This window comes from Numida meleagris, chromosome Z (assembly GCF_002078875.1).
Source record: "Numida meleagris isolate 19003 breed g44 Domestic line chromosome Z, NumMel1.0, whole genome shotgun sequence".
In the NCBI taxonomy this organism is placed as follows: Eukaryota; Metazoa; Chordata; class Aves; order Galliformes; family Numididae; genus Numida; species Numida meleagris.
In genome coordinates this window covers 19,111,844-19,233,739 of record NC_034438.1, presented here as the reverse complement: position 1 = coordinate 19,233,739, position 121,896 = coordinate 19,111,844, and the positions used below count along the sequence as shown (strand labels likewise).

Sequence of the window (121,896 nt, the reverse complement as noted above, 5' to 3'; positions counted from 1 at the left end):
GATCTCCATCCTAATCAGCTGCTCAGTGATCTGAGTTTCTACGGGATCTGTTATGAGCTGTGTTTCTCCCTCCCTGTCTCCTCACATGCCTTCCATCTCCCTCAGCATCTCTGCCCTCACAACACACAACCTCCCGTGCTGCCTTCTGCTGCCTCTGTCTCTGGGTTTCAGCTCCTTGGTGATGCCAGGCCAGAGGCCTCTCTGCACTTACACATTGCCTAGTTCACACCACCAGCCCACAGACCCTTCATTTTACACTCTTCTGCATATTGTAAAATGAGTTTGCACATTTTCTTCAGTTTTGCCCTCATACTCTCTCCCTGCTCCTTGGTTTCAGACTCCGGCTATAGCCTCCTTGCTAATAATCTCAGAAGCGTCGTTTGCAGCTTTCTGTGGGCTGAAGGGACATACAGACCAAAGGAGGATCCACTTACACCCTGGGAATCTCCCATCACCCTCATTTTCCCCTTTACATCTGCAGATGGGGGTCACTGGGAGCTTCATCTTCATTCAAAACGACTTCTGGGAGAGATCTGTGGGTACTACAACCCTGAAGGGATGAAAGCGTGACCTAAAGTACTGAGCTAAAGCCGAGCAGTTTAGCTTCGTTTTATTTTATTCTATTTTTCATTATGCAAAGAACAACTCCATCTACCAAGTTTTGCCCTCCGCGACCCTCGTCTCGCCGCTCCCTGAACACAAAGGACTCACGCAGCCACCCTGACTCGCCAACAGCCGCTCTCCGGGGAAGGCTCGCACACATCAGCGACGCTCCGGCGGACACCGCCGTTTATCCTACCCCGCCCCGGGGCGGCGGGAGCTGACTCAGGGCCGCGCCACGGCAGGGAGCGCGGGGCGTGCCCGGTGGGCGTGCCCGGGAGGGGGCGTGGCCATCCGCGCGCCCTGTCGGGGCGGCCGCGCGCGCCCCGCAGTTATTGCCCGGCGCAGTGGGGACAGGTGTGGATGCGCCGCTGCCGCGTGAGTGCCACCAGGGCGCGGGGAGGGCGGGAGGTGCGTGCGCGACCCCCAGGCTCCGCGCCGGGGATGGGACGGGTCCCCGGGTGACTCCCGCGCCCCTGCCCCGAGCTCGTGGCTGTGCCGCTTCCCCGCCTTTCTCCTGCCCCCGTCGCTGCTCCCCGGCTGCTCCCGAGCCCCGCTTCCTCTCAGCACGCGGCTGCTGCCGCGGTGCTCATTCCCTGGCCGCGCTCCGCTCCCCGCGGTGCACCTCCGAGCCCCGTCCGGGCCCCGCGCCGAGGAACCGTCCCTCCAGCTAGGAGGTGCGGGATGTCGGGGCGCTGCGGCCGTTCTCATCAGAAGCGGCTTTTCCCACTCCCGGGAGCGAAGAGTGGTCGCGGGCACCGGGAGTGGAGGGCTGCAGGGGCTGGCGGCAGCGGGGAGAGGCGTGGCACGCGTGGTGGTGATCTTCGAAGGCAGCGCTGCAGGGTGCTGTCTCGCCCGGGGCCGTCGGGCGGGTTGGGCGCTCCGCGGGTGTTGCTGCCTCCCTCCCCTCCTTGCCCGGCCCCAGCTGTGTGCGGGACGGCGCTGGGCTAGCGGCGGGGTCCGACCCCGGCTGGTGCCGGGGAATGCTCTGCGAGCAGCGAGCTGCACATCGGCTCCGACCGATCGCTTTGCATGTGTGGCAGATGGAGAGAAGTTGTCTTACACTGTTGAGACAGATCGGAAACCTTTTCCCTTCCCCGTCGCTCTCCCAGACGTAGCGCGGCTCTGCCTGGGGGGCCGCCCCGTGCGGGCGGGTTTGCAGCGCGAGGCTGCGGGCACAGCCCGGCCCTGGGGGGCCGCGCGGGAACGGGAGCGCTCGTGGCTGCGCGCCTCTCGGGGATAGCACAGGGTCGGGGAAGCCTGGCCGAGTTCGGGCCGAGAGTCTTCCTTGGCAGCAGCTCTGTCGCTGGTGTGGGAAGTAGCGCAGCTTTCATTGCGGCGCGTCAGTCAACTTTCTGCTAAGTAGTATCCAGGAGCGGCAGGGGGCAGGTTGTGCTGCAGGAAGCGATATTCATGGAATGTGCTGGGAGAGACGCCGCGGCGTTAGTCAAGGAAAATGCGTGCCGTGTAGGATTTGACTAGTTACAGAGCTCTCTAAGTATCTTGAAATATCTACCAGCTAATTGCACGCTGCCGAAAGAACTGATCAGTTACGTTTCTGTATCCTGACGTGACTCGGCTGCCGTTGCTGACTGTGCCGTGCCCTTCCTGGCATTGTTTCTCCCTGCCACGATAAACCGGAAAACTGCGAAACTTTTTTTTTTTCCTTCTCCCTACCTTGTACTTTTGCTCTTACTCCTGGTTTAAAGCTTCTCTTATCTCTGCTGTCTGCCTGGCTGCTGAGCCTGAGCTGCGGGCACAGCAGTGCCTGCGCGGGGCTCCCACGGCTGCCGCAGGCTGGGAGGGATGTCGGAAGCATTAAGCTGCTTCCTAGACCACGTACAGCCACAAAGAACTCCGTCCCACTCAGCTGCTCGTGTCCTGGTTTTCTTTCCAGGAGTCACAGTGGGTGATGCACACAGGTGCACTTCTGTCTCTGTCCCCACTGCCCAACTCCATGCTAACTTTGGGATCTCCCAGATCTGCTTGCCTGTTCCTCCCCTGCCATTTGTTGATGCTTCCAAAGGCAGCTCTGAGTGCTAGGGAGGGAGCTGACCTGTGCTCAGGAGCCCAGCACTGGGAGACGCCATTTAAAAATAAATTAATAAATAAATATATTTTTTTAAAAGCATGTCAAAAAGAAAAGCATTATAGTTTGTTCTCAGATTTAGTTTTAGGGTTTTCCGCTCTGTTAAAATTACCTTAAATACAGTTATGTGGGACCGGTGGCTTCCCTCAATACCGTGGGCCAAGTGCTGCAGCTGCAGGAAGCAAATGCAGCCAAAAGGGAGAAAAGTAAACCTTTTCCTACTTGAAAATATTGGAATATTTGAACAAAAACACTGACAATGCACTCTGTATACCTGGTTTTACTTTTAATGCAGCTCCTTTTAAGGGGAAGAAAATGAAAGCTAAAGGGATGTGCAGTGCAGTCTGTTTTTCTAGAGCCTGTTTCCACGTGTTTGATTTGCCAGAAGTTTGTGCAGTTGCAGGTGGTGCGGCAGATAAGAATTTTTCTGTCCTTCTGATGCTGAAGTGAAATCCCAGAAGTAATAGTAATTGTTTCAGCTGATATTCAGTGTGAGTTCAGCCTGCTGATAGAAACTAGAGCAGCTTGGGTATTTCTTTTTTTTTTTAATGCCTTTGGTTTCTGTGTCTAATGCTGAATATTGAACAGGAAATGTTGAATAGTGTTTTTCTTTTCCTCCCATAATATAGCAAAATGCTGTCTGTGTGCTTGTTATGTTTTAATTTTTTTTCCTTGGTGTATCTCACTACTTATGTTCTGTTTGCTTATGATGGCTACACAAAATATTTCTTTACTTAAGATGTTGAATAAAGGCGGCCCATATGCAGATAATGAATGGAACAGTGGGAGAAGAACACTAAATTCAGAGCAGCAGAGGTGTGCACAGAGGCTGGGTTGTTACCTTGGTGCTGTATGAGGGTGGCAGGATCCAAGTCCTCACTCTGACATCAGCTGGCACACAGCTGACCTCTGTGACTGCCCCTCGCACAGCCTGTCAGCCCTGAGCGCGCTGGGTGCCGTCGCAGAGTAGCACGGATGTCACAAGGAGGCTGAATTCAGGTGGCAGCAAATAAGTGCAGTGAGTCACTGTATTTGCCCGGGGCAGTGGTATTTGGATTGCCCCCTCCTCTGTGCTGGGGCTGTGTCACTGCTGTCAGAGCAGTGGCTGCTGACTCCCCTCACCTGACCCCACCTCTGCCTGGTGTTGCAGTTTCACAGCATTTCTCCCATCCTCGGTCAGTGCTGCTCCTCTTGTCCTGGTTGGGTGCTGGCTGTGGGATAGGGCCCTCCTGGCTGAAGATGCTCTTTTTTTCTTCTTCCTGTGGGTTCTCTGCTCCCTGCCCTTGTGTTTCTCAATCTGTTTCTATGAAGCCAGAGAAGGTTGCATGAGTAAGGGGCCATGCTAGAGTAGGCATGAGTAATGGGGGTGATGTTGATTAAGATGACATTGGTCCCATTAGAAGAGCTCTTCTAATTGCGAACTTACTCTGTAAACAACTTGCTGGTCTTCTTGTCATGTCTTTGTGAGTTCCTGTGTGTTCCCTGTGTGCGTTTAATTGTATTGTGAAGTCTTTGCAATTTGCATTACGTTTTGTATCGATACTGTGCCTTGCCCATTGGGCCCCATGTCTGGAGCCTCTACTCAAACTACTTTTTAAAGCATTACATCACCAAATGTGTATGAATATTAAGTTTGTATTGTGCACTTCAAAAATGCACGCAAACAAACACTTATCAATAAGTGCAAAAAGTTAGTAACTTCCTATAGGTATCGCCTGAAAGGGAGTTCAAGAGGGCCCTGCTATTCCAGGGACTGTATTTTGGATTTAGAGATTTGTCTGAGTTAAAAACAGAGTTTGCTAAGAATAACTCCACTCCTATTATTTGTCTCCTAACAAAAGAAGGGGACAACTCCTGCTGGAGTCTGAAACACAAAGATCAGTTTGTTGATTTGGAAGTAATTTGCATTCTATCATCAATCCTGAAATGATTTAAAACAAAGTCACAGTGACCTGATTCAGTGCCTCCCTGTATGCTTGTAGAGTATGGGAACATTTCACATTCCTGGTTTAACTTTTTTTTTTTTGATTGTGTTTTGCCTGAGCAGTTGAAAAGTGAAGTGAAAAGTGTTTGCGGTTGAAGCTTATGTTTTGTGATGCATGCTGAGCAGAGTGTAAGGTGAGTGGAAAGGAGAAACTTCTTAGTCTAGAGCTGTTGTTGCTGATGGAGAAGGAAATACCTTTTACAGGGGAAAATACTTCTTTTCAGTGAAATACAGTATGTTTTAATGTATCAGGCTTCTTTTTCTGGTAAGGGTTTAATAGACAATATTTTCATATTGTTTTCTTATGGTTTCTTTTTTTGGTTTTCTTCTTAATTAAAGGTATTGGCTGAAGCTTTGAGTGTATCAGGGTTTATAGGTCAGGTGTGCCTGTTCCTTCTGTTAAACAAATACTGTGGTATTTGCCATATGGTGTTATGAACAGATAGGGAAGGACTGCACAGAAAAGTCTATACTCTGTTCAGAGTGGTGGCTGGAAATGTTGCCTTTTCCCGTAAAGGTGAAAATCACTCAATTTCAGATATATATTTCAGTTGAATAGTGTGTTTTACAATGTTTACAGTTGTATCATCGCTCTACAATCCCTTTTCCATTCGCTTAGATATACAGTTGGAAATATCTGAATTGAATTATATTCTTTAATCACTTTTATAGTCAGAGTTCTGTGGCTTGTCTTTGTACTGAAATAGAAGGTTCATTTTTGAGACTTTTAACTGTACAGAATGGGTCTGACTAGCTTAATTAAATTACTGTAATGCACTTAGGAAGTGCCCTGTCCACCTTCATCTGTTGTGACCAAGATGTATGGAAGAAGCTGTGTACCAAAGCCAGAAGGCTAATGCAGTAAGGGAGGTGTTCAATGTCAACTTTGAAATTAAAGCTTTTGAAAAACTACTTTTGAGCTACGTTCCATGGGACTTTATTGCAGACGCTAATTCGCTCTATCATTTGTATTACTACTGCCACACTGGCATCATCGTTTCATTAGCACTTCTGTACTTAGATTACAGGAGTCTACTCAAGTAAACTTTTTTTTTTCCATGAAGAAGTAATAAAACTATGAAGTAAGGCTGTAAATCACTTCATGGATAGCTCTGGTGTTCAAGAAATCTCATTTCAGTTCTAACCACGACCCTTGCATTTTGGAGAGGGAGAAAGATGGGGAATGCGGAAGTTGTAAGCTGTTGGAGCTCTCGTTGCCTCCCTTCAGCAGGTCCTTCAAATGTTTGAAACGTTACAGAGTAGGAAATCCGCCAGCTGAGTTTCACATTATCTTGAAACAGCTTCCCAAAAAACTAAGCAGTCAGTTGCTCTGAGAGGGGCTTATCTGGAAGTTGCAGAAGAAAGTTTCCTGAACATCAGCTGGAAAATGCTGAGTTCTGGTTTGATCTGGACAGATCTGTTGAAATGAGGCTACTACTGTATTTTAGAACTGAACAGCTCAGATGCCCCATTTGATGTGCATTTCAAGTAATCAAATAGGAAACTACCTCTGAATCTGTGGAAATTGTGTAATTTGGTGTGCTTGCTTTTATCCTTGTAGAGTGTACTTGCATGTCATCAGTTGCCTTCACCCAAGGTGCCAGAGCACTGGACAGAAATTAATTGAATCTGGACAGCTTCTGTGATAGGAAAGGGAGCTGCTCTTACAGATGGTGGAATTATGTGACCTTGACCATCTGTTGAGACAAGAGCAGAGAGAAGAGGTCCAGTCAGTGGGCAAGCATCTCACTGTACAGATGTTGTCTTCTGGGTGAACCTGCAGCTGGATTGTGTGTACTGAAGATGGTGAGTGTGGGTGAATGCAGATTCCTCAGTTTGAATGTGAACAGTTAAATCCTGTGGAGGGGAGGTAGAAGAGTGGAAGAAAAGTGACTGTGCTTAGAAAGCTGCTGGGAGGATGAGGGGTTGTGGTGTTGCTCTAGGTTCAGATAGCAGTATGTGGCCTGGTAGTTTTGGATAATAACTGGAATATGGAGCTTGCACCAACACTTTAGTTTTGTTCATGGCTTTGCTGTGCCAACAAGTGGGAAAAGAGCTGCTTTTTCTCTAGTGACTGAGCGCTCCATGCAGAGAACAAACCAAACATACTGACCTGTTCTGTAGAGCACTGAAACCTTCATGCAAAGGCCATCTCAGACTTTTTTTTGGTAACTGAAGTGCACAGTTAGATATAAGCTTAATATTTCTTTGATCTGGAGATGTTCCAGTTTTCTTCTCCTTTCCTGATGTTGCATGCTGAGTGCTTCCCGTGTACTGTTATATGGGAACATCAGCATTAGGCTGAGTGCTCTGCTTCTTGCCAACCTTCTACACTGAAACTATTATCGTCTCCTGCGTTATTCTAATGTGGCACATTCACTGCCTAATGTACTTTGTTGACGGGACTATTTATTTATTTATTTAGCTATTTGTATTTGGCAATCTTTCAGGAACAGAAATGGGAAAAATAAGTACAGTTGATATGAACTGGCTGATCCCTCTGTGCTGTCTAGCTCAGCTTATCTATTTTAAATGGCAACCATGTCTTGTGGTCCTGGGTGGTCTCTAGGTGGCTGGGAACTGCTGCGGTTCTGGAAAATACTGATAGAAGATGGAACATATTCAGTAGTTCTCCCAGGTGGAATTGTACTTCACAACACACCTGTGATAAGCCTGTCCGCTCATGTGGTGCATTTCATCCTGTTCTTCTGTGAAGGTATTATTCAGTGTTAAGCTAATTTAAAGAAGCTCCAACCTGCATGGTACAGCTTTATATACTCTTCTGAGCTTCCTGAAAGTGCAAAATTCTGACGATGTCTTAACATTCTGGTTAGCACAGGAATTGAGATCTAAGTAATGAGATCTGGGGTAGATGTCAACCTTAACAACTGTGTCATGTCATTAATATGTTTTGCCCATAACACTGGCTTCCACTTGGCACTTGATGTTATGCAAACTGCTGCGTGTTTTTTGTCTGGAAGTGGAACAAAGTGCTGATAGCCTTTTAAACGTCAATTTTTATTAAAAAAAATTAAAAATGGTTTAAGATTTTTTTGCTAATCAAACCAGGTAATGTTTGTAGTTGGTAGGCAGTTATATTTCCATGTAAGTTTTTGAGAGTAGGTTGTCATCTGGCTGCTGTCCTACACAACATAGCTTTGCCCTTGGAGCAACCTTTTTCTTTTGTTTCCATAGGCCTTTCACTGCTCTGAATCACCTGGACCAGATGTTTCCTCTCTGTAATGCTTGTAGGCAGCTGTGAGTGTCCCTGCTCCATCTGTTTATCGAGTCTTGACCAACCAGGCTCTCATGAGCATCCAAAGGGTTCCTAACACCTCTGTAGCCCCCTTAGAGGTATCTGCAGAGCAAGTGGAAAAGAGTGTTTCTGGAATTCCTGTTAATGCCAAATTAAAGCAGAGGTGCATCGTTCCTTGTGCTCATGATGTCTCCAACCTCTGGAAGACTGGATCATCCTGCAAGGGGTGCAGTCATCTCAGAAGGCAAGGGCGCCATGGAAAGCCATTTACCAGGCTGTACTATAAGCAACATCCAAGGCTTCTTGGCTGGAACCCAAAAATTTAACCAAATTTCAAACATTGTCAAGTAGGGATTTGTTATGTACCAATTTTCTTTCCATGCTTGGAATCAAAGTGTAAGTGCAGTGCTGTTTTAACAGTGTCTTTCTTGACTGTGGGATGGGTCTGCAGCATCACTTTCTCCACCTGTCCTTGTTGTATGGGCATCTCCTTGCCTTCTATTCTCCATCCTTCTGTGGTTCCTACCTTGAGGACAGAGCACCACTGGCACTGACTGGGAAACATTTAGCTTTTTCTTAAGGCATTTCTGTCTCACATCAATTTCTGAAACCATTTCACTCCTGCAGTAATTCTGGTCAAGTGCAAACCAACTTTTTCTTTATTCCAAGTGAGGATATTCTTTGGGATGCAGGAGAAAAGCCAGGCTGTTAGGAGAAACTAGAAGTCTGCTGTTGTTTTCATGGCTCTTATTTATTGTTCTGGCCAAGAGGTTGAATCTCCAAATGGTGGTATAGTGTACGTTCATGGGTTGGCTGACATTAATACTCCTGAGTGCGTTTTGTGCAGATTAATGTGACCTTTTGCCATGCTGAAGAATGTTGATTTTTAAAATATGAACAAAGTGGAACACCTTTAATTGCATGTCCCTCAATGATTTGGGACCTCCAACTGCCTCTCTATAGCTTTTCATCTCTGGTCTGGAAAGGTTTAGGATGTGGCTGTGCAGTTGCTTCGTGGAGCACTTTAGGGAACACATCACATCAGCTGATATGCTAAGATTGAACCTGTGAGACCCAGCTTTTTTTAATTACAATGGACTTCCTCATTCTGATATTTTAGTTTCAAAATGTGCTGAGCATGAGCTTCCTTTAAAGCTGCTGCCCTTGCCATCTCCCCTCAAAGTTCAGCAGCCTGTGTTCCTCTCCCCAGAGCTGACCTCTGCACAGCATGCATCATGGCAGAAGGTTGTGGACACAGCTGGCCCCAGTTTTCTTTTGGAAGAGCCTCCTAGGAAGGATGCAGTTGCAAATGTTTAGAGTGTGCAACAGCATGTCTGTTATGCTGGACGGTGGGTGGATGGGGAGGGTGTCAGTTCTGGGTCAGCTGCCTTTAAAATTTATGCCTGCCTGATGCAATGCAAGCAGTGTTGGAGTAGAAGGAATGCATTATTTTGCTGCTGAAGATATCAGCTCAGGACCCGAGGCTGGGGAGGCTGAACAAGTGCAAGGCAGTAGGAAACAATGGTGAAGGAAATTAGCCCATGTCAGCATGAGCAAGTGGTGTGGGAGCTGCTCAGCTCTTGTAAATTGCTGCATTAAACAGTGAACAAAATAAGATGTCACAACTTCACAGTGGTGTTATCAGTGTTCCTGCTTACTCACATTCTGAACCCAGCAGTATTGCAGCTGTTGTAATAAAAGTTCCATAAAATGACAGTGATCTTGCATCATGGTTTCTGGGATGACAGTACCTGAGCTGTCAGTTGCTGTAATCTTGCTGTAGGCAAGAAATGATTGCAGGAAAATACTTCTTCCTTCAGTATTGATGAATATTCCACACTTTATTTGCTCACCTTTTTTAGGGTTAATTTTTTTAAGGTGAATATTGTGTTCTTAAGGTAACTGTGTTTACAGATATATATTCACACTTTTTTTTCCCCTTCCCATTAAATTCTGTTCTGCTGAGTTTTCATGTTACAAAAGACAGTACAGTCTTCCTCTCTTTTTCCTACCTCCTTTCCTCAGGAGGAAAACTGAGGTCTGATTTCTCTCTTTATATTTACCCCTTGTTGAATAGCTACAGGTACATTGTAATTTTTTTTTTGGTTTAAAAATGTCATTGAAACTTGTCTGCTTATTTTCCATAGTCGTTAGCTAGATTAGCAGGATGCTCCGTGTGTAACAAGTCTTGTTCCTACTTGTTTTAAGGGGTCTTTTCTGGAAACTGTAGTCTAGCTCAATGTCTCTTTGTTTCTTTTAGTTAAGTTCCGTGGATTGCCCCCACAGTAACTACTTAATGACAATTTATTGATGTCACTTTTCTGCCAAATGATGAGTGGACACAAACAAAGTTCTCTACTAGCTCCTGGTAGCAAACTGTTTATATTTTAATTAATTAGGCATATGAGATCCTCATATACAGTTCCCCTTTTGACTGTTAATGAAGAGATGTTGTGCTGGAGCTACAGCTTACAGTTGAAGGAAGGGGATGGTCTTACTCTTATATCACTCCATAATTACACAAATAACTTCAATCAGACAGGTATGAGGGCTGCTCCGGAAGTAATGCCTCCTATTTCATTATGTTGGTCCGTGATGTCAGAGGCAGATGTTGGTGGTATGGCAGTAGAGGGTGAGCCTTCCCACCCATACTCCATTACATTCTGTTGCTCTGTGACAGGCGGCAGTGGAGCAGCGATCTGACAAAATGGTGTCTGACATGGAAGTGTGTATGAAGCAAAGGTGTGTCACTGAATTCCTCCATGCAGAGAAATGGCACCCACTGACAGTCGATGACATTTGCTGAACACTTATGGAGATCAAACAGTGGATGTGAGCACTGTGAGGGGTGGCTGATGTGTTTCAGCAGTGGTGGCCGTGTGTCTCCTCAGCTGGTGCAGATTGTTGCAAACATGGCATGCAGGCTTCTGTTCATCTCTGTTGAAAATGCACAGGTGATGGTGTTGACTGTATTGATGAAGAGTGTTTTGTAGCTGAGAATTTGCTCTATCAAACAGTGTAATTCTACTCTTTGTTGTAGTTTCCATGGAAATTAATAGGAGGCATTACTTCTGGAGTGAGCTATGTAGGTAAGAGCAGTGGAAGTCATACGGGAGTCACTTCTAGGCCATCCTACCTGCAGGTTTAAGAATGAGGCAGACTCTGTGTACTGTTATCACAGAGGAGGAGTAGGGAGAATCTTAGATGGAACACAAATCTGATGTTAGCTGACTCTGTTCTGCTTGTGTCCTGCCTGTTCTCAGAACTGTTATGGGCACGCTCTACCTCTTGCATTCTGTGTGCTTTGCCCTAAGAGGCCTGCCTGGTAGAAAGATGAAAAGTGTCTTACCAAAGCATTCAAAAAAACCCTCTAGTTTATACTCAAAATGAACTACTTTCATCGTCAGCATGGGAGGAGATTAAATGCCTTTAATCCTGTATTGTGGATGCATCCATAGATTCCATTCATCCTTAGTCTTCTAAAATGTGAGCTTTTGATGTCATCACATGTCTTTGGTCCCTTCCATTCATTTTATTTAGTTAGAACTTCCTCTTCTCCCTACCTTTAGAGCTCATTTCAAACTATTTGTTAAAAGTAAATTACTTCCTGTACAGGCAAAAAAAAAAAAAACTTAAAAACACTTTGCAGCTTAAATATCACTCTTTACCCCTCTAGATCATGTAGAGTTTACTGTAGAAGGAAAAAGTCCAGATGGGTAAAAGCTCTATGTGTTGTGATGGTCACTTGTAGAGGTACGAATGGGTGGGACAGGGTGCATGTGACTGTGCTGCTGAACGTACTAGATTGCATCACCACTGCCTAGCCCGTGACTCTTGTTCAGTGAAAGCCTGCTTAAAGTGACTTAAGCCAACTGATCTGGTCTTGAAATGAAAATGAAAACACTGCAGAAGGTTTTCTGGTTACATAATTAAGAAGGAGGGAAAAGGAGGTGCTGTAAAGTCCTTTGGATAAAGAGGAGATTAACAGGAATCAGATCTGTCCCAAATACTAAATGAGTACTTTGTCAGAGGTTTTTGATAGGGGTAATGGTGTATCACTAGCTAATGGAAATGAGGTTGCATTACTGCCAATATTACATCATAAGCGAATCTTATTTTGACTTCCAGGTGAAAGTTGTCACACGATGTGTCACGAGGCTCGCTGTGCTGGCAGCAGTGGGTGGCTTTGGGTGCTGGTATCACCCAGCTGGAATGAAACCCGTGGGAGCCGAGTGCAAGCCATGTGCTGGGGATGAGGGAGAGGAGCTGCTGTAGGCTGGGTGCAGAGTGGCCCACAGCAGCAGGCAAGGAGACAAGTGAGACTAGCTGACGGCAGGGTCGCTGACATTCAAGTGCTAAAGTAAAGGTAGGGGAGACTGATAACAACTTACATCTCTAAGAGCTTTTCTCCCTTGTGTTTCGGAGAAAGGCAGGAACATTAAGAATGTAATGAAGAGAGGCAGGGGGGAAGGAAAGAGACACTGCTGTTTGTGGTGGTTGCTTCCAGAGTGAACCTGGAAATCCTCTTGGGGACCAGCCCAGTGTCTCTCAAAAGGATGAGGTAAACTGCTAATTGAATTCAGACTTGCAAAAAACCTTCCTTCCAGGCTATGTTTGCAGAGACTATTTGGATTTGATGGGCATTTCTATGAGATTAGTCCCTAGGATTGCTTACAATTGCATTGCTGTTATCCCTAGTCTTTTGCTACCACATCATAGGACAATTCAATTTGTGTGGCTTTAGTTCTTGCATTGTGAAGCATCCCTTGTACACTTGATGGACGGAGTGTGGACTTGCTGGAGTGCAGTGTTCTCTTGACTGAATATATAACACATGATTGTCTGTGGTTATGCAGGACCATGCATGATGATCTTGTGCCCTCCCTACGAGATTTCACCATCAGCTTAAACATCTATGACAAGGCTGCTAATCCCACTTTTCCACCTTCCTGTGTCATCCTAATTCATGAGTCTTGCTGTATCCCTTGCATGAGCTTCCTCTGGTGCCGCCACTGCTTTTCCCAAAAGATGAAGATTCCAGTTGGGTTGCTGAGCTGCAGTGGTTTATCCTGCAGCTGCCTGAGGACCAGACCCATCAGCAGGGATGCCATGGGACTACTTGATGGAGGTTCCCTATTCAGCAGTTGCTGGTGGTGCTGGAGTATGTGGAGCAGAATTATGTCTGTTTGATACCAGCTCGAAGCTGGGCACAAAATAGAGCTTTGTGTGTCCATTACCAGTCTTCAGCCTTGAGCAAAGTCTGCAGTATCAGTTAACAAGTTACAAGTGGGAGTGGAAGGGAATACAAACTGTCTTTATTGAATCAGGATGAGAAATCCACTTGGGTGGCAGAAAACCAATATGAAACATGACTGAAATGAAGTGTTTTCACTAGTTCTGCCGTTTTACAGGCTACTTTGCTCATGTAGGTAAATGACAGATTTGATGGCAGTTTAAAAAGCAAAACTTTAAGTACAGAGATACCATATAAATAATTCAATAAAGGTGACAGTAGAGGTTAAGTATTAGATCTCTGACTACTGCCAGTGTTGGATTTTACAAGCAGATGTTCTAAAACAGTTTCTGAACCTCTTTCTTTGCTTTTCAAGATGTCCCCATTCTTTGTAAAGGGATTTACACTTATTCTGAAATTTGGTATTCCATCCCTGATGCCTACTGCTAAATGTATGCAGAGAGGTGGCTGATGTACTCCATAGAGTTTAGATTTTTTTTTTAAATGGAATGGCTTCAGAGACAGAGCTTGAAATTTAATCGAGGTAACAACTAATACATCTCTCAAAACCTGAAAACTTATCCAAATCACTGTGTTTTGAAGTGTTGTAACTCACTTGGGCACTAACATCTAAACAGAAACAGTGCTTAAAAGCAATATTAACAATAAAAAAAAAAAGAGAAATCCACCCAATGCTAAGCAGGATATAGCCAGCTTACCTGTGAGATGAACCTGTCAAAAAGTGGGCAGTGTAGCTGAGAGAAAGCATAAAGGATTGGGAAGGTCATGGAAACTCCTCTAAGGGAAATCTGTAATGCCAGGAGATATCCCAACTTCATTGCAGAACATAGGTGAGTAATCAGTCTAACGTAATAGCTATTCTGTATTTGTTTGCAGTGTGGCATAAGGCAGTAATGTAGTTAAAATAACTGTGTTTACGTAACCCTGCACCCTTGGGAAATAGGAAGGGCAGAGCTGATGTTCTGCAGGTAATGCAAAAGATATGATCTGTGAAATGTTCTGATTTAATTACCATGTGAACTTCAAGAGCAGAATTAACAATTGTATATTAAATGATTCTGAAACATTGAAGTTTCATAATTGTGCCTGAATATGTCAGCTAGTATTACTGTCATTTCTTAAGATGTTGTTGTGAAATCAGACCTGTGTGGATCAGTGCTCTCCCCATCTTCCTGCAGGGTCTGTGGGGTAGGGGGCGCTCCTGACATCATTACCTGCTGGACATGTCAGAGGGGGAACATTCCAGAAAATGTGCTTATAGCGTCTGCCTTGGGTGGAAGTTACTCCACTGAAGCTTGCACTTCGCTGTCATATTTCCTATCTTACTGAGAGGTACCTGTAAAAGTAGGGCCCTCTCTGACAGAGTCTGTAAAGATATGACAAAGTTGAATGGTTTTAAAATAAAAGAGAGGAGATTTAGGTTAGATGGTAGAATACAATTTTTTACTCAGGGTGGTGTTATCAAGATTTGTTTTTAAATAGTAATCATATATTTTAATATTAAAAACCATGTAGGGGGAATAAATAAGTGCAAAGAATGGCAGATATCTCTCATGTGGGTTAAGCCAAAGAATGCTAGATGCTTGTTGTTCTCATTTAAAATTAAAGAATGTTTGAGGCGTACCAGTAATTCCCATTAGGGGAAACACTATTAGTTTTTGTGGACTAACAGAAATTGAGCACTTGCAACAACTTAATGCCTACCACTTGTCGTCATGAGGCGTTCTAAAATGCTTTGCTGTGGCATTTTTGGCTGTGAAAAATGCATGTGCTTGGCTAGCATAAATTACCTTATCATGTACCCCTCTCCAGTAAAGTTAATGGTCAGATTTGAAATCAGTTCTGCAAAACTGCATGCCATAATTCAGCTGCAGCTATTTCAGCTGTCTGCTGGGCCATGGGGAACTGGAGGCCAGCAAATGGCATTGCTCTTTTGATGCAGCCTGTTCCATCATTTGGTTCACTTATGCCCCATCTTTATAATGATGAGGCATATTTATTTAAAGGTCTCTTTAAAAATGATATTAGTGGAGCTGCCTTGAACCACAGTGCACAGGATGAATTCCATTGCTATTTTAATATATATATATAAAGAAACCACTCATTTATTTCTAAGAACCAAGTACCTTCAAAAAGTTTTTCACAGATGATTCTATTTGTTTCATAGAAGTGACTGCAGTGCTTGTTTTCCTGAGCTTCAGAGGACTGCATATATGTTCTTAGAACTTTTCAGTCACCACACTGAACTTGAGTTGCTGAATTTTTTTAAAAATTGCATAGATCACTTCTGATATGTCATTTAAAATAACTAAATTCTGAAAATTAGACTGTTAGTATCACTAATTTTGAGCAAGTTTACTCCAGTCAAGACTATTTTAAAAAGAAAATCCACTGCTGCTAGCACGTTGTCGTTGCTTTCTATAATGTTGTTATAAGCAGGAGATGGAGCATTGGAAATAAATTTGCTAATGTGCTGATTCTGCAGGTATGTTAACAGGTATGTGATCTAAATGTGTGTCAAAATGACTGAACTGTGACTAAACAAATGCTTAATTTGCGGATGGGTTCATAGTGTGAAGAGCTAAAGCTGTGTATTTAAGAAATGGTTTTCTTTGCCTCCAGGTCTTTGTCCCTTCAGGCCAAATAGTTCCAATTTCATGTTTAGAGGATAAGTTCTGTAGGCTTCAAAAGTGGCAAACACTGTGGAATTATACCTGTGCCAGAGCTTCATTGTGTTTCTTTGCATTGACATGATTGTGTTGTGAAAAATCAGCCTTTCAAAATTGTTTTTTTTTTTTTATTGAAGCACAGTATAATTGTTTCTCTTTTGTGTGGTTATGTGGTTTTTTTTTTTTGGGAGGGGGGGGCGTTTCTAAATTAAAAAGAAACAAGCAAGAAAAATAACAATAAAAAGCCTTGTTATGGTATCTCCAGTACAAATGAGTTTGTGTGTGAAGTAAGTGCAAGGTGACAAGGCAAAATACCTCCCGTGCTGCTACTGACCCCACTTACAAGTAGTTGCAAACAAAAAATACAGACATCCTAATGTAAATGTAATTAATTGCTCATAGAAGTGGGCTTACAAAGGAAAAGTAGTGGCTAGTTGAGAAAACAAATAGAATTGTAACATGCTTTGAAAATGAAGTAGTAGTGTTGCGTGCAAAAGTTGATTTTAAATCTTCTAGCTGTAGAAAAGTTATGAGCAGCATTGTCTTCCTCGCAGACATTATTCCTGCTCTCAGAATAGCTAGTTGTGTCTTTTTGCTCTTTGCTTACTTTCAGACACAGAGTAATTTCTTAGTATCTGTGAGGCAAAGCTGACTGAGGCTGATTGTCCTGGCTGGTGCACCCTTCTCATACGTATGGCGTCTAAGCTGCAAAAATTCTAGAAAAAGTTCAGCAGCTGCTGTGGAGTTGTCTTGCTTGGTTCTGAGAAGAAACGGAACTTCGAAGGCTTGAGGGCCTTGGTTGTATCAGTTCTTGTTAAATGTTTTGAAGAAAGAAGAGCTGTGAGTGCTGGGGTCAGGAAAGGTAGGGCAAGTGCTTACGCAGCAGTATGGAAAGAGAGCATTTTTATGTGCTGCTTTATGCCACAAGTAGAAGCAGGGGATTAGAAGTAGTCTGGTTCCAGATAAAAAGCTTGTGTTTGGTCTCAGTGGCCAGCTGGCATCAGAGTTACTGTTTAAACACTGACAGCACATTTATCTGATTCTTAACACAAAACTGAAGTGGTGTTGACACGTCAAATAGATAAATGTGAAGAGTTGTGCATTGGTGAGGTTGCTGTTGTCAGGCTGAGAGGTTTCAACCATGAGGAGGAGGAAGGGTCTATCAACACCCCAAAGTGTAATAAGTGGCAATCTGTTCTGAGCCAGCATCCACGCAGTTTCTAGACTTCTGAGAGTGTGTTTGGAGGTAGTAGATTCCTCATTTAGTGTAGGTGTTGGTCAGCATGTAGAACTAGCCAGTCTGAACTTCATTTAGAAGTTCATTTTATCACCAGGTTGAGAGGAGGAAGACTGAATGGCTGTGAATTCAGTAAGCTATTGTTCTTCGTTAAAGTGCTGATTAAATATTATGTGGTTATCTGTATTCAGTAAATATATATTTTTCACTGAAATACTGAGCTGTTCTGTGAACAAGGTGTTTTGTAGGTTTTGGTAGAATATGTTGAATGAGGCATCTTGTTTGATATGCCTTGATATATATTGGTTGGTATACTCTTGACTGGATATTCTCAGGTGGCTGAAATAGGAAGAATTCTGTATTTTAAGGGTAACTTACTGTAATCAATCTGTTTAGTAATTGTTAATGAAGTACAGATTTTCAACACTTCCCTCCAACATAAGTTAACCTTGAGCCAAGCTGCTTGGTTGTCAGTGTTGTACAATCTGAAATACCTTGTGCTCAAGATTGGGTTGTGTTTACATAGTTTTGATATCATCTATACTTTGGTTTGTGGAGCAGGGCGTTATACAGAGCATTATAAATAACAGGGTTATTTATAATTGTAATTATAAATAACAGGGTTATTTATAAATATTATATAATTACAATTATAAATAACAGGGTTATTTATAATTTGCCAAAAAGAAGGGGATCATTGAAATTTACAATAGAAAAGGAAGGGGATGTTTCCTGCTTTTGCTAATTTTGCCAGCACCTTTATAAATGCAGTTTTATAACACCGTGGTGCCCTTTGTAGCAAACATTACAATACTTGTGTAAGAATGGACATGGACTTCTTTCGTATTAGGCTTTGTTAGAAGTGTGTATGGGCCAATGTGTGCTCACTGAACTCCAGTGTGACTGTACATGTGTGGGGGAGCAAAAATAATTGCTGCGGGTTTATGGGCACAGCTATTGCTGAGGAATGTGTGGATAGTGGTTTATTGGTTATGCAAAGTGCCCTTGATCACAGTTAACGTGAAATTGCTAGAGCAAGACACCACTGGATTTAAAAGTAAGATTAATTAAAAAGAAAAGAAATAAAAAACTTGTCTCTAGAAATCTAGCTCCTGATGTGTTCATCTAAGCAATATAGATAGTTCAATGCTTGCTTGCTTAAATACAAAAGGGGGCAAAAAAGGGAAACTCATGCTTAATTTGAAAATAGAAAAGGAATATTTGATCCACTGGGAATTGACGGTTATAGTTCGGACTTCAGTGCCCATGTGTGTGAACCACACTTCCGATGTTAAAATAGCCCTGTCAGTATTGATTGCCCTGGGCAATCAAATTAATCTGTGTAGGTAGAAATTGGCTGTTGTGTGCTTGCATAATAAAAGCCATCAGGCTATTTCTGATTTTAGTAAATCTTTGAAGTCCAAGGAATGTTCAGAGCTGTCTCAGCAGCACTCTGTACTGTTGGGCATGTGGTGAAAAGACTTAATGTAAAGAGTTCAGTACAGCATAACAGCGAAATAAAAGTGAGCATTGCAATTGTATGGGGGATTATGGGATTGTTCTCTACTTTTTAGTAGCTGTGTATATATCTTTTTTTTATTGTGCATTAGGGAGTAATTTTGCATTTATGTAAAATGTTGTGTGATGATTGCCTAGAAATAAGAAACATATCTTCATTTTAACTTGTTTGATGAAAGATGATAGGCTTGCTGGATCAGTGTTGACTTTTCTGATACCCACCAAAATAGTTTTGCAGCATCTGTAAAGTGGAAGAAGTAATTATCATGTTATATTGTAATCACAATAGCTATGCAGAAGTAAGGAGTTCACCCCCTTAGTGATACTGTAGATGCTTTGTTTAGCAGTTTGAATTTCTATGGTACTGTCTAAATCAAGGTAGTATAGGGCATGTGAAACTGGTCAGCATGAAGGTAGTGATTTTCTGCTGGCAAATGATGATGCTGGAAGATGGTGTTTCTGGTAGATGTGAGCAGAGGGAACAATTTCAGAATAAGAAATGGTGGTTCCAGGTGTGTAGACAAAGGGCAGAAGTGCAAGCAGGAAAACATGGGTAGCAAAAATGAGAGTTGGTAAGAGCTAGATCAGATGAACCCCAGTGAAGGCAGGCTCATCAGTGTTGCATGTTGTGATGAAGGGTGGGCGTAGTGTGCTTTGGAGTGATTCAATATTATGAAATTCCAGCGAACAGGAAATACTTCTAGAACTAGAGATAAGGAGGAAATTATTTTATAGGCTTGCTATGGTGAGGACAAATGAGAATACAATAGGGAGATCGGAGGAGTAAGCAGGGAGATGTTACACCATCGTGGGGTAGAACTGGCTCTCAAAAGCTGCAGCTGGCTTAGACTGGAGGAGGCTGAGCTTGGAGGCCAGAACAAAGGAGCTGGTTATCAAGGTGTGTTGCAGCCTGGACTAAGAGGTGAATGTTGCGTGAAGATTATGCTGAGGTACTGAGAACAACACTGAGTGGGTAAGAGTGGCACCATTCAAACATGCTGGGATTAAAAAAAAAAAATACATTTTCTGGAGGAAATGAGGTAAGGTCAGGGCTGATGAGTACTTGATTTTTGGAGTGAAAATCTGTATTCATACAAACATTATTCTTTGTTTTATATACGTGTATGGTGCTGCATGCAGGCTGGATGTGCTGGAAATTTCTCTGAGTTAATGGTATTACCAGTGATACTATGATGCTTCATAGTGCTGTTGTAGAAAGAGTTGATTCATAAGAGTGTGATTTGCATTCTAATTATAACGTAGCTAATTACTGTATTTAAAACCAGTGCACAGACACTGGCATCTCTTCTCCCTCCCACCTGTCTCAGAAACCCTCCTTAGTTAGAAACTAGAACTTTTCAATAGTAAATGTTACAAAGAGGAACTTCATCACATTACCAGTGAGTTGGACTTCTAAAGGGGATGGCAATAAAAGCAAACTAAGCAGCTGCTTTTTATTTATATTATCCCTTTTACTGTAATGGTTAACCACAGCATGTTTTCTTGAGATAACGCTTTATGGCATGGAAGCACCTTGTTCAGTGTGTAGAGATCATGAAATCACATCATTGTGCATAACAGCTCAGCTATAAGTTGGCATCAAGTGTAGTGTGATGTGGCCAGCTAATAATGCTCCCTAATCCGTATTTCACATGTGGTGCTTGGTTAACCATTTTTTTCTTTCCATTCTGTTTGCTGAAAATAGTTTCCAAAACGGTTTATTGAGCTTTGTTTTATTAATTACAGAAATCTATATTTATGTTTTGCTTCGTTTTTCCTGCAGGCAACATCATAAAATCTTAATCAAGTGAAAATGGCCCTTAGCAATTTGACCTCAAAGGCTGTGCTGCTGTATGATGAATGGATCAAAGATGCCGGTGAGTCATTTAAATCTAAAACTTACTAACGTTCAATAATTTTGAAGTTCAGTGTGTAGATATTCTAGGCGTGCTGATACCAGCTTAAAGTAGCTTTGTCTTCCTGTAAGTGTTTCATAGACTTGTCAGGATACTTACTGACAACTACACTACTTTAAACTAGTTTCTGAATTAAAAAAAAAAAAAGGGAAGAAGCAAAATTCAGTTAACTTATCTATAACCTCAGGCTAATAAAAGTGCCAGCAGTGATTACTCTGTAGGAGTTTCTGGCTTGCTTAAATGTAAAGTTTATTTTTTTCCTATTCTACTGAGAGTAAAGCTCTTTTTTCATTACCAAACAACAGTAGATTATTGATAGAGCTAGATGTGTGGTGTTACTGTATTTTGTCTTTGCAAAATACGAGCCTTGATAGAGTACTGTATATTGAAATTAGCCCTCAGAGTAATTCACTCTCACAACCCTGTTTGAAAGAAGATTAGTCTCTTGGTGCGCCCAACATGCTTTGCTTTAACATGTTAGTGTTCCTCATGTGGTAGCCATGTAATGAATGGCATTAGCTGATTCTCAGGGAGACTTGAGAAGCAGTGAAGGTTTGATACTTATATTTTCCAGTATAGCTGAGAATCATGTTTCTTTGGTAACACCACAGCTTGCCTATTAACAGGGAGTTTTATCACTATGACGCATGTGAGAGAAGTGGATTGAGATAGGTGATGGAGCATTTCTGCTGCACTGTCCTTGACTTCACACTTTCAGTTCCTCACCTCTCTGCCTACTAGTGGTTGTATTTGGCATCTCATAGTGTACTATGCTTGCTTCAGAACCAAACTGGGAATATTTTGGCAGTACCAGTGCGAGGAGTGGATGCAGAAAAGCAGTCAGTTGTGAAGAGCAAGTGATTCTCTTGCAATGCTACACATACAGATGTAATTTTTTCTAATGTACCATGCAGTGGTTTGCAATCCCTGTTGGCTGGTGGTGGGCAGCAGCACTGGGCACATAGGCTGTGAGCAGCATTATAATTTGTTTTATTCAATTTTTTTGTACTTGACATGTCAAGTCCTGAATTTTCTAATAGGTGTCACTCATGCGACTGTAAACATCAGAGTGCCTCATGGATAACACGTCACTTGAGTGCTGTAGGTTGAATATAAATTAAACATTTAACAAGAATTGCAGTGGTATAACTTCACTACCAACACACAGCAGCAGACCATGAAACCAGCAATTTATGGAGTCAGTAGATATCTCAGGGTCCTTCTGTAATGAAACTTCCTGATTGTGGAGAAATGTAAGTCTCTTTTAGCTGGGACTTGGTGATGAATCACAAATAAGTGCAGCAGGATGAAGTTTAAAAGGGATGGCAGCGTGTGTGGGAGGGGACTGCAGTAACTGAATCTATATGGGGTAGCTCGGGAGGAACTTGGAATATTTTTACTGTTTGGAGGCTTGTAATATGAAATGCTGTGTTTAGTGGTTCTGTGAAAGTGGTGACGTGTCAGGACTTGTTAGGCACAAGCTATGAATACCAACTGATGGGACGGAATGTTTTCTAACTTTGAAATCCCCGTGCTTATTGCCTCTAACAACATACTGTTTGTAAGAGTTGAAGATCTTGAAAAGTGGAGCTACTCCCTGTCTGTACCTTGAACTTGTGAGACAAGGTTCATGCTTTTCCAGAGGAATGCAGTCTCATTTGCAAATGCAGCCTCAGTAATCTGCTTGTGCATTGCCTTCCTCTGCTGCCTTCTGAGCCACATTTATGTATGCAAATGCTGACTTTTCGTGGAGGAGAGCTGTAGACTGAAGATAATAACATCGACTGTGATTCCATGTGTCTTCATCTTTGTGTGGTGTGAAGAACTGATGACTTACAAGGAGCTGCTGAGAGAACTGGGAAATTTAGTCAGGAGAGGAGGAAGCTAAGGGGAGACTTTATTGTACTCTACTACTGCCTGAAAGGAGCTTGCAGTGAGGAGGGTGTTGGTTTCTTTCCTCAGGAAGCAAGTGACAGGACAGGGGAGTGGCATCAAGTTACCTCAGGGGAGGTTTAGACTGGATATCAGGAAGAATTTCACTGTGGAGAGGGTGGTCAAGCACTGGAATGACCTGCACGGGGCAGTGGTGGAGTCCCCATCAGTGGAGGCATTTAAGAGATGTGTGGGCTTTAGCACTATGGGACATAATTTAGCAGTGGGATTCCGTAGGTCAGGCTGCTGGTTGGACTTGGTGATTTTAAAGGTGTTTTCCAACTTATGTGATTCTATAATTCTGTGATGCAGGAAGAAGCACAGAATCTGGCAGGTGCTAACTCTTGTTATCCAGTTGGAATAGATTTGAGGCGAATGGTCTCTGAATCTTGATCAGTGAAAGCAAAACCATTAAGTACTTTTCAGTAGCCTTTTTAGGATTTAATGAATACAGGAAAGATCTGATTTAGCGGTGGGTTGTTAGAGCAATGTGGTTACGTTGCGGTTGGATTTGATCTTGAAGGTCCTTTTCAACCTGAGCAATTCTATGATTCTATTTCTTTTTTTCTTCTTCTAGATCCAAGATTGGAAGGCTGGCCACTCATGTCTTCACCTTTTCCAACAACCTTTATCATTGGAATCTACATCTATTTTGTTACTTCACTGGGACCTAAACTCATGGAAAATAAAAAACCATTTGAACTCAGGCAGATAATGGCATTTTATAATTTTAGTGTGGTAATACTTTCTTTGTATATGACTTATGAAGTAAGTATTACTTTGATTTTAACCATATTTATACATTTCATGTCTCTAAAATCTAATAAATTTTAATAAACTTATCAATAACTTATTAATACAATTCTTAGACTTAAATTCTCAAAACTATTATTCTGATTGTTTTAATTATATTTCTCCAAGCGGTATGCTAAATGAGTTGAGCTGATATTTGATAAAAGAGAGTAACTCATACCTAGAAAGAAAGATAGTAAAATGTTTTATATGCCACTTTATATAATTTACAGATTTAAAAATCCTTGCAACTTAGTTGATTTTCATGGGCTGTTGCAGTAGGTAGAGTGGAGTCTGTTTTTCTTAGTCTGTTCTAATTGTTTCTATTCTATGCCACAGGCAGCAACGATGTTTCATTGCTATATAGAGTATGTTTACTGAAGAATAATCTTCAGTTAGATCTGCCTTTTGAATTGCAAATGCTAACAATATCTAATCTTGGGTTCCTCATCCTCTAAAATAATTTTTTTTAAAGTATCTTTGAACAAGATGGACAATTTTTCAAAGAAGGAACACTGAGATTTTGCTGTAGTTCATAGCTCAGGCAAGTATTAGACTTTTAAGATGGCAAAGCCTGGTGTTGTATAGAGCTAAGTGTTGACTGACCTAAAGGTCCTTAAGAATGAATGGCATAGACTGTGTAGAAACTCTAATTTAGAAATGTGGCTCTGGGCAGCCTGGTCTAATGGCTGGCAACCACGCACTCAGTGGGGAGTTGAAACTAGATGCTCTTTGAGGTCCTTTTCAACCCAGGCCATTCTATGATCTGCTTAAGGTCTTTTTTTTTTTATTAAAGAAAAGCTTGTTGAAACATCATTATGCTAGTAACTAATACTGATGCTTTTTGTATAAAATCTGGTTATGTGCTTCTGTTTGTCAAATTAATAATGAAAAGGTTCCAGATAATCCTGCCAAACTGGCAATGATTCTGTTAGATCAATTGCAAAAACTTCATCATGAGTTACAGTGAACTGCTTGACATTTCTTTTACAAGCACTTTAACAACAGTGCAGCAGAAGTTACTTGGTGTAATGGCTGCTGTTTTGAATGCTCTAAGTGTTGGGGCAAGAGGCTTATGTTTGCTTTTTACTCTTTGTTTTGAAAAATCATCAAATGTCTGTTCGTGATCTGGTGATTATCTTGTTTTTTTTTTTTTTAATATAAGCTCTCAAATAAAATTAAGTTAGTAGCCGACACTAACAATTTTAACACAGCATTCAATTAATCTGCTGTCAAGATTTGTATTTTAAAATTTCATGAAAGGATGCATAGATGCAGTATGACAGATTGAATCTCTGCTATTGTCTGACTCTCAGCAAAAATCTGATTCTTTCCCTCTTTGGATCCAAGCCATTTTGTGGGTGTTAAAGTATTACGCTGTGTTGGTGCTCTAAATCTTGTTCTACTTAAACAACTGATTCTTTAGGAAGTTAACGCATCTATTGCAGTTGTAGACTAAATCATCTGTTAGAGAGCTGGACCTTGTATCATGCATAAGAGAATTATGATAAGTATTTTTTTTAAACTGATATAAGATACAGTAGTCTCAATGGCTGGCAGGAGAGCAAGCCAAGTGCAATATTAATAATGTGGCTCTTGTCTTGAGTTCTAATGCAGTCCAAGAGAAATGATCAAATGACTGAGAGAAATTATTAATGATGATACATACAGGCCTACCCTGTACACCTGCTCTCGACTGTTAAAACGGTAGCTTCTTACCCATTAAATCAATGAAAGGTAATTTAATCACACAGCTAAGCAAGATTTTAGGAACTAGGGTACTAAAACGGTAGTGCATAATTTGTTCCTTCTCTTTACAGGTTGTAAGCTGTACTTTTCTGTTGTACTAATTTTCTTGAGTAGTAAGATTTTTGGCTCTGATAACAACTTCCAAAAATTTTGAAAATGTCGACTTGTTTTTGTGGCCTGATTTACAGAATCAGTTGCTTAGCTTGCATGTGTTTTGAGATGTTGTTTCTCCTGTTAGCAATGCTGTGAGATAATGGGTGTAGAAAGAAGCTTCTTGTCTGTAGGTGTGGTCCTGGAATTATAAATTTGTTAATCTGCAGCAGCAAATGGTAGCTAGCCCACACAGAGGTTGGTTTCTGACAAGGTTGCTGATCCAGCAAGTTTATAATGTTGTTTTGCCCTCCTGCTTAGTTATTGCAAAAGTAATCTGAAATTATCTTTTCATAAGACACAAAATGAACCAATGCCCTTCTCGTTTTATTTGCTCCAGTTTCTTATGTCAGGTTGGGCAACTGGCTACTCATTCCGGTGTGATATTGTTGACTACTCGAGGTCACCTACTGCCCTAAGAGTAAGTTGCCAAATGTAAGGCCAAATTGTTATGCTACTCTGACTTTATTTTTGGAAATGCTTTTGAACAACCAAACACACTGCTTTAGAGTGGAATGCTCTAAGGGAAAATGTATTCCTGCGTAATGTAGAACATGTGAGTTAACTGTAGAGGTTTCTTGTTTGGGAAATGGGCAATATATTTGTTGGCTTGTTCCTTTTGGTTTTAAAATTCTCTAAGGATTAAATTTTTAAAGAAAAAAAGATTGAAACAAAGCCACAAAATAAACTATATGTTACAAAGAACCACTTCCTTCTGTTCTTCTTCTGTTTTCCTTTTATACACTTACTGCAATTTCTTGTTTTTATGACTATTAGAAGTTAACAGTGTTTTTAACTCTTGCAGATGGTACGAACTTGTTGGCTATACTACTTTTCCAAGTTCATTGAATTATTAGACACTGTAAGTATTTGTAGCCTAATAAATGATGTATTGATGCTTCCTTTTCCCAGTAAAAGAACTGCTGCTGTTGAGGCTGAAGGCATAAATTGCTTTTTCATTAACTCTGCAACCTTCATTACTGGAATAACGTGATAGTGTTTACCTGTACTGTCTTTCATACTCTCCCATTACACTGTCATTCCTTGTCTATCATGGAAAATGCTAGTTAGAAAACATACTTCTCAAAAAAGAGGAAGCCCTGATAACTTGGCTGTGTATCAGCTCATTACACTAACCCATTGTGGTGCAGCAATGACTGTCTGAACACAGTGGATAAAACACAGTGTTGATTATGTTGAAATTTTTTGCGTGTTATCTTCAGATTTTATCTTCTACTCCTGGAATACTTACATCAACTGCACTGAATACAGTGTAATTTGTCATACTTACCTGCTCTAAATTTGTGTGTGCTTGTGTGGCCATGACCAGAGAGGTGTGTGGCATAGGCCTGTACTCCAAACTGTTTCATGAAAGTCTAGGCTGCAGTGTGTTAAAGCAGAATGCAGACCTTGTTCACCACCACCGTCTGCCTTCTCTTCTTTCTGAAGGGCTGGTGAAGCTGTTCTCAAGTCAGTTTCTGGGTGCTGGAGTCATCTGTGATTTGTCTTACGGTGTCGTGCATGACAGTAATGATTCAGGGGCTGATTCACAAGCACCTTGGATGTTTGATACCTTGCAAGCTAAATTAGCCATCTGACTTTCATCTACCAACAGTCATTGTACAACAAGATCTTGAAGATCTTACTGACTGGCACAAATGGAATGGTAATGGAAGCAACAGGAATGCTAAAACTGGAAAAGCCTGAATGGCTTAGTTCTCTATTTAATAATCTTGTTAAGATTGATACTTTTTAATTAGCCCTGGGTTTGGGGAAAAATAAAAGTTAAACTATTTGTTTTATTTGAATCCACCCAATCAGGTACCTGTTTTGCAGCAGCGTTGTTGTTGTTGCTGCAAAAGTGATTTCGTAGCTGTATATAAGTCAGCTTTTTCCAAATATTTTTTCTGGCAAGCCAGACTTATTTTTTGTGTTCCTTTTCTTGCCATCTGATACTACCTTCTCATGACCTGACTTCTTACAGTTTTCTTGCTGTTGTCCCTTAACCCTTACCTCAATGTTTGTCTTTTTAAATGTGGCCCATCAATATGAATTAAGAATACCTGCATGTATTCTTTCCAATGTTGCCCCTTTTCAGTGGTAGCAAGTTGGTGCTCAAAATCAAGTGCTCTTTCTCTAACCTTGTATTTTCTCTTGCCTCTATCTATTGCTAGTCCTTCGGTTCATTTTCTCAAATGTCTTTTCTTTTGTACTTGTAGTTCAGGGCACTTAAAACATCTGATGCTTCTAGATAACTTCTCAATCCAAGCAAGTCCATCTCGCACTATCCACTGCACTTAGAAGATTGCTCAGCCTTGGACACTTGCTTTCAAAGCTTGCTCTGGCTACTGAGACTCCATAGGTGGATTTTACTACTGGTTTAATTTTTTTTTTAAATTAGACATGCCTAGAGCATCAGTTTCCCACTTTCTCCTGCAACTGCAACAGTGAAGAATTTTTAAATATATAGTAGAGAGCAACCAGCACTGACACACTTACAGTTTTCTGTAAGTATGTTGGGCTTGAATATCTTCCATAACGTTCTGCTTGTTAAAATCTGTTTCAGATATTTTTTGTGCTGCGTAAGAAAAACAACCAAGTTACATTCCTGCATGTCTTTCATCATTCCATCATGCCATGGACCTGGTGGTTTGGAGTCAAATTTGCTGCAGGTAGCAGAGAGACAGTTTAACTTTTACATATTTTCTGGTAGCAAAATTTAAACAAACTAGACAAGTATTTGAAGAACAGATTAAAAAATTTTTGCAAGCATCTGTCTTTTAAAATTTATATGTCCTCAGGATTTTTGATCTGAGACCACTATATATGACAACTATGTAAATGGGACAGTACTCATTTCTCTTATTTGACATCATTTTGTTCAATGTTGAGGGGGAAAGGTGTGGAGGAGAGAGAGCTAAGCAAAGAGCACTATTATGTGGAAAAAGAGGTGTGACTGTGACATTAGAAGTGGGGAAGAAGTGTAAGGCAGAGAACTCTGAAACTACTTTTAAGACATTAGTCTCTTGGCATATAAGAACTGAATTGGAGGAGAGTATTGTGTTCTTGTTATTCTTAGCATTATTTTTACTGTTGTTAGGTAGCATAATTGGGGCTTATCTGCACTGAGTACTTAAGCTTTTACAAAAGTATGGACCTTAATTATTACAAAAACTTAGGCGATACCTGTATTTGAATTGAACTGATTTTTTTGTCGTCTTCAGATTACCTTTTCTCCTTCCCTGCTCTGTGTTTCTGTGAATGCTACAGAATTAGCGTGCAACACTAATAAATAGAGCATGCCATGAGAATAGCCTGGTAGTTGCAGAATGGAGAAATGCATACTCTTTTAGCAGTACATTTGTAGGAGGGCATGGGGTTGTTTTTTCTTTTAGGCATTTTTACCGATAAATATTTGGTTTCTTGTACATGTTTCTTTATTCATGTTTTCTGATGCGCTTTTTTTCCTCCCAGAAAAACAGTGGCAAACTGATGAATAGAACTATGCCGATAACATCTGATCTGTTAGTTCTTGTTTTATGAATGTGAAAATAAGCCCCAAAAGCAGTCCAGAAGATTTATATAGGGGTCTTTTGAGCAAGCCCAGTGTGCGGAGTTTCCTCGTGTATGGAAAGATATAATTCTACTGCTTTTGTTGAATTTCTGTTATTAGGAAGTTTGATCACAATTTTCTCAAATGTTGATGGAACAATTGGAATTTACATTAATGAGGAAATTGTGGATAATTTTTCAGCGTACAGCTTAGTATGTTTGCAGAGCTGCAAAGAATCCCAGCAACTAACAGCCTCTCCTCTTCAACTTTGAAAAGTTCCCATTTATAAGTGACTAACTTTCTGCCTTTTATCTGGACATTGGTTCATTATATCAGATAACAGGCTTCTGATTTTGCATCAGATTCAAGTTTCCCATGTGATAATACTTTCAGCAAAGTCTGTTTTCTTCTCTGCTCAGTCTTGAAGAGTTGTGTTTATTTCTACTCTATTGCTAATCTTTATATTAATCTTTTTAAATATTGTTCTGTTTGATAATTTATTTTTTCCAAGAATTTCAGTCCTGTTGATGATTATCTTGTATTCAGTTTCGTCACTGTTTGTCCTTGCTTATAAGTAATGTGCCTGTGGTCTCTACTGACCAAGTCTTGGAACCCAAGTTTAAAATTCAACACATTAGTGCAGGGAGATGCTGATTTTTTTTCTCTGATCTGATATAAACAGGAGACATTTAAAGTATTGCATATATATATATTGTGCTGTTTTGTGGACCATATTTTTGTACTGCTGTTTTTTTCCCTCTGCTTTAACTATTTATTTTTTCTCTTGCACATTCACTGTGCAGGCCAAAAAAAGTATGTACTTTTGGACTGTGAGAACACTCAAATTATTTTTGAAAAATACAAATAGATTAGTTTCAAAGACAGTTTGCAATCACAGCTGGAGCAGCTATGATCTACCAAGCTGGAGGTAGTGTGAGCTACTAAAATCACAAAATAAGTTTTATTTTTAACTTAAGTGATTTTAATGGCAAATTGGCTTTTGGATACAAACATTTCTCACCAAGTGTCTGTTCTTCATGACATTTTGCTTTCTTCCTGATGCTCAACATTTTCATTTTCATGATTCTTTTAAATACCTTGTCACTTCTTGGATAATTTGTATTACAGAATTTATTTAATTATTTAAAATAAAATTACCTTCAGCCAGATCATCTAACTCTTTTGTTGATCCAATGGAAAAAGAAACATTTCCTCACATGCTTCATGAAATATTTCTATCTTACCAGTTTCAGCCATGAAGTCATGAGTTTGCCCCACAGAGCATTGTTACTTGGCCTTAAATTTCATTTTCACTGTGCACATGCTTTTGAGATGGAACACGGATTTGTGAGGCCTTTCTTTATGTCATGATTCCAGGAATGTTCTGTCTGAAACTGTGATTCCTTCCCTGGAAATTTCTGTTGGGGGTTTATTACTTATCCTCCAAAGCTTTGTAAAGTTCATCACGATAAATATTGGTGTAAAGCAGGTTGAACACTCCTGACACCAAATGCTCTTCACATATATGTTTTACTTCAAGACATTAGTGATTTTAATTTTATTTAAGGTAATTAGATCAGCACAGTTTTATTGCTGTTTTGGAACAGCTTAGATAAACCTTTGTGATGAGATCCTTCCAAATTGGTGTCAACCCTATTCTGGTCAAATACTTGAAGGGTTAATCAAAGTCTACAGGCTTCTATAGGCTTTATGTTGCTTTTTTTTTTCTTTTGACTCAAACTACTGAGACCTGAGGTGTCCTCCTTAGTACACAATGCAATAATACTACCTTATTTTGTTTTTCTGCAGGTGGCTTAGGAACATTTCATGCTTTGTTGAACTGCATTGTACATGTCATCATGTACACTTACTATGGAATCTGTTCTTTGGGACCGGCTTATCATAAATACTTGTGGTGGAAGAAGTACATGACGACTATACAACTTGTGAGTAGTTTTCCATTTGACTTGAACATCTCTCAGAAAGCTGATTGTGGCTAGTGCAGATAATGCAATATATTTATGACTTTTGTATTCATGTAAATAGCATACGGTTGGTCCAGTGGCTGAATTTTCAAAATTCTGAGTTAATTCAAAATTAATCTAGTTTCTGGCTCAGCAATTAATTTGGTCTGCTGATGGAGAAGAGCAGCGTGTTACACCTTGCAAACACATCTCTGTGTAACTAGGAATGATTTAGCTTGAATATGTATAAGTTAGAGGCCTTTTGTCTTGGCAGTATTACCTATTGATTATTAACTTGGAGGTCATGTGGAGATTTTCTTTTAGTCCTCCATTAAATTCTTTTTTGGGATCTGCAGCCCTTTGTGTCACATGACAGTATGCAGTCAGAGATGGAGGAAAACTAATGTTCACAAATCCTAACGTGTTTTTCATTCTGCTGGCTAGTTTTTCCAGAGGAGCGTACCATTTGTCACTGGTCAATGTCAAATTACGTGTTTCTTCTGAGTTGGCCAGTGCGGACTCCTTTTTCTGTAGTACGGGTTTCTCAATGCTGTGTATAGTTCATGTTGTCCTGGGACTTCTGTCTTTACTCTCAATGCAGTAACAATTGGGGAACATGTAATGTTACATTTCAGTATCTGAAAAGGCCCCCAACTTTTTATGGATGCAAGTTACGCTAAATCTTTTTCAATGTCAGTAGAAAGTTTGTCTTCTAAATTATTGATTTTCCTTATCTTTTTCCCCCCCAGGTTCAATTTATTATGATTACAGTCCATATAGGACAAATCTATATCATGGATGATTGTCCATACCAGTATCCAATTTTCATGTTTATTATTTGGCTATACGGCTCCATGTTTTTAGTCTTGTTTCTCCACTTCTGGTACCATGCCTACACGAAGGGACAGAGACTACCAAAGATGACAAGAAATGGCATCAGCAAAGATCAGTGAAAAAAAAACTCTCGCCTACAAAAAAAAAGAAAAAAAATTGTATGTCAAAGTTAAAACTTGCACTACTTGACAATCAAGATAATTGGGTGCACACACTACACTGTGGATATTTTGTATGTTTTCTTCCAAAGCAGAACTTGTATTTTTGCCATAAGTTATTTGGGTTTCAGAATTTGGGAGGTAAAAGAGGACAGTGTGGATCTGATTTAACAAAGCAGGGGGGAGAAAGGCTTTTTTTTTTTTTCCAACAACTTGCTCATGTCTTCCTTGCAAGAAATGAATAGATAGATTATATCTGTCTAGAAGATGCAGGAAAATAAATGTATTCGATGAGAAAATTAAAATGTGTATGACAAGTACAAAGTACTTTGAACATTAATGAAAAAATTACTTCACCTTAGTGGTTACAAGTTGTTGAGACAGCTGCATTTTATTAAAAGAAATCAGTAAATATCATCCTTGAACCTGAAGTGTATTATGAATATAGCTAATACATAAAAACGTGCTTACAAACTATATTACTTTAAGGAATGTATGTTAATCTGTTAAAATATGGCACTTAATTTGAATAGAGATTTTTGGATATACATTCTTTTACTGAGAATTCATTTCATGTAGGAAACTTAAACTCATTTAAACATTATTCAAGATGTAGGAAAACTACTAATACAGGGATTACCTAAACGGTCTTGCAGTGTAATGATCAAAAGAAACTACTGATTTATTCACCATAGTATTATCATATTCTTATTAGCCATTGTGTCTAGGAATATATTTTGATCTAGGTAGGCTACACTGTGTAGGGAGGAGGAAATGTTGTAATCCAGTAGTAAAAATCTTAGTCCTCAAATAAGTTTTAAAGAAACAATTTTTGATTGAAACCTGAATGTCAGTTACCACGATTGTAATGTGCTGTGTTTTCTTCCATTCTCATTACCTATAGAAATACCTCCCTTGGAAGGCTTTCTGGAGTTTTATTACTATATTTTGTTACTACTGTTTGTGCTTAACATCTCAAGGTTAAAGTTTCTGTATTAATAGCACCAGTTACCTTGTCTCTGTTCCCTCAGACCAGGAAAACAGATAGGAGCCATTTTCTGAATTCTTGAGGGTGAGGCAGGCAGAGATGGTAGGACATGCCTCCAGTCCATATATAGGATTGACTGGTATGGTGTTTTCCACGGCTAGGCAGGTTGTTAGGGCCACACATACACAGAAATTAAAAGACATAGCTATTTGTATTCAAGTTGCATTTGTAGTGTATGAGTTCATTAAGGAAATGGCTCATGCAACAGAGTTGTAAATGAGGAGACAGAGGTGTTTAAATTAATATTACCTTTAAATGTACTGTTTTTTATTATGATCACTGCTAACAAAAAATAAGCTTGTGATCTTTTGTTTTTTGCTTTGTGCTTTATCTGATCTGTAGAATTTTCAAATACACAAAACATTGGTGCAGGTTTTAATTGTCTCCCTGTTGTACAATTCGAAGAAAATAAGTTTTGTAACCTAGATACTTTTATGGGGATAGCAACACTGATGTACTGTTAAAGTTTAAACTCTTTTCGCATTATCTTGGACATAAGTTGCAAATAATTTCTTATAAAATTGCATATGAGTCTTTATAAAACAAATAAAAATAATTTATATTTTACCTTTCCATGACTTACTCTGTGCAGCTATCAACTCTCATGGCAGATTCTAATTAGATTAGGATTTGGTTGGTGTGTGATGTATATCATGACCTTCTTCACTTAGGTGCTTAATCCTGGAATCCTTAGTGCTGAGTTTCATCTCCCTGACAGAGCATGGGGAGAGCTTTTGCACAGAACTCATAACAGCCAGGGTGCTGAGTGGGGAAATGCCATCAGTGACAGTAAGTCTCAAACCCTTCCAGCCTGTATGTGTGCCCTTGGCTTCCGAAGTAGGGGGTTATCTCTTCAGGATTGGGATCTAGTGTTGTATAGTAATGTATTAAATAAGTACTGATGAAGAAAGAGTTCTTTGTAGTCTTGTAGGTAACTTCAGTGCTGAAGGAAGTCCTAGTTTTGGCTGCCCATCTTGCTATTATTGCTCCTACCCCGGTCATACGAATGCATAAACATGCAGGGATCAGAACAAGTGGAAAGTTTTATCAGAAGTAAGAGCTGGTGCACACAGTTGCAGTTTCAAGTGGAATGTGGCCTACAGCTGGCATGAGGGGCTGCATGCTATTTTGTTGGTCTGCAACCTAGACCAATATCTGATTCTTTCAACACACTGAAGCTTAAGGAGGGGCTGTGACTATGCATGGTTGAAACTGAGCTCAAACCTGAGCAGCTCTAGACTCCTTTAAGGAGCCAGAAAAATCTCCCAAATACAGCAGTGGCGGAGCAGCCATGTGCCTCTGCAGCCAGTTGCTGGGGATTAAGATTTAATTAAGCAGGAGATGCTGATCAGTCCATAGGCTGTCTGCAAGGGCCACTTTGGAGTCCTGTGACATAATTCCTTGCAGACTTTCTTTGTTCCTGTGTGTTATGAAGCATTTGGAGAAAGAAAGTGAGTTGTTGCAATGTGTTGTATGGGTATACTATCAGAGGCTGCATATAGAACAATTATCCTAATTGCCTCATTCCGAAATGTCATTAATCCCATCCTGAGTTGTTGCCTGTGAGAATCATACAGTCTGCACATGGAGAGTTACACAGTTTTTAGGTAGGAAAAAATGTATGAATTGTACAGTAGACTTCAGTAATACTGGAACCATTTCATGAAGAGTGAACACGTGACACTAATGAGGGGAAGAGGGTTGAAACTGTGTCCCTTAGGCTTATGGCAGGAGTGACACAAAGACTGCTACCTACTCCTGAGGAATTGAGTCTATATTATTACTCCTTTTCTGTGAATTTGTGCAATCACCATGGTGATTCACCGTTCTTCGCACAGGCAGCTGTCAGCCCACCTTCTTTGCTGGCATTTGTTTTCCAGCCCCAAAACTCGGCCCCTCTCCGGAACCATTTACTGCTCTGCCCCAGGAGGAAGCACAGACAATGAGTACTTAGCGCTCGTTTTAAAAATTTGGCAATCCATCTTTTGGGAAGCCCAAGTGTACCACTGTTGTGCGCAATGGGAAGCAGGTGTTGGGCCGCATTGCCCAATAACTGCCGTTTCTCGCTCCCCCTCGGCCAGCTCAGCCGTTAGGGCCGAGGAAGTGCGCTGCCCAGGCACCGCTTTCCGCTCTCGCTAATCGGGAAAAGGGGGGGGGGGGCTAGCAGCGGGGCGTGACAGAATTGAGCCGAGCCCAACCCCACTCAACACTACCACAACTCCCTCTGCCCGGAGTGCTGGAAAGGGAGAGCGGCGGCGCTCCCCGTTCCAAGAACGCAGGGCGGGGGCGGGACAGGTGTTTCCTCCACCAATCAAGGACGGCGGTGCGCCCGTCACGTGCTACGGCTGGCGCCCAATGAGCGAAGGCGACGCCTCGCGGGCTCTGATTCAAACGGTCGGCGGGCGCGGCGCGTGCGGCAGCTGGTTTCCGTGGAGACGGGGAGGCCTGGCCGCGTCCATGGAGCCGGGGCTCGTCGGGCCCGGGCCCTACCGCGCCACTCGGCTGGTGAGTGAGTGATCGCTGCGCTGGGCCGGGCCGGATTGGAGTGCTCCTCTCCCTCTTGGCGCTTACCTAGTCCTGGGGGTAGCTTCTCCACTACGGCGGTTCTGTAGAGCTGGGTTTTTGAGGGCCGTGCGCTGCGGCCCTGGGCCTGGGCCTGTCCGGGCAGCCGTTCCCTGGGGGCCGGGACCTGAGGCGCGCTCACACACGTGTCCTCCAGGTGCTGGCGTTATCTGAGGTAGGTCCGTGTGGGGCGATCCGCGCTCGGAAAGGAGCCGTGATCCGGTCCTCCGCCTCCTTAACAGCCGAGGGATGGCCGAACTTCCCCCTGGAGCCGCTGAGCCGTCAAGAGCAGAGGGCTATCCTGGGTGTCCTGGCTGCCGTGCTCGTCTGTCCGTTCTTACATCTCACGTATAAATGACGGTCTCGAGTTTCAGTGCGTTGCACAGGTGAACAAAATCTAACCAAATCAGTGTTCTGACCTATTTGAACTCTGAATTGATTCTGTGTAATTTTAGCCTTTCCCATGGAAGAACTCCTGTAATGGTTTGCTTTGTGTCTCCTTCCTAGTGGAACGAGATAATCGAACTCTTCCGTGCTGGGATGCCTCTACGGAAGCATCGATGCCGCTTCAAAAGCTATGAGCGTTGCTTTAAAGCCTCGGAGGCAGTGGACTGTTTGCACGAACTGCTTGGCACTAACCAAAACTTTGGCCCAGAGGTGACTCGCAATCAAACAGTTAAGCTGCTTAAAAAATTCCTGAAAAATCATGTTATAGAAGATATTAAAGGAAGATGGGGCAAAGAGGACTTTCAAGATGATGGCCATTTGTACAGGTAAAGCTATGTACCGCAACTCTGGAAAACTCATGATTTATGAAAACATGAATAGCTTCTATGGTCGTACAGATATTTCTGTAAGCTTTCTGCTGTTGCAGAGGTATTAGTGTGTCTTTTTTCTTTCCTGTAAAAGACACTTATTCTTCTAGTGGTGTCAAGTGGCAGGATTTAATGCTTGGTTTTTATTTTTTTTTAAATATATTTTTAGAGGAACTTTTAACTTAATTTCATGCTACAAATATTAACAAAATCTTCTGTAGATTTTACATGGTAGCAGGGTCTTTATGCTGTTGATAGACAGCATTGTGTATTGAGGTGTATTGTCAGCTGAAGGTGTATGGAAAAGTGCTGATGAAAGTGAGTATGATGCTGAGAATCCAGCTCCAGTTCTCCTTCCCTAACCCCACCCCAACTGCCTTCTGAAACCTTCTGTTTCCATTCCTTCTGAGAGAAGAGAGGCCATCTGAATTTAAGGATAATCTGTCACAATACTTTTCTTTACGCCTTGGATCAGTGATATATCCTCTAGATAAGAAATTGTCCTGGAAGAGAGAAATTTTTTTTTACTTGTTATCAAGGATAATTGTTTGTTTATCCTTATTTAACCTCTTAACTTGTACTTGCTTAACAGAGGAAAACAATTCTATTTGCGTCAAAAGCTTAGCATCATTGGAGGGGGTTCTTTCACCTCTTGTGGCATCAGTTAAGGCTTGGGTATCAAGAAGTTGCTTTCTTATACCATCCTGTTTAGTAATGTAAAAGCAAATATTATCTTGAGCGTGGATTTATAACTTACATTGTGATGAATATTCTTTTGAAGAAATGGAAGCAGTAATGTTACATTTCTGCTTGTGAGTCTTTCTCATAAAGCATTTTTTTTGTATTTTTACTTTTGTTTTTCCATGGACCATATTAAGAAATAATTACATGTAATGTAATGTTGAATTTCCACTTGATGTAAAGTTAGTTTTTTCATTTTGCTGTATAATCTTAAATAGTCTGTAAACTGATACCTAAGCCTTTTTTTTTTTTTTGCTATCTGATCTGTACACCTATGCTTTAAGTGCTGCTTTTCATTACTCCTCATTTTATTTATTAACTTGGAATACTTTAACAGAAAAAGTTATATATGATGTAATTCTTTCTCTGATGTCATAAACAGAATATGGCTGAGATATTTTCTCATAAATAACCACATTTTTTGTTAACAAACTTGTGCAGATCATTTAGAATCAGTTGGATTTGTAATCAATTCAATTAACAAATTAATATTGACTCAAATTTCTTTGATACTGCATGACATTTTTTCAGTTAGTAGCTGCAAGTTCTTGGCTTAATATTCTGAAGAAAAAAAAAAACCAAAAAGAGACATACCTGGCTGTTATGACTTCTTAGACAAATAAGTTAAATATTTGAACCAATTTTAATCAACTTTGTAGAAGAAACTTTAAATAAATTTGGGGGAATAAAAAATGAATGTGTTCTCCAAATTTAGCCTCATAGGGGGAATTTCATGTCATCATTAAACAAGGAAGGGTTAAATTTGGAAACTTGAGACCCAAACTCTAAGGACACGGGGTCTCATAAAGGGAAGATATTTTGACGACTTCACCCAAGAAAGTCTCTTCCTAAGTATCTGCGTACAAAATGCAGCTCATGCAGTCTATAAACGACTGAAGTCTGGGAAAGAATTCTAAGAAGTTTAATGTGTTGTCCTGTTCTTAAAACTCTTTTCTGGCTGTCTGCTTATGGCTGCTGTGTGGGGTCAGAGGGAGCAGATATTGAGATAGCCTGCCAAATCATTGGATAGCTTCTGGTGGAAGATGAGGGGTTCTTGTATCTTGACTTTAAACTGGAGTCAAAGATTAACTATAAAGGAATGATGTGGCATGAGCTGGTTTATACAGCTGTAAATCACCTTCTGCTGGGAAAAATATGTGAGGGTGCTGGCGTAAAAATATGCTGAGAATGACAGAAGACAGAATAATTAATAGTCATACCAATGTACTACTAGTTCGATGTTTCCAGGATTTATGTTAATTACTGGAATAGAAGGGCTGTGTACTTGGTTTCAAGGATAGTTTCACGTATGTATTTCAACAGCAATGCAGAAGAATGAGAGGGATTTCGAAGAAACAAGAGAAGATGAGAGTTAGGGGAGGGTGCAACGTGCTGGTTTTACAACATACTTTTGAAGAACTGTGGAATGCTCACATTAAAGCAACTTCTGGTGTAGGAATGTTAGCACAGAACTGTAATATTTGTTATGCCCTCTCGTTTTGTGTTGGTACTGGACAGTGGCCTGGTACTGTGGTGGTGATGCAATTCAAATCGTATCTTAGAAGTAAAAAATCAAGCTTTAGGTTTTGTCAGAGTATTGTCAGAGGGCTTTCACAGGTGTTGCTGGACATGCCTATCTTCTGTTACCTCTTGATAACACAAAAATAATTGTGTATTTATTTTAATTATATTGCTATTTTGGCACTCCTGAAGTTTGGTCTTTTTGGATGTGTTGTGGAAAATACAATTTTTGGTAGCCATTATTGTATGCTATATATAATATTTGTGTTGGTGTTGCATCATGGCATATTCAAGTGATTTTGCTCACTTTTTCTTTGAATTTTTAGCCACAACTTTCATGAGCTGCGTGCAGTGGGAAGCTGTGGAAGCTGGCTAGGTGAAACACCTCTGTGCTTTCCATTGTCTGTATGCTCTGCCTAAAATTCTGCTATTGGACAAGAAAGCTCTCTGGTGATAGCTACCTTAACTGAACAGTTAATTTTTTTTTTTTTTTAAATAAAGTTAAATACCTTCCATTCATCTTGAATAGGAGCCAGCTTTTTTTTTTTCCTCCTGCCCCTGGTGCATAAATAAATGATGTAAACTGCTTGTATTTTTGGTCTTTGAGTGTTTAAGTATTATTATAACCTGTTGTGTTTTTTCTTTTTTTTTTCCTGCCCCTATTTATAAACATTAGTTTTCTGGCCTGCCTTTGCTCACATATTTAATGTCCTGGCAGCTCCCTCTGGTGGACTTCACTAATGTTGGTTTTTAGGTACATGTCTTACGATGCTAATATAAATTGAAACGCAAGTAACTTTTATTTCCATTGATAATACTTACTCTGGAAATCTTGACTTGCTTCATGTCTTGTCTATAAATTTCTATGTTAATTGACTGTAACTGCAACTATATACTATGATGCAGAGTTGTCACTGGAAACCAAGATAGATGTTTCCTTAATTTCTTGTGTAACTGTAGTTGTCCTATTAATTCCGTAGAGCATATAAAACACATGTTGTCAAATTTTGTTTACCCGAGAGTGTTAGGAAAATTATTAAATATGAATGTGAAAAATAGCATGCTTTCTGCGAAAGAATGAAGACTGTGTCTGTGAGTCTTGACCTAATGGCTCAGTGTAGTCTAAAACAATAAATGACATGTTTCAGTTTTGGAAGCTTTCAGGCTTTACACTTCTTGGAATCTGAGCAATTGTATTAAACGGGCACGTGCACTACTAGTATGGAATCACAGAATATTGAATTTGAAGAGACCCTTAAAGGGTCATCTAGTACAACTGCCTTGCAATGGACAGGGACACCTACGGCTAGATCAGGTTGATCAGAGCCTGGACCAACCAGACCTTGATCCTCTCCAGGGATGAGGCTTCCACCATCTCTCTGGGCAACCTGTTCCACTGCCTTACCACTCTTATTTAAAAAAACAAACAAAACAATAACAAAAAACCCTTATTCCTTATATTCAGTCTAAACATCCCTTTTTCAGTGTGAAACAGTTTCACCTTGTCTTATCTCAACAGACTGCTGAAAAGTCTGTCTCCTTTCTTCTTAAAGCCTCACTCTAGATACTGAAAGGCCACTATCAGGTCGCCTCAAAGCCTTCTCTTCTCCAGGCTGAACAGCTCCAGCTCGCTCAGCCTGTCCTCTTAAGAGAGGTGTTCCATCTTTTGGATTATTTTTGTGGCCCTCCTTTGGATGTGCCCCAGCAGGTCTTTGTCTCTCCTGTACTGAGATCTCCACATCTGGATGCTGTACTCCAGGTGAGATCTCCCCAGCACAGAGCAGAGGGGCAGGATCACCTCCCTTGACCTGCTGGCCATGCTTCTTTTGATTCAGCCCAAGATACAGTTGGCTTCCTGGGCTGTGAGTGCACACTGCTGGCTCATGTCCATCTTAACATCCACCAGTACCTCCAAGACCTTTTTGGCAGGGCTTGCTGCACTTTTTTGTCCCTCAATTTGTACTGACAGTGGGAGTTGCCATGATCCAGGAGCAAGACCTTGCACTTGGCTTTGTAGAATCTTGTGAAGTTCACCTGGACCCACTGCTTTAGTTTATCTGGGTGTCTCTGAATAGCTCAGGCATGTCAGCTGCATCACATAGCCTGGTGTCGTCCCCAAACTTGCTGAGGGTGTACTCAATGCTACTTTTGATGTTATTGATGAAGATGTTAAAGAGCTCTGGTCCCAGTACAGGTGCCTAAGGGTCACTGCTTATCACTGATTTCCACCTGGGCATTGAGCCATTGACTACTAATTACTCTCTGGGTATGGTCTTGCAACCAGTTCCTCATCTGACGAACAGTCCACCCATCAAATCCATATTTTTCCACTTTGAAGAGAAGGATATTATGGGGTACTGTATTAAAGGCTTTACTGAAGTCCAGATATATGACATCAGTGGTTCTTCCCTTGTCTGTTGACAAAGTTATGCCATCTTAAAAAGTGTCTAGCTTGGTAAGACAGGACCTGCGCTTGGTGAAGACATGCTGGTTATCCTGTATAACTTTCCTCTCTTCCATATGTCTTAGCATAGCTTCCAGGAGGATCTGCACCATGACCTTCCCCAGCACTGAGGTGAGCCAAACAGGTCGGTAGCTCCCTGGGTCATCCTTTCTACTCTTCTTAAAAATGGGTGTGACATTGCCTTTTCTCCAGTCACCAGGGACTCCACCTGACTACCATGACTTTTCAAATATCATTGAGAGTGGCTTGGTAACTCTGTCAGCCAGTTCCCCCAGGACTCTGGAATGCAAATCACTGGAATCTATAGACTTACGGATGTTCAGATTCCTCAGGTGATTGCAAACCTGATCGCTGCTTACAGCAGAATGAGCATTGCTCCGCCAGTTTCTACCTTCTGAACCATCTGCTTGATGGCTGTGTGTAGAGCAGTTGTTAGTGAAGGCTGAGGCAAAAATATTGAATACCTCAGTCTTCCTTTTCTGTTTTTACTAGCCTGCCTTTATTGCTCACTGCACTTTTCTGGTTGATGCACCTACAGAATCCTATCTTATTCTTTTTTTCACCCTTTGCCAAGTCTAGTTTTTGTTGGGCTTTGGCCTTCCTGATCCCATCCCTACTCAGCCTGGCAGTATCCCTATACTCCTCCCAGGTTACCCGTCCCTGCTTCCACTGCCTGAGCATTTTCTTCTTACTCTTCAGTTTGATGAACAGGTTCCCCTGTTCAGCCATGCCTGTCTCATGCCTTCCTTTTCCCTAACTTCCTCCACCTGGGGATGAAGAGCTCTTGCGCACTAAGGAAAGCTACCATAAGTATCTGTCAGCTCTGCTCCACTCTCATGTACTTAAGGGCTGTTTCCATTGCGGTTTTGTTATCTAACTCCCTGAAGAGCTGGAATTTGGCTTTCCTAATATTAAGCTTCCTGATTTTACTCTCTGCCTGTCCAGTATCCCTCAAGAGTGTGAATTCCACCACTGCATTATCACTGCAGCCCAGGCTGTCTCCAATCCTGTCACCAGTCATTTGACTCGTGTTGGTGAGCAGCTGGTCCTATACAGCATACCCCTGGTGGGGCTGTCTATTACTTTGCTCAGGAAGTTACCCTCAATGTATTCCAGGAGCCTCCTGGACTGCCTGCAGCTCACTGTGCTACTTTTCCAGCAGATGTCAGAGTAGTTGAAGTCTCAGCAGGATGAGAGCCTGTGATTGGGATGTCTCCTGTAGCTGGAGAAAGAAGGCTTCATCAGCGGGCTTGGTCAGGTGTCCTGCAGTAGACACCAACCACAAGGCACCTTTTGTTGTCTCTGTCTCTCACTCATAGGCTTTTAACTTGCTCATGGCCATTCTTCAGGGACAGCTCTTTACACTCTATTCCTTCCTTGATGTACAGGGGAATGCTTCCTCCCCTCCTTCCTCACCTGTCCTACCAGGTTTCAGTGATGGCAACTACATAGTGATTTTCCAGTAGCATGATGGCTTTCAACTCCTCTTTGTTTCCCAAGTTGCATGTGTGGCGTAGAGGCACTTACTTCAGCTGGACAGCTGGTGTTGCAGTCTTCTTGGAGGATAACTCTTTAATTCCTTTAAAGAGTTTGCCTTCAGTCTCCCTGTTGCCTTCAAATCTCTGTAATGTCTGGGAATTCATCTGTGACATTTGTTACACCATTGATTCAAGGTTAATTGACATAAAAAGGTATCTTTACTACCTGCTTGTCTAAACTGCTAAAACTAGTGCTGTTGGTAGAAAACCATGTAAATCTTGACATATCAGCTTTGGAATGCTCCCCAGTTTCTATCTAACTCTTGAGTTATTTTTGTATGTAAACCAGAGGCTTTCCATTGTCTATCCAAAAGCTTGACTCTGTCTGAATCTTGCTGTAATGCTATGTCACGGAGTTATCTCTAGATCTGCCTCATATACCGATAACAAAAAATCATAAAATCGTGACATGCTATTTGAAAAAGGGGAATGCACCTACTTTTTCTGGTTTCAAGAACTCCTTTACTGGTTGCTTTGAGAACCAGGAAATTAAGTGACAAATACAGATATTAGGATGAACTGGAAGGGAAATGGGAAACTACTGACAATACTGCAAAGCAAAAGAAAAATAAGATGTTTAACCCGTGCAGTATACTGAACCTGGACTAATAAAACTAGAAAATAAAATTAATGTGAAAACTAATTAGATCTTGGAATTGAAAAGATGGGCAAAAATTTTAAAGAACTTGAGAAATTCGTGAGCATGAGAAGCTTTCTGGTAGGATATGAATGTATGATACCTAGCGGTGTGCAACTTCTTGTTGCTTAGGCATAGCTGTAACTGTCCTTCACATGCTGATTAAGGGGGATGAGGGAGGCAGAAGCAATTTCTTGAAGCATCAGGAATGTTAGCATCTAAAACTTAGGAGTACGGGTAAATGAGATTTGATCAGAGCCAGACTGATGGAAGATTATCATCAGATTTCTTTCTAATGTGTTGTCATTAATTTCTTCATATATGCTCTCAGCTAGGTGATGATTGTTTGTTTTCCAACACCTATAAGGTCTAGCTTAGGATTTATTTCTGCCAATTTCTTCAAGGCACTTGGAATGCCTTAAAAGGTGAAAGAGTTTCCTTCACAACAAGCTGGAAAAAAGACTCCAAAACTGCAGGATATGATCTTCGCATAGAAAGCATGTAGACACAGAAGAATACGGTAATGTGGACAGAACTTTATGCAGTCACTGACTTGTGTGCATGCTAATTAAATGCAAGTGTTAGTCACGTGACTTAGTTACGTATCTTTGCTTTAGGAGATGCATGCTAGCAGTTGCACACATGAGGGAAAATGTACCTACTTTCTTTTTCTGCTTTTTCAGCAGAAACACCTTCTAAAGATACCTTCTAAAGAAGATAGACAGGTGGTGCGATTTGAGATACACCAGAGTATCAAGGACATCCACTCAAGGTTTTCAGTTATATCATAGGATATACAAAGGACTTAAGCTGTTCTGGAACAGCAGATGAAGGCCAAATGGCACATCTTAGGTGTTAAGTAAAAGGTCAAACGTCCTATCTTCAGGCAACTAACGTGCTCTGTGAATGTCCAAGGCTTTTGCTGTACTTAAGCATATGAAGGCTTACTTGCATAGCTTTCCTTTGGTAAATATGGAATAGTGTGAAGTTCAGAAGCTTTAAAAGTGTTCTCCAATTACAGATTTCCTCCCTCCTCACCACTGAAGCCATACCCAAAGAAACCTTCATTTGGAAAGGAAGTCATTAAATTTCCAGATTGGAATGATCCAAAGGCTGGCACTTCTCAAGAACACATCCCTGTGAAATCAGTCATGATGGTAAGATATCCATTTAATTTCTCCAGACCCATACACATTTGGAAAGCAAAATTTAATTATGAATTCTTAATTGTGCCGCAAGTTACTTGATTTAAGAGAATTAAATGTAAAATACTTCTAAGTGTGTACAGCAGTGCTGTTCTTAATGATTTGCTGAGGATTTTGGCATTGAGTATTCTTTCTGTTACAGATTATAGTGTACTTAGCATCCTAAGTTCAGCATGGATGTTTTCGCCAATATATTTGCATCTCACTGTGCTTTAATTCCAGTGACACATTTCTTATACTAGAAGACAAAGTAGTTCCTTTACTGTTGCTTACAACATAACTTCTACTCAGGCTCTTCATATGGCAGAACATGGACAATATACTCCCTTTCTAGATACTGTGAAGTTGTTGGTGATTCCATTTCCTTTTCTACAAGGAGTACATTGTGGTGAAGAAGTTGTCCTCCTTTTGTTGCTACCGTTGGTGACCTTAGAGAATCATCCTGCTCTATGCTTACTTGTATTGATCCAGATTTTGCAAAGTTGGAAAAAATATTACTTTTATTAATAAAACAAAATTTTATCACTTATCTTCAATTTGATATTGTAAAAGTCTAGGCCTTTTGAGTTTCCTTTGTTCTAAACCTTTCCTTCAGTATGAAAAGGTTAAGAACACAATTTATAAACTGTTGGGACTTCTTTTAGAATTTTAGCCTTTTTATTAATTCTGTTCAGTGCAGGACTTTCACCTTGGATTTCTTGGTGAATGATAGTCTGTTTGGAAAAGCAGTTCCTACTGTTCTGCTGAACATCAAGAGGTTCTGAATAAATAGGTATTCCACATTTGTAATGCAATTATTTAAATGCAAATCATACGTTCTTTTCATGTGCAGCAGGTTCTGGGGTGAGGCATTTTCCTTAGAACTGCAAGAGTAGGTGGGAGATTTATAAGGAGGAAAGAAAAGGTAATACAAAAGGCATGTAAAAAAATAAAGTATTTTAGTTACTGAGTACGTACTTGCTGCAGTTTTATCGCGTTACAACTTCCAGCTGTCTGCTCTAGATTTCCATCCAATCATCCTGCCCTGCAAAATGTTATCAAAGGTACAACTGTCTCAGATGTGACAATATGCAGTCTGGCATAGCTGAAAAATGCTTTCATTAACAGCTTTGGTTAATAACTTGAAACAGATGAGGCAAAGGAAGAAAGATTTGTTGTTTTTTTTTTTTTTTAAGGTTAGCTGCCTTAAAAAAGTTGTAGCTTCTACTGGAAGGGTGAAGTAGACAGGTAACTTAAAGTGGTTTAACCAAATCTTAAATTGCTGCAGCATCAAGTAGAGCAGTTATTTGCGATGTGTGGACTGATAGACATGGATCTGGCCAGATATTGATTGCAGAGGATGTTTTTCATTTCAAACTATCTCTAGTCTAGTGTCGTGAAGTGACAGACAATTAGCGGTTGGAGTGATTAGGCACATTCCGGGAGTGCATGTTATGGGTTAGTTGTGACCACAAGGAATACTGTTAATGTGATCTAGGACTGCAGTGGTGCAAATCAATGCACAGTAACTGGAAATGATCCAGAACTTTGCTTTAGAGTACGCTATGGACACAACCTGCTTTGTATGTGCACGCATAGGCACACTGATGACAATTTTCAAGTACCAAACTGGGATCTGAAGACTGAGTAAAGGATAATAGTCACATAAACTTGTATTCTCTCTTTACTTCTCTTTTCTAATGGTGGATTAGATATGGTGGATGTCTTTAGCTGTAACAGTGTGCTTTTATTTTATTGCTGTTTTGACCTTGCTAATGAGTTCACTATTTAATTATGATCAACATATGGTGAACAAGAACAAAAAAAAGTTTTTATCTCATCTAAAAATTTTCCAATAATTTTTCCATAAACAACTGTTTAGCCTTAGTATGGTGGTTGATTTGAACTTGTTTTGGTCATGAAAAGGATCTGAACTGAGTACCAGATCACTGACTTGTGAATTTTAATGGCTACTCACATCGTTTTTCAGCTTTGAAGATGTTAAATAACAGAGAAAAGATGTTGTGCATTTGAGAGCTAAAAATGCTTGCATCTTGGGGATTTTGCTAGAACTTAAGACATCTTAAAATTATCACACGTACCACAAGTGTGTTAAAGTGTTCAATATTTGAAAAATCACTGGCTAATGAGCAGTGTTTTTTTCTGATTTTAGAACTCTGAAATGTGGTACAAGCGTCACAGTATAGCTATAGGAGAAGTACCAGCATGCAGGCTTGTTTTCCGTAGAGAGTTGACACAAGAAAATATAGAAGAGATATGGAAATCAATGACTTTGTCACGGTGAGTATACATGTCAGTAATCTGCTGATAGAGTAAAACTGTATAGTAGTCAACAGTTTTGTCTGTTTTCCCTGGCAGTGCTCCTAGCTTCATCTACTCACCTTTCATTGCCGCCATACTGGTGATACTAACTATCCTGCAAAATCAGCAGATCAAGTTCATGAGGAAACTTTTGTACTTTTTGACTTTTCTTTTTTTTCTCTTGTACTATATAAGTCCTGTTATTGTGTGGACTTTGTTTTGTTTAATCACATTTTTCCCTCAATCTTTCTCTTTGCCTGTTATGAAATTGAAGAACTCATGTAGAAGTATGATACCATTCAGCCTTTTAATGAAAAGTACAGAACTTAATATAAGGAAAGAAATAGCTACATCCAGAAAGCTTTGAGATGTTCCTTACATTTTTCATAAGGAACATCCTATGCAAAGCTAAATACTTTATTTTAGAGCATTTTTTCCTCCCGCAAAAAATGCTTTAGGTAATTTTACATCATGATTTCTTTTCATCCTAAGCCTGGCATACTCTCTCTTTGTAATAAACTTGATCTAGTACAGTGTAGCATAGGAATTTGTATGAATAGTGTCAGTCTGCTGTAATCCTCCTTTACACGCTTGTGACTAAAACAATAAATGTGAAGGGTCTCTTTCAGAACTGTATCTGTCCTAATGCTCTATATTTACTTCTTGCAGATTATATGATGTATTTATTGTGTGCTTATGTATTTTTTCAGACTACAAAAAGTCTTGGGTTTGGATTCCCTGGATGAAGTGATAGATACAAAGCTTGTGAATTCAAAGCATATAGTCCAAAATGCATACAATGTCAATAAGCAAGGCATTGTCACTTTAGAAGACAAATCAAGTGAGTATTTTAGAAGTCTTGTTTAACTTTTTATATTGTAGTTTATTGTTTTTAAAAAAGAAAAACATTAACTCTGGTCTGTGCAAACACATAGCAACTTCATGCTTGTATAACCACATTACACTAGAGTTTTTATGGATTACATTACTGTTGTGCACCCCAATAGCAAGAATGAGTGTTTTTTTTTTCCATACTTACACTTCAGTATACCTACTTTAGCACATGTATTAGGTTTACATGGCAAAACTTTGGCAGCAAGGGGGATGCTGGGGTGTCCTCTGTAAGAAGAGCCCAGCAGCTGCCCCATGTCAGATCAGAGCCAGTGCCAGCTAGCTCCAAAGAAGACCCAGTGATAGCCAAAGCCGATCCAGTGAATGATGCTGTGAGAGCGTATTTAAGAAAGGGGAAAAATGCTGCACAACAGAAAGTGGGAGAGAGGAGCGAGAAATGGGAGAAACAATCCTACAGACACCAAGCTCAGTGTAGGAGGGTGGAGGCCAGGAGGCACTCCAGACACAGAGCGTATCTCCACTTGGATTCTGTGGAGGAGTCCACGAAAGCTGCAGTTCGTAGAGAGCCTCTGCTGGAGCAGGCCCTGTGCTGGAGCTGCCTCCTGTAGGGGACCCATATGTGATCATTTAACTCCTGAAGGGTGGATCCTGTGGTATTGACTCATGTTGGAGCAGTTCTTGGAGAAATTTAACCTGCGGGAAGCCCACACAAAACCACATCTAGGTATTCCATTCTAGTTGGTTGGAGGGGGAGGGGGTTTGCAGTTTGCTTTTAGTTTCACTGCTCTAGTTTGTTATTACCAATAGGCAACACATGATATTAATTTTTCTTATGGTGAGTCTGTTTTGCCTGTGACAGTGATTGGTGAGTGCTCTGTCCCATCTCATTTTTTTTTCATCATATTTTCTCCCCCTGGGAGGCTGAGAGGGAATGAGAACTGTGTGGTGAATCTTAGCCTTCTTACTAGTGTGAAACCATCACAGCAGTATTGAACAAAGGTTAAAGAACAGAAAATTTTCAGTTAAAATTGTAGGGATATCTTTCTTTTGAAGCTGCCTTTGTCAGCCTATCTGTGCCTGAACTGGAGTGTCTACATGAGGGCAACATGTAGTAAAAAACAAGAAAGGATCAGAATATACAGAGAGAGGCTTAGAACTTTTCATTTTTGCATTTTCAGTCAATATATTTTGAAACAACCACCATGTAAAACTGCTTTTCTCACTAGGGAAACTTTAAATAAGATATGAGAGGATGCTTAATATTGTAACCATGTTTTCCACAAGATCTGTAGAGAAGTGAAACATTGGGTAGGACCCTGATTTGGTTTGTCAAAGTAACCACCTCTAGAGCACATAGGTGTTTGTTCTCCAGACAGCTGGAACACTTCAGGATATTATCTTCTTTTCAGAAATGACAGAACTGAATGTATGAATGCTTTTCATCATCTTCAGTACAGAATAACCACTTTACACCCTCTCTTGACCTTTATAATAATTTGAATAAGTTTGGTTAAATTTTACAAGGCAGATTAAGGATTTACTATATGATCCAATTTTCCTCATTAAGCTGTAAGAGTTGTAGGTGTAACTGGTTGATACTGAAGCACTGAAGACACTAGAGTATAGATGTAATCTGACAGAAGTTATTTGTGTGTATATTAAGGAATAATCTGTTTTTTTCAATCAGTCTACATTATAAGAGGAACTTCTTTAAGAATTTTTAGTTCACTATAATCTTAGAATTTGTTTTTTAAAAAAAACAAACACCTGAGTTATTCTTTTCCTGTATCTTTTTTTTCTTTTTCCCTTGTGCAGAGGACTTACCTCACTGGATATTGTCAGCAATGAAATGCCTAGCAAATTGTAAGTAAACTTGGAATAACACCTAAAACCTCACTTAGTTTATTTTATTTTTTTTAACTATGCCTTTAAAACTTCATCAAAATTTCACCAAATATCAATTATATTCTCAGACATATTTTTTTCTGATTATGGCCTTGAAAACAATGTTGAAAAAGATCAGTCAGTCAGCATATGTTTTTTTGCCAGTGCAGTTTACTTCAGTGAAATATCTTAAGGTTAAATTATTTATATTTTTCCCTCAATTATATTTGTTTTCACTAGATCTGTTAGAAATATAAATAAAATATTTTTAATAGTGTATCTAAGCTTCTTTACTGCATGAATTTGCACTTATATTGGCTGGAATGGCAAACAGTGATCAAGCTGATAGCTGCAAATCAACTTTCTGTTTTCTTTTTTCTTTTTTTAATAGGGCCCATCTGCACAGATTTGAAGCAGCCTACATATTCAGGATTTGAAAGAGATGTCTTCAAAACGATAGTGGACTACTTTGGCCAGATGAAAGAACCACTTCTTACATTTAATTTTTTTGATGTTTTTGTTAGTGTGCTAGGTAGGTAGTCTGGGATGTAACAAAAAATGTACTCCTAGAGCTTTAAAGAAAGAACAGTTTAATTTTTAGCTATAGCTTTTTAGGTGTCAACAAAAACAAATTAACTTACCATGTGGATATAGACGGTTCATAGAGAGATGGCAAATATGAAAACTTAGGGAAAGAAAAAATTCTGAGTTTAAAAATAAACATGCTTTGTGGCATGCTGTTTTTTGACCCTCTTTGCTAAGAGGCATAACATTGCATTTTATAAACTTTAGAACTGAAAAAAGAATTCAGAATAATTGCATTGAACAGTTGCTAAGATTATATAACAGTTCTTCAGCTAGTAAAGGGACCTATCAGTTATCGACATTGGGAATTTAGTATTTTTGTACTTTGTTAGTATCTAGTTCACAATCTTACTTCAAATTGAATATAGTTCCGTTTTTTAATTTTTCTTCTAAGGCAACAAACGTTCTTGACAATGTCTTTAAAAGTTTTCCTGTTCTTTCATGCTTTTTTGTTTTTCTATTGTACTTAGTATCTTTCAAGACTGAGTTTTATTTCATATTATTTCAGATGTAAAAATGAGAATGAGGAATTCATGCCAACACTTACATGCAAGCTAAAAGAAATTGTTCACTGTGTCAAATAAGTGTTTAAAAAAAGTCATTTGGTTCACAAAAAATGATGTATTCCCTATTAAATTTTTCCTTAAAAACAGAAATAGACATATACAAAAAGTCACGAGAGTATAGGCTTTTAAGAACTACCTTGTTTTCAATCTTTGTACTTAGCTAATTTACTTAAAAGTACCAGCAGTATATGCTTGAAAATGTCAGGTCTTTCTAGCTTTGCCTAGACAGCCTACTCTGGTCACCTATTTACAGGCATTTAAAGGTCTAAAAAGTTGCACTTGGCTGTAATGGGGTGTCTTGAGATACTTGATTTGAGTACCTTCAATTACTGAAGTAAGAATGAGGGTGGTTGAACTAGAACATTCCCAGGTTTTTTTTCCACCCTATTTCATTTTTATGATTCAATTATTAGATTCCCTAGCTAGCTAGTAAAAGGAAGTTCAAGAAGACAACTTGTCTTCCTGTTGTGATGCCTAATTCTCCTTTCTGTACACAAAAATTAGATTTTATGAGTAGTAAGAAAGCAAATAAGGGGCCTAAGTCTATGCAAAAGCAAATAACATGGGGAATAAATGAGGAATTAATCGTGTATGCTTGTAGGCCTGTGATCTTATTGGTATCACAGGCATGATGGGATGGACACAGGTTCTTTAAGAAGGATGTGTAGGTGAGGTGAGGTCACTCTCTAGTCAGCGACCAGCTGGCGTGCATGGCGCTCTGCCTGGGAGTGGATTAGGAACAGATGGAGTTTATGGATTAAAGGAGAGCAAGGACAGGTGACATTGTGATGGTGATCTGCTATAGGCTGCCTGAATAGGAAGAACATGTGGAAGAGGCCTTCTACTCCCAAAGGAGAAGCTTCACTTTCCCGAGGCCTGGTCTTAGGGGGATATCAACACCATGATATCTATTGGAGGGACAACACAGCAGGACGTAAATGATATTGAAGATTCCTGAAACTAGTGTATGATGACTTCCTTCTCCAAAAGATAGAGGAGCCAATGAGGAGATATGCTATGTATGTCACCAAGAAGAAGGGGCTTGTGTGGAATGTGAAGGTTCTAGGCAGTCTTGGCTCCAGTGAACCTTGAAATGGTGGAGTTCAAGATCCTTAGGGGAATCAGAAAGGTTCTCAACAAGCTTTCAACCCCAGACTTCAGGAGAACAGACTTTTAGCATCTACAGGAAACTTCTTGGCAGAGTGGGATAAAGTCGTGGAGGGAAGAGGAGCTCAAGAGTGCTCATTCAAAGATCACCTCCAAGCTCAGGAGCAATGTATCCCAGCACAGAGAAAGTGACAGAAATGTCAGGAGGCCTGTATGAATGAACAAGTAAATCTTAGCCAAACTCAAACACAAAAAGAAAACCTACAGAGAGTGGAAGTCAGGACAGATAACCTGGTAGGAATACAGTTCCTTCCCAGAAAAGGAATCTGGGGAGATGAATTGTTAAAACGTTTAGAAAATATTTCTGAAAATATATAATTGAGAAACATTTCTATGTTTCTTGATTATTATTATTTTTTTAATAAACCAGGTCTGCTGCAAAAACACAGCGAAGCTGTGGAAGCTCTTCAAATATCTTGCCTTCTGCTGCCACCAGAAAATCGGAGAAAACTACAGCTGTTGGTGAGAATGATGGCAAGAATTAGCTTTAACAAGGATTTGCCTCCTCTTTCTGAATCAGTGAGGACCAGAGTCTTGGTACGTATAGTAATAAGGTAGAAGATCTCACAAGGCTTTTGAAATAGCACAGATAAGATTTTTACTGGAGAGCATATGCAAAATAAGGCTTGCTTATTTGATGGGATTTTTGATTTGATTTTTCTATTCTAACTATGCAAAAATAACTCTGAATTTGAACAAGATGCTTTTGAAGTTGTGAGCAAATGCAGAACTTGCTCAAGACTTGAAGGTTTCCCCCATCTTAGAGTTAAATTACCAATTTTCCATACAGACTTAAATAGACTGACTATTGAGTGGGAGAAAAAAACCACCAAAGTAATAGAAGATGAGGTCTCTGTTCTTTGTCATTGCAAAAAGTATGAGAGAAACAGACTGCCTGTTTCAATTACAGTTAAAAATATATATCTGAATATTTTGGTTTACCTGTTTTTAGCCATGAGAAAAACAAATCTTGCCAGATTATTTCAGTACTCATTTTTGTTCATCACTTATCTACAGAAACATTCTTCTCTATATGTCATTATTATTCAGATTTTGACAAACCCCTAGTTTGTGCCAAGGTCCTCTTTGTAGGGCTATTTATATATTTATTGCTGTTCTCAACAACATATTATCACAATCATATTTGTATTGGTTTTGTTAGGCAAAATTTACAGCGATTCCAACTGACAGAGTATTTCTTTTTGTTAACATTCAAGTTCTCTGCAAGGACTAGAGCAATGGAAAACTCAGCTGTAGAGCCATTCCATAAAGATTCTAGGATGTGTACGTCTAAATTTGTTCCATAGCAATTAAGATTTTAATTAGCTATGAATTATATTTGATTAAAATAATTATTGACTGCTACTTTAATTAACTATAAATGATATTTTATTGCAATATTTTATTACAATAATGACATAAAATAATTATAAGCTAATTGTTACTTTTTGGAAGTGAGTCCTATACAATCCAAGTTCTTTGTATTATGTTTTATTTCAGTGGTGTAATCTACAATGCAAAGGAGAAAATCTCGTTTGCTCCCTGTGCTAAGAATGTTAATAGTGACTGGTACACAGGTAGAAGACTCTTGTAGTCTTGTATTCAAGTGTTCAGTTACATGTAGTAAGCTGGACCTGAAATTTTATTTGAAGGATTAGAAAGTAATGGCATTAAGTTTTTCTTCTGGTGCTTAACTTCTATTCAATTGCTGTGTTGTTTTTAAAATCTTTGAAATATTTATGCCCTGTTTGACTGGAGAAGTCAAGTGAAATGTATGTTTGAGGAAATCCTGAGAGTAAAATGGAATTCAGCCATTCTATGCCTTAGGTCAAAATTAGATTGTTTGAGGCAAGGGCCATCTTCAGTCCACTCAGTGACACAGTACACAATGCTCTTCCTTTATTTTTTTAATAATGCATTGCAAGTGTGGTGAGTATTTTGTTGTTAAGAGATCTTTTAGGAAAGATTTCAAAATAGACTATTTTTTCTCTATAAATAGAAAAATAAACTTTTTTTTTTCTTCTCAGATGGTTCAGGCATTTTCCCGTTGTATTCTCTGCTCTAAGGATGAAATGGACTTGGATGAACTGCTTGCTGCTAAACTAGTATCTTTTCTCATGGACAATTATCAGGAGATATTAAGTGTTCCTTCCTCCTTAAAATCTTCTATAGAGGAACATGTTGTACATGTCCAAAGAGTTCAAGTAGGTGTCTAGTGGGGAAAATTATCTTGCATCACTCTGCTTCAATAGCAAACTCATGCTTTCTGCTCCTGAGTTTCACATATCTTAGACTTTGGTCTGTCTCTGCTAGCATATGAAGAGCTAATTTATTTTGGCTACTGATACTCCATTATAACTATATAGTTAAATGAAACTAAACAGATCTAGAATGGCTTAGAGACAAACATGTTCCCATCTTGGTCAACTCCATCTTCTCCAGGAATGGGATCACAGTGCTTTAGAGGCATCCATATGTGCTCAACCTTTTCATAACTTTATTTCCTTTTTCCAATACCATACTTTTTATTTTTAGTTCGACATTTCTTAATTTCTGCTGAAGTACTTTGTCATTTCTTTTTCCAAGGCTTCCTTTGTTTCATGCTTCTTGACTTACTAGAACTCACTCTATTCATGCAAGAGGTAGGAGTTAGAATTTGGGTTCTTCTCTCTTTTTCTGATGAATGACTTTGAGTAACATTTAATGACTTTAATGACAGGGTAGTCAACTTAGTGAATTTCTTTCTTTTTCTTTCTTTCTTTTTTTTTTTTTTTTTTGCAAGTTTGTTGCAGAGAACAACTCTTCTTTTTATTCTTTCTCCAGATAAAATATGCTGGAGCTGACACTGATGCAACTTTTCCTGCTCCATCGTTTTGTCACCAAATCAGCACAGATGAATTTGAATACCAAAGGGTAATTGGCTCTCAGGAGCCACTGGCAGCTTTATTGGAAGAAATTGCAATGAATAAAGAAATATCTGTGAAAGACAAGAAGAAGAAGCTCAAACAAGTGAGTAAAAAATTTCTCCAGTCTTTATTTAATTTCTAAAAGGTTTATTAGTTTTCAAACGTATGGTCCTCTAAGAAAATACTGAGACTTAAAGCAGTAGATAATCTTGGGCATTTATAACTTTTAATCATTTAGAATAGAGGTGCTATGATGAATAAACCTTATTGGAAAACATCACTTAATTTTCTATACAGAGGTATAGAGAGTGTTTTGGAGGAATTTTCTCGCTCCATTCATGGGTGTGACAATTTAAATGCCAAATGTGAGTGAATTCTTCATTCAAATTGATGTATTTTTCTAGTTTCAGAAATCTTACCCTGAAGTGTATAGAGTACGATTTCCTACCCCTGAAACTGAAGCAGTGCTATTTCCAGAAAAATCGAAACAGAAGCCACCACTTCTGATGTGGGCTTTAAAAAAGCCTTTTCAACCATTTCACAGAACCAGAAGCTTTCGGATGTAAAGAGTTTATATGTAATACATCAGCAAACTGAGTCAAAGCAGATTATCAATGGATCTTACACAAAAGGAGTCTGAGCAGCATGTAATTTGCTCAGAAGGAAATACTGGAGATACTGTTGAGACGGTAGAGAACGTCAAAAGAGAAGTGTTGAGGAGGTAGAAATGTGAACCAATATCAGTATTTTTGTAAATCATGATTTTTTTAATGTCTGTTTTGTAGTTTTTAAAAACAAGATGATTAACTTGCGTTGGGGATAAGGCACACTTGCTGTAGTTTGACCATCATTTCAAGGTCAAAACTTGTGTGCAATGAATTGGTGTTAGTTAATCAAGAAGATTTTTTTCCTTTTGTATAAACTAGATCATTTGTTCATGCGTAGCTTGAGAAATTCTTAATCTGTAAGTACATGAATAAGTATGTAACACTGGATTTTGTTTTGCTGTTGTGTGCCCTGTTGTTCGTACATCAAATTTATTTCATGAAACTGTAAAAACACGTTCTTAATTTTCATTCTTATGATGTATTACATCTAGAGTCAACTGTTGTTGAAGAGCCATTTCTTTCTTCAGTACAGACTTGGTTCGCAAGCAGTCTAGACTTAAAAGCCTTTTCTAAAAGCTGTTATGAAATAGCACTGTACAAAATTGGATGCCTCTCCTCTAGAACTCATTTTATCAGAAAAACTTGAAGCCTAGCATATTTCATCTGGAAATGAAATGCAAATATTGGCTTGATATTGAAGTATTGAATATCTTTAATGATTTTGTTTTGCATTATGAAAACTATTGTACATGTAACTTGACTGGGAGCATAACTTGATTCTGGCAAGTTTTTGAGTTATTAAAACACTGTTTGCAGACATTTACTGGTATGGTACTGGTGGTAGTTTTAGGTTATCCATCAGAGTTTTAAAGAACGGTTTTTCATATCTCACTGAATGTCAAAGGCTATGCAGGAGGGAAGGCAGCAGATATCTCAACCAGCTTGTCTGAAATTCTAATAAGCAACATGTTGACTAATCTGCACCATTCACTTTGCTAACCCTCTAATCTGTCAATAAGCTTGAAGACCTATGTTGTGAGGCTATTGGTTTGACAGACTAGAATATTTCTCAGGTATTGTGCTTTTGATAAACAGTACGTGTTTTCATGGTCTGTCTTCACCCTTGGACTTCTTATCAGTAATCATTATTTAAGCAAGTGTGCTAAAGGTACACTTTTCAAATATTAAGAACATATTAAAATTAATATTAAAGGTAGTCTGAGGCCTCTTAACTTTATTACGAGGTCTCTGGTGGTGACGTATCCTCTCATGTTTGTCATAGTATTCTGCGTATTCTTATGTACATTCAGACTGACTACTCATTATATAAACATTTGGTTACAGCAGTAATCCGTAAAGTGTGAGAGCTAATAAGGCTAGTGTTTTTTACAGAAATGAGGAAACTCACCCCAATTCATCTCTGACATCAGTTCTTAACTGCAGAGGAGAGGTAGAATCCAATCTATTAGGCATTGGAAATAATATCACTAATTATGTATGAGCCTTCTAGTGTTACACTATGTCACACTGAATTGTTTCCCCGGTGATCCATTTCTACTGTCCATATAGCCTATTTTTAACAGCAGTTTATGTTTACTTGTTAGTTTCTTGTAGTAGCAGTTGAAGACACAACGTTTCTGTGGGTCAATTACAGTTGTGTTTCAAATAATTCTTTGGCTGCGATAAAAACAAACCAAGCAAATCCATTTGCTGACAATTCCCAAGCCTCCCAAAAAATGCTGTCACAAAAAATTCTCTAAAACCTCAGGGGGACTGTAAGAAGAGAATTGCAGCTGAAATCAAAATTTTGCAAAACTGAATTTTAACTGTTGTCCAATCTTGAAGACAGACGAGATCTCATCTTGGTAATAGAGGATATTTGGCTATAGCTGCTATTACAGCCCTTCCTTGTCTCATAACTGAACTAACTGCACATATAGAAAGCAAATATGGTATCCTTTCAGAGTGGAGGCTGGAAAAAGAAGACTGCTAGAAAAATAGTACAAAGAAGACTGTGGTCTTGGTAAAGAATAAAAATATTTCTCTATTCCTAATAAGTAATCAGTTGAAACCTCAGTTTTCTGATTAACTTTCTCAGGAATTTAACTCCTCTATGAAAGCCTTGTAGTGTCTTGATATTGCCAGGACTGAACAACCTTGGATCAGTTGAGTTTTATTTCCCTCGAACTGTGAGACCACACGTTGTTCTGCTTATGCAAGTGGTTGTTACTGAAGAGGTTTGCTAAATTAAGACTTAGCTGACATTCTTTTTAAACACAGCAGGTGGAAAACTCAATAAAGGTAGATGACCGGTATCTTAGATATCTACCTTCAAGCTCATATGTAAGTAGGAGCTATTTCTCAACATCACTGTCTAAATTTAACTCCTTAGTACTGAAGTTTCTATTGCAGTGCCATTATCTGTAACGTTGCTCTTAGGCTTTTTGGAAAAGAATTGGAAACTTTGAGTAGAAGTTTCTGTGATTTTTTTTTTGTGTGTGTGTGTTAATACTGAATTGGTAATGACATGAGTCTGATAGCAAACCCTTGCAGAAGAGTGGAAAACCTAATGCAGAATTTTAGTGGGAAAAATGTGACGCAGAATAATATAGCTAACTGTTATTCAATATATTGTTTTTAATTTTTCACTGTAAATACACTTGTTGCATGGTGAATGTGGTTTTGTTAGTGATGGAGATTACAAGTCTATTTCAAAGTGTGTTTTAGTTTTTAATCCTGAAAATTTTGCTGCGGGGGTGGGGCTGTATGGAATGCTTAGGTAAACTGATAGTATACTTAGCTTATATTTGTTTTATTATGGATTCCTTGGTAGTACTGATGGAGTCATAGATATGGCTGAAAATTGTGGCTGTATTAGGCTTTTTGTGGCATTATGTTTAGTGGCTTCTTACAGAACACTGACATTAGACAGCAATGGTTATGTGATTAAGAACTGCATAAATGTAAGCACAAGGGCATTGTAACTGATGGAGATGCACTTCATGTTTTTTTCCAGAAAATCCATACTGCATTTTCCTGTCAGCGTTTTCACTGGTATTGTTAGGTTGTCTTATCAGTGCTTTCAGAATGCTCAGTAATAATCAAGACATCAAAAAGGAACTGTGCAGGTTAAAAATGAATTCAGACATGGTCATATCAAAATTTACTTCACTTAGCATGGACTGTAGGTCATTTGAAAAAGAGAAGAGAGGAGGAAATATTGCGCTCTGGAAAACTACAGTTTCAAGAGTTTACTCGTACAGTGAACAAGGCTTCCCAATATTATGCTGAGACAGAGGGCTAATGTGATTCTTGAAGGTCTAAATTGGAGGTGGTTACATAAAATCAGCTGACTCATCTCTCGTGTGACCTCTCTGCTCAGTACTGAGTGACTGATACTGAAACATTGCAGGATTTGCAGATTTTTATAAAACTATAGATGACGGAAGATGAGAATTCAAAATCACTTTCGGTAAACTCAGAATTTGCATTATTTCAGTCTTTTCCATTTATGAGAAACAAGAACAGGAAGTCACTTGATTAGCTCGTGGAAGTACATTTACATAAAGAAGTACATATTTTGGTAAGCAATAACATGAGTTGAGATGGGAGTATTACTCTGTAGTTGCAAGATGGAGCTGGATATCTTTAAGTATAGAGGGTTTTTTTTTTTTGTCATTGAGGGTACTGAATGTTGGGAGTGTAGTGAATTTTATCTTTTGATGTCTGCGGAGGTGTTTTTTTTCTGGTGGATATTTGGATATTTGCTGAAACCAAGGTCATTGAGCTCAGAGCAGAGTGAGCAGAGAAGAAGCATGATGACCTAACATACAGGAGACTGAACAAAATCTCCTCGGTCTGTACACTCTGGATTTTAGCATAAGTTGCCCATCTGTTCATATTTATTGGCTTCACTCAGTGATTTGATATTCAGTAGGTGATACGAAGGAGTTATTTGTCATTCCTCTGTGGATTTATTTATTTTATTTAAAGCAACTAAAGAAAACAGTATCTTTAACTTTTTTTTTCCCAGACAAAACCCATGAATATAGGCAAAGTGGGATCACCTCCTGTGTTGCAATGGCACAGCTGCATCTGGAGATAATGAAAATCAGCTATGTTCTACCCAACGCTCTGATCAGGGAGGGTGAGCTATATCTCTGTGTACTGCAGATGTTCTGCCTGGGAATTACAGAGAGGATAGGATATATAGAAATATGATCTGATGGCTGGTATGAATTCTAGTGATATAGTAGTTGCTTTATTGTCTAAGTAAGCATTCTATAATGTATGTCTTAATCTTGTATTTTTCAGCCTGGGATTATGTGGTGCTAAACTGATCAAATTCATATCTCGGACAAACAGCTCCTAATATCCAAAAGAACTGAACGTGTCTCTTGTCTTAGCACTAAAATGCAGCTGTCTATAGCTAGTTCTTGTGAATGTTTCACTCTTTCTCTGCAATCACTGCGAGGCTCTCTGAAACTTTAACAATGACTGTGAGAGTAGCAGTGTTTCCTGAGTTTGCCTGCTGAAGAGATGACCTTGGCACTTCTAGAGAGACTCTGAAGATGAATAAAAGGCATAATGTAATATATTTACATGTTTGCAAATTTTTCATTTGTAACTTAAGTGCCTTAAGTGCTTATGTGCATGAGGATCTGGCCTTGTGCATAACCAAGATATGCTATGTGATTTTAAATCTGATGTGCAGCACTAGTTTATAAATTTGATCTCACTAAAAGCAGTCACTGTATTCCGAAGCTAATTTTGCATTCAAACAGTGGTGGGATAATGAGTAGTGGGTATATCAGTTTCTCATCTATTACAATGACATGCAGAATATTAGCTTTATTGTTCCAAGAAACTGTGTGAAGTAAATGGCCTTTTAATGCTGGAATCTATGCAAAATATTCTGAGATCCTGTGAAAAATTCTTTCCTTTTCTCATGCTCCGTAACTATTTAGAGTTACTACCCTTTAGATGCTTGGTAATTTATGACCCAGCAGAGGTCAGCCTTGTGACATTTTACAAGGCACATAATCAAAGAAAAGGAGTAAAGTTCTTCTTTTTGAAGCCCTTGAAATTTTATTTTATAAAATATAGTTCTACTAATTAGAATTGGATAATATCATGTTGTAGTTAGGTGTGACTTCCTAAATACCTCAGTGTAACTTCTCTCTATATACTAGTATTGTTTGTTGTACTGTAAAATTTTTGCCTTGTTTGAATACAATTTTCTGTGTAACATGAACCAGCACCCTAGTAGTTTTATCCACTTAGACAGTAGATGTGAATATGCAATAATAACACTGTCAAAGCTTCTGCTGAGTCTTCTGCAGTGGAGCTTGCATTAGTGACTAAATCATGACATTGGAAACTGAGAAAAAGATACTGCCTTTTTCATTCAGCCAGTTTGTTTTCTAAACTTCACAAAGTCATTTCACTCCCTTACTGCTACTTTATTTTTTCATCTGAAATAGGAGACTACAAATACTCTGAAGATGTTTTTTAAACATTAAAAACACTGAGATGAGAGCAATATCCTGAGGTTTTGGAATAGTCAGTAGAAATATATTTTGTGTCTCTTTTCAGCAGCAAAGCTTCAAGGCAAAAATCCTCATCAGAAACAGAGACTGCTTTTTAATGCTTTCTTTTTTTTCCCCCTAATGCTATTTATTTGTTTATTTATTTATATTTGCCTTCAAGGAGGCAAGATCAGCTTGGAGCAACAACAGCTATTAAGTTTACCTTTTGCAAAAGATGATTACAAACCATCCAAAAAACTGGCAGCCAGAGAACAGTCTTATAAAAATATTATCCAGTTAGATAAGAATTCTGTTAAAATTGAAGTTTTCCTGAAATCAAAACATTTTATTAGTATGCTGTTGCAAGAATGTAACAGCGTGCCCTTTTTGAACATATTACTGAGGACAACTTAATGTTTATTATTTGCTCAAGAATAAGAAAGCCAAGATCTTAACGTGAAGAACCCTATTTATTGTTAGTGTGCAACAATGTATGTTGTTGTTCTTGTTCGTGTCCACTCATTCCATGGAAATGAAAACAGTATTGGATGCCTTGGGTAGTATGTGCTTATGTAATTAGGCTCTAACCTAATGGAAATATATTGTTAATGTGCATGAGTAACTACCCTTACATGGTGCTTTCCAACTCCTGAGTGCTTCTTGACTCTACTGTCTTAAAAATCTTTCATTTGAAAGCCTGTTTTGACCTCAGCGCATCAGTCTTTGCCAGGCACTTTGTTATGTAGAAAATCCAGATTTCTGAAACAACTATTCAGTTTAGTAAGTCTTCCTGAAGCACTGAAAAACAAAAGTAGGTGCAAAAACAGGTGCTCTGGATTGAATCAACTTGGGTCGAGGTGCGCTGAAATTAATAAATCCAACAGAATGTAGACTGTCTTAAATGGAAAATCACTGGGATGTTTGCACAGTGTTGTGCACCACTCCTGCATTTGAGAGGACAGCACAGAAAGGCCTGATCTGGTTTTGACAGAGAATCTTGCTTTTCAAGATCTCACATAGGTATGTGAGCCTCAGCTACCCACTTCAAACATTAGACATCTGCATCTGTCAGGGATGCATAAGCTTACCTCATGCATAAACTTATTTCAGACTAGTAATTTAGTCAAATGGAAGTATACAGCACTTCTCAGGTTCTTCTGGGTTGTTGTATACAAAGCTTCTCGTATATCTTCAATTGATCTAGATGTTTTTATCCAGTATGTACTGCCCCTGAAATTCTAAACATCAGGATTAATCTGGAATGAACAGTCCGTTTCTGTCCTTTGAAACTGAGGATCGTAGAATCATAGAATGGCCTGGGCTGAAAAAGACCTCAAAGATCATCGAGTTTCAACCCCCTGCTGTGTACAGGGTTGCCAGCCACTAGAACAGGCTGCCCAGAGCCGCATCCAGCCTGGCCTTGATTGCCTCCAGGGTGGTGGATTATGGAGCAGATAGAAAAAAATGGATATTAAAAAGAAAACAAAATACAACACAACAAATTCTGTAAAGATTTACTTTTTGTTTTTCCCAGCAAGGGGTGAAGAGAGGCTTACATAACTTGAGAAAATGCAGAAGTGTATAAATCTGTATGGAAAAAGCTATACTATGTGCATTTAAGTGAGAGACAGTAAATATTCGGGCTGCTCTGACTGGGAGAATACTCTGTGATATATAACTGCTGTGAATTTGAAATTTTATAAAAGCTCTGAATTTTTATTTTTTATTTACAAAAAAAAAGTCAAGTAACTAGGTATGTAGAATGGACTAGACAAATCAGGGTTAAATTCCTTTAAAATGTTTGAATAGGCTCATCTGGGAAGCAGCCACGTGAGTTTCTTTAATTAAAGCTCACAGAACAGACTACTAAGAAGATTTTTTCCTGCTTAAGAGTAAAAAAAAAAAAAAAGGCTCAAATTTTCATAGCTCAACTTCCTCTCATGACATTATTTTCACTCACAATGGCTGTTCTTCTGTTTATATGTAGCCAGCTTCATATGCTCTTCTTATCTGTGTGTGGAATAATAATATTTGTACTTACCATGATAGTGCCTGTTTTCTTAACATTAGGAAAGAAAAAGAAAGAAGTCAAGGTTTGAGCTGGGCACCCTATTTTGCTGCCTGATTTCCTGAGCTGTTCTGAATATATCACTGGTCTTGTATCTGAACACAAAATATTTGCAAATATCAAGTGATATAAAATAACTAGTTGTTTAATCTGAAGAAAATATTTGTTCATTCCACAAGACATCTAAAACCATAAATATTTTTTTTCTGCTAGGTTTTGGTTGTTGTGTCAGGAAATAGAGTGAAGACAATGGGTAAGTTTTGTAGTCTTTAGTGCCAAATTTGCAAGTAAAGACAAGAATAAACTTGGTTATAACTTGTGAAGAGATTTTCTTTTCCTATCTAGAAAGCTTTATTGTGTTCAACTTTTAAAAATGTTGTTTTGAAAAACACTGCAGGATTGAAACACTCTTATTATCTGGCTTCCATTAGGAAAACACTTCTGTTTGGACATCATTTAAATCCTGGTTGGAACAAAATATTTTTAGGTGTAACATCAATTCTGTAATACTGGCACCAAATGTCGCCTCCTAACTGCCGAGACGACAAGCATTCAAGGCTTCCCTCCCGTCCGCACCTCCGCATGCAGGGACACAGGGGACACATACACAGTATGTAGCACCAAATGCCAATTTAATGCTGTGCAACAAAAGCATATATACCCGTACATGCGACCGCCCCAAGATGCCCTGTTTCCTCCCAGTTACCACCCCTAGGTGCATGCAAGCACCACCCTCCCAGGAAATCTCTGTCTCGTGGACCCGCCTGTGTACGTGCACTGGCGCTCATAGGCGCCAGCTACTCGGGAGTTCCCGTTTGAGAAACTTCTGTGACTCTGCACCAAATATTACATTTTTTTTTCTATCTCAAGATTTGGCTGGAAGTCAAACTTTTCAGTATCAGACCAAATTCAATACCAAATATTGCCATCTTTTTTTTGTGTTATTCACCAGATTTTGTCAATAATTTCTCAGATTCCTGTTGATGAAAGCAATTGTTGCCTCAAAGCCTGAAAGTGAAATTCAAATTCAAAGATGGAGTCATTAAGAAATCTTTGCAGGTTTATTATTCTGTAAGAAGGAAGTTGTTATATACAACATCAGCTAAATAAAGGATAAATCCCAGCTTGATTGCCTTTATTACTCTTTTCAGGGAACTAGTTATCTCTAGCCATTTGAACTGAGATAAGTTATTTTCAGCAGGTACCTGCCTTGCTCCACTGTTGTAACGAAAGTGTAGGTGATCTTCATAATCCAAAAATATCAACCAGGTATTTTTTTTTCTGAAGCTTGTGAAGTCAAACATAGGTAAGGCTACAACGTTCACTGACAAGCTAAATTTAATTTGATGTGATAACATGAACGATAACAGTGAAGAAGGAGCTTTTGGTGTATCTTAAAAGCCTGCCAGGAGCCACCATGTACTTTGATTTCTGACCTACTCAGAAGTCTTTGCTCTCGTGCTCTACCTTAGAATGGTGATTAGTGCCAGCTTAGCTCTAAGCTGCGACTGTTCTCATCCTAGATGTTTGGAATATACACTCTGAAAGAAATGCCTCCTGTTTATTTCCATGGAAATTACAACAGATACAAAGAAGACAATAACACTATTTGATAGGACAAATCCTCTGCTACAAAACACTACTTTTTCAACATAGATACCACTATTTGCTATGCATTTTCACTAGCGATGAACAATAGACTGCATGCTGTACTTGTAAAAAATCTAAGTGCCTGGCTGGAATGTGGTTTGTCTTTCATGTTGCTGTTGCCCGTGCTGAAACGCACCATCCACTGCCTCACTGCGCTCACATCCACTGTTTGGTCTCCATCGGTGTTCAGCAAGCGTCAATGAATGTCGGTGCATTTTTTTCCACGTGGAGGAATTCACCTTTGCTTCATTCACACTTCCATGTCAGATGTCATTTTGTCAGACTGCCCTTATGCTGCCATTTATCACACAGCATCAAAATGTAATGAAATATTGGTGGAAAGATTCAACCACCACCTCTGTTATTGTGGGCCAACACAGAATAGGAAGCATTACTTTGGAACAGACCTCTCTCTTATACTGGGGGAAAAATGAGGTTTTAGGGAACACCTGATCAGAAGTTTTTGTGGAACACATGAACCTGAATACAGTTTTACAGAGTATTGAGAAGTACATAATTTTGATGCATTTACTGGAATACTAAAATAATATCAATGTTAGTCAAACAGCTGTAAATGTATGTTTAAAGAACAGAAGATTAAAAAATGAAGAATTCCAACTTCTATCTAATAGTATTGTGCTGAGTGATAACCTTAAAAATGTACGTAGGGAAAATGAAAAGCTTGAAAAGAAATTATGTAAGCTAGTTTTTCTTTTCTGATTATCAATATTTATGAAAAAGGGGTTATGACAAACATGTATTTTCTTCAGGATAAGTATGGGGAAAACAACCTGACTCAATAATAAGAGAGGTACACAGCCAAAAAATAACAATCAAGGGAGGATTTAAAAAATAATTTGAATAAAAAGAGGATAAATATATTCTCTATCTGTTAAAATAGGAGGTATTAAATAGTCAAAAAGACAGAAGAGACATTGGTCTGAAAAGTTTTTGAATGGTGAATCAAACTGCAGGTCAAAGACAGAGAGAAATTACCCTGAGAGCATAGGGATAAATTACTCCAAGAAGACAGTGACGCCGTAAGAACTTGGATTTTCTTGCCCTTTATAGACATTGAATTGATAAGAAAATGTCATGTGTATCTCGTTAGCATTTGCTCTGGTGTATTATTGAGGAATTTCTGTCATACTTCATTTTTATTTAGAAAGTAAAGTCCACTGCCATCCAGCCTGGATAAACGAATAGCCTAATGCTTGTGGGGTGTGTTATTTTGATGATACTGCAGCATGTCATGGGCTTATCAGGAGAGAATGGCCACCACTGTCAGTACGGTAAAGTTGTCTTGGTGGCTAGGTAGAAGTGTGCTGAAGTTACCCCATTGACACCATTCTGAAAGCTTAGCACAAAGTGGAGTCTGTCTTGAGGTAAGCATTGAGGAAACTTGAGAATGAATGCCATCCACATGCTTCAGATGGAGAAGAAATTATAAACTGTGAATAATCCCACTTTATGAAATGTGGTTTTATTCATATACTTGTCTTCCAACTTGTTTGCTTTCTGTGGCAAAGGCATTTCAATGTATATAACTACATTTGTTCAGTGAACAACAGCCACTATTAATACAAGATTCTGCCAGTTAATTTTCTGTGGCAATCAAAACATTAAGCAAGATAATGTCACAGCCTTCAGATTGTTGTATCTTTTGTCTTTGTCCTAGCATGCACAGAGGATTGTCTTTTTGAGCATTTTTTTCTGATACTGATCTATCAAATACCATTTAGATGAGCTCCATTACTAAAATAAGGACCAGATTTTCCATGTGAACCCTATGAGTCTAGCTCTTGTGAAGCCTGTTCTCCAGTAACAGTCATGACTGTACTTGCAATTACATACAAGAGTAGCATGACTTTATTACTGTTAGCCTGAAACACTACACAAGAACAGTATGCAAGTCCGGCAATATAAGAAAAGCTGAACAAATACAGGATGTGGCAAAAAGAAGGTGAATGAAGAAAGATGAGCCATGATATTAGACATTGTTTGGACAAAATCCATGCAGTGATGTTACTGGAATGAGGTGGAACCTTCTCTGGCTATCAAGATGCACATTGTATCCATGAATGCATGCATTAATATGGTGCCATTCAGCTTTATATATGAAAAAATGAACAACAGAAATTAAAGTAATGCAGAAAAGGATAACCAAAAGGATTCAGTAATGAGACTAGGCTTAGTATGGTACTCTCTTTGAAAAATTAAACTAAGAGAAGACTTTGAAACTAGAAATGGTTGCCTTTTGGTAGACAGGGATTTGCCAGGGAAAAGGAAAACTCCTTCTTAGTACTTCTTTCCAAAGACCAGTTTGAAGACTTGCAGTTGTCTGAATTGTTTTCCATTGAGAACAAGTTTCTGTCTTAATTAAAATGAAATATAAACCCATGGGAGGAAAAAGATGTTTGAGAGTTCTCTGAGAAGAAATGTTGAAAGCTAGTGTGTGCTCAGGAGTCAGGAGAGGATCTTTCAGACAGCTTTTTAAAGTATGGTTAAATTGCAATAAGCAGTAACAAAACCATGGTGTCCTTGTATTCAGAAAACCCCTTTCAAGTTCACTGGAAGAGAGAAATAGAAATACTGCTAACCAGCTGTAAAGACAAAACTGTGAATGGTTTTGTAATGCCTTTTAGAATGAGAGGTGGCACAGTAATCAAGAATGTTTGTAACCTTGTTTTTCCTCCACTGTGTGTTCCAGACAATGTTTTTTCCATATAGGTGCTTGCTTTACAGTAATGTGTTGTAGTTTAGATTGTGGTTAACTGCTACGGGTTTCAAGAAAGAGACTGATGGGTGAAATTCTGCATGTGTAATACCTCTGTGGGCAAAGATGCTCTTTTATCTCGGTCCCTGATAAACAAAGGACTCTCTAGTAGAACTGATCTCTCCTTAGATTGCCTCAAAAACTTAACAGCTATTAACGTGATCTTAGGGTTAATTATTTAGTGAATCTTAAAGTTTAGTAAATTTATTTTTTGATTTTATCCTTGATTGATACCAACTAGTAGGTTAAATTAGAATCTCCTTCACTATTTACATATCTGCTCATGTTTGCCTATTGGTATCTATGGGGAGCATGCTGACAGGCTTATTTCGTTGTCATTGCATTAAGCTTCAAAAATATGGGGACCAGATACTCCAGCAATGTAAATAACACAAAGCACTTTCCTGATATCTAATCAAGTGCATTATAGTTCAAAAAGCTTTAAGGTGTTGAGACCTCTAATTGTAACTGATAATTGGAAATAATATATATATATATATAAATAAATTCCATCTTTAACTGACATTCCTTTGCAGAGAACATGAGAATGATGCTATATTACAGATAGGAGTTCAAACTACATTGTAACAGGATTATTATTTTTTTATTTTTACAGAAAAAATATCACTAGAACAATCTGCAAATGTATAATAAATTGCATGTTTTCTGTACATATGCTTTAGCACTTCTGTCATTTTTTTAAGGTATGGAACATTACTATTAAAGTTAGTGTAATCTCTTAGCTTTGTACTTTCTTTTTTTTCTTAAACACACACTTCTGCACCTTCTCTTTCCCTGTCAGACCATGATATTGCTTCTATCAGTGAGTCAATTTCACCATCTATGCTGTGAGGGAGAATCATAGAAGCTTGTGATGTCTTGTGCAGTTCCAGTTGCTTTGATGCAACTGGAACAGGTTATGTTTGGAATTCCCTTTTGCAATGTCTTCTTCCCTTACGGTAGCTTTGAAGATATTATGCTGCTTCTAGAGGGCTTCTGCATCTCTGAGGCCTGGAGATAGGGCTAGGAAAACTGTTATTTTGCTGCGCTGCAGGCTGTTGTTATGCTGCAGGAAGTTCTTCAGAGGTATTGCCCCAGATAGTAAATGACAATTTTTTTATCCTATGCATATTACTAGTAAGGCTTGAAACACTTTGTTAATCATCCATTGGATTTCCACTGAGAAATTAGTTTTCCTTTGCTTGGAGCAGTTGCCATGAATCTTACAAAATTGGCACAGTGCTACATGCTGCAGTCACCTTTGCAGGGCTGCCAGCACTCCAGTACATGACAAGATTGCCAATTAGCCACACCTCTTGAAAAGCACAAGAACATATTTCCAGTTTCTATTTTCCACTACATCTCTTTGAGTTAGTAGGTGAGCTTTGCACCTGATCCTTAAACTCAGTAAGGTCTAAACCTATTCTAGCCTGATATTCAGGCATTGTAACTTATATCAGCTGCAGCTATTCAGCATCAACTTTTGTGTGCCACATGATTTCCTCACAAGCCTACCATTTATTTGTCAGCCCATGAATACTTTGCCTCCCCCATCTTAAAAGCAAACAACATCTTTACTCTTCTGACTGCAACTTCTGAATTATTTCATCCTTCCTGTTTTCCTGTGAAGACAGCAACTGTATTTTACGATAGCTGCTTCCTCTCTCTTACCTTGTTTAACTCTTTTCTTGGCAAGCAGTCTTACAAATCCCAAGAAATTATAGAAAAGGTCTCTCATATTTACGGAGTTTCAGATTCTTTGATTTCAACCTAAGTTCCTTGTCCAAAATCTCTAAGAGTTCTTTGAATTGAAAAATCAAAAATAGCTTTTTTTTTTAAATTATGTAAGCATTAGGATTTTTCATTTCCTATACCTATAATTGTCATGGCTTCCTATTGAAAGCATCTTTTGATTTACTGCTACAGTTAAAACTGGTTTCCCTAACAAAAGATCTGCATAATATTAAGAGGGATTTAAGAGCTTGCTCTGTCAGTATGAAGAGAGACAAATCTGGAATAGAAATTAGGAGCCACTTATTTGTTATACTAGTAGAATATTAAAATGATTTACAAGGGTCTTGCATTTTCAGTCAGAATCTTAAAATCAGCGTAGAATAGTATTTGAGAAGTCTGTAAACTTGCAGTCTTCAACCCCAAAACTCGTCGCACTCAGGAGATGGTTGACAATTCTCTTTATTTAAAACAAGAACTGTTTTATTTTACCCTAAGTAACTACTTCGATACAGGACTATATTGCAGCCTTTTGCATGGATCATTAGTATTCAAAGATCCAGTATGAGCGATATTTCATATTAGACTCATTAGACTCTGCAGTAATCAATACACAGATAAGTATACTTGATATAAGCATTTAAATGTTTGTTTACAAAGTTTATGGGTAATCATTTTCAGAGAATGTTTTTTCTTACAAATGGAGTAAGTAAGTAGCTTTTCATTTAGACCACCTACAATATCAATCACTTTGTTAGTAATTTCCCAGAGTCTCTATCCAATGCATACTTTCACACTGGCTTTGTAGGGCAAGGCAAGTTTGAGCTATTAAATCCATTTGAGGGAAAAAACATAGCAGGATCAGAAAGGTGGTACTGGTTCATTGTTCACCTGGGAGAATGAAGGACTCCTTTGTGCTGATGTTTGCTGGCATTAAGGTGAGACGCAGGAAACTCCGTAACTGGAAGGGTATGGTTCAGCTATTGACAAAAGCTACTTTGTAAGGGTTTCTTTTTTTAAAATTTTCTTTATTGTTTTTTCTCCTTAAGGGCTCTTTGAAGTCCATCATTTGTATTGTGAAAACAGGAATTATGCAAGAACGTGACTAGTGCCATATCTATACTTACTAAAAACTGCTTGATAGTCAAACAAATACATTTTAAAGGTCAACTGCTTGAAATACACACTGTCCGGATTTTTTTTTTTTTTTTTTTGGTCAAGTAACTTGAACAACTTTTTTTTTTTAAGAGGAAAAGAATTACTGCTGTTCCATTACAACACCTTAAAAGGTTACAGTATTCATTTCATGTAAATACCCAGAAGCAGATTAAATACTGCTGCTCTTGTGTACGGTTTTTGTTCTTTCTTTTAAGAGAATAGCTAATATCAATGAAATATCCAATACTTTGTACCAAAAATGAAAAGTATTTTCAAGTAGACTACCAGTCTGTTTCATTATATTGAGGCGTATATATTAAAAGGAATTTTTTCCTCACCTAGATAATCAATTGAACTGAAGGGCCATTTTATTCAATATGAGACATGGGATGTACTGTAAATTTTTCCACTGGATGGAAAATATTTTCATTGACATTTATATGACTGTAAGTAGTTGCATATATTCAAATATCTAATAATAAATATGAAAAACTTCTACCATTTTATTGCTGCTTAGTTTCAGTGCATGCCCACTGAGCCTAGGTTTGTGTGTTTTTTTTTTTTTTTTTTTAAGACGGAAGGTATGCCTTTTGTTTTCTAAGGAGAGCTGCTGTGATTTCTTTATATCTCTTTTCATGTACACGCTCTTCAATACTTCTGAACACTTTAATAGTTCTTTCCCACTTCCTATCTATCTATGTTGTATCCTCTTGGATATGAAGTGAACAGAATTGAAGAGATGAGTAAACATAATGGCATCAACATTTCCAGTTCTTACTCTGTTCTTTTCCAAAAGCAACTTAACATTCTTTCTGACACTTGACAGCTTACAGTTTTTGCCAATTACTTCATTAAGTTCTCACAATGTTAGCTTTTTACTATACACAGGTGTGACCGTGAGCTTTTTTTGGTTCATGACAGTTTGAGCCTGTGAATGTATCTAGCATAGTAACATACTGTTCTTCACTGGGACAAGGTGATTTTGCTAACTTTCCCTGCAGAGAAAATAAGCTGGGACATACCTGTGGCTGTTTTGCAAGTCCTCACTTGTGGCTTGTAATATACTGCATGGACAATGTGAGCCTGAGTGAACTGTGAACCATTCTAACTCTAACATTAAATTCATCAGATTACTGAATCTTCTTTTTTTTGGTGATATTTTATTTAAAAACAAACAAGCAAACTTAATCTGGCTTGCAATATTTCAGTAGCGTTTATACCACTTTGGTGCTGTGGAAATACAGCTTTCTTAGAGACACAGAACAATTAACTTATTTTCTTTTATGAGAAACTGTTTCTAAACCACTCTTAATATTTTTTTTGTTTTAAATATATGGCCTTGTTCCTGTTAGCTCGGTGGATGGAAACTGGCTGTTCAAGACTATCTATTTGTCACTTCTTGGCTATTCAAACAAATCTACATGATGTGTGAATCTGCTTAAAATTCTAGATCCTGCAATTTTTCTTTGTTATACTAAACTTCCATAACCCAATTCTTTTATATTTTTCCACTCCAGCCCTCCCCAGTGACCTTCTTCCCAAGAATCTAGAAACTGTTTGCTAGTGGTGTAACTAAAAGACTACAGATTCCTGCTCTATGCAACCTGATGCATCTAGTCAACCCAAATATCCTCCTAATATGTAACTTAAAACTCCCCTGTCTCAGTTTAAAACCATCCCCCCCTTCCTATCACTATCCACCCACGTAAACAGTCATACCCCCTCCTGTTTATACACTCCCTTCAAGTACTGGAAGGCCACAGTGAGGTCTCCCCGGAACCTTCTCTTCCCCAGGCTAAACAAGCCCAGTTCCCTCAACCTTTCCTCATAGGAGAGGTGCTCCAGCCCTCTGATCTTGGTGGCCCTCCTCTGAACTCGTTCCGAGAGCTCTGCATCTTTCTTGTGCTAGGGGCCCCAGGTCTGGACGCAGTACTCCAGATGGGGCCTCACAAGAGCTGAGTAGAGGGGGACAATCACCTTCCCCTCCCTGCTGGCCACTCCTCTTTTAACACAGCCCAGAACACAGTTGGCCTTCCAGGCTGCCAGCACACACTGCTGGCTCATGTTCAACTTCTTGTCCACCAGGACCCCCAAGTCCTTCTCCACAGGGCTACTCTCAGAGGAGTTCTTCCCCTGGTTTGTATAAATACCTGGGATTGCCCTGGCCCAAGTGCAGCACCTTGCACTTGGCCTTGTTGAACCTCATTAGGTTCACATGGGCCCACTTGTCCAGCCTGTCCAGGTCCCTCTGGATGGCTTCCCTTCCCTCTACTGTATCGACTGCACTGCTCAGCTTGGTGTGATCTGCAAACTTGCTGAGGGTGCACTTGATTCCCTCATCTGTGTCATTGATAAAGATGTTGAAGAGCACCGGTCCCAAGACCAACGCCTGAGGGACACCACTTGTGACCGGCGTCCACTCTGACACAGAACCATTAATTACAACCCTTTGGCTGTGACCAGCCAACCAGTTCTTAATCCACCGAACAGTCCATCCTTCAAATCCATACCTCTCCAATTTAGAGAGAACGATGTGGTGAGGGACCCTGTCAAAGACTTTGCAGAAGTCCAGGTAGATGACATCCATTGCCCTTCTCCTGTCCACCGATGCTGTCACTCCATCATAGAAGGCCACCGTATTTGTCATGCAGGATCTGCCACTGGTGAAGCCATGCTGGGTGTCTCGGATCTCCTCTTTGTTTCGCTTGTGCCTTAACATTGTAACCAGGAGGATCTGCTCCATGATCTTCCCGGGCACAGAAGTGAGGCTCACTGGCCTGTAGTTCCCCGGATCATCCTTTCTCCCTTTCTTAAAAATGGGAGTAATGTTTCCCTTTCTTCAGTCACCAGGGACTTCACCAGACAGCCATGATTTTTCAAATATGATGGAGAGCGGCTTGGCAACCACATCAGCCATATCTCTCAGAACCCTAGTATGGATATCATCCAGCCCCATGGACTTATATACATTCAATTGCATGAGGAGGTCTTGGACTTGTTCCATGGTTACAGTGGGACAGAATCCGCTCCCCACACTCTCCCCTAGAGGTTCAGGGTCCTGGCAGATGTGGGAAGCCTGAACACCAGTGAAGACTGAATGCATGATGTATACAGGTTAATGGAAAGAAAGATGAAGAAAAAATTGCCGGATGACAAAAATCCAAAGCATTTCTCAGGAGCAATTTGAACCTGTTTGATTTGTAGATCCAAAAATATGAATGCCTGAAAACAGGAAGAAAATACTCCTTGGGCTTTTGAACTCATGCTCCAAATTTCAGTAACTTTAATCATTGTAGGTACTGGAATAAAAAGTATTATGAATTCTGCACTTAAGTGTTTATTTTGAGTAGTCAGGCTAGGAAGGACTCTTACTTTTTATGTAGTCACAGAGATACTGTAGATATTGTAGCTGAAGTGCTGGAGGTACTGCCTAGGGGTAGTTGGGTGCCATTCTACATACTGTACTCATTTATTTTTAAGGAAACTGTAGTAATGCTCTTCTGTTTTGTTATGATATAAACAAGCCACAGAAAGATGCTTTATCACTTTGGTGATTACTGAAATTGATGTTTTAGTAGTACATGACAACATTAATAAAACAGTATGAATATTTCTGCTCATATTATGATAGAAATTACAGTGACTTCTAATATTTCTATGTCTGTGTGGTTGTAACACAATGGTGTCTCTCTTAGGAGAAAAGAATAGGAACTGCTCTTTTATATACTTGTAATGCTAAGGCTGTTATTCAGCTCACGTGCATAATCTTCATCCTTTGTTGCTTTATATAGTTCACCAGAAACTTTACATCACCTAAAGATCTCTTTAGCTTACTTTGCAGCTTGACACTGGGTCTGATATTAGTTGATCGCTTCTTCACATTCACCGACTAAATAGCTATATTTAAATGACATATGGAGGACTCTGTGGAACTGCTTTTAAATCTTAGATGCTTGATTTGACTCCAAAATATATTTTCTGACTAGAAATCAGGCCATTTTACTTTTCCAGTACAGTATTTATTGGCTCCATCTTCCGCAGTTCTTTAGATATTAATCAGGTTGAGAGGACTGTCCCATTACAAAATGATTTAAAAAATACATATATTGGTATCATGATAACATATGAATATATTTATATTTTAAATTTTCTCCAGCTGTAACAATATGGGAGGCAAACATGACATGATTAAATTCAAATGTCTACTTTTGTCTTGTACTAGTGTTCTAGTATTCTTGATCACTTTGATCTGCTTCACAGATTTGGCACAGCATGATGAAAAGCCATCTCAAGGGAATTTCTCAAGAACTTTTATTGCATGAAGCTAAAAGATGTGCATGAGGAAATAGTACCAATTGCAGAAGTGTCATAATTTTCTTGAGGAACAAAAACAATTTAAACATGTTTACCCACAAGGGAGAACTTGCAATGGAGAGATGCCATTTGAAAAAGGTCAGCTGGCTATGCCTTCTTAAATAACAAATAATTATTTGGCAACTTGTTCTTAAAAACCACGGTAGTTTTTTAAATGAATGTCTGTGGATTTTTGGTACTTTCGTAAATTGTGTTAATTATGTGAAATTGAAAGGATTTTCATTGTCTCAACCAGTTTACTCTCTACATTCCAGTGACAGTGTCTAAACTAGTAATTCTTTCATTCATCCCACCCTGTAAAAGTCAAACTGTTGCTCATTTAATGCCTGCTGCCAGAGAGATTATCATGCACATGGATGTGAAATGAGGTTAAATGTTTAGCATTAGACTTGGACAATAGACTCCCTTCCTGCTAAACCTTTAGGTTTTATTAGGGGCCTGGTTACACAGGAGCCCTGAAGAATAATTTCTCCCACTCAACATGTTTCTCAAAGCAAAGGTCAAGTTCTCATTGCATGTGACAATAAAACAAAAGTAATCATTACTCTGTGACTCAAACGGCATGAACAAATTTCATTTCTAACAATGAAGTAAGTAAATCTCAGAGAATATAAAACTTTTTCAGGAGTTTAGCAAGTGCAGTATCTCTCAAAATGAAGAATACTGGAGCCAGGAGCTAATAACCTTTGATAACTTCAATAACATTTACAAACAAAACTGTGCACATGGTTTGTTGAGAAATAGATAGCACAAGGAAGATAACTATTATGCCCATCACCTTGCCTGCCAGAACAACTTTTGCTAATAGGAAAAAATAAAAAAAAATACTGGAAATTACTAACAACTAGAAGATCAGATTCAGCAACAACAACAACAACAACAAAAAACCAAACAGAATGAAAAGAAATTACTGAAAGTGATTGTCAGTTGAAAGGAAAAGTCCTTGCATCCATGTTTCATATTTTTGGTCTTCTACTGCAGATAAAAAATTTTTAGTCACACAATGCAACAAGAGGTTTTTCCATTATTACATTACTTTAGAAGGAACTTGAGGCTGCCTGCCTTTGCAATGAGATGGAAAAGGAGACTGGTCAGGTCTAGGAACATTTCCAGTTCTGCACAGAGTAAGTCCAAGTATAAGAAGTGGCAGTTATCTGACAGGTAGGATGCTTGGTTTCACTATAGGATATATAGCAACTTATTATCAAGATAACATTGTTATGCCAATGTAGAAAATGGTGCTGTAACCATAATAGAGAATGCTGGAACGGCTTCCACATGAGCAATGATTAAATAGACTAGGAACCTGAAGTCTGGAGAAAAGGTGATGGATGGTAAAATTAATGTCTCTAATGTAAGGAGAGAAAAGAATGGGGAACAATTATCTGTTGTATTTTCTGGTTAATAAAAAAATCAAATGAACCTAAGCGAGGTTTCAAGTTTGGAACAAAGGATGTGTTTTCTACAAGGTGCATAGCTGAGCTGTGGATTTCCTTCTAGCAGGTTCCTATCAATACTGAAGGCTTATATAGGTTGAAAAAGTGACTGGAGGAATTAACAGAAGAAAATAATTAGTTGGGAGTTGTTATAAAAAAAGGTGCCAACTTTGTCACAGTACGTTGCCAATATGCAGCTCACTGAAGTTTGCAAGTGCATTCTGGAGAGGCATTTTTTATGCATTTGCTCTTTGATTTTCATTCCCTGCTTGCCAGTGTGCGAGAGGATCCCAGACTCTGTGATGCTTAGATTTGTGTGGCCAGTCTTAACCATGTGGTTGCCCATTGCTGGTGGTGTTTCAGTGCAACACAATGATATTTATGAATTTTTTCTGACTTACGAAGACAGAAATGTGCAGTCCCTGTTTGGAATAGAGGAAAGAACACATGAGATGCTCAAGTGTCCACTTCAAACTGTTTGTATTCCATCGAGATTTGAAAACCTTTGAACAGGAAAAGCTGTGAACAACCTGTGCCTAGGTGGTGCAGTGCGTACTGTAATACTAGTTGCAATAGACCGTGACATCAAAAAAGGGTGAATTGGACAGGAATGTGACTCAGACAATAGCTCATCTTCCAGGCTATTGCTGGTATGAGCAAAGAAACGGAATAGAGGGTGAGAGGAAGATCCAGCACAGTTTTCTCTGTTTCACCTTTATAGAAGTTGATTATGATCTAGAGATGACACTGACCATGCTAATAGCTCTTAAAAAACTATTGTGTGTTCATAAGACTATTTCAGTTGGCATTTTGCAATCAGAAATGTGACCAGCTCTGCTCTAACTTGGTTGCTTAACATTTCCACCAGAAAGAAGAGTCTTCCTCTTAAATCTCTTGTGCCTTTGTTCGCAGGAATTGTTAGAGACAAAGAAAACCAGGACTGAAAGGACTGTCTCTTTTAGGGCTTTTTTTTTTTCTCTACTGAGTGAAATCCTTCCCAGGTCAAGCTGAGCTATCCAAAGTATTAAACTGCAAATTTTTTTTTCTGAGAAGAAAGAAAATGGCAATGTGCTAAAATAGCTGCACATATGAACTCAGCTGGGCTCACACTGCTGCTGCCAGAGTGACAGCTGCTGCTTTGCTAAGAACATCTGAGACTGCCAGAGGGGGTGAGAGGAAAGATCGTGGCAGGTGTCCAGCCTCATACAGATCCATCACTACCATTAAACTTATAGGGCTCCCCAAAAAAGGTAAAGTGTAGGCTCTGGTTCCCACCCCCCTCCTTTCCCTCTGTTTTAACTTTTATTTTCTTCGTAGCAGCCTTGTGTTTCTCCCTTTCCCTGTGACTTGGTGGGGGTCTCACACAGTGATTTTATTTTTTCTGCTGTTAATATCACTCTGCTTGGATCTCTTGACTCACAGAACCTCTGGGAATTGCACTAGGTAGGAAACATGTTTGTTTATTCTTTCCCACTCTGTTTTGTACCTGATTCTATTTATAGACCAAGTTCCAATAAATACTTTGAACGTTTCTGTTTTTCCTAAATGGGAGCAATGAAACAAGGGCCTGATGTTCCCAAGTTAGGATGGAGAGAGAGAGAGGTAATGGGAGGATCCAAGTCTTCAACATTCACTCTCACTCCCTGTGCAGCAGTGCTTGGCTACAGTGATCCACACCAAGATCATGGGCTTGTCAGTAATGCATTTAAATGTTAACTATGATTTGGTGGTCAGTCTGTTCTGTAGGCCAGTCAGTACCAGTTTCCTCCCATGACACCAAAGGTTTAAAGTGGCAGATATCAGTCATATTCTTTTTTTTTTTTTCCTGAATATACACCTGTATCACTGTTTCCTCCCTCTGAAAAAGCCTCCTCTACAAATCCTCTGCAAAATACTATGGTGTTTCTGAAATCTAGTACTCATAAGCTAAAAATGTCTGGTTTTATAGCTAGTTTCTAATACAGTTGCTATCTATTCTCAGAGAACTCCAAACTTTCTTACTGCTGTGACTGAATGCATCAGTTTTGTGTGCAAACATAGAACTAGCATTTTAAAAGTTGCTAATGGTTGTGGTTTTTTTTGTTTTGTTTTTGTTTTTGTTTTGTTTTGTTTGTGTTAATCAGTCAGACTTTTTTTAGGAAGAAAACTGAAAGCTTTGTAAGATTTACCTAGCTTTAGGGAAAGGTTTATTGATTGAGTTTTGAATGCATTGGGTTTGCTTGCTGCCGAACTTTTGGGCTTCTTTTTAGCTTATCTGGTATATGTCTAAGCATAAGGCTTGTCATTCTTTTAAAGTTTCAGTGTCTTAAGATCTCCTAATTCCTGACCAGATGCCAGTATTTCCTATGGAGAAAAGGAGCCCCATATGAAAACTTCTTCTCCAGATCAAGAAGTCTTTCTTTCTGCCATCCACCTGTGTGTCTTACTCCTCTGGGAGAGAGAAGATGTACAAGTGAAAGCATTTCTGATAAGTTTGTCACCTGTGATCCTCTCCCTTGGATCCAGCTTCCTGAGTATATATCTTCTGTTATTGAGTCTCCCACTATCTTGCACTGTTTCTGGAATAATTATAATGCATTTCTCTTTTCATGGACCAGCCAGCGTGGGTGGACTGATTTCCCCTGGCTTCAGCCATTCCTTACTCTGAACGTGACTCTTCTTTCTAGAGGACCAGTGAGATTTAACAATTCTCCCTCGTCACTAGTCTGGGATCTAGGCAATACAACTTAGCATTAAATTGATAGTACAGATGCTCAGTCATACCGTAGCAGTTTAAATAACTTCACAGCCTCACAGGTAGTTCATAAGCTGCAACTCACTGCAGTAATAATGATGGAAATGGACGTCTTGTGGCTTTAATCCTGGAGTGAGACATAGAAGAAATGGATTCCATTCCACTGTCAGTGATCTTCAGAAAGTTGCTCGATATCTTGTATCCCTTGGCACGTGGGAAACAAAGAGCAATTCTATACTTCCACACTTATTAGCAAGTGCTGTATAGAGTTTTCCTTTCTTTGTATACAAAATGAATCTCACATCTATGTGAAAGTTTGTACATTATAAAAAGACAAAAGATGGTAATAAGAAAGCCTCTCTCTCTCTTCTTTTTCTCCACTTTGTTTTTGTGGTGGTGGTGGGTGCGTTTTCCACTGAGCATCCAGTATAGCTTACTTTCAAATCTGGGATACCGGGCTGAATTAATTTTTAGCCTGACCAGATGCAAGAGTTCTCTTAAAAAAAAATCAATGTTGGATAACTATTCTAACAGATGAAAAAAAATATTAACTAAGTATCAAATTGCTTTGGAAGTTTGTTGGTGTCTTGAAGCATCCCCATCCTCAGCACAATACAAGCAGTTCCATACGATACAGCATAATGGCGTGCAAGTTTACATATGTAAATTGCTTTGAAAGTAAAGTCTCCTATTTATTTCCATGGAAAATACAATAGATACAAAGAGCACAATAACACCATTTGATAGAGCAAATTCTTAGCTACAAAACATTATTTTTCAACATACTCACCACCACTAGCCATGCATTTTTGCCAGCGATGAACAACAGCCTGCATGCCGTGCTTCTAACAGTCTGCACCAGTGGAGGTGACCCACTGTTTCACACCTGCTATGACAGCATTATTGCTAGAAAAACTTTACCCATGCAGTCCATCTTTCAACAGCTTGAACAGGTAGAAGTCAGAAGGCAGTGAATCTGGACTATACAGCGGGTGTGGTAGGACAGCCCAGCCAAGACTGGCAGTGTGCTCCATGGTCCTCAGCTGGTATGGGGCCTGGCGTTATCATGTTGCAAGAGAAAGGCTGTCTTCTTCTCTGGTTTCACTCTGGAAGTTAAAGCTTTCAGCTCAGCCAGCATCACAATATAGTGTTCAGAGTTGATGGTTTGTTCAGATTCCAGGAAATCCAGAAGGATCACCCCTTTCCCATCCCAAAAGACAGTGCACATCACTTTACCCATGGAGGGCTGCCTCTTGAGCTTTTTCTTCAATAGGAAATTCACATTCAAGAATGTTGCCACTTCCTGCACTGCTGTTTTGACTCCGGCTAATAGTGATGACAACACGTCCCATCACTGGTAATAATACAATCCAGGAAACTGCCACCTTCAGCCTTGTATTGGTTCAATACATTCTGACAAGCCTGCATATAGTGCTCTTCCTGCTGCTGCGTGAACACTGGTGTGACCCACCTGGTGCAAACTGTGTGATATTCCAATGTTGCATTATTTTTTCCAATGCATTGAAACCAATATTCAGCTCCATACATAGTTCTCTGGATGTAATCTGCCAATTCATGGAGACTTTCTTCATTTTGTGCTGTGACAGCTGGGCACAGCCACCCAGAGTGTGGCATGTCTTTCACATCACTGTCGCCACTGTTGAAGTGGAGCAATTTTCTCCTCATGGAGGAGTTCAGTGGCACACCTTTGCTTCATACACACTTCCATGTCAGACACCATTCTGTCAGACTGCTTCTCTGCTGCCATCTGTCACACGGCAACAAAAAGTAATGGAATACTGGCAGGAAGGTTCAGCCTCTATGGCCAAACCACCAGCATCCCTCTCTGACACTGTGGGCCAATGTAACAAAATAGGAGGCAGTAGTTTTGCAGCAGCCCTCGTACTAAGGTCTGCAAGCAGTGCAGTTGTACAGCACTATTCTGCTCCCATGCAGAGCTGATTAATTATGAAAACTGCTTGTATTACTTCAGTACTGAAGATGCCAGTTAACTGTGCATTTAATAGCAAGTTCAGTACTGGCTAAGTTTGTTCATGTTTGTCTGAACTGCTAGTACAAATGATTCCTTGGGATACTAAATGATCATATGTACATAGGAATTTTTTCAAAAGCATCTGCTCTGTGTATTCTCTGTTTCTTTTGCTTGTTTTTGTAGCTACACAATGTAACCTTAACTAGAGGTTACTTTTGTTTACTGTAAGCATGAGTTTCAAATTCTTTTACATAATATTTTACATTTTACAAAATAATTTTACTAAATCATCATCATTACATGTTGGATGAAGTCCTGTTTCTGACGTAGGACGTGTATTCACGGATCATATGTTCCATTCCTTGCATATTTTCCATGTTTACTGTGTGCTGTTCAAAAGATTTCCTCACAAAACTACCATATAGAGTACAATTATCTTTTATGGTCTAGTATTTGTTGGCATTGCTACTGTATGAAGTAAAATGAGCATCTGGAGACGTGAACAACTCTTGTTTATTAAACTATTGTATGGTTGTTTATACCTCAAGTCACTGAAGACCCTCTTTCCCTAATGCTGTCAGGGAAACATTATTCTTTATGTAACATTCTCCAGTGGATTACACCTGCTGATTAATCAGATGAGTAAACAGAATTTATTTTGTAAACTGGTTGCAATTCCCTGCTTTCATTGTTGTCAACGGTTTATGGGCGTTAGGCCCGATTCCATGACAAAGGGGAGGGGGGACCCAAGGGCCCACGTCCCGGGAAAAGGGAAAAGGGGAAAAGGGTAAGGAGATGGCCCTGAGAGCAAAGAACAGTGGCAACAATCTGAGGAGAAACAAACTAATTTACTAAATAAAATATCAGAATGCAAAACAACACACTATAATACAATATAATTACAATTTAAGCTGATAAATCCAATACAGAGAGAGAGAATGTCCCAAAATCAAGGTAGGCCTTACTCTACTACCGACGATAAGACGGCTGGAGAGCGAGGTGCTGCCAAGACGAGAGACGGCGGAAAAAAGGGACGAGGTCTCGTGATCTGCAAGTTTTTATACTGCGAGCTTTTATCTTTTCCCTCTGGCTGGAAATGGTAACAGAGGAGCAAAGTACCGTGGGGAATGTAGTAGTCCTTCTCTTCTGAGGACCAGGTACATTCACTACATGATGTTATGATGTGGAGTACCAATAACCGAAAATCATAAAACCATGACAATTGTTCAGAACTTCAATTTCCAATCCTGTCCTAGTGTGTAAAATTTCCTTGCCATTATTAGAACTGGATATAATAGCAATATGTATTTCTTTCAATATATTTTGTAAGTTTGAGTGGCAAGGCATGATTTTATAATTACTCTTTATGTATACTTAATGTTTATATAGCTAGTCCATACAGAGAAATAATAACCATTAATTCTGTATGAACATCATGGATTGTAAGTAATCCTAGTAAAGCTAAGCACAAATAGTTTCTGCAGGACCAGGTAAATACTGTGGATGTTTCAGCTCGTGTATATCTGGTCATCTAAAACAAACATGCAACTGCAGGAATAAGGAAATATGAAACCTAAGAGATAAGCAGCACAATCCATACAGGGGTTGAAAGCGTGCTCAGAAAATTAAAATATTTTGGAACAGAGTTCTGAATTCTGGACAACCCAATTGCCACTGATGTGAGTAGTAGTTTCACAGGTTCTGACTTAGTGGAGGAGAGATGCAGACTCCATTAGCACTTTCCCTTAGAGCCAACTGCCAGTGCCAGCTGCCTCACTCATACCAACGTGTGCCTGACTCTTCCAGACAGTTAAATGTTCAAAGGCTACTGTGCCTAGTTGAATCCATGTATGAAAATAAGATTACTCTTCAGTCTGACAGGAAGAATAACCTCCAGGCAGGTAAGTGTGGAAGCTCCTACTTGATATGCTTTCCTTCTAAGCTGTAAGCAGTAGTACCCAAAAAGTTTTCAGATAACAGAAGAATTTTGAATTTTGACAAAGATAAATGGTTCATGGGTGAAGCATTAAACCCCTTCCAAGCTCTCCCCCCCCCAAAAAAAAGAGCAACAATATAAAAAACCTCACAAAAACTGGCAGAGGCACGCATTACTGTTAAGGCTGCTGACTTTCTGAGCAGATGTGACATTGATATCTGTATAGCAGGCCCAGAAGCCCAATAAATCAGGGAGTTCTGGCAGACAGAAAGAATTACACACAGAAAGCTCCTATTATGGAGGTGAATAATTTAACAAGATAGGAAAAAATGAAATGCCGTGGATATGATATCTTGAGTACTGAAGGATTAATTTTATTGCCTCAGCTCAGACATTCCAGTTATTCAGTGGAAGTTTTTCTTTAATGCGGATTTCATTTCAGTAAATTATTTGGTTATAAATGTAACTACAATAAACAAGCAATGGGATACTATTCAGAGTTACACAGTAAATAAGGGATCAGTAGCAATTTATTTTAGTACTGCAGTGAATTTTGTTTTCAAAACAGCAAGTGTGGATGTCAGGATGTACCTCTCCTGCACTGGTAGAAATAGACGGAATTAATGCCTTTTGTGACCTTGAGAAGGGAAGCCAGAGATGTCACTCTCTGGAGATAAAAGTGAGAATGTGCTTTAGATTTCTTCACTGAGAGAACTAGAGATAGCACCTTTGATTTTGAATTTGGGAGAGCCATAAAAAGAATCAAAAGGTTTAAGAGGGAAGCTTTTGGCAGGGAGGTGGGGAAAGCATTGACGTTCCTATCTTCAGAGCCTACCACATTCTCAGAGGCTGATGTGGGAGGACTGCAGAATCTATATGTAGGGTACGTACTGGAAAAGTAAAGCTCTGTTTGAATTAGTATACAAATGCTTAGCACATGAGAGTGTATATACGCAAATATACACACCCATCCCTTTGGTTAAGAAATGCTTTTCTTTGGTGGAAGCTCTTCCTCAGTCATTGTGGAAAGAAACCAGCCCATAATTGCTTTATTTTACTTGTGTTGCGGCACCAGAAAGCTGAAATTGAAATTAATAGGGTTTTTTTTTTTGGTTTGTTTGGTTGGTTGGTTTCTTTTTTTGTGTGTTTTGTTGTTGCTTTTTTTTTTTATTGGAGACATGGCTTGCAAAAGTGGTAATCTCAAGTTCAAAGTCTGAGAAGCCATCATAAATTTTTCTAGTACTTGCAAATTCAGGCTGGAGACAAGTTTACTAGTGGGTATAAATACCTGAAGATTTTCTACCTATCCTGCCAGTATTAATAGAATATTTTCAATTTTCTAGGTTCAAATGATTAATATTACCCCTGCTTTAAAATATATTTTTATGTAAACTATCTTTTCCACTTTCTCCATATGCTCTTATTTGGAGGTGGGTGCTTCAGAGTCCCTGTGGAATTTATCTTTGCATAAAGCTTTTCTTTTTAACTATTGGTCAGAAATCTGTAGAATTTCTTCTCATTAACTGAAACTAGACAACAGAATACCACTTTGAAAATCTGCTTCGTTTGTTAGTTGCTAAATTTCACCTCCTTGGAGTTTGTTTTTTGTACAGCAATTTTTCATCAGGAGCCATTTAAAAGGATATGGGGTTGAAATGGCTCATGATTATTATATGTACTGATAGACTGGAGACCTGGGGAGGAGACTGCTTAGTTATACAAAAAGACCTTATTCATGAGATTAAAGGCTTCAGTTTCCCTAATTCAAGTAATGGCGCCCAGCAGGACAAGGTGGTCCAGATGGTCATCTCAGCTACTGACTGTTTTCTGAGTAAATACCTAAAGCGGCAAAATATCCATAGAAGCTGTCAAATATGGCTGTAATGACTGAAAAGAGCAGAGTGAATTTTAAAAAGATGCTTTTCCAAGGAAACTTTTGAAATTGTTGTAAAGTATGGATTCCAAAAGGAAGGAGAAAAGGAGAGAAACGTGAAGAATAACTGTATGGAAAGATAAAAAAAAAAAAGAACAAAACAACCAAACATACATGACTTCTATTCCTGCAAAATTCATGCTAGCTCAATCTAACATATCTTTATTTTCATTCAATATTATTAGGATTTCTGTGTAAACATTCTGACAGCTCTTTTCAATAATTGTAGGTTTTCCTTGTGTTAAAATATGTTTCATGCTTCTTTTAAGAGTAAATAGAAATTCATCAACTTGGAGAATTCAGTGGTCTCGTGTACAGGAAGATTATTCTGCAAGGCCAAAATCTAACTGTCATCCTGACAGATCCTTATGTATTTTTTCTCGGGTGAAAATACAAATTTTATTTTGTAATTTCTATAGAATTGGAATTAAGATTAAAATGTTTTATGACAATTTGAACCTCTCAAGAGAAGTTATTTAGTAGAAAATGTCAGCGGTGTGTGTTTGCTTCAAGCTAGACAAACCTACATTTCAAAACCATGGAATTTCCCAAGAAGGACAACTTTGGTACATCCTGTTCCGTCCTAGAAACACTCATTAAAGTGTTTCTTTATTTAATTATTTTTGAAGACACATTCTTGTTCCTTTCCTTATCTCTTTGGAAGATGATGGTACTTTAAATCTGAAACCCTGCATTACTCTGAAATAGGACCATACAGATGGCTTTCTGGTAAGGGCTGCTCATTAATGCACTGAGCAGCCACCTGTGGTCAGAAAAAAAAAATCTTACTCTAATCAGATTTTATGGAAGGGCTTTTCACATTAAGCAGTAACATTATATTTAAATTAAGAGCAGGAGAGCACCGGAACAATTGCATAGGAGATATAAATCCAGCTTGCAAATCTTTCTGCCAACAAAGTGTAAAAAAAAAAAAAATTAAAAAAATCAGCTCCTAAGGAGGATGATTCTCTTCTGAAATGTTTTATCTGATACCAGGGTATTTGAATATAATACTAGACATTGCAGTGCAACAGAAGATTTGCCTGTTGATTGTCTCAACTGAAAAGCTGTGATTTTCTTATTCCCTCCTTGTTTCATGTTTTCTTCTCTACACAGAAAGCAATCCCAGATAAGCAGATTAATATGTGGGATAGCTCCTCTTCATTGTTCTGTGCCGCACTTCCAGCTTTTCGTAGCCAGTTGGACTTGTTAGGAGGAGCTAACCGATTGGTTGTTTCCTGGGCTCCGTTTCATAAATTATAGCCAGCATGCATGAGCATGATTCCTACAGTTGCAGTAATCCAGAGGCCTGTCAGTTCCTGACTTTATGCATGTTTATTCCTACTTGTTTTATAATATTGCCCTGGAATTTCCTGTCTTAGATAGTTTGCTATTGCATCTTCAGGACTCTGTGAGTAATTTTGACTTTTTCAACTTTGTTAATTACATACTGTAAACAAGAATGCTCGTGTTTAGAAAGTAGTTCATTAGCAACAAACATTTGCACTTCTGTGCCGTATCAGCTCATGTACAGTTATCTTTGTAGCTTTTCTCTTGCTAGGGTTAACATTGCTTCACCATGTTGCATGTGGTCAGTGCAGTTGGGGTTCATTCATTTCTGAAACAGGCTGTGTTTGCTCCTCATAGTATTTGTGCTTCTATAGTAAAATACAGTGATGCTGCATTACAGCTTACTCATGCCTAATCAAGGCATATGTTGTGTTTTATGCTTTTGTACTGTTTGTACGCTGTATGCTAATAATTGTGGTTGAGCTATTGAAGGAATGCACAAAATTCTCGGTGTACTGTATAATGAAGAACAAACACTTATTTCCTTTCCCCTCCCCTCCCCCCTATCTTCTCTACATAAGAGCAGAGATACTGTTAAAACAGTGGTGTTAACATCTAGTATTTTAAACAACCATATAGCTTAATTAACCCCTTTTTCATGCAGTGCTGTAGTGCTTTACTTAAGGTGTATGGGTTGTTTTTGTAGCAAGCTGAATGCCAGAATGTTAGAGTTCACAAATTTAAAAACAAAATCTCCTCACAGTGAATTAGAAACCAGTGGGAAATGGTGTTCAGGATCTGCAGTTTAATCTGATGCAGTTATCACAGTGACTCCCTGGTTGGTTTCCTGTGCAACTGGGCTTTAAAACAATAGAGTGGTAGATTGAAATCAGAAATTAGAAAGCTACCAGTCTAGTGCTCTGCACCTCTCTCGTAAATGCTGCAAGGTCATATTCACTGCCATAAATGCATTAGTTGATCTAAAGGACTTTCCATGCTGCTTGTTTTTTTTCAGTGGAAACATCATTTCATTGTGTGGTGTAATAAAGCTAGCATTTGTGGGTAAATAGCTTGGGTTCTGCTAAGAACTGCATACTTTCTGCTAGCAGGATGGCAGCCTTTGCTGTTTCTTATTAGCTTTCCTTCTTGAAGCTGTAACTTTTCAGACGGATTTGTGTGAGTAAATAATTTTAAAACAGCCAAAGTTCTTCAGAGGGCTGACTTGCTCTACGTAGTGAATATGATAGCTTCCAGTGGTATATTATGCTTCTGCAAAACTTCTGCAAAGTCTTTTTGTTAGCAAACCTTACTCTTCTGTTATAGAAAAATAAGAATGCAGTATTGGCAATTCATTTATCCTTTATTGTAAAATTCTAATTGCATGTAGTGTTTGGCTACATTTTCAAATTCTAAAACAAAGAGAAGAATTAACTCTTAAGTTTATGGTTAGTATTGAAGTAAAACAATTTCTTTTGCATTAATAGCTTTAAGCTTATTGAACTTTTTGTAAGGAAGATGTGTGTGTGTATTACTTCAAAAGGTCAGTTACACTGTCCTGTAGTGAATGCAATAGTGCTGTTTGCACATCTTGCATTGCAATGCTGAGAATCAAGCAGACCACAAAATGAAAGTTAATTCTGTAGTGATACTATTGAAAGTACTTACATTGGACTAATTCCTCTAAATCACTTTATGAAGCTGAAAAAAAAAGAGTTTTGCTCATGCAGGTAGTATTTATGATAACTTCTGTCAGCTTTACTTTAGTGGTCACATATAGTAAATAGTTACACTATTTATATATGTAATATAAAACCTAAACCACAGTGAAATTCATTTTACTGGAAAGGTATGCAATTAGTGAGCTGGTGAATGATAGTAAAAACTACTCTTCCCGTGAATATTTCTGAAATAAGAAATCTCAAGATGCGAAAATTTTGTTTTAGCATTGTTTCTCCATGACATATGCATAACTTGGACGATGTCGTGTTGTGGGCTGAACAGTCAAGTCACTTGTCACTTCTCCTTTAAATGAATGTTGTTTGTTTAATCTAGTTAAGTTACTTAAGTCTGAATATTGATACATTAAATGAGGTCAACAAAAATGAGATACACTAATTTACGGGAAAAAATCATTAATTTTTTAAGAGAGTTTTTTAAGGCAGCATGTGCGCTGTGATGTCAAGAGGAGTGGTGCGGAAAATTGAGTACATGGAGCTGAGTACATGCACTGTTTCAGTACCAGACCTTTACTGATACTGAGTTCTCTAGGTAAGATTTGGAATCCTACAGACTGCAAGCAGTGCCTACAGGCTGGATCAAAGCCCTTTTGTGCTGGATTCTGTTCAAACAAGTAGTAAAAGGCAGTCCCTGCCCTTATGAGATTATAAACCAAACAGGATGGTAGGCACAGGATGGAAGTACACACAGTTTAAACATAACCTTGGGCAAGTCATGGCAGGTCAGCAGCTCAAGGAGGAATGAAATCCTGGGATATATCTGCTCTATGCCATTGTATTTGACATACAAAGAAAAAGAAAAAGAAGGGGGGCATTGGAGCTTCCCATTAGGGCATCTGCTCAATCCTAGAAACAACATGGATATGTTGTGAGTAGGGTAGTTAAGGCTTTTTTTCAGGACTAGGGCAGAATTTGCATGCACTGAATCTTGTACTGCTTCATGGGTACATGTTTTCCTAATTCAGAGTTCAGTGCCTGCTGGACTATACATGCTTTTCTTGAGGGAAACTTTCTCCCCTGCTTTGCTGAGTAAGTATTTCAGTATTTTACACCCACTTTAGGAAGTCCAGACAGCTGTGTTTTTCAGAATTCTTCAAAAAGTTTTTCGCAGTTGCTTAGTAGAGAGTCTCAGATTTGCGTTCTTGCTTAGAAAATGTCAGCGACTTTTCTGTATAAATTCAAGGAAAAAAAGCTCATGTTATAGCTTGTATATAACCCCTGCCCTGAGCCCTACTGACTTGATGCAATGTAAATATGAAGAAATGCTTTCATTTGTAAGTTGGAAGACCGTATGAAAAGAACTAAAATCCCCTTTAAACTGAAGTCTGTTGTGAAGCTTTGCTATTAGAATTATCAGCATAAACTCAGGTGTCCATTCCAGAAAGACAATTTATGTAAAAACTCCAACGTGCTTTGGAAAATTCTTCTGCAAACATTTAGCTTACAAATTTTCAGAACTGTCTGGTCTGTCTAGTGCTAGAATCCTGCTTTGTGTCTGTGTTAGGGCCTCCTGATGGCAGTTAATTGTAAACCACTTGCAGCCAGTAAAGCATTTTTTCCATTTGTGCTTCAGTGTGCCAGATGTCAGCACTGGGAAGAAACCTTCATCCCCAAATTAAAAACAGACAAACAACAAACAAGCAAACAAAACCATCTCCTTCTTCTTTGAAAAATGAGCCCATCTTTGGCACTGCCCTTCCTTCATGCAGGCAGCTGACAAAAGCGATCCTACAAAACCACAGAACGACGTGAACATTGCTTAGCAGGGCAGTTAGCATGGGCCCTTGCTTCTGCTAGTAACTCATGGCAGCACTGGGAATTAAGCATAGGTCAAAATGTGTAGAGGACCTGTGAGGGTCTTCTACTACTTTTGCTATGTAACGTTATTTGAATTATAACAGTAAGTAACTTTGAGAACATCACTGCTTATCTTGGAAATTTTCTTGTGCTCCTTGGTTTTACAAATTCAAAATGCTTTGGCTTCATAGAAGAATGTATCAGTATGGTTGGGTTGTTGTGGTTTTATGTTACTATCTTTCATATGAAGTATAAAGAGCTAATAACAAGAAATTCAGAATTCAACCACAAAAAAAGAGAACTTTGCCTAAAGTGAACTGAATTTTTACTTCTCTTTTTTTTACGGTGATCAACTTACATTCCTAAATTAACTCTATGCAATATAAAGATTATTCCAGAGCTTGAAATTAAATAGTTGAAGACAAATAAAATTTTTTTTTTTCTTTTTAAATGGGAGAAGTGTTGCTTTCTTCCTTGCTGATCGTTAGGAGTTAAAACAGCCTTGGAAAAAGAATATAACCACATCAGAACAATAACGCATTATATTCTCTTAAGATAGCATAGATATATCTGTGATATATGCACTCTGGCAGAGCACTCATCAGATTCAAAGCTGTTGAGTTTGTAGAGAGAGGAGAGGAGAGGAAAAGAAAGTCTACAAGGGAAAAATCAAAGTTCCAATCTTATTTGGCAATATGGGGAAACCAAAGGAAAGAAGTGGTAATGCTGAAGCTAAAATTATCTGTTCAAATGAGTACCTTCAAAATATCGTGAAAATATTGTTTTATACTTTTAAACAAAGTGTGTGACACAACTGAGCCCTGAGGGGAGAAGAAAAATTTTCAGGTAGCATTATTAATGAGGCAGCTTTGGCATGCTTGTATGCTGTTGCTACACTGACTTTCTGTAAAAGGTAGTGCGGTGAATGTACTGATACACACTTCAAAGTTGTATGTGTTGTCATTCATATCAGGTGAGCATTTATGTTTGTGTATATTAAGGAAAAGACTCCAGCAAAAACAGTACAGGTTGTTTGAATGTATTCACAGTCCCGGGGTCAAGGGTAGGATTGCCTTGGTTTCCTTTTGTACATCTGAAAAAGTTATAATCTGTTCTTACGTGCCTGAGTGCAAGTAAGTGCTGCTGCACAAAGGAGAAAACAGATTCATTTTGCTTTTCAGGCAGTAACACATACTCTCCCCAAGCAGCAGAGCTGCTGGCTGCTGTGCAGAGAACTCGCTGTTCCTTCAGGGTCTCACTGGAACTTGCTGTTCTCTGTATTAGAAATGATACTGTCTTCTGCATTAAAAAGTCTGCTGAGAGGCTTTACCTGCTGCAGTGACTCAGACAGCCAGCAAAGCTCAGGTATGTATTAGCCTGGGATTTAAGTTAAAGCACACACACAGTCCGTTAGCTTTCTTGATGCATCACATCGTAAGTATGGTCTCATCTCTCTCTCCAGTCCTGCTAAGCCAATGCAGACAAAAAATTTTCTTGAATTTTCATGATGAGAGGTTCTCAGTAAAAGCTGCAGGTATACTGTATGGACCCTGCCAGAGTCAAATATAAGATCATTTTGGTTCAGTAATAGGTTTGGAAAGATAATAAAAGGAGAGAAATAGCAATGTGTGTATTATCAATATTCTTTCTGGTTGATGTGTGTTTGGAAGTTGCGAGAGGGAAAGTTAAAATCTGAAGCGGAGAATGAAAAGTAAGATGACTTCATGGCCACTGACAGAAAAGGATCTAGATGAAGATGCTGTAGGACCTGCAGAGTTGCTGAACAGTTTGCTGTGTAAACCAAGCTGGTGGAGCCTGAAAGAAGCTTTGTACCTTTTGCTTTTGCCTGAAGCTTTACACCTTTCTTTTTTTTTTTCCTTTCCTTTCTTTTTTTTTTTTTTTAAATTGCAACCGATCACTGTATGTAGATATCTTAGATGAGAGAGGAAAGCAGTTGCCCTTACTATGCAGATGGGTGTATATATATAAAAACACACATGCACAGCATAAAATCATATTTGCTGAAGTAACTTGCCTTTATGAATGTCAAATGTAAGATTTCATTCAATCTGTATCAAAATGTTTTTAGTATTATTGTTTAAAATGAATGTTTAGCAGAAGTTTAACTGTAGTCTTTCTATTTTTTGTCTTACTATCGAGAGATTTGATCCTTCTTAAGCTGTTGGAGGTTTGCATATCAGTGGGAAGGGTTATAGGTTCATTAATTTACAGGCAATGAATCTGTGTTAATTTCTATCCTTCTGCCTCTTCTTACCTGCTTCTTGAGTAAAGCAATACAGAAGAGGAAATATATTTGTATGAAAATGCTTTTTCTACTTTCTTTCATCTGTGATACATACCTGGACATAAAACTGCTGTGGTGAGTAGACCCTTATGCGTATAAATAATCATCACACAGAAAAAAGCTATAAAATCCAAATTAGATGTGTAATCACTCTTAAATCAAGGGCTGGATTTTTAATCCTTACACTTTTCAGAATCGGAACACTCTACACAGCTTCTGGACTAAACTCACATGAAGGCTTGAACATCTGTGGCTCATCCACTTAAACAGATGGCAAGATCTGTGATGTCCCAGGCATTTGTGGCGTCTGGCACTAATGTGTTTTTACATCCACCTATCTTTGACCATTAAATAGCCTGGCCTTGTTCCAGCCTTTTGGTATATGAAATATCTATCTGCATGTTATGTTTGAACTTGAGGGACATAAAATCTGTTATTTGCCTCTGTTATCTCCATATTGATGTTTTCTATGAAGACATTTAATTACGAAGAGAGGGGTATTTGTTAATTACTGACTTGTTTTATGATAGATTCCCATAAAATAGATATAATACAGCATGTGTGTATACAGTAAAACAATTAAGTGAGACGTGAAAAGATCAGCTACTGCTGAGCTGTGCATTTAATTAAAATGAAAAGGTATTGGATCATCTACCTGCTGTCCTGCTAATCAACACTGTGGATTTTTTATTTAAATGCAATTCTCTGTTTGCAAATTGTGTTGCTTTGAACAGTCTCCTGATTGCAAAACAGAGTTTGAGAACATAAACCTCAGTCATTACAGCCATTTCCTGAAGCCTTCTCACAGAAATAGCACTAAGGTTCTTTATGAAAACTTTCACATTCAATTGCCTGGTCATGTGCTGAGCTACGGGAATACCGTTACATAGGTTAACCCACAGGAAGAGAGTGATAATGTTGGCATTTCCCAAAAAGTGCAATACAGACTGATCAAATGTCAGTCTTTTAGTAATATTTCTGTGCAAGAAGAATAATGGCAGAGAGCATTTAAAATCCACAAAAAAGTAGCACTAGAAAATAGCTTTATCAGTGTAATGGGTCTACAGGGCCTTCTATTCCAAGTTGCAGTGTAATAGGAAAAAAATAGCAATATCAGAAATGGAGGGGAAAGGCATTTTTCTGTAGGACTTTTAGCAACATTTGCTGGTGTAGTTGGTGGTGTGAGAATAAGTGTCTGGAAAAATGTATGCAACAGCCCTTTCAGAAGCCATTAATTGAAAAACCGGGAAATGTCTTCCTCACTTAAGAATGCATTTAGCAATTGTACTGAGATTGGAAGGCAATGCTTTATGGCTTGAAGTCTTAGTTTTTCTGGAGATGTTGCACTAGCTTCTTTCTGAAATGCTGCATGTACATGCTGTTTTTAATGGAAAAAAACTGCTTATTTTTGGATATTATTTTCCTCTAGCTTCAGCTACCAACTTTCTTTCTCTTGGTAAGTTTTACTGCAGCTTAAGAACATAATATCACCTTCCAACTCTGTTATTAACGTGTGATAAAATCATTATAAATACTTTCCAGTGCTGGCTAAGATACTAAGGTTTTTAATATAATCCCTGGTTTCAGATAGTCTTGATCCATCTCAGCTATGCGGAGCATTACTTTAAAATTCCTCTCTTCATTTGAAGTTTTTCATCCTCAGAAGGTTTTCATGGCTCATCACAGTTGTCACTTCCAGAGATATTAAGCAATTTACCATGTGTGTTGTGCAAGTGTTAAGATGGCCTGTTCTGGAAAAAAATACCCTTATTTTCTTCTATGTTTATTCTCCCTAAAATCTCCTTTTCATGATTTTTGCATCAAAATTCACTTCAAGGTGACCACTAGAAGTTATAAATGTGCTTTTCTGATAGCAAGCAAAGTCTGTGGTGTTACTGGGATTTATTTATTTATCTATTTATTCATTTATTTTTTGAAATGGTAGCTGTTTGCAAGGCTGCCATGTCAGAATTCTTAACAAAGCAGGGGTGAAGTATACTCTGGACTTGAGGCATCCATCTTACCCAGCTTTGGGTTCCATGGCCTTAAAATATTATTCAGTAAAATATTATTCATTATTCCTCTCTTTTTGTATGAATACATATGTTGTTTATATATATTATTATTTATTCATGTGAATATAGAGACATGCATACTTCCCCCTCTGCATCTTTAGAAGAGAGCACGTGAGACGATGTTGAAATTATGCTTTCTTGCAGAAAATTTCCTGAAGGTGAAATTTCCTCAGTACAAAATGTGATGTGTCCACTGTGCTCTGGAGTCTGGCAGAAGCATATGGCAGCAGTATTAGAGAGTATGAAGCCAGGGTGAAGGGAGACAAACCTGGTGAACTCTTGCTGGATCCACCTGTTGGGAACAACCTCTGAGGAGTGCCTCCATTTCTGTCGTGCTTGTCATCATGCTAGCCGACAGTACTGCTCCTGCAAATGTATTTGCAGTTTCTGTGGAAGATAGGGGTCCAGAGTTCAAGCTTGCATCACAGCCATGTTTTGTTTGGCTTTCAGGAGTACAAATCTGTCCACTGCATCTGCCTTTCACCTCACAGAGCAGTATTTTTTTCTGGGTAACTTCTCAGCCTTCTTCTATACCATCTGACCAGCTTCCTGATCAGCTCTCTGCTTGTTCAGGGAGGCAGGTTCTCACCAACCTACTGCCCTCTGTCTGCCTAATGAAGGGCAGTGCCCTACAGGAAACCCCATGAATATGACTGTGCTTTACCTCTCATGGGATGTGTGCTGCCTGCAGCACCTGCTGTGGGCTTTGTACAGGGCTTTGTATCTATAGCTTTGGATGTGGTCCATCACTAAGTGACCCTGGGGTGTGGGTCTGGACTGTCTTCCCTTTCCTGCTTCAGTTGTATTGCAATCTGGGAGTTTTGTACCAAAGGACTTGAGAAAACTTCTTAAAAAACCTAAATAGAGGCTTTTCCTTGGGAAGTTGTATCTAGGCACACTGAAGTGTTTATGTTTATGGTATATAAAGACTGCTCAAAGAAAAGGCACAGAATATTTTAAAGTGTACAAGAAATTAAATTAATGGATTTCAGTGGAAGTATGTCCTTGAAATTAGGCAATACAACACCTTGCAGTGTTCGGTTAAAAATGCATTTTGGAGACAGTGCAAGGTTTGAAAAATGTAACTTTTCCCCTACTTTATAGTTTTCATTATTTTTATACTAAAGCCTGCTAGTGTTAATTGTTTATCAGGTTAGTTCATTGGCAGCTTATTAGGCAATGATTTTTTAATGCACTTTATTTGCTTATATTTTTATTGATTTGCTTTATACCATACAATGTCTGACATCAGTCTATCCAATACTACACAAGTACTTTAATCTGAATCAAGTTTCAGTCTTTCAGGGGGGAAATATCTTACCGTGTTCCTTCAGGGAAGCAGCTGATATTCATATAAAGTCAAAGGTCCAAAATTTGGATCAATAGTTCCTTAGGAAATCTGAAGTAATATATTGATGTTGATGTTGCTTCAGGGAGTTAATCCATGAACAGACATTCTGTGAACAGAAAATTGTTTCTGGCTAATAAAATGTACAATACAAGTATATTATGTACATTACATATACAGTATACTATACATGTCACCAGGTGAAATAATTCTGGCCCTGGAACTACAATCAAAACTTAAAGGTGCTGCCTTGAGTGTAAAGTTTTACTGACAAATGCACCAAATATTTTAGCGTGCTATACTCTGTGATGATTACTTATTCACTAATGGCTGAATTAAGACAATTGAATTGAGAAGCAAATCATATCATTGTGATAGAATGACAACTTATCATAATATATTGGTTTCATCATTATTCCTTTTTTTCCCCTAGTTGCTACTTAAATTCATTTTCTCATCATTCAGATGTGTAAGTCATCAGCTGTCAAACAGTAATTTTGGAATTCAGTTACACTTTTCATTTGTAAAAGTCAATAAAATAGCTTATATAAGACCATATAAATCATCAGGTTGCAAACAACCTATTTTGAAAGCACAATGGTAAAGGCATTTATAATATTAATCCATTCATGAAACGGCATTTTAAACCTGATTATACTAAAAGCCCTAGATTTAAGCAAAGCCATTGGAAGACTTGACACCATACTCAATTCTAAGAGTCAAGAAACAATGGTGTTTTATGTTTGTTGCGCACCTAGTACCTGATTTCAGTTTGGATCTCTGAAACCAAAACGCAAATCACAGGAAACATGCAGCTGGAGGAAGATTTTTGGGCTACTGCTGCCAGTTACTACACTGCAGATCATTCTATAAAGGAAAGGAAACAGACTTGGGCAGCAGTTTCAGATACATTTTCTGCCTGCTCTGCAGAATCATGGGTTTAATTTCAGTTTTTTAGAGAATTTTAATCTGCTGATTCCATCTGTCTCTGTGTGTCCAAGTGTCTCTTCTCTTACTGTACTCCAGTCTAGTCCTCACCTTTGACAATTTCTCCTGTATTTCCTTTTGTCAGTCTATCACAGATTTTTCCCTCTTCTCATTAGCCATACTGATTTCAATTCCTACTTTTCTCTGTCACCCCATCCTTCCCATCACTGCGCCATGTCAGTCTTTATCTCTTCTATCCAGGCACTTTGACTCTCTGATGTATTGCCATAGCTCTTTGTGCTTCAGTACTTGCCATGTCTCAAAAACACAATCAATCTTGAGGAGGAGAGTCTTGTTGGTTAAAAATATATACACCTGCTCTGTACTTGGGATGCCAGTCCACTGTAACTCCCTGCTTGTGGACATGTCAACTGCATATCCTTCTCAGTCTTGGCATGCTCCAGCACAGCATAGATGTGATGTCTGCGGGGGCTGAAATAAGATGGAAGATTGATCAGTAAATCTAAGTCTGAAAACTCAGCTGCAGGACCTGGTAGCTATAGTACACATGTCAACTAATTCATTATTTTTTTCCTTTTGCCCAGATGTTCTATTATCTGCCAGTATTTACAGGGCTAACTGAAAGCACATAGCTGGTGTTTTTAATTTTTCCACATTTTCCTTTCATTGCATTCTTCAGATTCACTGAACTCTGTGGCTAACCTGTGTCCCAAAAATTCAGCTTGAAGTAGCAATCTGTTAAGGCACGGGTGTCCAGCCTTGTGGCATGCCTGGGCCATGCTGAGTGAAGAGGAATTGTCTGGGGCCACACATAAAGTATATAACTTAGTTAATGTATGTAAGAAAGCAAGCTTATTTTTTTAATATATATTTATTAAAACATAAAAAAGAGAGCAACAAAAACATAAAAGTAGTGGGATATTTGACTAATGCATCACCCTGGTTTGATGGCAGTGGTTGCAATTCTCAGTGAGCTCTCAAGCTGTCTGCCAGTGATTTTTGGTGCAATTTTACACTTAGCTTTGTCCTTGAAACTATACTTCCACAAATGTACGTACTGCCAAAAAACAATGATGTGAGTGAGGCATGACTGTGAAGTGAAGGTTATTTCTCTCTCATAAGATAAAGCTTACAGAAGTCTGGTCTGATGTAATCAGACATTTGAGTTGAATGTCTGGCTGCAACTTTATACTTTCCATTTGAAAATTCGCAGGTAGTGTATTGAAAATGGAGATGCAAATACACAAAAAAATTGGTGATTTCTTCAGAAATCTTGAAACCTATTCTCAAATTCTTTTGTCAAAATGGAAAGCACAGCTGCATATTTTTCACTGTTCACAGAACTGTGTTTAGCCAGTGTATCAAAATGTATACAGTCATTTGCCATAACTTATGCTGGCACTGCCCTGATTTCAGCTCAGACAGTGCCGATCACATGCTGATGTTTGGTTGCTGTGGGAGATGGGCGCATGCCCCAGGCTGGGGCCAGCTGCTCAGCAGGGCAGAGCCACTGCCATGATGGCACTGGGCAGGGGGCGGCCACAGGACAGGCTGGTCTGGGCCACACGTGGCCTGCAGGTTGGACAAGCCTGTGTTAAGGGAAACAGCACTCCATATAAATTAAGTTTGGCAAGATTTATCAGCAACTGAAAATAGATTTGTGAGAGAAGAGCAGTAAAGGAATTTTATCTAAGAGTTGCATAGCCTGTGGTTAGCAGGATGGTTAGCAGCCCTTATCCTGCAAGCCTTGTGCTATGTTTCCATAAGGATGAAAAGATACGTGTCGTGCACTTGAGAGAGCTTTGGGAAGGGGAGCCCCTGGTGTCAAAGACGTGATGGGACTAGGCTTTATGGCAGCCAGTTTCATGGTGATTGACAGCCCCTGTGGCAGTATTTGCTGCTTTGCTTCTTGTAGATGGGAGTTGGTTTATATAGTTGCCCCTAAACAAGCACAGGTGTTTGCTGTAGTCTGACAAAGCACAGCTGAGTACAAGCATCAGCTTGGCTTGAGCTACAGCTGACCATCTGGACCCTGAATTTCTGAAGGATTCTTTCCAAATCAGGCTTAGCATTCCCCTCTGCTTCATAGTCATCTGGTTTTAATTCCATTTCTTGGGAAATATGTTGCTGATATGTACAGGGCAGATTCTGTACAAAGAGGAATATTTTGCCCTTAGTATAAAGCTATTTTAGAGCACTTTTCTTTTTTAATCTAGTTCAAATAAAAACATGGTTCTCCATGAAGCATTTTTCAAAGCTTTGCAAAAGCTTCTAGTGGAAATGGAAATGGAAGTTTTAAATTCAGGGTTAGGGCATTAATTTCTCACACCAAATTTCTTAAGACAGTTGTGTAAATGTTGTAAGTGCCATTAATTTTATATTTGTTAAAAAATAAACAAAAGAGAAATCCTAGGTAATACTTTCCTGTTTCATTATACCTGTGGATGGTCAGATAATAGTTTGGTTAAAACAAGACAAGTTTACAAAAGTATCTCCCTAGATCCTGTCTCTCCTATCCAGAGTGAAGCTGGGAATGAATCTTCCTATTGAAATGTGTGTCAGAGCTGTCCAAAAATATTTTGAAGTTGAACATCTGACTAATACTTGTGACACTATAAAGTTGTACATGCAACATAAAATCAGGAAAAATATTATATTTTTTACTAACAATCTTCTGTTTCCTTTCAATTATAGTAGATAAAATTACAGGTTGAGTTTGGAAGGGACCTCTGGGGGTCAATACCCACATCAAGCAGGGTCACCTGGAGCAGATGGCTCAGGTTCGTGCCCTGTCAGATATCTCCAGTAATGTTTCTGAATGTTTATTTTTAGTTTATTTCTGTGTTTTTCTATTATCAGAATATTTTCCCACTTAAGCTTTTATGGAAGTATCTATTACTGTGTGTTTGGTAGGGATAGACTTCCTTTGGTGGGAACGTATTTTTCTCAATGATTTTTCCCGAAAAACAACTTGTGTTCCTTAGATGAAATAGGGACAAAAGTTCTAAGGCTATGAGTTATGATAAAGTTTGAAAATTCTTTTAGAAATAAGTTTTAAAAAAAAAAAAAAAGAGCTGCCTCTGGGTTCACTCAGTTATTACAAACACAGATGCCTGAGAACAGCACTATGCCTACAAAATATGATAATTTACAATAAATAACAAGGATATCTTGACTCCAGCCAGCAAAAACTGGGGCAAACAGGAAAGAAAAACAACATGTATCTGAGATTATCCCCAAACAGTTTGCAGAATAAAGGTTATTTTCATTAGTATGCATTTCTAGAATGAACAGACTCTATGTTTGTTGACCGAAAGATAAAAGCTCTGCAGATCTTTGTATGTATTTCTATAGTAAAAGTACACATTGCCATATTGAGAAGAATGTAGTGGTAAATACTTGGATATTTACCTATGGTGGAGTACTGCCTACCCTGCTTTGTTCTTTACTTTTGTTGTTCTTCCTTTATTGAATGTTTGTATATTGGACAGCTGCTGGCATTTGTAACTTTCAAATTAATCCCAATATGCCCTTTGTCTAGATATTACACTGCACTGAAGGGAGGAATGTGTAGAATAAATCTTTTTAAAAACAGTAGATAAAATACATATATTAAAATATTGTTTATGTGATTGCATTACAAGTTGCAAGTATTTAGAAACTGCTGTAGACTGAAATAGGAAGCCAAATGATGGACTTCGCTGAGTGAAATAATCTACTTCAATGTCTTGGTCATGAGAAGAACTCAAGTCACAGTAACAAGTTACTATCCTGCAGGAATGTCTCACATCATCAGGTACTCTCTTTTAAAGGATAAGGTAAATCTGTAAATACTTGGCATTGACTGTGTCTGAGCTGAGTTTTGTCAGAAGATTATGTGACATGTTTCTTTAACATGAGCTCACGTCTCTGCCTACAAAGTGTATATGTTGGCTCTGTGCAGTGCCGTCATGATAAAACACAGGATGTATTTTGTGCTTAGTGGGTTGACATCCCAATTAACAAAACAGCTGCAGTGGATGCAGTCTATCCAGATTCCTCTGTAGATACTTCCTATGCTACAGAATCAAATAAGATGGAACAGACCTGACCAAATATGATGACTTGATTCTCCTGCACATGGAATGTGATGGCACTCAAGATGACCTGCTCTGTGACCTTCCCTGGCAGCAGGGTCAGACTGACAAATGTGTAATTCCCCACATCCTGCTTTCTGCCTGTCTTATAGTCAAGGATCATATTAGCTAACCTCCAGTCTACTGAGTCCTCCCTGCTAGGCCAGAATTGTTGGTAAATGATTGAAAGTGTCTAGGTGAGTGCTTCTGCTAGCTATCCCAGTACCCTTTTTCAGATCCCATCTGACCCTGTAGGATCAGTGCATGTACATTTCTCCTTGCATTAGGAGGGCTTCATTGTGCTAGTCTAGGCTCTGTGCAATATCTCTTTCTCTTCAACACAGAACTAGACCTTATAGTGGACACAGTACTCCTCCAGGCCTGGCATCCCCAGCACTGAGCAGAAGAGAAGAATCCCCTGTCTCAGCCTCCTAATGCAGCTTTCTTTGCCACAGGCTAACATTGCTGGTTCATGTTCCACTTGGTGTCTCCCAGGACCACGAGGGGCTTTTCTGCAGACCTGAGAGGGATGAGCTGCAGAAACAGAGTGGGGGGAGCCTTGCAGGCTGCACAGGTCACTGTCTCCAGAGGTGGGGGAGTCCTTGTGGTCTACAGGGCAAGAGCATTTGGTGGTGGGCAAACGTTATGAGGAGACACTGTTCAGAGGCTTGTGGAATTGTGTGAGGCTCCCCATAGGCTTTCTTGGGGAAGGTCTGAAGGTGGGAGCATGGGAAAGATGAAGGTGGATGAGGAAGGAAGCAGAGCGCTCAAGGAGCTCACTTTTCTCCCTGTCAGAGAATCTCAGAGAGCTCCATGGAGTGCCACCATGGTAACAGAAAGGATTCCCTTTGTGCTTAGATGGCTGATGTCCTCCTTGATAAAACAGTTGTAATGACTGGTGGTCCAGACCGGCTGAAGTCAAGGTATAAGGGTGTAGTTGGTTGTTAGAAAAGATACTAGCTCTTGGGGTAAGCTAGATCCATCAGGCAGCCAGGGTAATGGGACAACAGGGCCCATGCAGAGATTACCCACAGGCCCAGGCTGATTCTTTAAGACTTATTTATCTGCCATTTATTGTAGTCCTTAACCTGCTGAGTATTTCCAACTTTAAAAGATAGATTTGCCTGAATAATGCTGGGTTTCCAAGAGAAGAGGTTGGATATTAGGAAAAATTTTGTCTCAGAAAGAGTGGTGAGGAACTGGAAGAGGCTGCCCAGGGAAGTGGTGGAGTTGCTGTCCCTGAAGGTATTCACGAAATGTGGAGATGTGGCATATGGTCAGTGAGGGACATAGTCTGTGGGCATGGTGGTGATGCATCAGTGGTAGGACTAGATGACCTCGGAGGTCTTTTCCAACCTTAGTGATGCTTAAAATAATAAAATAATGTCTAAAAAGAAAAATGAATGAAAAAGAAAAGAGAGGGGTTGAAGTTGGAAGGGTCCTCTGCAGGTCTTGTCCCACCCTCCAGCTCACAGAGGGTGACATAGAACAGGAGGCTGAGGACCTTGTTGAGATGGCTTTGGGGCGTGTGCAAGCATGGAAACTCCACAGCTGCTTCCCAGTGCAGTGCAGCTTGGTGTTTCAGGAAGATCTTCCCCTTAGCTGCTTTGGCACGTTCCTTGCTTGTGGGAGTGAGAGCAGCTGTGATGCTGCTGTGCCAGCAGCATGTTGGGTATGGAGGCACCGTCGGGGCAAGAGCCAGCAGGGACAGGGCTGTGCTGGCAGAAGGAGCAGCAGGTCCTGAGGGCTCACAGCCTGGGAGGCTGTTGGTGAAAGGGCTGGGACCCCCCGGTCCCGGTGCTTGGGAACCTCCAGATGTTCACTAGGCTCTCCTTTCAGGGAGGTCAGTGTGCAGAAATTGCAGCAGCAGTGGGCTGCTGCGAATATAGGTGTCACCTGAACACGTGTGCTGTAACAGCTGGAGCAGTGGCTCACAAGGCAGGGCGTTAAGGTTCTGCCAGCTTCAGAAGTGAGGGGCATTCATTCCAAGTGACCCTCAAAGCAGAATGGTGAACATTCGACACCAAGCCAAGGCTGCAGCTCTGGCAGGGGGGTATACACCACCTACCCCAGTTATGACCAGTGCCTCCACTCAGAGCTTCTGAAGGAAGAAGTGTCTGTGCAGACTGTGGTCTGTGGGAAGTGTCTAGACCTTTCTCCTGGAGCAGAGGTGAGTGGCAAACTCGCCTGTGTCATATGTGCCCAGGTGGAGGACCTCCTGCAACAGATGACTGACCAGCAAAAGATAGTCAAAAGGCTGTGTACTATGTACTATCAGGGAGGCAGAGATAGCCAGATTCACATGCAGTGTGCATTGAATCCACAGTCCAAGGCCAAACAGCCGCAAACTCCCCCACTGGCATATCCAGTTGGAGAGGAAACAAACAGTGATGAGAAATGGCAAATTGCCACAAGAAAGACTAACAAGAGAAAAAAGCCTGCCTCAAAGTCTGAGGTGCCTCTGCAGAACCGTTTCACAATTCACCAGGCTGAGAAGGAAAAAGAAACAATAACAGGTAAGTTGTCTGAACTGAGTAAGGCAGCCAGATCTGCTCCCCATTGCATAACAACTACTGCAACTAAGAAAAAGCAATGGGTGATAGTGGTGGGTGATTCTCTTCTGAGGGGTACAGAGGCATCCATTTGTTGCCATGATCTGCAATGTAGAGAGCTCTGCTACTTGCCAGGGGCCTGTGTCAAGGATGCGACAGAGAGGCTGCCAGATCTTGTATGTCCCACAGACTACTACACCCTGCTGCTGCTTCACGTGGGCACCAGTAACACAGCTGTCAGCAAACTGAAGAATATCAAGAGGGACTACAACGAGCTGGAAGCAGCAGTGAAGAACTCGGGCTCATAGGTAGTCATCTCATCAATCCTCCAGTTTGGGGGAATGGAGAGGGAAAGAACTGACAGAATTAAGATAATCAATAAATTATCTTAATTAAGGTTAATTAATAAGTTAAGGGAGTAGTGTTGTGAACAGGGCTTTGGCTACTTATGTCATGAAACTAATTTTGAGAAATCTGGTCTTCTTAGGGATGGTGGGGTTAATCTGTCAGACAGGGGGAAGACCATCTTTGGCAGTAAGCTTTCCACTTTAATCAGGAGGGCTTTAAAGTAGAGTTGCTGGGGATGGGGATCCTCAAATCATTGCACTTTGAGGCTGACAGTGGTAATGGATGCCCTGGGCATGGGGTGGATCACAGGCCAGTAAGACAGCATCTAAGGTACAGGATAAGGAACCTCATCTTCAATGGGGTCTCAATACGAGTGCCTGTACACCAATGCATGGAACATGGGGAACAAGCAGAAGGAGTCGCAGGCATGTGTGTGCCTACAGGGCTATGATATCATTGGCATCATGAGATGTGGTGGGATGACTCTCACAACTGGAATGTAGGAATAGATAGCATCAACTCTTTAGGAAAGACAAGCAGGGGAGAAGGGGAGGGGGTGTTGCCCTCTACATCAGTGACCACCTGGAGTCCATGGAGCTCCACCCAAGGATAGACAAGGAGCTGACAGAGAGCTTACGGGTTAGGGTTAAAGGGAAGGCAGGGGAAGGAGGCACTGTAGTGGGGGTCTGCTACAGGCTGCCTGATCAGGAAGACCAAGTGAATGAGGCCCCCTATAAACACATAGGAGCAGCTTCACATTCACAAAACATGGTCATTATGGGAGACTTCATCCACCCTGATATCTGTTGGAGGGACAACACAGCAGTGCACCAGAAATCGAAGAGGTTCCTGGAATTTGTTGATGATAACTTCCTCTTCCAAGTAGTACAGGAACTCATGAGAAAAAGTGCTATGCTTGACCTTGACCTCACCAACGAGGAGGGGCTTGTGACTAATGTGAAACTCAGGAGCAGCCTTGGCTGTAGTGACCACAAAATGGTGGAGTTCAAAATCCTTAGGGTGTCAAAGAGGATGTCCAGCAAGCTTGCTACTCTGGACTTCAAGAGAGCAGACTTTGAACTCTTCAGGGAATTTCTTGGCAGGGTAACATGGGAAAAAGCCATGGAGGGAAGAGGGGCCCAAAAAAGCTGGTCAGTACCATCTCCTCTAAGCCCAGAAGCAGTGCATCCCGAGAAAAAGGAAGGCAGGCAAGAATGCCAGGAGGCCTCCAAGGATCAACAAGGAGTTCCTGGACTTACTTAAGCTTAAAAAGAAAGTCTATAGGGAGTGGAAGCAGGAACAAGTTACCTGAGAGGACTACAAAGAAGTTGTCCAAGCAGCCAGGGATCAGGTTATGAAAGCGAAAACTCAGACAGAATTAAATCTAGCCAGGGACATAAAGAGGAACAAGAAGAAATTCTACAGGTATGTCAGTGATAAAAAGACAGTTGAGGGGATGTGGCCCCTCTTCAGAAGGAAACTGGAGACCTGGTCACAAGGGGTATGGAGAAAACTTAGGTGTTCAGTGACTTCTGAGCACCTTGCCTCAGAAGGTAGCACGTTCAGAAGGTTGCACCTTCTGAGCTTCCCTTGCCTGAGTCTTCACTGACAAGGGCTCTAGCTGCACCACCTAAGTTGCAGAAAGCAATGGTAAGAACTTGGAGAAGGTAGATCTGCCTGCTGTAAGTGAAGATCAGGTTTGGGACCATCTAAAGAACCTGAATGTGCACAGGTCCATGGGACCTGATGAGATCCATCCATGGGTTCTGAGGGAACTGGTGGATGAAGTTGCCAAGTTGCTATCCATCATATTTGAAAGGTCATGGCAGCCTGGTGAAGTTCCCCGATTGGAAAAGGGGAAACATAACCCCCATTTTCAAGAAGGGAAAAAAAGAAGATCCAGGGAACTACAGGCCAGTCATTCTCACCTCTGTACCTGGCAAGATCATGGAGCAGATCCTCCTTAAGGCCCTAGTGAGGCAAATGGAAAATAAAGACGGGGTGACTGGTGGTAACCAACATGGCTTCACCAAGGGTAAATCATGCCTGTCAAACTTGGTGGCCTTTTATGATGGAGTTACAGCATCAGTGGATAAAGGAAGAGCAACTGATGTCATCTACCTGGACTTGTGCAAAGCATTTGACACTGTCCTGCATGACATCTTGGTTGCCAAGTTGGAGAAAAATGGACTTGATGGACAGACCACTCACTGGATAAGGAAATGTCCAAGTGGAGACTGATGTTGAGTGGCATTCCCCAGGGATTGGTGTTGGGACTGGTATTATGTAGCATCTTTGTAGGTGACATGAACAGTGGAATTGAGTGCACCCTCAGCAAGTTTGCAGGCAACACCAAGCTGAGTGATGCAGTTGACAGGCCAGAGGGAAGGGATGCTATCCAGAGGGATCTGGACAGGCTTGAGAGGTGGGCCCATGCCAACCTCATGCAAGGTTCTGCACCTGGGTTGAGGCAATCCCAAGCACAGATACAAGCTGGGCAGAGAATGGTTTGAGAGCAGCCCTGAGAAGAACGATTTGGGAGTGTCAATTGATTAAAGATTCAACATGAGCTGGCAGTGTGTGCTTGCAGCCCAGAAAGCCTACCATGTAATGGTTTGCATCAAGATAAGTGTAACCATCAGGTCTAGGGAGGTGATTCTGCCCCTCTACTCTGCTCTTGTGAGACCTCTCCCGGAGTACTGCATCCAGTTCTGGGGCCCCAACACAAGAAGGACATGGAGTTGTTGGAGCAGGCCCAGAACAGGGTCACGAAGATGATCCAGGCTGGAGCACTGCCCCTACAAGGACAGCCTGAGAGAACTGGGGCTCTTCAACCTTGAGAAGAGAAGGCTCTGGGGAGACCTTATAGTGGCCTTCCAGTGCCTGAAAGGGGCCTACAGGAAAGCTGGTGAGGGACTTTTTATAAGGGCCTGTAGCAATAGGATGAGGGGAAATGGTTTTAAACTGGAAGAGGGTAGATTTAGACTAGACGTTAGGAATAAATTCTTTACTGTGAGGGTGGTGAGACACTGGAACAGGTTACCCGGTGAGGTTGTGAATGTCCCTTTCCTGGAAGCATTCAAGACCAGGCTAGATGGGGCTTTGAGCAACCCGATCTAGAGGGAGGTGTCCCTGCCTATAGAGGGGGATTGGAAGTACATGATCTTAAAGGTCCCTTCCAACCCAAACCATTCTATGATTCTATGACGAGTCTGCACACGGGGCTGTCAAGGCACTGCCCTGCAGCCTGCTGGAAGGTTGCGCTGGTCAGCCCTGGAGCTGTGTCAGCCCTTGCCTCTTGATTGATCCTCCATGGCCCCATTCTCCCATCTGTGGGGAAATTGTTTCTAGGCCATGGTGGAGGGTGTAGTGGCAGTGAGGGTATCTGCTCCGCACCTTCTCGCTGGCAGTGTTCCTCTGGCTGTGAGGAGATGAGCCGAACTCATGCTCTTGGTAGTTGCCATCTGCTCTGACCCTGTGCAGGATGCAGTCAAGAGGCCGCCTGCAGATCGGGCACAGCGCCTGTGGCAGCCCACCACCGGATGCAGCAGAAGCAGAAGGAGTGGAAGCATGTGGGCACATAAGCAGCACTGATGATGGTGCCCAGGCAGATGAGACACTGCTCACCTGCCACTGCTTCTGATGGCCCTGCCTGCTGCCTCTGGCTCATGTTGGCTGGTGTTGCAGACCCACTCTGCTCCAGATGCTTCTCGGTGCCTGCTGCCACATTCTTCCTAACAAAAGAGACATGTTAGGAGGAGCAGGAAAGCAAAGACAGTCCAAGAGAAGGGAGAGCTTCCTGAAGGGCCTCCTTGTGGACTGAAAATCATCACTGTTGTTGTCATTGGGATCAGTTTCATCCCCATGGTCAGCCAGCCCCAGGGGCTGCTCTTCACACCTACCTTAGCGCCCTGATCCCAGACCTTCCAACCCTCCCTGCTCTTTCCATGGACAGTGGCACCACTGTAGTTAGCAGAGGGTATCTGAAGGAGGTGATCGGGGAAGGTGGAGGAGTTGGCTGGGCTTCTTCAGTGGTGCCAAGGATGCTGGCACCTTTCTCAAGCCCACAACTCTGGGACAGATGCTGTGGGGACCTGCAGGACCCTGCCAGCCAAGAAGGCATAAAGGCATAACCCCAAGGGAAGCCCAGAAAGCAACTGGAGCCTGGACCTCACATCTGAGATCACAGGAGGGAATCCTGAACCAACTAGAGGTGCTGCAGTACAGTTATTAGTGCTTCTCTGTAATGTCACAGGGCTGCTCCCAAATTTCACACAGTGAGGACAGCAACCACTGAAGGGAGAAAGCTGCTGCTTTGCAGGACTTTTTCTATCTTGTAATGGCCTTGTATTGTTGCTTAGCCTCAGGCTTGTCAGGACCCACATTGCTCCTGAGCACTGTTTTCCTGCAGTGCAAGTGGGAAACCCTGGTGATGTCAGTGCAAAGAGTGCCCAGGACACTGAGGACTGTCAGGGAAGGACTCACCCCTTGTTGCTTGTGAGAATGCACTTGTGGGCAAGTTGTTTTGTTGCTTAGTCTTCTGCACAATTAAGAAGTGTTTTCTGGTGTTCAGCCTAAACCTCTGTCTGCTGTGTTCCATTGTGCCAATTGCCTCTTCTTCTGTCACTGGTCACCACTGAAAAGAACCTGGCTCCATCTGCTTTGCACTCTCCCTTCAGGTATTTGTACACGTTGATGAGATTCCCTGAGCCTTCTTCCTGCTGAAGAGTCCCAGCTCTCAGCCTCCTCTCATAGATGAGATGCCTCATTTGCTGCCTCACCTTAGCGGCATTTTCATAGAAATTCAGAGTCATGTAGGATGGAGAAGACCCTTTAGATCATCAAGTCCAATCATCCACTTAACACTACCAAGACCACCACTAAAATGAGTCCCTAAGCATCACATCCACAGGTCTCCAATGCCTCCAGGGCTGGCAAATCCACTCCTTCCCTCTGTAGCCTGTTGCAATGCCCAAACAGCCTTTTTGTGAAGAAATTCTTCTCAATATCCAATCTAAACCTCCCCTGGAGTTAACTGAGGCCATTTCCTCATGTCCTATCACTCTTTACCAGAGAAAAGAGATTGGTGCCCACCCCTCTACAGCTTCCTTTCAGGAAGGACCAACAGGTCCTTTTCTGCTGGGCAACTTTCCAGCTGAACTTCCCCAAGCCTGCACCACTGCATGGGGTTGTTACAAACGAAGAGCAGTGCCCGGCTTTTAGCCTTGCTGAATACCATACAGCTGGGTGCAGCCCATCAGTGCAGCCTATTCAGATCCCTCTGCAGATCAACACTTCTTCCCAGCTTGATGTTGTCTGGAAATTTACTGAGAGTGTACTCAGTTGTTCCAGTGCTTCTTCATCCACACAATAAATGTTTCCAACCTTTGTCTCTAGTGTTTCATTGTACCCACTTACTCTTTTCCCAGAACCACTGCAATTAACCTTTTTTTTTGTGGCTCTTCGGCTTTCCTGCTATGATGAAGAGATATACTCTATCATCTTATTTTCCTTTGCTGAACTATCTCTAGGAGCTCTGTTAGGTTATTTCTGAAGTTATATGACAAAGGTTTTTTTCAACCTCTTTTTTCGAAATACATATTTGAAGTTTTTTGAAACTGCAAACAATTAGTACAAGGAGACAAATCCAAATTTTCTCTCATCAACTAATAAGAAGATTTTGGAAATGAATGAATTTTAATAATTTAGTAAATGTTCTGAATAATGTGACTAAGATTATAGTATTGAGGGTTTTTTTTTTTTGTGTGTGTGTGTGATTGTAATTGGAAATATAAATTCTTCTTTCATCATCCCTTCCATTCTTCACCATCTAATTTTCAGGAAAGTATCCATCTTTGGACTGTGCCAGAAATAGACCACCAGTTGTTTTTATTAAAGTCTTGTAAAGTGTCATAACCTACAGAATGTAATAAAGAAGAATGTAACATTGTGCTCCTGTGCAACTCTCAGAGCATACTGTGAGTTTTCTTGAAGCGTGAAACTTTCTTAGCTGGTATTTATTTAGGAGTGGAAGCACTTGTAGAAACAAAATTAGGGTCAACCAGAACTGAAAATTATTGGAGCATTTTCCTTATTATAGCAGGCCTCATGGAGAAATTCATATAAAGTTTGTTTACAGGGTCTTCCTTTAAATACTTGTCCATATTTCATTGTGTAAATACGTATAAGAGCATCATTTAGATTTAGATTTTTAGCTACAGCTCACACTGCTCACCTTTTTTTTTTTTTTTCCCATTTTATTCTTATCTGCTTAAAATCAGGCAGAGTTTTTCTCTAGTGTTCATCTGAGGCACTCTGTCACTGACTATGATGATTTGGGTAAAAGAGAGAAGCAGAGATTCAACTTTTTCTGTTAGTGGGACGGTTCTGAAAATTATAGAAGTCTGTGGTCTGGGAGAAACCTACCTGAGAAGGACATTCTGGATTCTGAGGTCACTTGGTGTTAATGAAATTATAGAATCATAGAATCACAGAATTAGCTAGGTTGGAAAAGACCTACAAGATCATCCAGTCCAACCATCCACCTACCACCAATAACCCCACTAAACCATGTCTCTCAACACTATATCTAAATGTTTCTTGAACACCTCCAGGGATGGTGACTCAACCACCTCCCTGGGCAGCCCATTCAAGTGCCTGACCACTCTTTCAGAAAAGTAGAATTTCCTAATGTCCAGCCTAAATCTCCCCTGGAAGCAAAAAGCAGCAGAAGTGTGAGCATTCTTCACAATTATCTTAGTATTTAATGATTGTCTAATTAAGGATAGTAGCTACTCTAGAGAGCTTGTCCTTAAAATTGTCCAACAGTGGATTTTGCTACCAAGTGTAGAGCTGTAGGTCATGCAGGTCCTGGTGAACACTCTGAATGATGTAATTATGCTAATCAAAGTACTATAGTACTCCTGGAACTCTATGCATTTCTTCATCTATGCATGAATTCTTCATTTAGTATGAAGAAATTTCTGAAGTCAAGTGTTCTCAGGACTAATTCCTTTTTTTTTTCTACTGCTGCCTTCTACTTAAAATGCACTGAGAAGAAAAAGCACTCAGAATTTGCTTCCCAGAATTACCCCTAATTTCTTCTTCTTTATAAGGACTGTCTAAATATTTAGACTTGTGTTTTGATAATTGCTGCTCCCCTAACTCCTTCTTTCATGCAGCATGCCTGGAATTCCTTGGTGAATTTCTTGATTTCTTGCAGAAAATCCAGCAGCACCAGATTCCCTGTGAAGGAGCAATCCAGGGGGCTGCTGAACAAGGGGCATGGAGTGGTGTGGTAGGGATGGATCATAAAATCAACAATATGAAGCTTGTGCAGGGTCACCTCTAGCACTGGCAAACTAGCAAGGAAATGCCTGCAAGGCAGTGAATCCCCCAGACACTTTCTAGGAACACAAATGCCTGCTTGCTAATGCACACAGCATGGGGAGTGTAAAAGACAAGTTAGTAATGTGCACATGCTTGCAAGATTGTGATTTTGTAATCACAGGGACATGGCTGGATGGCTCCCATGATTGGAATGTTGGAAGGATATATGCTCTCAGGAAAGACAGTCTGGGGAGGTGAGGATGGGGTGTTGCCCTCTGTCAGTGACCAGCTGGAGTGTATAGAACTCTGCCACAGATGGATGAGGAGCTGACTGGGAGTTTATGGATAAAGATTAAAGGGAAGACAAAGCTTGTTAATGCTATAGTGGGGGTCTGCTACATGCCACCTGACTGGGAAGAATGTGTGGATGATGCCCTCTACGGGCAGGTAGGACCAGCTTCACATTCACAAGTCTTGGTCTTCATGGGAGACTTCAACCACCTTAATATCTGTTGGAGGGATTTGGAGGGACACAGCAGAGCAGAAGCAATCCAGGAGATTCCTGGAACACACTGATGAAACTTATTTCTCTAAAGAATAGAAGAGCCAGTGAGGAGAAGTGCTATGCTCATTGTCACCAGCAAGGAAGAGTTTGTGAGGAATGTGAGGGTCCAAAGCAGTTTTGCCTGTAGCGACCTTGAAATAGTAGAGTTCAAGTTTCTTAGGGCAGTGAGGATTGTGCAAAGTAATCATTTGCCAACTTTGGACTTCAGGAGAGCTGACGTGCTTTTCAAGAATCTGCTTGATAGAATACTGTGAAGCTCTGGACAGAAGAAGGTTTCCAGAAAGATGGCTAATATTCAAGGATCGCCTTCTCCGAAGGTGATCAATTCTCAGCAATGATGCATACAACACAGAGAAAGTGCTGCAAGAATGTCAGAAAGCCTGCATAGATGAACAAAGAGATCCTGGCAAAACTCAGACAGAAAAAGGAAGCCTACAGAGGGTGGAAAAGAGGATAGGTAACCTGGGAAGAATACAGAGACATTGTCTGAGCAGCCAAAGATTGTGTTAGAATGCCTGAAGCCCAGATAGAATTGAATCTGGCCAAGGACATCAAGGGCAGAAAGAAGAGATCTACAAGTACCTCAAAAGGAAGACTAGGGAAATGTGGGCCTTCTCCAGAAAGAAACAGGGAACCTGGTTACCAAGGACAGTGAAAAGGCTGAGGTATTGAATGACTTATTTGCCTCAGCAAAATTTTCAAAAAGGCGCAGAAAGGAGAAGAAAATCATCAGGAGTAGTGGTCAGCATGGATTCATCAAATGGAAATAATGCTTGACCAACCAGGCAAGCTTCTATTATGAAGTGACCAGTGTTAGGGATGAGGGGGGACCAATGGATATTGTCTTCCTGGACTTCAGGAAGGCCTTTGACACTATCTCACATAAGATCCTCATATGGGATGGATGAGCAGACAGTAAGGTTGATCAAAAATTGGCTGAATGGCTGAACCTAGAGGATAATGTTCAGTAGTGCAAAGTCTAGTTAGCTGGAGGTCAATAATGACCAGAGTATTCCAGGGACTTGTACTGTGTGCAGTCTTGTTTAACATCTTCACTGACAATCTGGATGATGGGATTGAGTATACTCTCAGTAAATTCATACATAACAAGAAACTGCTGGGAATGGCTATCGTACCAACAGACTGCATGGACTTCCAGGGGGAACTTGGCAGGATGGAGAGGTGGAATGACTGGAACCTTATGAAGTTCAACAAGAAGTGCAGAGTTCTTCACCCAGGGAGGCATCAGTACATGCTGAGGGCCACTCAGATGGAAAGCAGCTATGCAGAAAAGGCTGTAGTAGTCCTAGTAGACACCAAATTGAACAGTAGTCAGCAACGTATCCTTACCGCTAAGAACATTAATGATATTCTTGACTGCATTAGGCAAAGTACCACCAGTAGGCCAAGAGAGGTGATCCTTCCCCTCTGCTCAGCAATTCTGAGGTGACACCTGAAGTAGTGTCCAATTCTGAGCCACCCAGTACAAGAGAGATGACATACTGGAAGGAGTCCAATGGAGGGCCACCAAAATGATGAAGGGACAGGAGCACCTTTCCTATGACAGCCTGAGAGAGCTGGAACTGTTCAGCCTGGACAAGAGGAAGCTCAGGGGAGTCTTATCAATGACTATAAATATCTGAAAGAAGAGTGCAAATAGGATGGAATAATGTTATTTTCAGTGGTGGCCAGTGCTAGGAAAGAGACAACAGGAACAAACTGGAGCACAGGAGATTCTCTCTAAACATTGGGAAGCACTTTTCTGGGCAAGTAGCAGAGCACTAGAAGAGGTAAACCAATGCTTTTGTGGAGTCTTTTTCCTTGGAAATCTTCAAGACACCTGAACATGGGTAACCTGGGCAACCTGCTCTTGGTATACTTGCTTGAGCTGGAGGGTTGGATCAGATGACTTCTTGAAGCTCCTTCCAACTTTAATCACCCTGTAATTCTGTGTGATTCTGCGATTTGGCCTTGATGGCAGCTCTTACACCACAGACTGAAAAGTGGGGTGAAATCTAGATGAAGTGTAAAATATGTTATCGGAGGGTGAAGAGTTAGTGCTGTAAGTCGGAAAATGAAATAAATATATTCTGCGGTGAGGTCAGCTCATTAAAATGAAGAACAGCCTTTTAGTGATGGCCACATGCTAGGCAGTGTTTGGAAATCCTGTACTGAAAGTATAAAGAACATTTGACAGTGTCGGATGAAAATGTGATTATAAAGAGATGATTATTCTTTTCACTGAGAACTGAATGTGGTTTTCAGGTTCTGTAAAATGGAACACATATGGCAGTAAGTCCAGAAAGGAGAGCAATACTCTTATTCTGAAAAGAGAATGGGATTGCTGCAAGTACACATAGCCGGGTTGTGTTATATGTATGTTGTAAACAGTATAGGCATGTGGAATTGTGCTTCTTTTACTGCTCTCTCTAAAGATTGTGCACTAATAATTGTGGTAAACAGAGGTGAGAACTATAGGATAGTGCTGCAAAGATGTGTCAGTTAGAGCATAAATATATCTTGTAAGTAATAGTGTAAATTGAGTGGCATAGAATATCCAGTACATTAAAGCTGGATGAGAGTATCCTTGAAATTGAAATCCTCAAGAATCATAACAATTGTAGGATGACTCATGGATTGGTTTAGGTTGGAAGGAACCTTAAAGAGCATCTATTTCCATGAGCAGGGACTCTTTCCACTAGACCAGTTGCCTAAAGCCTCATCCAACCTGGCCTTGATCACTTCTAGGAATGGGAAATTCACAATTTCTCTAGGCAACCTGTCCTAGTGTGTCACAATCTTCATAGTAAAGAATTTCTTACTAATATCTAATCTTAACCTATATGTCTTAAACCCTTTAGTTTGAAACCATTGCCCCTTGTTCAATCACTACACTCCCTGACAGAGTCCCTTTCCAGCATTCCTGTAGGCCCCTTTTAAGTACTAAAAGACCACTATAAGGTTTCCTTGAGGCCTTCACTTCTCCAAGCTGAACAACTCCAACTCCCTCAGCCTGTCTTCATAGAAGAGGTGATCCAGCCCTCTAATCATCCTTGTGGTCCTCCTCTGGACTCTCTCCAAAAGCTCCATGTCCTTATGCTGAGTGTCTAGAGCTGAAAGCAGTACTCCAGGTGGCACGAGAGCAGAGGGGGACAATCACCTCCCTAGCCCTGCTGGTCTGACTTCTTTTGATGCAGCCCAGGATATGGTTGGCTTTCTGGGCTGCAAGCGGATATTACTCACTCATGTTGAGCTTCTCATCAACTAAGACCTCCAAGTCCTTCTCCTCAGGGCTGCTCTCCAACCATTCTACAGCTAGACTGAATTTGTCTTTGGAATTGCTCTGTCACCTTCACAGGACCTTGTGGTTTCGCTTGTTGATCTGTGTGAGATTAGCACAAGCACAGCTCTTAAATGTGTCATGGTCCCTCTGGATGTCATCCCTTCTCTTCAACATACTGACCATACCACACAGCTTGATGTCATTGGCAAATTTGCTCAGGGTGCACTCAGTCCCATTGTCCATGTGCCTGACAAAAATGTTAAATAACACTGGTCCCAGTATTGACTTCTGGAAAAGGCTATTCATCTCTGGTCTCCACCTGGACATTGAGCCATTGTTCTGGACATTAGGCCTCTTTGCATGTCATCATCTGGCCTGTTTCTTATCCACCAAGTGGTCCATCTGTCCAATCCATGTCTCACCCATCTACAGACAAGGATGTAGTGTGGGACAGTGTCAAATGCTTTGCACAAGCCTATGTAGATGACATCAGGTTACCTGATGCTGATGCATGAGGTTACCAATGCTGTAACCTCATAGTAGAAGGTCAAAAAATTTGTCAGGCACAAATTCTCAGGGATTTTAGCTTGTAAGGAGAAGTTAACAACATGGGGAAAATTTTCAGAAAACAGCCAGTAGGCAAGAGACTGACTTTCCAGAATGCAGAAAGGATGCTGCAAAAACAGATCAGACTTTAAAGAACATGCCTAGACGTAGGGTGTTATGAAGCTGAGAGGTAATAACCCCTTTAAACATACTCATGATGTAAAACAGCTTTTATTTGTTTGCTTAGGATTTTTTTTTCCTTCTTTGACCAAATCAGTATGAGAAAATTAGAGGAAGCAGAGAGCGAAAACAAAAATAGTCTCAAACTAATTGCAAGCTAGAAATCAAAGATGACTCATAAGCTAATGGAAGCTATTCAGTTGCCAGTTTCAACACTTTAAAAAAAGGGATATTGTTTGCACTAAAACATAGCTGTGGATTGTGTTGACCAAAAATGAGGATGAGGGGCTTTGAGCAGTAGGAATGTGTGTTTCTGTGTACAGTCTGTGCTCTCTGACTTCACATTTCTGAGTTTAACTTTACTTCATCCAGGAAATTTTATTATATGTGGGGATGTCTGCCAAGATGTAGCCATGTAGGGTTAAACAAGAGAGCTTGGTGTATTAAACAGCTCAGGGAGAAGGGTTTGTACTCACTAGTGTTTCGTGTTGGTTTATTTTTGCAACTGAGGACATTTTCTAAACTTGGCTTTAGCTAAGTACCGAAAGACCACAAATACCTAAAGATGGGCAGCTGCATAAGAAAATCTTAGGCTATCTTCTAGATACTTTATGGTATCTGAAAATTAAAACTCTGTTTGGAATTTATACTAATATTTTCTCTGAGAATCCAATTATTTACCTATTTACAAAATTAGGTATATAGCTACATCTTAAATGATTTTTTTACTCTAAATGACATAAATGATTATATGTGTCTGTGTATATTATGAAAGGATACACAAGAAGGTAGACAGGAAAGGTATACTTAAATTGAGGATATTTATCTTCTTCTTCTTCCTAACAATTTGAGGTTTTTTTATACATCTTTCACAGGAAAAAAAGTCAGAAATTTATTAATAATGTATCTTCAAGTGTGTCTGCCTTAGATGACATTGCTCATTGACATTTTGTTATAACAGGCATGACTAAGAATGGTTCAGAGAAACTTGAAAATCTACAGAGGAAATATGAAAAAAAATTATTTTGATTTCTTTCCTATCTATCTTTCACTTTCATTAGCAATACTCTATTTAAACAGAATACAAATATCAGTAACAAAACAATTTCTAACATATAGATGGCAAAATCATTTTTAATCTTATGCCTTGCCTCACAGTAACTTAAAATTGCCATTTCTCAAAGAATATTTTCATGCTGTTTGTTACCAAGAATGACCAATCTCACAAAAGGATAGAATGAGTCTTCCAGCCAGCAAAGCACAATCTTCTGTTGTCAGTAGAAAATTAAAAACAAAATCCTGAGGAAAAGTAACAATAAAAAAAAAAATTAAGGAAAGGAAAATGAGGTCTTTTGAAGTGGAACAGATCTATATTTATGATATGATCAACATAAATAAGACTGTTGATTTGTAAGATTATTTTCATTTAAGATTGCGTTATAACTTGCAGGCAACTAATCTTGAGTGTCCTGTCCATACAGGTATTTTATTAGTCCTAGGATAACCAGCCAAACTGGGGTGCATAATGGTTAAATTATTTTCCTGGGTTAACAAAATTATTCTGAAGAGGACTAATAACTTATTATATATTCTAAGCTTCTTGAGGTTGTCTAGCAAAATATTTCATTCACTTCATTACTTATCATAGAATAGGAGAATAGTTTAGGTTGTAATGGGCCTTAAAGATCATCTGGATCCAACTCTTCCACCATGGGCCTCTGCTACCTTCATCCAACCTGGCTTTGAACATCTCCAGGGATGGGGCATCCACAGCTTCTCTGAGTAGTTTATTCCAGTACTTCAGCACCCTCATAGTGAAGAATTCCTTTGTAATTTCTAATTGAAAACTACTCTCTTTTTGCTTAACCCCTCATCCAGTCTCTACACTCCCTGATAAAGAGTCTGTCCTCATCTTTCCTGTAGGCCTCTTTCAGGTACTGGAAGGCTGCTAAAGTGTCTCCCCAGACACTTCTTCAAGCAGAACAACCCTAGCTCTCTTTGTCTTAGTAGGGTAGGTGCTCCAGACCTCTGATCATCATCATGACTTCCTCTGGGCCTGCTCCAACAGCACCATGTCATTCTTGTGCTGGGGGCCCCAGAGCTGAATGCAGTACTAGAGATGGGATCTCAATGAGAGTAGAATCATAGAATCATAGAATTGGTCAGGTTGGAAAAGACCTTCAAGATCACCAAGTCCAACTGCAACCTAACCATACTGCTCTAACAACCCACCACTAAATCATGTCCCCGAGCACCACATCCAAACAGTTTTTAAACACATTCAGAGATGCTGACTCACCCACCTCCCTGGGGAGCCTGTTCCAGTGCTTAACAACCCTTTCTGTAAAGAAGTTTTTCCTGATATCCAACCTAAACCTCTCCTTGTGCAACTTGAGGCCATTTCCCCTTGTCCCGTCACCTGTCACTAATGAGAAGAGACCAGCCCCACACTTCACTGCAATCTCCTTTCAGGTATTTGAAGAGAGCAATGAGGTCTCCCCTCAGCCTCCTCTTCCCCAGACTAAACAGCCCCAGTTCCTTTAGTCACTCCTCATAGGGCATATTCTCCAAGCCCTTCCCCAGCCTTGTTGCCCTTCTTTGGACCTGCTCCAGCACCTCCATGTCCTTTCGGTACTGAGGTGCCCAAAACTGAACACAGTACTCAAGGTGGGGCCTCACCAGTGCTGAGTACAAGGGCAGGATGACTTCCCTAGTCCTGCTCACCACACCGTTCCTGATACAAGCCAGGATGCCATTGGCCTTCTTGGCCACCTGGGCACACTGCTGGCTCATATTCAGCTGACTGTCCATCAGTACACCAATGTCCCTTTCCATCAGGCAGCTTTCCAGCCACTCCTCCTTAAGCCTGTAGGGTTGCCTGGGGTTGTTGTGACCAAAATGCAGGACCTGACACTTGGCCTTGTTGAAACTCATATGGTTTACCTTGGCCAGTTGATCAAGTAGAGTAGGGGAGGACAACAACCTCCCTTTCCTTACTGGTCATGCTTCTTTTCATGCAGCCCAGAATACAGTTGACTTTCTGGGCTGCAAGTGCAGACACTGCTCGCTCATATCCAGCTTTTATCCACCAGAACCCCATATTCTTCCTGTCAGGGCTACTTTCAATACATTCTCTGCACAGCCTGTATTCATAAAATCATAAATCACATTGGATAGAAAAGGATCATGAGACCATCATATCCAACCATCTGCCTAACACTACCAAGACCACCACTAGACTGTGTTCCAAAGTACCATATTCACAGCTCTCCAATGCCTCCACTTCCCTGGGCAGCCTGCTGCAAAGCCTAACCAACCTTTCTGTGAAGAAATTCTTTCCAATATCTAATCTAAACCTCTCCTAAAGCAACTCAAGCATCTGAGATGAGTTCCTGGGAAAAGCAATTGCACTTTATGACTTCAGAGTTCAGCCTGGTTCCTCTCTCTTCCTCCACACTAGGAGTATAGAATCATACAATCATTAAGCTTGGAAAAGACCACTAAGACCACCCAGTCCAACTGTCCACCTACCACCAATGTTGCCCACTATATCATGTCCCTTAATAGCACAACTACACATTCCTTGAACCCCTCCAGGGACAATGACTCAACCAACTCCCTGAGCAGCTCATTCCAGCCCCTGACCACTCTTTTGGAGAATAATATTTTCCTAACATCCAAGCTGAATCTCCCCTGGTGCAATTTGAGGCCATTTCCTCTCGTCCTATTGCTAGTTATCTGGGAGAAGAGGCTGACCCCCACCTCACCACAACCTCCTTTTCAAGTAGTTGTAGAGGACAATAAGATCTCCCCTGAACCTCCTCTTCTGCAGACTAAACAAACTGAGTTCCTTCAGTCGCTCCTCATAAGACTTGTGCTCCAGTCCCCTCACCAGCTTCATTGCCCTTCTCTGGACACGCTCCAGGGCCTCATGTCTTGTTGTAAGGGACCCAAAACCGGACACAATACTTGAGGTGTGGCCTCACCAGTGCTGAGTAGAGGGGGACAATCTCCTCCCTGCTCCTGCTGGCAACACTATTTCTGATACAAGCCAGGATGCCACTGGCCTTCTTGGCTACCTGTGCACATTAGTGGCTTGAGTTCAGCCAAGCATCGACCAATATCCCTAGATCTTATTCTTCCGCGCATCTTTCCAGCCACTCTGCCCCAAGCCTGTAGCGTTGTCAGGCGTTGCTGTGACCAAAGTGCAGAACCTGGCACTTGGTCTTGATGACCTTCATAGAGTTGATCTCAGCCCAGCAAATCAGCCTGTCCAGATCCCTCAGTAGGGCCTTCCTACCGTCAGACAGATCAACAATTCCTCCCAGCTTGTGGTCATCGGTAAACTTACTGAGGGTACACCCTATCCCCTAATCCAGATCATCAGTAAAGATAGTAAACAGGATGGGTCGCCTGGGTTCCCAACCCCTGGGGAACACCACTTGTGACTGGTTCCCAGCAGGATTTAACCCCATTCACCACCCCTCTCTGGGCCCGGCCCTCCAGCCTGTTCTTTACCCAGCAAAGAGTGTACCTGTCCAAACCACAGCCTGCTTGCTTCCCCAGGAGAATACTGTGAGAGACAGTGTTGAAGGCTTTCCTGAAGTCCAGGTAGAATACATCAACAGCCTTTCCCTCGTACACCAGATGGGTCACTCGATCAGAGAAGGAGATCAGGTTGGTCAAGCAGGACCTGCCTTTCATGAACTCATGCAGGCTGGGCCTGATCCCCTGGTTGTCTTGCACATTCTGTGTTATCTCAAAGATGATCTGTTCCATAACCTTCCCTGGCACCGAGGTCAGGCTGACAGGCTTGTAGTTCTCCAGATTCACTTCATGACCCTTCTTGTAGATGGGAGTCACATTGGGAAGCCTCCAATCCTCTGGGACCTCTCAGGTTGACCAGGAACGCAGATAGACTGTGGAAAGTGACTTGGCAATCACCTCCGCCAGCTCTCTCAGTGGATCCCATCTGGCCCCATGGACTTGTGACAGTCTAGATGGAGTAGCAGGCCTCTAACTGCCTCCACTTTAATTTGCGGGGGTTTATTCTGCTACCCATCCTAGACTTCCAGGTCAGAGGGTAGAGTACTCCAAGGATAACTGGTCTGATTATTAAAAACAGATGTAAAGAAGGCATTGAGGACCTCAACCTTTTCCTTATCCTCAGTGATCACTTTCCTTGTCACATCCAGTAAAGGATGGAGATTCTTCTTAGCCCTCCTCCTATTGTTATTATATTAGTTAAAAAATTTTTTGTTGTCCTTTACTGCAGTGGCCAGGCTGAGTTCAAGCTGGGCTTTTACCTTTCTAATTTTTTTCCTTGCATATCCTAGCAACTTCTTCGTACTCTCCTAAAAATGCTTGTTCCTTCTTCCACAGGAGGTGGACTTTTCTTTTCTCCTGGAGTCTGAGCAAAAGTTCCCTGTTCATCCACGCCAGGCTTCTTCCCTTCTGGTTCATATTACAGCATAGGGGAACAGACTGCTCCTGTGCCTTTAAGACTTCGTTCTTGAGGACTGTTCAGTCTTCCTGGACCCCTTCACCCTTCAGGACAGACTCCCAAGGGATTCTCCCTACCAGTGCCTCGAATAGTTCAAAGTCCATCCTCAAAAAGTCCAAGGTAGCAGTTTTGCTGACCTCCCTCCTGACTTCACCAAGAATCAAGAACTCTCCCATTTCATGGTTGCTCTGCCCAAGACAGCTCCCAACCTCCAGCCAGTACTGGTCTTCTCTTTACTCCCAAATATACTTGGGCATGCAACTGTAGAGCAGCTAAAAGATTCCTTTCTGGAATGTAATGTCAACACCCGAAGGTTAACATAAAGTAAAGGAAATTAGTTGCATTAAAATATGGTGATAAAGAGGTTAATATGTGATACAAACTAGATATCCATAGAAAATCATAAAAAATAAAATGTAAAGTAGAAATGTAGAGTAGAAACCTGCATTTCTAACCTCAGATGCTAGCCAATTTTTCTCCCATGTCTATTATCACTGTTTGTATCAGCAGTGTCCTTTCTTCACTGTAAACTAGATCATAAAAAGATTTCAGATACTTCGTCACTCTGATGCTATGTTGCTCTTACCAATTCTCCAATGAATAGTTTCAAGGTTTATAACTTAAAATACAACATGGTTAGGGGTTTTGTAATTTTCTGTCTGGAGTGCAGATTGTACACGGCATTTACAGGAATCTGATAAGAATCAAGGGAGATACAGGACAGAAGACTGCTTTATTTAGAAGCTGTACATAAAAGGAAATGCCCTGAGAAACTTGTTTAGTTGGAGCAAGATTTGAAGAGGAAAACTTGTTAGCTGATTAAAAAAAAAAAACCACAAAAACTGATAATATTCATATGCACACACAATACAGAAACAAAAGTTTTATTAACTTTCTCACAATCTCTATAGAAGAAACTGTACAAATTCAGTTTTTGCTTTAAACAGAATCTTTTCAGAAGATAATGTATTGAGTATTCACATTGACAAATACAACTGTGAATAGCTTTGATATCAATATAGCATCATCCAATGGTGATGGGTGAAAACAGGCTTTTTCATTCTTATTTGAACTGATTTACGGGAAGTAGCATGGCTCATGAACATGCGTGCAAATGAAATCATGAAAGTTCCTGCTTCAGTGTGGTGGTGTTTGGGGAACATTTCTGGGTTTTAAATCCTATGTTCTCTTACTCTAAGATAGCCATAATGAAGACTGCTGACAGTGGAAGCTGTGCACACACTGAATTTGGCTTTCCAAAGAGCTTGAAGAAAAGGCTACTTTTTCTCCATGCAGAACTGCAGTTTCATTCTATTTCAGTTAGTTTCCAAAGCTTTGTACCACAGTGATAAAACAATCCCTGGGTGAATTTGGACAGAGTCTGTACTGTCTGACCCCTCTTCAAGAGCTGATTAGTTCTTGCCCTGTTAGGCAGAGTTCAGGCAGAGCTGCAGCCCCTTTCTCAGAACATCGTTATCCATCTGTCTGGAAGGTTATGAGATTCATGAAGGTGGTCACGATGTTCTTCCATCCACCCCCACAGCATCCACTGAGTAGCAAGGAGCTGTGAAGTTTGACAAATGATATAAATACATATCTTAAAG

The 121,896-nt window shown here is 40.0% G+C and overlaps 3 protein-coding genes across 11 annotated transcripts in view; all 3 read left to right on the top strand.

Moving 5' to 3' along the window:
- Window positions 863–33,270, top strand: ELOVL7 (ELOVL fatty acid elongase 7). 2 transcript variants are annotated; one of them, XM_021380443.1, is made up of 8 exons: window positions 863–978; window positions 20,391–20,484; window positions 23,033–23,223; window positions 25,487–25,567; window positions 25,952–26,008; window positions 27,713–27,818; window positions 30,509–30,645; window positions 31,413–33,270. In XM_021380443.1, exons 2-8 carry the CDS (start codon window positions 20,421–20,423, stop codon window positions 31,614–31,616), a joined length of 840 nt encoding a protein of 279 aa, XP_021236118.1. In that variant the 5' UTR covers window positions 863–978; window positions 20,391–20,420; the 3' UTR covers window positions 31,617–33,270. The 2 variants fall into 2 exon arrangements, with proteins under 2 accessions (XP_021236118.1, XP_021236119.1); XM_021380444.1 differs by lacking the exon at window positions 863–978 and adding an exon at window positions 4,786–4,807.
- On the top strand, window positions 33,345–70,467 carry DEPDC1B (DEP domain containing 1B). 7 transcript variants are annotated; one of them, XR_002433325.1, is made up of 14 exons: window positions 33,345–35,208; window positions 35,773–36,038; window positions 44,003–44,138; window positions 46,339–46,466; window positions 47,198–47,328; window positions 49,155–49,202; window positions 49,615–49,755; window positions 51,912–52,078; window positions 53,569–53,745; window positions 54,365–54,550; window positions 57,336–57,398; window positions 59,089–59,202; window positions 62,865–62,904; window positions 64,175–70,467. XR_002433325.1 is itself a non-coding variant. In XM_021380440.1 (13 exons), exons 1-12 carry the CDS (start codon window positions 35,059–35,061, stop codon window positions 59,158–59,160), a joined length of 1,665 nt encoding a protein of 554 aa, XP_021236115.1. In that variant the 5' UTR covers window positions 33,345–35,058; the 3' UTR covers window positions 59,161–59,202; window positions 62,865–70,467. The 7 variants fall into 7 exon arrangements, 6 of the variants coding, with proteins under 6 accessions (XP_021236115.1, XP_021236114.1, XP_021236116.1 ...); XM_021380440.1 differs by having other exon boundaries at window positions 62,865–70,467; XM_021380439.1 differs by lacking the exons at window positions 62,865–62,904; window positions 64,175–70,467 and adding an exon at window positions 59,370–62,524.
- PDE4D (phosphodiesterase 4D) overlaps window positions 85,654–121,896 on the top strand; it is a 606,949-nt gene continuing 570,706 nt past the window's right edge. For both annotated transcript variants that reach the window (XR_002433221.1, XM_021379888.1), the window contains exon 1: window positions 85,654–85,783. The gene's annotated coding sequence lies outside the window, so the exon portion shown is untranslated. The remainder of the gene's footprint in view (window positions 85,784–121,896) is intronic.

Excerpts from the sequence above, each read along its gene's own strand:
- ELOVL7 (XM_021380443.1), top strand. The coding sequence starts at position 20,421 with ATGGCCCTTAGCAATTTGACCTCAAAGGCTGTGCTGCTGTATGATGAA. Across the intron at positions 23,224-25,486 it reads CTTTGTATATGACTTATGAA|TTTCTTATGTCAGGTTGGGC; the intron begins GTAAGTATTACT and ends TATTTGCTCCAG. Across the intron at positions 30,646-31,412 it reads ACATGACGACTATACAACTT|GTTCAATTTATTATGATTAC; the intron begins GTGAGTAGTTTT and ends TTTCCCCCCCAG.
- DEPDC1B (XM_021380437.1), top strand. The coding sequence starts at position 35,059 with ATGAGCGAAGGCGACGCCTCGCGGGCTCTGATTCAAACGGTCGGCGGG. Across the intron at positions 36,039-44,002 it reads GATGATGGCCATTTGTACAG|ATTTCCTCCCTCCTCACCAC; the intron begins GTAAAGCTATGT and ends CTCCAATTACAG. Across the intron at positions 49,203-49,614 it reads AATGAAATGCCTAGCAAATT|GGCCCATCTGCACAGATTTG; the intron begins GTAAGTAAACTT and ends TTTTTTTAATAG.